Source organism: Phalacrocorax carbo, chromosome 2 (genome assembly GCF_963921805.1).
Source record: "Phalacrocorax carbo chromosome 2, bPhaCar2.1, whole genome shotgun sequence".
In the NCBI taxonomy this organism is placed as follows: Eukaryota; Metazoa; Chordata; class Aves; order Suliformes; family Phalacrocoracidae; genus Phalacrocorax; species Phalacrocorax carbo.
In genome coordinates, this window is record NC_087514.1 from 66,058,585 (window position 1) to 66,201,760 (window position 143,176).

The following is a 143,176-nucleotide window of genomic DNA, read 5'->3' on the forward strand; positions in this document are numbered from 1 at the left end:
TGATCAATTTTTCTACTTGAGTATTCTGCAGTAAAACCACTGATGTTCCTAAGAAAAATCATTTTATGATTAAAACACACTTGTTAAAGAGGGACAAAATAAGCTTACCTGCAAGTGCTGTCTGTCAATGAAGAGAAACACTGACTGGTTAGGGTTGTTGACGACAATTCCAGTCTTGTCCTTTCGGCTCAGAACATGCAGAAACTGTTTTTCATAGTCACCGTGATGAAACTCAAACTTGGCCTGCATTGTGTGAGGGAGGGGAATAAAATATTTATTAAGCTAAAGCTCACATTCAAGCAATTAATTTCTGTCAATATGGGGCTTCACAACCACTTTTTCTTTCCTTTTCCCATCCATGAAAAGGAGAAATTGGGGCCCACACTGACAATGACACACAAGTCTTGGCACAACTAAAGATCCCCTAGTTTCATCCCGCCAACACTGACATCAGTCATTGCGATGACGTATTAACAATTCAAAGGTACAACTTTAACTGCACATATAAAACCAGATTTAGTTTATTGTCACAGAACGTCCCTATGCATCAACCATACAGCACATTTCTTCCAATAACTTACTGTTATTGCAGAATCAGCACAGAAAATACATATAACATCGTTCAAAAATCTGAACAGAAGCAGCTAAAGCTGGGTACTGAAAAAAATAGTCTAAAATGTTGGAAATTAATTTCAGGGTAAAATTATAATGCAAGACTTCCATCCATCTCAGACCCTCTTTCACCTAACAAAATACAGCAACTTGGGATACTCAGAACCTTAATGACACCATCATATTTAGACAAAGAATACAATTGTACTAAGAGCCACATCTAATCCACTTCTACAAATACTAACATGATTTGTGTTTTTATATACACATGTCCTTTGCAAAGGTCCTTCACGCAGTTAAGTTTTGGAGGGCTAATATAACGGTGCGTAAAGACAGGAAACAGAAATTGGCATTCGAAACATTTACTGTAAGACAGCATACCTTCTAACATCCACAGAAGTCATGTACCTTATTGACTTATTGCTTAAGAAAAGAGAGTACTTATCCTCCCCTCCAGATATAAATTACTTATTGAAGTCAAAAAAAACCCAAAACAGATACCTGAACAGGCCTAAAGGGTTCATCAGATCCCTTCCACCGAGAAAACAGGAGACAGACTATCTTCTCAATATCGTTACGAGGCCAAAGGATGAAGTCCATCTCCTGGGTACAGCCGATCACATCCTGTAAGTAGTGAAGTTCTCCCCTTACATTCCCTCCATTAGTCAAAAATACAGATGAGCAACTTACCTATACCGGCACAAAATTTAAGAGGTGGTACTACCACACCTGTGTAATTTTCCATTTGTATTACTCATAGCACAGCTAAAGTCTTCCTTGCCTTCCATTCAGTTTTAATATCAGTATCCAGTTAATATAAATTCCAACTTTAAGGAAACATTAGCAAAGACTGTCTATCTTCCAATATTTGTACAGCAAAATCACTTTGTTGTAGAGCAAGAGTTGTTTAGGAATTACACGTGCCTACTAAAGGACAAGGATGGCAAGGAGATGTAATTCCCAAGGTATACTCGAATGAGACAGATGAAAGGTTAAGCTTGAGCACTACATATTTAAACAGAATTTCATAATACATATGCTTCAAACTAGATCCCATGAATACATGCCCACAGAACTCTCATGCAGCAGAATTGTTCAGAAAAATGAAAAAAAAGCAGGATTGGCCTTAAGAGTCACAAAGAAAGCACATGCATTGAAAAACTACAATTCAGCAAGTGTGAAGAGGAACTTTACCCTGCGCATAGACTGGTAGCGGGGTGCATGAAGCTGTACTACGTCCTTCTGCAGAAGCTCTAAGGAACTTTCCAAAGAATAGCTGGAATCCCGCACACCTTTCAGGATATTTTCTTCATAATTATTTGTCATGACTGGGATCACTTCAGACACTTCAAAAAGCGCTGACTTTTTCTTCTAAAAAAAGAGCATATGTTACATTAAGATTACAATCATTTCTAGGCAATTACAGACAGCAGTTTATTTCAGAATTTGTGATTTCCCATTAGCATTCACGTATAAAGTGCACATCACAGTAGTTAGGACTTGGACACAAGCCACACTAAAACATACATGCAAAATTTTATAAACTAAACAGAATCAATCCAACAACTTTTTATTTAAAAAGTTGAACAAGTTTTCATAGTCTTCAAAGAGGCAGATTTACATGCCAATCTGCAAACATTAAAGCTGTATCTAAACATTAACAGAACTTCCCTTTCATCATGCAGATACATGACTTTGGGCTGACCAAGAGCTAGCTCTCTGCAGGCTTCTGTTTGCCAATCAAGCAACACTTCCCCCCTCCCACCCCTTGCAATACTTGAAAGTCAGCCTTTTACAAAAAGTTAAGTCTTTCAATGCCACATTTGGTAACAGTGGGCCACCAAGATCCAATCTGAAGTTAGCTACAAGTCATAGCCTTCTCAAAGGTGGCCTATTTTAATTTACTAAATAACTTACTAAAAATATTTCAGTATCTCTCAAGCAAGGCCAAAACATCATGGGGAACTTGGAAGAACAGGTTTTGCTGTATGTAAAATTGCTTAAAGTTGTGTATCTGCTTCTGACAACTTTCTTATAGCTCCTGAGAAGTCTCAACCTACTTAAGAACTACATGACAGACAAAGCATATTTTATAAAATAACCTTCCGCACCCCCCAGCCAGAACATGCTTAACAGGCAACTATTTGCTGACCAAGCTAGGCTGAGCTAAGCTCCTACTTTCAGGAAATTGGCGCTGGATGAACAACTTCAGTTCACTGTGGTATAAGCAAATTTTAGAGGATTTAAAACAGGCATTTACAACGAATTTCTTCAAAGCAACCAGAAAGTATAAGAATGCTACAACTAAAACCACTGAAGTTATATCATCTAAGAAAAATCTAATTGTTACCACTGCTTAAACATTCATATTTCTCTTTATTACTATGAGACAGTACCAAGAAATTACATCCCACTACGTCCATCTGTTTGCACTAGATCTGATGAACAAAAGCAAGTTGAACTTAGGAATTCTAACGGAACTTTCCAACTAAAAAAGTTCAGAGAAAGAGTCTTCATTAAAAAGAGACCTAACTATTACAGCAAGTGCAAAAACTATACATTCGAAGGGATTAAACAATGTCAGTGCTCATCCACATCCATTTCCTGCATTATGTACTCAGTTGCCACGTGCTCCCATCCTCACTTCCTCACCAGCCGTTCAGCGCACCCACTCACTGCAAGCACCTACTTTTCTCCACCAGCTGCGGACACAAACTCTCCTGCGATTCTGGGCCGATAGTTAGCTTTAGAAATACCACCAGGCTCCTCACCCAGGCCCAGACGCGCACACCCAGCAGCAGCAGAGGCGGCAGCCAGGCAAACGAAGTCTTCCTCTTTTCCCTCCCTGCTCCCTTTCAAAATGGTAGCAGCAGTTTCACATATGCCTGCGTGCTTGGGCCATTTCAGTACTGCATTTTGCAACTCCTCCCTTCAACTGCCAGGTTCTCCCTTCTACTTTAACTAGATAAACACAGTAACTTCAGCAATCGCTCCAGCCAGGTCTCCCTTTTCAACTCAACCACTCACAGCCAACAGTTACGCAATTCAGACCCCAATTAGGCTTAAGGAATTGGTGTATCAACTTCAAAAAAAAAAAAATCTACCCAATACAGAGGTTGCCAAGTAATGATTTAATGAGGCACTGCACCCTCTGCCTTACAGAGCTACAAACAGACGAAATGCCAAAATGACAAACGTGAAGTAAATATTATAGCAATTTTAAAAAGTTTAAATCAATGGAATCTATTAAAGACAAACTATAAGATGCAATCGGGCAGCAAGACTTTGCACAGCATAGTTAACATGCATTGCAACAGACAACACAGTAAGCGAGAAACATTAAAACCAAGTTACCTTGTCTTTGAACACAAAGGCAATGTACATCTTGAAATCAAACTGGTCAGCTAAAGATTCTTTTTTCTTTCTAAGCTGAGCACGAAGTCTGTTCAGAGCTTGTTTCTTCCGGGAGTTTGGGTCCCCCATTTTATAATACAGGTGGTACTAAAGCCTTTGGAAACTGTCGCTAAACTATGGGCACCTTTTCGTAAGACTCAAGTACAACAGAAACAAGTCGTTTTATTCCTGCTAATACGACTGAACAGATAAAACGCGAAATGTAACCCAAAACCGCACCTCAGGCAATATTTTACGAGAATGTCGTATCAGAGGGGTCAAAAAACAAAGTAAGTAGTTGTCCAGCCATGGCTGGACAAGAGGTTTCACAACAAACCAACAAAAAACCCCTACGAATTTTGAAGACAAAAATTTGAACAGTTTAGCCGCAGGAATAAGTGGGTAAGAAAGAAAAAAAAATCCAAACGAAACAAATCTTATCACAATTTATGTGTACAATAAAAAGCAACTGGCACCAGCCCAATCCATGGGGGAGGGGGGTACTCTTGCTCTGCTTACAAAAAAAAAAAAACGAAGCTGAAATCACAAATTGCGTTTTACCCCAGCCAGATTCATGACTCTACTGATTATTATTCTCAGCTTTCCACTATTGCTATGTTGCCCGTCTCTCTTTTTCCTTTAGAATTATTAGACTTGGTGGAGAGCAGAGAAAAGGGTGCAAAAGAGGAGTGCACATCCTGGGAGATATGACATTTCTCTGCCAACAACAACGAAATCAGCTACAGACAACACAGTGCTGGTTTGCAGGGGAGCAAAGAGAAAAAACAGCGGAGTCATTTCTAACTTCATCCTGCTCATCATCAGGCATATCATTGCCCTGAGGCTACTGCTGCCAAAGAGAAGCGGGATCATGATGGCCACAGACAACGGGCGGGCAGCGGTTCAAGGGACAGTATTATCTCGCCTAGAGACTAAAACCCCACTCAGTGCCCCAAACCCGGGCTCCTTACCGGTGGGAGAGCCCTACATTCCCCAGTAAACCCTCACACGATCCCTGGGCTGCTGATCCCCCGGGAATCCTTCTCTCTCTGCTGCTGCTGCGCTCCGCAGCGAGCACGGTTAGCCCAGGCTGTGCATGGCCAATGCTCTTCGCTTCTCCTTCGGCCTCTCTCTGCACAGGACGGCAGAGGCTGCAGCGGGCAGCCAGACACCCACAGCAGCAGCGCGGCGTCTCCCCTCTCACTTCATGGTCTCGACTTGAAAAACATGCAGAGCTTTGCTCCTGCTTTTCTCGCAAAACAGGCTTCCGGTGTTAAAATTTTTGCGAGGGTTTCTTTTATAATTGCAAACCGAGGTGGCAATTTTAAACCTCTAAAACACCCTCCCTCCAAAAAGAAACCCCCCCAATTATCAGGTTATTTTCTTCCTCTCTCCAGACATTTTCCCCCCCAGGTGTTTGATTAGTCGGGGTTAAAGTTTTTAGGTTAGCAAATCTCTCGGACCGGGTTAAGAAGAGGGGAAAAAAGGATTCCCCCCCTCCCCTCTCGACAAAAGGAAAAAAAAAAAAAAGGAAAACAACCCCCCCCCAAAAAAAAGGGAATCCCTCCCAAAACTTCCCCCCTACTTAAGCAAGAGACTGAGAGGCTCAGACGAGAGGCCGGGACGGCGGCCCGCTCGCTACCCGCAGCCGGCGGGCGCAGGAGGAGCAGTGGAGGCGGCGGCGCTGCTAGCAGCACGGAGAGGAGCCATGTCAAGATAAAGCCAGGAAGCCGCGGAGCCCCCCCATCCCTGCCGCAGTGGACACGGTGACCGGGCCGCCCGCTCTGCCGCTGCTCGGCCCCGACCTGGTCCCCATAGTCTAGCTCAGCGCCCCGCTGCCGGGGAGTGGGGAAATGGTGGCGGAGAGAGGAAGAGGAGAAGGAGGAAGAGGCGGCGGCAGGAGGAGGAGACGGCGGCGGGTCCCTGCGCTAGTGGCTCCTACGGAGGGCGGCGGGCATAGAGATCCCGGAGCGACGGCGGCGGACGGGACGGACGGGCGGGAGAAGGATGAGGGGCTGAGGAGAGCCTCTCCTCGTCCAGGCGATCCCGGGACGCCCTCGGCGGCAGAAGGGAGCGGCAGCGGGCTGGGGCTGCGCCTCGGCAGGGGAGCGAGGGCGGAGAAGAACCGCACCACCAGCACCCTCCGCGCAAAATGGCAGCGCCTGAGTCACACGGGCACCGCCCGGCCCGCACTGCGCATGCGCCCTCCGCCGGCGCGTACCAAACCATCCCGGGGGCGGGGGGGAAGAGAGTTATTTTCTCCGGACAGGACGGGTCGACCGTCACTTCGCGAGGCACGGGCGCTGCCTTTTGGGGAGAAACAGAAGGGAGCGCCACGGCTGCAGGGCGCCTCCGAGCCGCACCACGCCAAGAGCCCGCCTCGCACTCCCCTGCTCCCCCCCCCCCCAGCACTGGCACGCCTCGTGTCACCGCCCTCATGCCCCACGTGATGCCGAGCCGGCCACAGCCCGCCGGACAGGGACCCGGATGGAGTGGCTCAACGCAGTTCTTGGGGGGGGGGGGGGCAAGAAGGCAATGGGGCAGAAGGGGGGGGAGCGCTTCCCCCCCCCGCCGCCTGAGGTGGTATCTGTGCGGGGCAGCACCCCGCCCGCCACAAGCGGGTCTCCCCCAAATCCGTCCCGTCCGTCCCCACCGCCGTCCCGTCGGGTGAGGAGGGGATACTTAAAACTTCTTTCAACCTTAAGCGTCGCGATCTTGGGAACTACAGGCTTTTTTAAGTCTTGTAGCGGCGCGTTTTGTTTAATTTCGTTCTTTGGGGTTTGTATTTAGCCCAGTGTGCGTACGTGAAGTAAACTGCAAATAAAAAACCCACCCAAATCATCCAGCATTTGACTAAAACATTACAGGGCGATGATGTGCCGCCGGTACTGGTCGTGCAACGGGAGCCAGGGCGCAGCCCGCCTGTAACAATGCGTGTTCCTCCGTGGCGCTCCTCACGCTTCCTGAGGAAACTGGCTGATTTTTACACATTTTGCTATTTCACAGACGCAAACCTAATCCTTAGAGAAAAGTCAGCGGTTTTATTTCCATGCGGAGGCTGCCGCCGTGGGGAGAGGCATCTCCCCACCGTCCCTCTGGGAGCTGGCGCCTGCGACACGCCGGAACAGCAACGGGGTTACTGATGATGAGTGGAAGGCAAGCACAGGCACCATCTATCTCATGGCACTGTGTTTCAAAGCCCACGCAGCATGTCGACGGCACTCTCCAATAAACTCCAGGAGATTTCTGTCTTTTTTTTCCTCTGGTCTCTGCCCATACTTGTCTCTGCTGGATTCCCTTGTTCTCTCCTGACTTTCGTATTAGTTATTCCCCTTTAGCGTGCCTTTCCTTTACACGCTTTGCCTTGGACACCTTGTCGACTTTCCTCCTGCCTGCCCACTGTAGGGAGCTGCCGTGTTGCAGCCCTCAGACCTCATCGTCTTTACCTGGCATTAGTCATAGACTCATAGAACAGTTTGCGTTGGAAGGGACCTTTAAAGGTCATCTAGTCCAACCCCCATCTATTCAGGCCCTCCGAGGCAAAAACTCCATCTTGCCTTCCCTGACACAGGCATTACCCAGAACGCACCCATTGTCTGAACAGGAATGGAGCTGAAACGTAATTTTTACCCACTTACAGACGTGTATTCACTCCTAATGGCAACACCTATTGAAAATAACCCTGTATTTGTAGGTAAAAAGCAAGGCATCTAAAAAGGAGCATTACATTAGCTCTGCACTGCTGGGACTATTTCAGAATGCCAACATTTTTTAACTGTAATATCAGTCTGGCCTTATGGAGAGTTGTGTTTAGATACCCGCTTTTTCAGTCAAAGCCGTTTTGTTTGCCACGCTGCCCTGTACAGCATTTTGTGCTGCAGTCTGAAATTCCCTCTTGTGCCTGCTGCTATTTTAAGCTGTGACTCACACTTGGCCTGTGACCCTCTTTGTGCCGGCAAGGCCGATGCGAAGGAGGCCCAGCGCAGCAGCCCTGCTTGACACGGGGATTGCCCCGGCACAGAAGGCGCTCCGAGGGAACTGGTGCCTCGCCTGCCTGCGGAGGAGAAAGGAAGTTTTCTTCCAGCCCAGTAACTCCAGCTGCCCTCTTGAGTGCAGCGACGCGGCCACAGCTACTGCCTTTTGTCAGAAGGGATCGGGCAGCTGCTCGGCCCCAGGTTGAGGAATGCATCCAAAACATTTTGTCAGATGTAGTGCTGGCGCACAAGAACAGTTTTCTGGAGGACTTTCTATCAGAGCTATGAGGAGAGGAATATATATATATACTTAGAGGAAATACATAGTTAGAGGAAACAGGAGATTGAGTAGAGTATTACGTGTCAAGCAGCCACCAGCTGTCTGCTGCAAACTCACCCTGCTCAAATCCTTTCACAACATTTCAGAAGGGGACGGGGAACTGCAGCCGCTCTGTGTTCCTTATGTATAGATTGCTGCTCCTCCTTATACAGGCAACTACCTCCCTTCCCAAACTCAGAGAATATTTTTTTCCTTTTTGCTCATTGGCTAGTAAAGATATCCTGACAACGTTTACACAAATGAGTACATCAACCAACCAAAGGGTGCTTATTGTACATATATGTACAGAAATATCTGCACTATTAAAAGCTGTGAGTAATAGCTGAGTGTTGTCCTACTTTTATACAGTCGTGCTTCTTGTCCTCCATCGTGCACAATGACGAAGCTCATATAGTAGAAAAATATCAGCATCTTAGTTAAAATATTATTAAGTGACATCTCTTACTGACTGCAGGGAGAGTTAAGACTTAGCAAAATAAATATATATATGCGATTGATCGATAATTCTCTTAACCAGATAATTGTATATTATTGTTATGCTGCTTACTGGTTATGTAGTGTTGTATCATTTATGAGAGAGGCTCGTGTGCCTGAAAGCTGGTGTGCGTTTTACAGTTGTAACACTTGGTCTGATGGCAGACTGCCTCTCTTCAAATCTAGTTTAAAGCAATATAAACTTTATCGTTAAGGAGAAAGAAATGTGGGTGGTATGTAAACAAACCTGACAAATTGGTTGCGGCAGTATATGCAAAATACGTAATAATTCTCTTTTTTTAGGCTTCAATCCCATTAGCACAGCGAAAGAGGGGTTTCTTGCACATGTTAAATCCAGACTGAGCAAACAGTAGTGAGTGGGTCAGCTTCTGCTTGGTTAGCATAGCACAGCCAAATAAGCTGGTGTCCTTTAGGCTTTCTCCCACTCAAAGTGAGGAGGGCTTTGTGCGTTGCCGAGTAGCTGCAGTCCTGTAGTCTTTGGGGAATCAAATGAATGCACATCCCTAGGGACTTTGGGCTCTGCAGCAGCGGGGGGATGTGACACTGCGCAGCTCTCACCCTACAGAATTACAGAGTCAGGCGACATGGGCAGTAGCCCACGTGAAGGTAGGAAAGACCTTGTCACAAAAGTACATTCCGTGGGAGAGAAAGTGTTTGAGTAATGTAGTTTTGAGAAGCACCGCAAGTTTGGAATATCTGGTTGCTTGTATATTTTTTTCCTTTTCTGTTCTTAAAAGATTGTGTTTCCTATATGCCATTTTATTGTTCCCTGCTGTTTTCAGTGAAGTTACGCACTGAAGGCATTTTTTCACATTTAGGTTGCAAAATAACTTGTGGGGTTTTCTGTGAATTAAAAAGGATTCATGACTTTATAGAAACACCTTGAGGGTTTTTTCCCCAAAATTTATGTGATTTCAGATTCTAACTTCTATTTTCAGAATTTAATGCTTACTAATAAGCATGTGGGCAAGACTGTACTCTAATGCCTCTGCTTTTAATTTCCAGCTTAATAATTAGTTACTTAATAATTTCTAGTTAATAATTTTTAAAAGATTGTAGTGAATAGGTACATGTTACAGACATAGTTAGGAAGAGATGAAGTCTGTTATCTTTATGTTTATGCTTTCCATGCACACTGTACTGGCTGTATGTGTTAGAAGTAGTGTCAGCCCTGAAGCTAATTGATTCAAAACCAGAACTACGATTAATTCAGTGGCAAATGTTTATGCATCAGACAAAAAAAAAATTAGTATTTCTTTCTAAATTCAAAGACAAATTTGGTGGCAATTAAAGCTCATACACTTCAGAGCGTACTGTGATTCAATCTTTCTGCCTTTAGAGCAAACATCAGTTTCCAAGGGATAAGAGGAATGCTTTTGGGTAGTGAAGTGGCAATGTTTAAAAACATTCCTTAAAACATGGTGTGGACAGTGACACATCCAGTACACAGCTACTGCTACAACATTAAGCTTAATTAATCACTTCCTGCCTTCTAGTTGTAGGGTTGTGGCCATAAAATGGACCATACATTCTTTGACACATGAGGTATTGATCCTGCACTTTGGCTGAACTACACCAACTACCTCGCTGGGTTTGTTCTATCTTAATAATTTGTGTGTTTGTGTATATATCTTTATTTAAGTACACCTGATTATGTGTGTTCTCATTTTTTGCTTCTCCAGTTTGTGCTTTCCCGACGCGTTTAGGGGTGCTGAGTATGTGCAGTTACGGTGTAAAAAATAACTAAAAGTTCTCAGTGCCTTTGCTGAGAAGATAGCTTCCCCAAACACTGACACCCAATCAGTTGCCTCTTTGAGTATGGTAGTCATGATTTGTTAAACAGCTTGGCCCTTTGTATAACAACTCTACGTCCTGTCTCTAAAACTTTGCATTTATTCTGTCAGTGTCTGAAATGCACATTGCCTGCGATTTGTACATAAACCTGCAATTCAAATTCCATTGGACAAAGTGTTTTGGTATCTGAAAGAGTGTTGATTCTTTCTCACTGTGCTGCTGCTTCATCTTTAGCTTATGTTCTCAGTTAATGCTGTGCAAATGCATTTGTCTTGTTTAGACTTGTCTGGTCTATCAAAACCAGAGGCAGTTGTCTTCCAATGTAGGTTTTGTGTTTGCTCAGCGGGTGCTTGCAAGAATAAGAGTAAAAATTGGAACAACTTGTTTTATTTATTCAGTCTGCAAACAATGTTCTTCTATTCAATGATTCACTAGTAATATACCTGTACTCAACAGAACTGGAGGTAGCTTTAGATTGGCAATTCCTAGCCCTTGTAGAGAATGTTTCATTTTTAAATCTAAAAGCACCACACAAATTATGGTTTTTTTTCAAGGCAAATCCATAGCTGAGAAGGTTCGGCCCTAACTGGTTTAAGGGATATCTTAGTGACTCACACAGTGCTTAACTAGGGAAAAATTCAGAAGGTGAGATGTTGATTTTTCTTTTAACCTTTTACCTCTGTAGCACTAAGGATCAATGTTCACACGACAATCTTTTATTCTAATGCACCAAAACTACAGACTCTCTGGAGAGATTTAATTTATAGCAGTGGCCGTCATTGAAAACCAGCTTCCATTATGAATTCTACCTGGATCATGCTGTGTATATAATCCTTTCTTTGGACAGAGTGGCATTACCATGCAGCCTTCCCTGCTGATTAACCTACGGAAAATAAGACGAATCACGAACTTCTTGTCGGTAGCACACGAAACATTCTGTATAAGGTAATACCCCAGAAACAAGGCGCCGAGGGAGGGGAAGCGTCGGGCAACGTGATGCCACGCTGCCACCTAGTGTCACCCGGCGGATTGCGGGGGGCCGTTTCATTCCTTAAATAAATTGACTTTTTATTGGACAGAAGGGCCAAGAGAAGAGCAGCAAGGGACCCTGAGAGCTGCAGTTCCTGTTCATTGATGCGGAGATCCCAAACCCAGCCTCGGGGCTTCCTTCTCGGGACCCTTCTGCAAGGCTCGCACCCAGAGCAGGATGGAGGTAAGACATTCACGTCCTTCGGTGGCACAACACCGCACCGAGTCCCTTGACTCTCTCTTCACAGTAGTTCTCTGCATCTAAAACAGTTGTAGTAGTTCCTTACATTAAATACTAATAAATAGGAAAACATTTATGATATATACATAATCATGTCATTTACAAAATACAGTGTAATTTACCAGCACTTAAGGTAGCAGGTAGAAATAGAGAGTCCTTAAGCACCCCAGAGCTAGGTAATTATCTATGGGTTACAATAAAGGCCTCAACAAAAGGCACAATGTGGTTGTCAAGGAGAAATACCATTTTGCCAGTACTTGATTCAGATAGCCAAGTCCAAACTCTCTCTGTATAATGCTTAGGAAGTTTCCACACACAGGAGTCTACGCAAGACTGGACCCCAGAGTCACTGGAGACCGGGAATAGGTGCCTTCCCACCTATTCCCACGTTCCCAGGCATGTGAATTCCTCCAAGAAGCTTTTTTCGTGTTGTCATTTGCTGTAAAAACAGATAACGTTTATCAATAGCAATGGAGTATAAAAGGTCTAAAAAGTACACATTCTCTACTGCCAATGATAATCTAACAGATTGGCTGAGCTCTATGGGAAACCTCAGTGTGTTTGCTTAGGCTCACTTGAAGTGCAAATAGTCATAAGTATTTGTGAAAGAAAGTTTTATTTTTTATGAAACAAGCTGAAACACATTACATTGCACTCAATCTGAAGACAGATTCAGCTAGTAGTGGGTTGAAAAATTTTTACATGTAAAAAGGCCATAACCCCTATTTAAATTTAACCTTCAGCCACAAAAATGAGAATTATTACAGTAAAGTAGCCTGAAACTTTTTTTGTGAGATTTTTTATAATTATACTGGTTTCCCACAGTTAGGACTGTGAATAAACTTCTAATAATAAGCTCTCAGTGTTCTTTCTGACACAGTGAAAGTTTTCTTTACAAACCATTCAAACTGAAGAAACTGAACTGAAGGAAAACTGAGACACGGTGGTTCATTATAGGACATGTTCTGCTGCTGGATAAATTGAAGGAGTGGCACCTTTGTAATAAAACTCCAGATCATATGCCTCCAGCAAGGAACAAATTAAAAGGAAAACCGAACAGAACTGTCACATCAGAACCGTCTCCCATTACCTCAGGCCGTTTCCAATTATAAACACTTCCAAAAGCAGTTGTTCAACTTCTGAACTGTAAATCTACCTGAAAACTTTTTAGAAATTAAAACTGAATTTTGAAAAGGTAATTTTTGAGAAAGTTTCACTTGAAAACATTAATATTACAAAAAATTGTACCACAGCCATAAAATACATACATTGCCTTCTATGTATATAAATCAATGCCTGCAATTGAAATGTTTTCTAGAATGTATTTTTACATAGCATTTTTATATTGATAGATAATCCAATACATAAAAATAGGAATGTTTTACTATTGTGTTTATGTACACATTATCTGTATCCAGATCTTTCTGAAAGGAGATTTAATGCTGGTAAGATTTATGTGTATGTTTGATCAGAGTTTAGCATATCCGCTAGTGTATTGCAATATGGAAATTCCAACTTTTCTTCTAGAATCAACAAGAATTAAATTAACTTAAAAGCATGAACATTTTTTTTTACTACCGTAACAGGACAGTAGTAAATTAGGCAAACATTTCTGCCCATGTTATTTTTATTTTCTTGATAGAAGATCAAGCCTACTGATGTGACGGCTGGCTGATGACACTATATTATTCAAGATGATTGAAACAGAGCTGACTGAAAAACTGCAGAAGTACATTATGGAATTGAGTAACTGGCGAATACAGCAGTCAATGAAATTCAGTGTAGGTAAACATAAAAGATTGTACATGGGAAAAAAAATCTTAATTCTACAGAGCAAATAACAGACTTTGACCATCATTCAAGAGTAAGATCTCAGAGTTACGAGAGAGATTTCCACAAAAATGTCAGTCTGATGTTCAGCAGATCAGGCAAATCAAATGGCATACAATTCACAAAAGAGTAGAACAATTGAACAGCTTTCATGTAAGCGATGGCTAGGTAGACCTGGGAAAGAGAAGTCCAGGGGGACAGTGGCCTAAAGGAGGACTAATTGTTTGTTGTCTCTTCCAGTACAAGAGCTGGGGACATCAAATGAAGATATAGGGATCAGGTTCAAAAGAAAAAAAGAAAAAGGAAGGGGTTCTTCAGACAATAGCTATTTGAGCTCCAGAAGTACTTGCCAAAGGATGTTGTGGGCAATGAAAGTTTAAATGGGTCAATGGGAGACTGAACAAGTTTATGCAAGAGAGATCAGCTTTATTTCCTCATCCTTGTTTAAAGATTTCCTAATTCATCATTTTTTATGTTCTGCCTTTCTTTCTTTCGTTGGACCGTGACATTCCCCTTAAGACATTCTCATAAGTGCCATACAGTTTACTTCCAAAAGAGGACCAATGCAGTGGCACGCTAAAGAAATACTTCTCTCTGTAATTATCCTAATTTCTAATAGCTCCATCATGTTGCCTGGGAAAAATGTTGATAGCTGCTCTAACCTAGCTATGAGACCTTGATTGCAAGGAATGTGTCCTTAACTGTACAAACGTTTACTTACAAGCCAGCAGAAGATACTATTAGCATAAATAAAGATAAATGTAATTATTTGCAAGAACGTTATTGTAGTGTGGCCTCTAACAAACTTAACAGCATACCTTATGCGTAATTAATGGAGAGTTGTAGTCTGTATCATTGCCCTGGTTTCTGCTGGGATAGAGTTAATTTTCTTCATAGTAGCTACTATGGGGCTGTGTTTTGGATTTGTGCTAAAAACATTGTTGATAATGTGGAGATGTTTTAGCTGTTGCTAAGTAGTGCTTACACCAGTCAAGAACTTTTCCAGTTTCCCATGCTCTGCCGGGTGCACAAGAAGCTGGGAGGGGACACAGCCGGGACAGCTGACCCCAACTGACCAAAGGGATATCCCATACCATGTGACGTCATGTACAACGTATAAAGCTGGGGGAAGAAGGAGGAAGGGGGGGACGTTCAGAGTGATGGCGTTTGTCTTCCCGAGTAACCATTAGGCGTGATGGAGCCCTGCTTTCCTGGAGATGGCTGAACACCTGCCTGCCCATGGGAAGGAGTGAATAAATTCCTTGTTTTGTTTTGCTTGTGTGCACGGCTTGTCCTTTACCTATTAAACTGTCTTTATCTCAACCCATGAGTTTTCTCACTTTTACTCTTCTGATTCTCTCCCCCATCCCACCACAGGGGAGCGAGCAAGTGGCTGTGTGGTGCTTGGTTGCTGGCTGGGGCTAAACCACGACAATCATATGTAAAATTATTGTTGTATATCAGTTGTTGTGGCTTAACCATGTTAATTTTCTTCCCTGGCTTTCCAGATCGTCCTGTATTTAGATAGGAGCTATGACAATAGAATGGATATGTGATTTATATGTGTTTTGGTACAGCGTCATTATAAAATACAACAAATAACGGGACTGAGAAAGCAGCCAGAGAGACCTTGTATCTAGGTTCAAGCTACAGGGAGATTTTGAATATGGAACCAGTAAACTTCCAACGCAAGGTCGTAACAGCCGAGGTGAGCACCAGGCAATGCTTGTGTGCTTCCTTTCCCACAGCCTCAGTCCGGCTGACTCCAGCTGAGGGGCGGACTGCACCGGGCAGGACCCTGCACCACCACCCCCACCACCCCCCAGGCACTGGTAGGGCCAGGGTGCGCAGTTCACAGCCGAGGTGCCCCGCATCCCACTGCTGTACTCTTCAGTTTTCCTGTCACCTTCCTCAAGACGAAAACCCCTCCCCGGACCACCCGCAGAGGCACTTGCTCTGCTCTACCCGCCGCTGCTCCCGGCCCCCTCAGCCCCCCTCAGCCTCCCCAGGCAGCCCGGCCCGCGGGGCGGAGCGCTCCGTCGGCGGGACGGGGGGGGCGCGGCCTGCGATTGGCTCGGGGAGCAGCCGGCGGGTCACGTGACGGTGCCCCCGCCCTCCGCGCTCCTTATACCCGCAGTCAGGGCCGGAGCGGGCGGCCGCCGGGGCGCTTCGGAAGGGTTCTGTGGGGTGCGTGAGTGGGGCCGGGGGCAGGCAGTAGGCAGTGGCGTCCGCCGTGGGTTTTGGGGAGGGAAGAGGGAGAGGCGCTCCGCCTCGCTTGAGCCGTTGGGGGCGAGGGGGGCCGCAGGCTTTCATGGCCGCGTGTGGGTCTTGGCGGGTTCCCGCCTCGCTCCCTCATTGGCCGTGGCGGCGAGGGGGGCGGGGCGCGGCGCTGCGGGTTGGGCTGGCGGGAGCAGGAGGGGGAGGGAGCCACCCACCCCTCCCCGCCATCTTGGGTGGGCGCCTGAGAGACCCCCACCCCCACGGCACCCGCCTTGCGGAAAGGCTTAACAGGGCTGTGGTCAGTGGTGGCCTCCGTGGGAGACTGGTGTGGCAGCGGCGGCACGGGGTGTCCCTTCAGGGCTTCGGGGTTCGTGTCTCGGGGATGAGCCCCAAGGGGGGCTCCGGGAGGAGAGCCTGCTGGCCACGCGGTTCATGAGTGAAGTTTTAATGCTGTCGTGAAAGCTGATAAACTGAAATTGTAATATTCTGTAACTAGTGTCCCTGAGCTTCGGTTGCAGCTGGATGTTAAAAATTTTTTTACCTTTCCTTTTTTTTTTTTTTTTTTTTGCAGTGAACCTATGAATTCCAAAATGAAACAGAAACTGAATGGGGAAAAATCGTCAGGATCTATGCAGGTATAGGCTTTAAAGTCTTGAAGTTAGAATATGGGAGCAGATATGGGATAGAAAATAGAAGATAGAATTTATTGAGAGTATCTCAAACATAGAGTTTGCTTTGTTCTGAGGTTTGCGCTCGATTTTCTGGGAAATGGTCACTCTGTCTGACACAAGTTTTATATCCACTGAAGGAATACAAAGGGATCTGTTGCAATGTCCTTCCACCTGGCTTATGTCCTGTTGGCTTGAGTAGCCTCCTGGCAGGCTCAAGCCTGGTGTGGCTTGAGAACACTCTGTCCTGCTTGGGAATACGTGCTTATGACTACTTTTTTTCTTATTGCTCAGCAAGTCTTTTTTACTTTTGACACTGAGCTTGCTGTCTTTCCGTATGACTTACATTTTACGTGCTAGCTATCTGCCTAAGTTCAATTACTGAATCAGTCTGGCTGTTAAGGCATTGTAGAGTAGGTTCTGTTGCCTGGCCTCTGTCGGGATGAACTTACTAAGAGTTAAATCTGTCTTCACTTGAGTATGCTTTAACTCATGCTTTAATTCATGCAGGTAGTTCTGTTTCTAAAGTCACACTCATGAACCATAGTTACCTTGGAATTGGTGGAAATACTTAGAGGATTTAGGTTTTTAAGAGGTGACTCATAAGAAGTTACTAAAGTTTATACCTGTTCAGTCTTGTTACAAGACCCTTTTGTTAAACCTTTTAATGGAGGCCTTAATCGGAATTGTACAAATACCATGTAAAATAGAGGCTAGCAGCCCTCTGTCATGAGGGATAGAGTGATTGTAATGAAAATTTCTGGTATTAACGAAAATTACTAATTGATAAGCCTGACACATACTCATGGTAATCTTGTCCTCTAGGGTATGAATTCCTCAGTGTGGCTTTTTATGTTTTCAATGGATCAGCTCAAATACTAGTCAGTAATTTCTTGGCAGAGTATACTTAACTCTAACCTTCAATAGCAGCAATGACACACGGTGTGATTCTTGTTCCCACAGCAGTTAGTGTTTGTCCTTTAGTTCAACAGTAGGATAATTGGTGGCAGAAACTACCGTGGGAAAGGTGAACTCTTGTCATATGAAGTACAGTGTGAATCGGTAACTTTCTCACGCTGGTGTGGCATTGTATTCTGGCTATTCTTGCTTGGTTGTCTGCCATTGTTTGCTATCTCATGGTGGCAGTGTAACCAACCCAATCAGAAAGCCTTAATGCAGGAAATGGGCATTTATGCATGACAAGAAAGGTGATAAACATACTGTTTATACAAAACAATAGCTTGTCTGGGTCGAAGTAAGGAAGCTTTAGATCCGTTTTAATGGATAATTGAAGCAACACATCTATTTAAGTGAACACCACTTGAGGGTGTGTTCACGGGTAACAAAACCAGGTACTGCCTGAAGCGATGTGTGTGACTTTACCGCATAAACTTGCAACTGCAGTTACTTTTGTCTCTGTCCCCCGAAGTCTAATACTGCTGTTGTCAAATACAACTTAGAGAGCTTCAGCTAAAGTTTACATGTGTCACTGATAACTAAATCCTGTTCTTTACCCTTTAGTCTGTGTTAAGGTTTATGTAAACTTTTCATCTTGAAGAGACGAACCATGGGTTACTTTAATGGAAGCATGACAAATTCCTAAGTTTCATTTTATGTAGAGAAGAGTAGCAACTGTCTGAAGCCATATTTGTCTTTTCAGAAGTACCTCACAGACACCACAAGCAGTGCTGTCCCAAGACAGACTCTTAAAATGATTCAGCCTTCAGCAACAGGTTGCCTGGTTGGCAGAAGAAATGAGGTATGAATTAAAAGATAAACCGTAGATGTGTAGTTATTTCTACTCATAGTGAAATGCTTTTGAGCTTTTAACTGAAAAACTAATATATTTGAAAACACATATAATCCATTAACTAGTGTGATACAACTTAAGTTTACTATTATTTTAGTAATAAACAATATGAAAAACTAGCAATTTCTGAGTACTTCAGGAAAGTGTTTGAGATTTTTCTTTTGTTTAACCTATGACTATCAAGAAAGATGTCTGTAAACTAGAACTATAACGTGAAGAAATTGTGGCTTATAAAGACTTATTTGTATTATTGAGTGAGCAGACTTACAAGTTTGTAGTTTTCTAAAAAAAGCTGAAATGTTGCTCTGAAGTTAAACCTGCCTGTGTGTTATGCAGAAGAAATCTTCATTCAAAAGGAAACTCTGGAATAACAAGTTTACCTCAAAGCCTTGTAAAGCTGAGGTGTCTGTGGACAAGGAGAAAGAAAATGAGAATATGAATGATGTCATTCCAGCTGTAGATCTCATGACAAAAGGTATGTTGGAACTCCTGAAGTGGTTTTTTAGCACTTAAAATGATATGCTCCCATTGGAATATAACTTGAAACATGGTTTCTTTGTCAAATAAGGGCTTTGTGGTTTTTTAAATACCTAGCATGAATTAATGATACCTGTCCTTTATAGTACAGTAAATACAGTAGAGATATTTAATGTTTAAGGATGAGTTTATGGTAACCAGTAGCAGAGAACCATTGTGTGCAGCAGTGTTAAGAAGTTCTGTAGCTTGTTACTTTGGATTGGCTACAAGCTTTCAAATTACTAATAATGAAGGTGAAATGAAAGCCTTTTTTGGCAGTGTGTGCTGCATGTGCAGTTTCTCAGAACGATTAAGCCTTGTATGGACAGTGACTTGTGGAAGACAGAAATCTTACTCCCAAAGCATGCATTCAGACTGACATTTGCAAATACAACCATTTTGCAAAGCCTGCAGCTATGCGTGAGGCAGCTTCTTGAAGACTTTGCCTGTATAGCCATTAATATGGTATATGATCTTGGTTTTTGGTAAGCTTATGTCTCTAGCTGTAAATTTACAACTAGTCTCTGGGAAAACACTATATGGAGTGAGTTCTTATCACGGTTTACAGAACACGTCTAAGTTGGGTATCCTAAGGTGATGTCAAGAATTCAGTCTTAGTACAGACTTACTCTAGCTTCTTACTTCAGGAAGTCCTTCACATCAATATTGGAAAGAAGTGGCTGAAGAAAGGAGGAAGGCTCTGTATGAAGTGCTTCAAGAAAATGAAAAGGTAGCTAGTGAAAGATAATTAACTTCTTTACTACTGGCTGTTGTCTTCCTGTTTCAACATTTTGTTCTTTGAACACAGTTGCACAAAGAAATCGAACAGAAAGATGGTGAAATTGCCCGCCTAAAAGCAGAAAATGAAGAGCTGATGTCCCTTGCTGAACATGTACATTATATGACCAGCGTGATTGAGGTACTTAAATGAATTTTCAGTTATTGTTGTAGAATGAAAAAGTGAGAAACCAGCCAAGGTGTTTTTAATGAATCATGACTTCTGTTTTGTGTGCCCACACAACTCTTCAATTTAAATTACTGTCTGACCTGTTTCCTGTGGGATTGTTCTAATCCAGAGGCATAAAGCCCTTTCTAGGGGATGAGGCTTTCTACCTTAGAACCCACAGGAGTAATGACAAAGTACCTAAGACCAATGTTTTCTGAAGGGGAGATTCAACCTATTATCTTAGCAGAACAGGCTTTGCATGTTAGAGATGGTGACAAGTGAAGGAAGGGTTCACTTTCACTTTTCCGAGATGACTTGAATTCAAACGCTTAATAGGTTGTGGGAGGTTGCTGGCTAAATGAAGTGTTTAGTTCCTGAAAGGACACAGCCACTACAAATTTGAAATGGGCACACAAAGTGGAGTAGTGAGGGAGAAGGGAGTACCTATGCCCTTTACAGTCAAGGTTTCACTGAGGAATTTCCAGTGTTGTGGCCCAGAAATGGCTAATGTACAAAGTCTGTAGGGTTCATAAACTTGTAAATTTCCAAACAGTTTCTTTTGAGGATTCCCTGGGGACAGGTAGTTGTGACCTTTCTACCAGGAGTAGGTTGTCTGTAACAGCCTGTGAAGCTGTGGTAAACATATAGCCATGAAACCCTGATTCTAAATTAGGTGTTTTGTAGGGATTGAGGTCTTAACTGGGATAGAAAGCTGGGTGCCTAGCAAATATTTTGATTCTCTGATTAGACTGGGGAGGTGGAAACAAAATGGAAGACTAATCAAATTGCTTGCAGTAATCAAGAAGCAAACTCGATCAAGTTAACTTCCAGTTAGTGCAATTATTTAGATCAGTCTTTCAGGACTCCACTAATTTGCTACACTTGAATTTTTTTTGGTGTTCAGGGAGTGCTGCTTGTCAGTGATAAATCCACAGGCAGAAATTAAATCACTTAAGGACTTAAAGAACTAAAGTAGTTGCAAACTTCTAAGTTCCCCAACAGCTAAGTTCACTTACTGGTTGTAAGCTGCTGACTTCTGAGGCTTTAATGAACCTTAAGTGATACATCGAACAACCAGAAGCCTCAAAAGCTGCTTCTTACAGTCCTGTTTTTAATTCCTTAGATCAGGTTAGGTAAGGAACTTGTAGTTTGATCAAGTGCTAGAAACTGCTGGGTCTTCTAGTTCATCTAGACTTAATGTAGCTTCATTATGTCTGATTTTAAAATTATGAACTTAATCTGTTGTATAGTAATTTTTCTAAAATTAAACCTATATAGTACTAAATTAATATTAAGCTTGGGAAGCTGGTTCTCATATCTTAGGTTGCCTAAGGTAACCTGTCCTATTGAAGAACCTAAGGAAGACTTAACAGTCAACAAAGCAGATGTGGTCTATGAGTTAGAGGTAGCAATTTGAGTTGAACTCAAGTGTCTAAGAATTTTTGTGACTGAGGAATGTTTTAATTACAGCAACAATCTCCAAATGAAGATAATTAGTTTGCTTAATTCAATATGCACAGTGTTATTTCACTGTTTATTAAGTAGAAAAAGTATTAAGTTCACTGTCTTCTGTTTGTTTCTAGAGGCTAACTGGGCAAGCACCTGACAATCCTGAGACACTGAAGAGTTTGGCTGTAGAGGAATCCAAGCAAGAAGAGCTTAACTGCGGAGACATGCAGACAGCACTTCAGAAGGGCCATAACAAGTATCATGTGGCTTGATGGAGAGTATATCAGATCTTGCTTCAAAGGAAGCAAATAATTTGCAACTGTAACGACAGCCTTTAAATAGGCTTGTGTATGTGGCTTTTAATTGTGAACTCCCTCTTGAAAGGATATAGTAAAACTTCTCAGGTATAGAAACTCTTGTGGAAGCATTACAGCTGTTGGTTTTTAACTGGAATTATGTGGTAGTGGGAGTATCAGGATACTGCGTAGAAGACTTACTACCAGCTACACTTAGTTGCTTGTATAAACTGCAAATACTGTGTATTTCAAACTGCTGTGTAAATATCAGTTGGTCTGACATTATACATGAAAATTGATAAATAAATCTTTGCCTTACTAGAACAGCCTCTTAATTGAGTGGGAATGGCTAGTTCTAGGTTTAAGTCAACTGTTGCTGCTATAGATGGAAGCTTTCAAGTTTTTAGGGAGTGCCTGGGAAGACTTTAACTCCTTAGATGTGCAGAATTCTTGTTTTGGTGGATAGGGAAAGCAAAATAAAACTTGTGTGCTGTTGGTGAGGCTTCAGAATGTCAAGAAAAAGTAATAAAAGTCAAGGTCTAAAGTTTAATTATACTTTTCAGGGTTTTTAAAATTGCCTTCATCCTTTGAGAGCCTTTCCAAGATGTACAGATGAGAGCTTAAATAAGTAGAAAGTGTTAGTCTAGTTTATGGGCTTATAAAGAGAAGGGGTGTTCTTGCTCCTAATAGCAGCTGTACTGAAAATTAGATGGAGACAAAGCAGCCTACACTTTGGAGTTATTCTGAAAGGAAACTCAGTGTCTGTTTTCAAAGTACTGCTCTGGCATTTACCAAGAGATGAGGCACCTTTTCACAAAGATAGGGTTTACAGGAATAAAAAGAGCTCTTTAAAACTTTGAGCACTGTATCTGGCATCCATATGGGGGGGTGGGGTGGGGGGGGGGTGGGGTGTGTGTGGAAATGCTTGCAGTTGAAAGCAGAGATAGAAGGGGAGAGTAAGTTGAATGCATGTTTTCCAGTTGAGTGAACTCTGCAGTTCTGTAAGTAACAAGGTCTTACAGGGAGAGGCTCTAGAAGGTGGTGGCCATTGCAATGTCTTGTGAAGAGCTTAAAGTTCAGTGGCTTTCAGGAGGCAGAGATAATTGGAGGGATTCTGGCTTTGCCAAAATGGGCACTTCAGGGTATATGTGAACATGTCTGTGGAGCTATCAGATTGGCACCTTTAGATTCCTTCCATATCTTATTCTCTCCCTGTGGGCATCAGTAAGTTAATGGATCTTTTGCAACTGAAATCAGTTGTGGCATTCAGGGAATGTTAGAACCATTGTAAGAAGTAATATTCTTTCTGGCTTCCATTTCACCTGGAATCTGGTAACAAGTGAGGCATCATATATCCTGGGAACTTCTGTAAACAAAAAGATAACACATGCCAACTGGTGCTCTAGAGGGTGCTTAGACATAATCCTTTCCACCGCGGAGCAGAAATGGTGACAAAGGTGTGTCCTTTGACTTCCACTGATGCTGTGTTAAGAAAAAAACAGACAGCTGGATGCTGGGTAACTGCTTTGCACAGTAACTTTGCTTTGTTGTTTTTTTTTCAAAAGAAGTAGATAATACTGTCAAGTGGCTTAAAACTTTCCTATCTCAGATTCTAAGCAATTTTAATGTCAAAGTAGTTCTTCAACGATAATAAGGAAACACATAAACTAAATTGCACTGCATAAAGATTATTATAAAAAGATAAATCTTGAGTTATTCATAGTTAACAGTCCTTCTTCGAAGGTGGCTTTATTTTTAAACATTGGGAATATTTTGCGTTTGCAGAGACTGTAGAAGGGAAGAAAGCACTGTGGTATAATTAGCTGGCCAGGCAAACCAATCCAACTGAGACAGCAAGCGCAACTTCTTTCCACCATTTCACCTCCTGATCTGTGAACTGCTGTAATACAGGTGCTGTTGCTAGAACAAAGAACTGCCAGGAATTAACAAACCCAGAATTTGCATGCATTATCTGCCTCTGGCTCTTCCTTATTTTCATCAAGATGGTCAAGAAGAATGTTTGTTAGATTAAATCTTGTGCTTTTTCTTGATCTTTTTTTTGTTAAATAACAGACAGGATAGTCTCTTGAATAGCTGAATCCTTATTTCTGTTGAAATGGATTGTGTACAAAATCATGTAAGTTCTTCAGGTAAGCTGATGGATGTATTGCAGCGTTTGGCCTGCCTGCAATAGAAGAACTTGCATCAAAAAGACATGGGCCACTTAGTAATAAATATACTTGCACCAGAAGCCGTCAAACCAAGGCTACTATGGTTTTATTAGCTTTTAATTTGTTAGCAGATAGTTTGCTGTATAAACTCTTGAAAAAAAACATGCTGCAGGGAAAGACTGGGTATGGGAGCTGACTTGTGGTATAGGAATAAAACCCATATACATGCTCATCTGTCACAGATGTATTGGATCTTGATCAACCTCCCAAGGCTTATCAGAAATATTACTATATGAGTGTTGTCAGAGGTTTTATGATGCTGCATTATCTGCTGTTCAAAAAAGGTTCTAAAAGGGTCAAGTTTCATTTATTGTCCTGAAAATTCCTGAGTATTTTTAAAAACATGGATGTGGTAGAGCTATCGTATAGTAAGTATTGGAGCTTTGTATGCATGTGTGAAAGGCTTGTCAAATGTGTAGAAATTATACACAGATTGTGTAATTTGTTCCCTTACAACCATCTGACCTTTTACTTTTGCTGAAGTGCATAGGGAAGCTCTCATTTACCACTGAAATACAGCTATGTAACAGCTGAAAACCAGCATTGCTAAAAACAAAATTTTCATATCCAGCTATGTTACAGAGATCATTCTGTCTAGCAGAGTAAAATTATCAGTTTGGAACCTATCTGCAGAATGTGATTCCAAGAAGTCATAAATGCTTTTGTGCACCAACTTGTCCAGCATGCTGACTCCCTTTCATTGCAGGGGCTGTGGCCACGATCTTGTCTTTCACTGAAGTATCCTAAGGCTGCTCAGAAGTGCAATTGCATCTGCTGTGTCCTAGCACTTCTCCCATAAGATGTGCATGTCCTAACAGGACAATTTCAGATATATAAGACTGAAGTGTGGGGAGACAGGCTGTTTGCAGGTGTCAGATGTTTCAAGAAGGAACAGCTGTGCAGGGATGAGCAGAGGCAAGTGAAGTGTGGAGAGGGTGGATGGCTTGTGTGAAGAAAAACTTGTAATCGGTTTAGCAAAAATACCAATTTTTGTGTAAACACCCATTGTATTTAAGACAATGTATGGAGAAGTGAATTAGACCGTAATAGCTGGGCAACTGAAATAATTTGGTATCTGGCATTGTATTGTCTTACGTGAGGGCCTACAGCATTGTCATGTGTTGCAGCTTGTGCATAAGTAATGAAGTTAGTCCTTGATTTTTGAAAGGCAGCACACTGCATATTCATTTCCTTTTCCATAAGGGCCATCTGAGGTTGTTTTCAGAAGTGGATTTGAGATTTTGAGCAGAAGGTTTGCAAATCTGCCAAGGCCGTGTGTTTCCAGTACTGTTGTTCTTGAGACTGAATTGCATTATCATCAACATTCCCTTCAGTAGAAAATGTTTACTGTGTATTGTTATCTCTGTTTCCGTTGTGGTAATAACACAGAGTAGTTCAGTGAGTGCTAATGGTGTTCTGAGAAACTTCTAATTTGCTGCTGCTTTGTTGATCTTCCAATGACTGCTTGTAATGAAATGTGATCAGCTGTGTCCAAGGTCAAACCCTTGGGTATGAGGATGTCTCTGTTGTACCCTTGGGGGCACCACAGCCTCTTGAAGGGGGCTGCTGTGGATCACATCATCAGGATAATTCTGTTGTAAATCAGCAAAGCAGGGGTCTGTACTTAAGATAGGAGTCAATACAACCGATAGACTAACTTTGAATGTTTAAAGTCAGCAATAATCAGTATGTAGAAGACTGCAGCATAGGGTAAAGCTATAATTGATAGCTTTGAAGTTATGCTAGGTACAGGAGGAGCCTTACCAATAGCAGTGCGAAACTCTGGGCAGCCTAACTTAAGGTGCTGCTGTAGCTGGAGCAGTATAGAAGCTCTAGGGGGTTATATCTACCAGGCAGAATGCAGAGAGATGGTAACAGTGTGGCAGGGGTAGTGAGAACCACCATAGCTCATGAAAAGCATGAGGTAAGAATAAGCCACCAACAAAACCACCACGCAAACCCCCTTTCCCGAGCGCAGTTTTCCTGGTGAACTCCCTCTCTTCTGTCTCTACCACTGCAGAGTTATTTTGGTACAGGAACATTTTCCTACCTTTTCTGGGGTGGCCCAGACGTTTAAATTTGTTCGAGTCAACCTGCTGCAGCCCTAAGAAACAGGTTTTATAATTACTGCCTGCTTGGTTCCTTCTTTGCTAGTTGGTAAGTGTCTGTCTTGTTACATTCCCCTCTCTGCGTCTGGTTTTTCCTACTCCACAAAGGAGAGCTCTTGCATTAATGTGGTAGGAAAGCAGAGCATTGTCAGCTCTGTGAGCATAAAAATGTAGAAGTTATGAGACAAATGGTTTGTTCCTTTCTTGTTTGCCTTCTGGTTTTGGAAGCTTTAAGGTTTGTTTGCCTTTTCAAGGGTTTGTTACTCTGGGGGATTTTGTTTGGTTTTGTTCTTAAGAGTGAGTTTTTCATATGTTGTCATGAATAATGTTAGGATGTGATTCTTTGTTTTATTTAAAACAGTATTAATGCTTAAAGTGAAATTTAGCTTCTCTATATCCCAGGTTCAAGTTTCAGTCTTGGCTACCACAACAGACCTAAATTTGGTCTAACTGTTCCCACTAAAATTCCTGTGACCTTCCTCATTCACTTTAGTGAGAGCAGGGTTTGCTCCTGTCTGGTTCATGTGAGCTCTATATGTGGATTTTAATGGTTATAAGGGTGAGCAGATCAGCTTTAGGTCCATAAACTTCTCAAAGGGTGGATTTAAACTACAATGCGATGAAAGTAGCTAGAAGTAGACAGAAGCTTCATGTAACATGGTACCTGTGTATGTGAACAGCCCTGCACTCTGCAGCTTTGGCTCTCTGCTCGATAGGCAGTTCTGCGTTCCCCAGGTCTGTGCCATAACCCTGAATATTTGTACGAGGAAAAGGAGTATCTGCTGTCCGAGATCAGTCTGTCTGCCTTCACAGAAGGGAAGAAATAATCAACTGAAATTTGGTAAGTCATGGAGCCTCTTCAGTGCATCTTCTGCTAGTCCTTGTGGAGCCTTTCTTGATAAGTATCTTGAATGATACACAAGGCTGGTTTGCTCTGAACTTAAACTAGGAGTAGCTAGAAACGTAAGGTACTAGTACATGCTTGAAAGTAAACTCATTGCTGTCATTCCTAAGTGACAGTTCAGAAAGTAGCACCTACAACCTGATGACATCATAGCTTTTGCTTTAACAAAGTTGTGTTCTGTGCTGTGATATGCAAACTACAAGCAATATTGTGACATAGTATGTATTACAGGTAGGAGCTTTTGACAGGTACAGGAATATGAGAATATTAAACAGCATATGCCTCTTGCTGATGCTCTGGGACAGGAGTAAGGGCCTGCACAAACACGTTGAAGCAACCAGGGAAAGAACGCTGAGAGTGGGCACAGTCCTCCCTTTGCTTCCAAAATAGCATTTTAGTTTAAAACTGGCTTTTTTTAAAATGTGCTTTGGCTCACCTCACAGAGGTACAACTAAGAGCAGTGGTTTTCACTGTAGCTTCATCCCTTCTCTATTTCCTACTTTTGTGGTTTGTGTTTATTTCAACTACTAAAATAGTTTGCCACTTAACCCCTGCCTTGACCAGCAGAAAGATGAAAATGCAGGAGTTCTGCATATTAAAACACAAGCTAGTATTGCACCATTTCTCCCCCTTCACGAGAAGCTGCGATTCTCTGTCACCCCTCAGGCAATAGTCCTTGCAATGTGTGTTGTTCACTTGCTCTAATCTAGATGTTTTTGTAAGATCATAAAGTAATGTCCTAAGTCTTAACACAGTTGATACAGTATGAAACAGAAATTATTTCTACGCTGTAAATCTAGCAGATGACTTCATATAATTTAGCTAAACTTTTTGAGACTGTTGTGAAGTCTTGTCCTGGTGATGAGGTTTGAAGAGACAAGTGTTCCCTACAAGCCTTTTCCCTTAATATGACTAAACACCTCCCTAATGGTTTGTCCCAAATCCAGCTGGAAGCAGGTGGCTCTTACTGAGTCACTTACGGTACTGGGAGCTGACTTGCGTGATGTTTGAAGGTTGTATGAGCCTCACAGTGGAGAGGCTGCTGATAGAAAGAGTGGCTATCTGTATGGACTTGTGTGCTTAGTAATTAAAGAATAGTCTTTCTTATAACTTAAATGTGATAGGAAATATGGTGAGTAGAAATGCCACAAAACTAAAAGCAAAAAAAAAAAAGGCAGAAGCTGGTACAAAAGGACACCTTGGACCTTAGAAGAATTCAGGTGATGGTATAGATGGCATGGTATAGAAACCATGGCATGGTTATTTCACATTCTGCAAAAAGAGTCTATATCTCTCAGTAAACAAGTAGGCATTTTGAAATGTACAAAATGTACTTTTTTCTACTTGAAGGAAGAAATATACATTTATAAATATACAGATATACATTGCAGTAACAATCACATTAAAAAACCCAAAATGACATGACCCCTGTCTGCCACTGTGTTTGGTGCATGAGGCTTTCTTTTGACATGAACTGTTTGCAATCTTTTCTATGTAGCCTATGCAAATTTGGATACTTTAATTGACATGTAAATAGCATTTCATGCATAATGAGCACAGTACAATAACACTCTTCTGTTAAATTCTATTCACCTCCTCTGTTAACTTAAGGCTTGTAATCAACAGCTTGAAGCACTTGCTGTCTTTCATCCTTGCAGGGAGGGGGGGAAAGCATTCACTTCACCCTCTGTTTATTACTGCCTCCGAGGTCTGCTTTAGTTTGTTCTAGTTCTTTATATTGAAATCTCTCTATAGAAGCTATGATCCACTAATGAGAGTGTATGAAATCCTGCCTGCAATTTACAGGACCAAATGGCTTTGGGGACTTGCGCAATTAGCTGTATTCACTCCTTCTCGGAATAAATAAATGCGCTTTACCTTTTCATTTAGTTTTCGGAAACCTACATGATTGTTTCATCCCCCTCACAAATCTCTGGATTAATGATGGTTGTTGCTGGAGGGCAAGAGAAAGGAAATAAAAGACCAGCGGAGGCATTTAGAATGAGTCACCAAAGTGACACCTCCCAGGGTTTACATCATGCTGTTTCTGGAGGCAAAACTTGAAGAAACTTGCTCTATATTTCACTGCTGATACAAAACTGAGAAAGCCAAGTGGTGTTCCCTGCTGCTGGGGTGTTGCTGGGGACGCTGCGTGGCAGCAGACGTGTAGCTTGGGGTTGAAGAGAAAGCTGCTTTGCAGTCCTGCTCAGGTGGCCTCCTACTTGTCCTTGTTAGATACAATATCGCAAGTCTCAAGCTTTCACGACAACTTCAAGGAAGTAAATGTAATGCTCGGTAAACAACATGAAGATGCCAAATTCTAAAAACTCACAGAAGTTTGAGGCTGAATAACTGCAGTCACATTATCTGTTACGAATCAAAGTACTGTTCCTCAGCGTCCAACTGACCCATCATGAGCTGCAAAGAGGATCCAACAGGATATCTTAAGCTGGATCTTAGATTTTGCTTTTCCTTAAAGTTTGTAAATTGCTACATTTTGGGACATTCTCATAGAATTCTTCAAAGTCTTCCTTCTGCTCCCCACACTGAAATGCAGCTCCATCATACTTTAATGCCTGTTAAATGTAGACAAGTTCTTTTCCACCTAAAAAGCTGTGGCAGCTTCAGTTCCACGGCGGCTTCCAACTTTAACAAATTCCCGGGGAAATTTGTCCAGCTGTTCGTATGCCAGTCTCCCATCTTCACCTGAATGCAAAATGTTTAAGTATGATAATGTATTATATAATTGCCCTACAATGTTTAAAACACTGATTTTCTGCTGTTAGAAAGTACTGATCTGCAGATAACTTCTTCCCCTTTTTAAAATTTCTTATGTTCTTGAAGGCAAATTCACAAATGACTTGGAAAAATTAAGTGCCCTGTGAATGCTCACGTTATTTTTAAAAATTTCTCTTGTAGTTTGCTTGTTTTATTAGAGCAAAACAGAAGTGGATGTGGCTCGTATGATAAGATGTCAGTATCTGTACACTTGTCTTACTAAATGAACTGTGATGCTTGTCAAGGTCTCGGTTGCAGCTGTGATAACACTGAGGCAAGTGATGTTTATCCACTTCTACTTTGGACAATATAAAGTTTACCCACTTCTCACATCCTGGCACTTATATACCACTGAAAAAGAAGTGGTACGTTTGCTAAATTTAGCTATTTTTATATCTCTCAAACCCTTTCCTCTTAGGTTCTGTCACCTATATGCACCTGAAGATAGCATTGAGCCTAATGTGTTGAATTGACCATTAGGAATCAAAATGTTCTCCATGTGTCATCTGGAAGAGTGGCAGTATCATCTCCCAGTGTTTTCAAAAGTGTCCCTGGGCTAGTAGTTTTATAACCTTAGCAATAAGATGTCCAGCAGCAGGGTGAATTCCTGCTGAATTGGTGAATGAAAGAGTATGTTTGAAAAGTTTGCCTAACTATGGTTACAGATGGACATGCACCCATGGAGTGGAAAGTTGTGTTTCACCTAAAGGCCAGATAAATACAATTTTTCTGTGCCACTCAAGTATTGGGGCCCTGAAACTGCAGCTGCACTTGCAGTCACACACTGCTCTGCAGCCAGATTACAGGTTAATGAACAGGGTATCTGTTGTCTCGGGGACAAAAAAAGGTCAGTGCAAGGTGCCTGGGGTGCTGTGTGAAGGAGGGCTTGCAGGCTAAGGGCTGTCCAAATAAGCACATAAAGATAAATTAGATTCGGTGAACACTTGGCAGCGCTAATGGCACTTGAGCGTGTGATAATGGCAGTACAGGGGTGATAGGAGGGGATCCCCAAGAGGAGGGTGTATGATATGCAGCAGGCAGTGTGTTAGTCCTGTCTCCTCAAGGCTGCCTGGTGTTCAACTTCATTATGAATTATTTCTGTGTGTCAACTTCTCCCTTGCTGTTTTTCCTTTTCTGCTTCCCCCTCCAGACTCACACAATACAGTTTCTCTTTGGTCCATTTTCATAATTTTCAAAACAAATTATTTCTAATATACATTTTTAAATGTGTTTGCATCTTGAAGTTTTGTTTCAGCTGAGTCTCATATTTGTATAACTCAAGTGTCCTACATGCTGCTCTGTTTAAAAAAGAAAATTAAATACTGCTTTAAAACAGGCAACTCACCAAGTGAGAGCAAGGTTTCGGACGCCACTTTTCTGATCTCTTCGTTGTCAGACTGGCAGAGCGTGACCAGCATTTTAATGCTCTCAGCAGCCTGGGAAGTGCAAAAAACCACATTAGCACCACACAGTACACCATGGTTTTATTTCACAGCCTTGTGTGGAAGCAGTGACTGTCCTCTGCATTGCCTTCCTACTCCAGGGGCAGGGCCTTGGTGAGGACATGAGGAATTGTGTTTCCCTGGGGGGAAGCATCTGTGAGAAGGCATATTTCCTACTCTCAGTGTGGACCCATTCTAATTTTCCTACCCTATATGCTACATGCATAAATCTGGCTGACCAGCTACATCTGCCACTTCTGACCACAGGCTGGGTGATGGGCAATGGGAGAAAGCCACAAACGCGGCAAGGCACAGGTATGGCAGGGAGAAGAACAGGAGATGGGCCGTGAGGGAGTTAGTTTCACACTGAGCATGTCCAACCTGGTAGGTCTAGGAAGGCTGTTCTCGCCAGCCTGTGTCTATAGGGGTATGCTGTCTGGTCAGGCCACTCACTTCACTCCCAGCTCTTCCCTGACACCTACACTCACCTATGTGTCCGCATTTTTGCCTTGCCTCTCCTATTTTGGGAAGAAAGAAAGGAAATCCTGTTCTCTGCTACAAAAATGTCAGACCTTAGGGGAGAGCAGCTGTCATAGTGTCTCTGGCAGGCTATTTAATATGACAAGAGAAATGAGAGCAAGGAAGGACATGTAATTCCTTGGTGTGACACATGAAGGAAGATGATCTGAGCCACAGAGCCAGGATTTGTATGAGCCTTGTCGATCTGAGGGGCACAGGTCTGGTCTACAATGCCCTGGTTCAGGGCTTAGCTACTGTAGCCATTATATTTCACTACCCCACCTTGAACGTGGTCGCTTGTGCTTGACTGAGGGCAAGCCTGCAGTGGGCGCTTACTGGTGAGTACAGCTTGAACGCTGACGTGAGCCATGGGGCCACAGCACCACAGATGCAGAGTGGGACCTGGCACGGCCGACATGGTTTGATGTGGATGAGGCTGCTGCTGGGTTAGCTCATCCACAGTCACCTCTCAGCTGGAGCATTCCCATCCTTGAAATAATATCTGCCAGAAAGGCTTCAGCTTTTTATTTGATCACAAATGATAGAGGTCCTTTTCCTCAGCAGGTGTTTTGTTTGGTTGGTTTTTTTTCCCCCAGCAATTGCTGTTCTTACTGTTTGAGGTGCATTGGAACTACACTGCTCAAGTTAAATGTGTCTAGTGCCAGTTCCCACCACTGGTTCCTGGTCTGCCTTTTCCTGAGAGATCAAAAACCCCACTGTGTCCTGCATGTAGGAGAGTAATGCCCCTCACCATTGCCTCTCGGAGATTCCTGCCAGCATCTTGTGCAGGGGAAAAAGCTTTTTCTTTATTTAAACATATTGGATTATGTATTGGATGGTATTAGTGTGTCAGTTCTGGCTGGGATGAATTTAGATTATTTCAGAGCTGTCTTCTCCAGGGGAAAGTCTTGAGGGAGAAATAATCAGTCTGTGGTGGGTCTGTCTCATGGAACCTGTTTTTTTTGGCTCGGTGTCCCGTACCAGTCAGGCTTAGGCAGCTGCTGTTTCCCATGGCTCTGTACAGCCAAAACAAAAGCAGCATTTTTCCTTCCTGTCATGGGAGTGCAGAAATGGTACCAGACACTAGCTGAAGCTGTAGCACCCAGATGTACCAGCTATTTGTCCGTATGGTTTGTATTTGCTGCTTACAGCCGCTCTGTGTGGTGTCACAAAATGAGCTGTCTCTCCCTTTCTCTTCTCCCACTGCAACTCATGTGCATTGCTGCTAATTTTATCCTGGGAGAGGGTGATTTTTTCCCCTCTCAGTCAGTACTCTGCAGATTAATAACTTTTTTTCTCTGTGATGTGGAAGTAAGTCTCCTAAAATCAACATGAGAGGGAGGAAAAGATAAACTTCTTCACCATCACAGAACCTGGCTGGTTCTGCTGAAATGAAGCTTCTAAACTGTTCCCAAACAGCACGGTATCTGTAAAACAATGCAGTGAAGCAATGCAAAACAAAAGCTCTGCTGCTGCTATTGCAATTTTGGTTTTGTCATTTGTCCCTCTCAGATGTCCATTTTTTAAAGTAAAGCCACAACTGAATTCCTTATATCTTACCTTGAGGTATCTTAGAGCCAAGCAAGCTGCTTTCTGCAGCTGGAGGTTGGGCTGGGTTAGTGCTTCACAGTAATAAATCAAGGCCTGAAAACAGATAAAGAATAGTAACTAAAATGCCTGTACCTGTGTGGCGCAGAAGGGTGGAGCGTGGAGTCATTGCTACCCTACTAAAGGGAGAGGGACTGCAGCCCACCTCCCTGACAGCAAGCACATGGGAGGGAGAGGCACAGACTGTGCTACAGGTAACGTGGTTGGATGATTCCCTACAGCAGATTCAGGCCAGGCCACTAGTTACAGCTTAGCAGTCTTTTAGCTTTTAGTGAGGAAAAGGTGACATTAAAGTGAGAAGCACAAGCTGGCATCCTTGAGGGCCTTTCTGCATAAATCACCAAAGAGCTTTAAATGGGCCTTGGGGACTAAATAGCTGAAGAGTTGACCCTTGAGATGGTCCCTCTAACGTAGGGATAATAATGAACAGGCTGGGATGGTCCCCAGGGGACTGCAAATAACTATTACAAGGTTAGCGTGAGCTGCTGGACCATCTTGGTCCTAGAAATTATTAGCTATTGCTGAGCAAACAAAACTAGTGTGTGCAGCAAACCTTGGTGGCAGTTGGCTGCACAATGACCTCGTCTGCAGCATAAGGCTCCATAATGCCCTCATACAGGGCACCTAGTGGTTGTCCTGCAGGCAGTGAGCCAGGTATCAGCTGCACATGCCTGTTCTAGAAGGCGATATTTTCCCTGAGCTGCTGCCTCCATGAAGCTGGGGAGGGGGAAGGATGGTATGAGATATCAAGAGGCTGCAAAAATGGAAGATGAAGCAGGGGCAAGCAAAGAGGAGACTGGATCCACAGAGGAGAACAGCAAAGAATGAGCTTCTCTTTCTCCTCCCTCTGCCTGCCTTCTACCACTCTTCCTCTTCCAGATGCCTTTTCTTTCACACTATCCTGACAGGGAACAAGAAGGTAGTAGGGAAAGGTCTGCCGTGAAAGGGTAGAGGCCAACCCCTAATTTCTTCTTATTCCTCTTCTCCCTTCTCTTTAATTTCTGTGTTTAATCTGGCCCTGCTTGTTGCCTTTGGTATCTGTGATTGACTCAAATCTTAGATCCACAGCTGAGCTGTATTTGCCCAAGTCAGTCCCTCCGCTCCAGAAATGTCAGGAGGTCCCACAGATGCCAGCCTCCACTGGGAGAAAAATAAAAATTTCAGAGCTACATCTTTGCACGTTGATGATGCTGGGGACTGTTGCCTTGAAGCCTTGGATGAAACCAAGCCTGAGACAGGCCAGCAGAAATGCTGAAATGTGGAAGATAGCTGGAGAGCACAGCACTTGGTAAGTATTTGCTGAGTTTTGGTTAGTACCTGTTTAGTGAAATGACAGGTAGAAGCAGGCTGGTGTAACGACAGAAACAGACCTGCATATTTGCAGAAGAATTAGACAGGAAATCCCTCTGGATCAGTTTAAATCAAGTTTGGAGCAATTATTTTATAGGTGTAGACATACAGGCAGAAAAAATCTCATGATGATACAGGTCTCAAGTGATAGGTGATTTTCTGCCACTTACCTTCTCCCTGAAGTGCCTGTTTTCTGCAGTAGCTGTCAGAAGTGATGCCACAGTCTCACTGACTTCATTTTTATTTTCATTGAGAAGTAAAGCCAAAGCTCTTAAAACTTCTTGCTGTGGTGGAAGGTTATTGGAGTTTATTTTGGCCACGTTTTGCTGCAGTTTTCCATCTTTCACTGACTGTAGCACCTGAACCACAGATGCTAAAAGTACAAGAGGAAGGTCCTTGTTACTCATTTTATCCTCTCGGTATTTCAGATTGCTCCTTTCCCTGCTAGCAATCCTCAGTTTTCACTATACACACAAAGGACATGAAAAATCCCCATCTGAGCAATTGTTGTGGATCCTTATTATGGTGTGTCTTCATGGGAAATTGTCCGGGCTTTAAGCTGGGCCAGTTTCTCAGATGTTCTACCAAAGGAGGAGAGGAGTAGATGTGGTAGGTGGGACACTGCCGCACATACACCTACCCAGACTTACGGGCCTACCTGTCAAAACTTTACTTTCTGCTGGAAGATGTAAGTCCTCACAAACAAAACCCAATATTGTCACTGTATTGCCTTCCAGGGAACCTTTGTGAGAGTGTTTCCTAGGCAGATTGAGGTCTGCCACCAAAAGCCCAGGCTACTGTGTTTCAGAGGTGGGCTGAAATGCCTTTTTCCTTCCAGGTTTTTGAGCAAAACTCCCCAGTTAAGCCCGAATAAAAATGAAAACTAGGCAAGGTTCCTCAAACGCCCTCTCAACTAGAGAAGAAAACTTGGCTTGCCAGGGATTGCAGTCTAGCACACTCTGTGGAGCATCTGCTTCTCTCTTCAGCTCTCAGTGGCAGAGCCTGCCAAACACTGAGGTGCTGTGATCCCTTGGCTCGTTAGAAGATCTCAGCACCTCAGAAGGCGTCTCCATAAAGGATGGTGAAAGACCAGAATGCCATCCAAGCTGCAGGCACAGAAAACTTTGCAGACCTTGGGCCCAGCCCGCCACCATCAGCCATTTCCTAAAAACTAACTTTCAACATTTTTTCCCCCCCATTTGAATATGGAAATAGAAATGACTGAGGGCGTATCTGCATCGGCTGCTTTCCCTTGATATGTGCAACTGTTTAGGTGCATTCACACTTAGTATCCAAGGCACTTCCTTGTCTCCTTTCCCCACTTTTTTTGTAAAATCAGCCTCAGGGCTGAACTGTTCTGTGCTGAGCTCAGAAGGGCACTGATGTACTCCCCCGTTAGCCACCAGGATTTATATACCCTACCTTCTTTTGCGAGCTGCAGCAAATAGCTTCCAAGGTCATTAACACTGTGGCTTGCAAAATAGCTGTAATACTGAAAAACGGTGATGATCTCGGAGGACATGCTGGAGTAGAGGACGGGCTCTGTCCGGTCCAGGATCTGAGACACCAGGATCCTGAAGACTGCAGGCAGCCACAGACAAAGGGACGTGTTAGTGAGAGCAAAAGCTGCTGGCAAAATGCCACAGTCCACTTCAAAGCCAGAAAGAAAAAAAATGTATTTGCAAAGCCAGATACTTCCCAACGTTTCTAACATCAACTGTGGTTAGGGTAGACACTAGACAGACCTTCTCCCTGTCTAGCTCTCATCACCGAAGGATATCTTTGTAACGATGAACGTCTGCCAGTTTACAGATGGCTATTGCAGCATCCTTTCTACCCAAATGATATCCAGAATCGCTAAACACATATCCACATGCACTGCAGTTACATCTCTGTGATGCTGCTGAAGTAGGGGAGACATGCACAGAAGCAGGATTTGGCTTCGCTTGGTTTTATGTTCCTGCATGAGCATGTGGCATGCTGAGAGCTCATTTGAGGCACAGTCTGTGAGAGCTGTAGCATGGAGCAGGAAGAAGAACACTGCCCTGGGTAGGCATCTGCAGTGCAGATGCCCACATCTGAGCAAGTCACCCTGCATCTCCATTCTAGCCCAGGAAGAACTAGTCAATGTGGTACATCTCACGCCAAATAGGAACCTATATTCGCATAGACTCACTTGGATGCATATTAATTCCATCCAAGTGAACTCTAACGGGGCATGGACGTTATACAGACACATAAAATTGAGAGGATTCCTACTTCACTGAATCACTTACAAACCTGTATTTGGGAATAGATTTACTTTCCAATTAGCTCATAAACCTTAAAACAATATTTTATTTTCTGCTGACCTTTTTCTCCTCCTCTGACCTGATTAATTTGGACCAAAACTGTTTCAAGAGTTATTGCATTAGTTTTCAAATGAGATCTTGGAGCTATGGCCAAACAGACCTCCAGAAGGTTGGACAACCAAGCAATGAATGTTGAGTAAAGCCCAATAAACAACTGTTCTCCATTTTGGTGACCGACACAATTTTTTTGCAGCAGTTGGTACCTGTTTCTGCAAGTCCGGGACACTCCTCATTCACAGTGGTGGCAAAATTGATATCCAACTGCTTCATCATCTTGTCTGCAGACGTGTGATACACTCCTGAAGGGCCGGTACACTTCATCCAGAAAGCCAGTAGCGACAGCTTCTTGTGGAACTCTGGAATAGCTGGAGGAGAAAACAAAACAAACAATTAAATAAAGCCGTGTTGAAAGCATTGACTTCCAGAAGAGAAAAGATGGTAAGAGAGGAGGAATTCTCACCCCAGCCCACTGATGGACAGTGACTGCTTGATGGGTTGCCCTGTGCCATTACCTTCAGAGACCATGATCGTGTGCACACCCCAGCTTGTAACATGTTTTTTCCATTTCCCGTAATAGGTTGTGAGAAAATTTGCTCCTGATTGAGTTCTGGACACTGATGTCTCATCCTTTTAAATACCACAAAATACTATGGGAATACTGCAAATGGTCTGCACAAGACGGGTCCCTGTCCTAGCACTGCTCTGTGGCCTTGGGTAAGTCAATCAATTTTGCCTCAATTCTCTGATAAACGAAGTAAATACACCATGGTATATTTACTTATTCTGCCAGAGTGTTCACAAGGGTAAATAACCAAGTGTTTGTCAGACTCTTCCAAGGTACTAAAATAGACACACCACCACCACAAATATCTAAATAGTTCTCCACAGAGATTACATAAAAATAGTCTTTTGGATAAACTGTTTGAGGAGATGAAAGTATAAGGCAGATCCCGTCTTTCCTCAGGAAAGAGAGGTGGAAGATTTTGGCTCTTCAGAGGTGGAAGCAACCCCACCCCACCGCAGCAATGACCTCTGTCCATCTTCTGCACATGAAAGCATGATAAGGATAAGTCCTTTCTCGTCTTCCCTGCTTATTTCTGGATACCAGCGCTGAAGATAGAATAAGGCCCCTGACCAATTTGGGTGACTGCTACATCTGCTGGTAACCGTGAGTTGACCTTACTATGGTGGCATCTCCTGCTGCGCTCTGCACAGCAGTGATTTCAGCAGGCACGCATGTTCAAACAAATACTTTTCAGAAGGAAACCCTCTAACTTGTCTCTTACCATCAGTAAGCGAGGTGATGTTTCCCAAGTTCTCAGTGCTGATCTCCGCGATATTCTCCATCACAAGGATCTGCCTGGACAGTTTATCCAGGAGGTCTCTTGCCACAAACGGTGTTTTACTGGAGAACACAATTTGCTGGTGAAGACAAATGGGAAGAGAGGAAAAAGAGTCATTGACCCTCCCCCCAAAAAAAATTCTCAGAAGAAACCAAAAGCCTCTAAAACGGCTGGCACCTGAAGAAATGCAGTGGCAAATTCATTGCCTGGAACTATGGGATCTCCTTAACTTAAAAAGTTTTTTGTCTCTTGGGTATTTTATGGTACTTTTTGATATGCATTGTTGCTTATATCTTTGACATCTACATCCAAATCCAGGCACCTGAGTATACAAGCAGTCATTTGCATAAGTAATTTGAAAGCTAAAGGAATCCATCATCATAAGCCTTAAAGGCAGAAAAGAATATTAGTCTGATTTTCACATAACATAGGCCATGGACTTTAAGGACATACCTGCCTGGAGGCAGACCACAGGCCACTCTTTTTCCACTCCATTTCAGCCCTGATCAACTACTCAGGTGTCCTTATTAATTTGGTGTCTTGTCCTTGATAATACTCCCTGATGCTGACAGCCACATTTTCTTCATCAGTCCACGTAAATATTGTACATATCAAATCTACTCAGACATAGTTTGAGCTTGCCTCCTCCAGCTGCGTATTTACTGTGTACCCCCAGCTGTGTATTACTGTACAGTACTGTTTACTGTACTCCCTTTTTCTCATACTTGTGAGTCAGCAAAGTGTCAGCACTAAGGGTACTGGACTCAGACTCACTCTGTATTGCTTCAGTGGGCCTTTGGGAAAAATAAAGAAAATTATATCTAAGATGGAAGAATCAAATAATTGCAAAGTGGAAGCTGGAGTATGTTTTGATTTGTCAGGAAAACCCTGATGCCCTCATTTGCTAGAGTGGCTTGCTGGGGGTTTAAAATTGCGTTTGCTGTGCTTGGGCTCTGAAGAAAAAAAAAAAAAAGAACCCTCTAAAAGATTGTGCTAGTTGCGAGCACAAACAGACAATTTTGATGTCCCGGGGGGCTGTCGTGCTGCCTTCACTGTGTGTGTTTCAGGCAATCTCTCCACATGCAGAAATTCATTTCTGCTCTTGAACATCAGCCTTGGCTGGGTCTTGGTTAAAAAGCGGGGCCATGGGCTTCTGTTTTACCTCTGAAGACATGGACTGCCTTAACTACAGACTGATCTCGTTGAGGACCTCCTGGTGAAGCCAGTGGACATTTGTAAACCAGAGCAGGGGCTGCCCCATCATCTGCTGTCAGTCCTGCTGGGTGGCATCTGCGAAGTGCCCTGTAGTTTGCTCATTACACCTGCTCTGAGACGGGCCAGGACAGAAACGATGGAGGCTTTTCTGGTGTCACCTTCACCCCAGCATGGTGGCTGTCCCAGCCCTGTGCTCCCACTGCCTCCTATGAGCAGTGTTGACCTTGCCAGGCTGCTCATACCCCATGTTGCAGTCATGCTGATGGCTGCAGGGAAGATTTTAAAATATATGCCTTAAATGAGCTGAGCGTGGTACCTGAATGAGCTGCGTGCAATACTGCAAGTGCTTAACTATGGTTATATCGAGGCTGTCGTTCCCTGTGGTCAGGGGCAGAGGGCTGCCAGCCACGCTGGTGCCTACACCCGTGTCTTCGGTGAGAGCTTCGCTCAGGTGGCCTCTGGCTTCTGGGTGCTCCGTCCTGTAACTGGGGAGGGATGAGGGAGGGAGGTCAGTGCAGGGCTGATTGCCACCACTGCAGACACACACGCTCACACGCTCACGCAGGGCAACGAGCAATGAGCACGGCAGAAGAGCTGAAAGCAGCCAGAAATCTCGCGATGAATACATCATATCGCAAAGGAGCAGTGCTGCCCTGGCCAGGCTCAGAAGGGCTGTACCCACCGAGGGGACAGCTCTCTGTCCCCTGACTGGCTTGCCTTGAGCAATGCGACGCCCTCACCAGCAAGCCTTTTTAACCCCCAGTTACTGTCACTTGGTGGTGACAGTGTTTTCTCCCGTCTCTTGGTAAATCATTTCCCCAGTGGCTCTGGACTAAGCACCATTACAATTTGTGCCATACCAAGAGCTGAGCTGCTAAAGAACAGCTCTGTGCTTTTGGTGTCCTCCTGCTGCCAAATGTAATGCTCGTTGCAGAAGGAAAGGAAAACCACTGCTGGAGAGACATGATGTGTTCATATGCTGTTTTAGGCTCAATGTGTACAGCTTACTTTGCCAATCGTTTCTGTAAGAGCGTAAAGCTAGTCACACTGTGTTTTAAATCATTATTTCCAATATTGTCTTGTTGCCCAAATGGTCCTCCCTGTGTTCAAAGGCAAAGCCCGAGGTCAGTTCCCAGATGCAAGTGTATTTGGCTGCAAGTTCAGAAGCTTCAACACTTGCAATCTTTACACTGAGTCACACGCTTACAAATCTAAAAATAGAAGTGGGAACTTACACTGTCTGGGGATGAGCCGGGGCGGGGGGGGGGGGAAGAAATTTTAACTTCTATTTTAACTTAAAAGATTTTAGTTGCTTTCTAAGTTAGCTTATAACTAACATAAATTTTTGCTGCTTAAGGTAAATTTCTGCAAAAGTGCCTGGTTAAAGCCAGATCCTTAAATCAGTGCAGTCTGAACTGAGCTCAGAGTACCAATTCATCAAGCAACACAATTTTCCAAGTTTTTCTTCCCATCAAATCTTATTCTCTGAAGAGGATGTGCAGTGAGATGATGGGAACTGCATGGTAGTTGCTTGTTTGCTCTCAAAATTTTTTTAAACAGGCCTCAATAAGCTGTGAGAAGTATAGCTCCCTGGTTGGAAAGCATGGGGTACAAGGGAACCATGTTCTTTCCTTTCTTCCCAGCTTTAGTGCCGCTTACATGCCTGCTGGGCATCATGTCAGCTCCAAGGATGCAAACATGCTTTTAGGATCTAATGATTGAAACACAGCATCTTAAGGTCACACGACAATGGCAGAGCACAGCACAAACACCACAGCTTTTTTTTTTTTTTTTTTTTTGTTTGTTTGTTTGTCTCTCAGAAAGACCAGAAGTGATGAAAGAAGGGCAGGTAACACGCAGGGCCATGAACAGAGTACCAGTCATCACTCTTACATTCCAAAGGAAACCTACATCATGCTGCTTAAATCTGGCCCTGTGTTATTGTTACTGACAAGCTTAATCCACTGCAAAGACTCATTCGGCTAGAGAGAAAAGACAAAGGGAGGGGGGAAAAAACCACAGAGGAATTAGTAATTACACCCAAGGAAAGCCAGGTCCAAACCTATGTCAAGGAAGAGGCTCTGCCAGTATTGATCTCAGCTTAATTTAATTTACCCTTCTCCTTTGGAGGACAGACTGCACATATTTGAACAGGAAAAAAATTATCCTGGAAGCTAAAGATTTTATATGCAGCAGCCACGGGGAACCCTCTGACCCTATAAACTCATCAAGGATTAGTCAGTCTTCCTTGAATAATGTATGCACCAGGATCCCATTAGCAACAAACAGCTAGGGTATCAGTTTGGCGTAAGCACAGCCGGCAGTTACTACAAACTTACCTATTCTTCTCAATCTCAGTATCTGAAAATACTGAGTCTGCACCTCCTCCACCATTACAAACCTCCACACCACCACCATCCTCATCATCAAAGTCAGAGGTGTTCAGGAAATCAAAGCTTTCTAAAGCACTTTCAACTGTTAGACTTAAACTGGAGGACCTGCTTCGGCTTACTGCTGGCTTGCACTGCAAAGGCAGAATGAACCAATGAAAACCCCAGATATTAACTACTACTGAAAGAAAAGGAAAAAAAAGGATAAAGCTTAAAACTTTCAAATTCTTAATTTTATTTTTAAAACTTCATTTTATTGGCTGGTTCATTTCAAACCTTCATATTCATAGCAGATACAATCAAAGCCTGAGAACTGGAAAAACCCTTCCCTTCCTTTTCCCCTCCCCATCCTACCCCCTCCCATCCCCAAATGAAAACCCTCAAAGGCAAAATTCAATATGTTTTATGGAAACGAGAAGTACATCTTGAATCCAAGTGATGCAGATTTTAGTGTCCTCCAAAAGGAGAGATGGCAATTAACCCACTGGAAGTTGAAAGGAGAAGGCACGTTCCATGATTGCTGTTCTAGATACAGAAGCCAATTTATACATATCCAATGGCACTGTTGGATTTATTCCAGATGTAACTCCAATGGACCTTAGCCAGGATTGAATTTGGTCCCATAGCTGCAGATTTATTCATAGGACGAGAGGACTTTTATTGCCGTTGAAGCCACATGGCTTATCAAGGAAAAGCCAATCAGACATCAGATTCCTAGGTGACTGAGAAAGGCAGTATTGTAACTTGGAAATTAATAGTGCTAGAGGCAGGGGAAGCCATCCTGTCTCACTGCTGGGAAGAAATGAGACTGAACCCTGTTGTTGCTGTAGGAAGTATCAAAGGCCCTGGTCCCATGTGGCGATTTATCCAGACACGCCCACAGAGTTGCTTCCCGGGTCAGCTTGCAGGATCAGATGTAACCTGAGGGATCACCTCCATTGGTTTGTGCAATGACTTCAACACCTTTAACACTATGTCATTCTTTGACCAGAACAGTCAGGAGCCACCGGTGCTGTTCCATGAGCTGCATCTTCTAGTCCCCAGTAGGACCCAGGACTTTGTCTCAGTTTGTAGAAAAAAAATGCATTGGCCTCTGAGTTCAGACTCAGCACCAGCCCCACTAGAGCTGAGGAGGCTTGGAGTTTTGTTTCCAGTTCATTTGCACACAATGTTAACGCTATAATGGTCATATGTTGGCACTTACGATGCTTGACACCTTAAACTGACCATACAGTCATTAGGAAATCAGACACACTTCCCAACACCTCTGTGACAGAGGTGGGTGCTGTATCTCGCTTCCTCTGCGGCACCGATGGTTTTAGCTACCATTTCTTTCAGGGCTGGTAGTGCAGCTTCTTCAGGCAAAACCAGACAGCAGCTTGTGGGTTTCTCCTTTTCTCTGCCCACCTGATATTGCCAAAAGAGATTTCTTCAGCCTCAGCTGGATTCCAGCTCAACCTCTTTGCAGGGGGAGCCCAGCACAGCTGCAGGCAATGCTGAGTGTTGGTCTAGGTCTAGCTCTGGGTCTAGGCGGCACACAGACATAAAGCAGATCTGGAAAAGGCGTCCTTCTCCCGTGTGCAGGAATCCTGTCTGCATGTGTCCATCCTCTCTCTTCCCCCCCATCCCAAGTCTGTCCCTTTGGAACGTCTGATAAAAGGAGTGTAAATAAACAGTCTCCATCGTCCCTCTGCTGACTGGATAGTTGACCTCTTTGTACAAGCTGCAGAGCAGCCAAGAAGTTAAAAAATAATAGTAATGGTAGCTTTGCCTGCTTGAATCACGTTGGGAAATAGCGCAAGCAACGGGCTGCGAGTTGTCAAAAAGTACTTAATTTGGGAAAGTACCAGGCAACTGCAAACACCAATGGAAACAAAGATGTTAACAAAGTTTCTTTGTAAAAGATAATGCTGAAGGATAACTGCTCCCCTCCTCCCTCCTCAGCTGTGTTCTGAAATGATGAGGCTTAAATGACTAGCAGACCAACTTGCATATGAATATGAAGCATTTGAAATGATTATTTCCCATATAATACTCTTGGCATAGTAATGCGTCATGAGTTATTATTCATGGAGGAGATATGAGTCACAGTGATTGGCAGTAAACGTATTAACAACACACATGCAAACTCCTTTTCTTCTAACTTTCAACATGTTATGTGCAACCCGGTGTAATGACAGGATGTCTCTCATCTTAAAAATGGGCAGGGGAAAAGGAAAAGGCTTGGAAAAAGCCTAGGCGATGTGAGGATGGCAATCTTCAGTGAGACTTGTGCTTCTAAATATCTTTGGCAATTTAGAAAATTCAGCCTCTATGGCTACAAAGCCTGATCCTCAGCTGGTGTAGTTTTGCACAGCTCCATGGAGTTCAGGGGTAGTATGCTAAAGTACACCCACTGAGGATGTAACACACGGATTTTAAAGAGAGAATGTTGGATATAATCTGATCTCCAGTATGTCACAAGCAATGGCTTCACAAGTGGTTTCCTCACAGAAGGGTAAAATTTAATTACCCCTCTGCCACTGCACCTTTTTTCTCTTTCTCCCAGATTTCAAGTAGATTAAAAGATCCATTCCTTGAGGATACAAGGCTACGGTAAGCATATTGCATACAAGGTTAAAAATGCAACACTCTGAAAGGATGCTCCAAGCAGGAGCAAATCTACTGATACTAAGGAATTTTACTGATCTCCGAAAACCCTACTTTGATGTTTATGAGGCAGGGGAGGAGAGTCTACCCACTAGATTTTCTTTAGGGTAGTATTTTTCGAAAACATACTCACTTTTAGGATGTCATCCAGATGCATCACTTCTTGGTCCAGGTCCTGAAACTCTTTATACTGCTCTTTATGTGGCTCAAGAGCTAAAAGAAGCCCTTGCAAGGCTTCTTCAATGCTTCCATCAAGATAAGACTTATATCCTTCTGATTCCCCACTAATTGATCCCTCACATGGCAGCCTTTCTGGGGTCATGGGTGCCTCTGCTGACGTAAGCCTTTTTACCAGCTGCTTTGTGATGTTGCCCTCATAGGTATCCAGCTCCACGGGCTTGAGCTCTGAACCTTCATCTGGGTCCTGCAGGAGAGACACCGGGACGCTTGTCTCTATAAAGACATGATCGCTCCCAGCATCGGAGTTTTTTTGGCAAACTTCAGGAGCTGCCTTTGGGGTGGCCTTGCTCTCAGTCACTGCTCCCTCTCCCTGGGATGGCAGGTCCTTCGGCTCAGCGACAGAGTCTCTGCGGGAGTCACTGCTGCTACAGTCCTGGCTTGAGCTCTTGGAGGACTGGAGAGCTCGGTGCTGGGTAGGGGTCGCAGTGATGTCAGGGCTGGAGCTGACGTGAGCAGAAGAGGACTCTGCTGTGTTGGCAGGGGGCACGTGGTCTTTGTAAGGCAGGTCACCAAAAGTGAAAGAAAGAGGTCGCTTCTCGGTGGTTGCCATTCCATTCTCAAAGATGTCATCTGGCAAATTCGACTGAAAAGATAACAGAGAAAGAGAGCAAATGTTTTTCGTGTAGCACTGGAAGGAGAAAAAAAATTGTATGTGCCCAGGAAAGAAAAATGCAAGGAAAAGGATTCAAGACTTGAGAGGTGGGGAAGTATTTCAAATCCAACTTCTGCTTTCATCTGGCATGGCTCCTGACTCCAGCAGAAAACTGCTGGAAAACTTGGGCTTGGCATCTCTCTGGTAAGCAGAGAGCTCCACGAAGTGAGTCCCAGAACAGAGACCCAAATTCTGCTCATCAGATTCTCTCTGGCAGCATTTCTGCTGCACTGCTCTAGTTCCTGCAGCATGTCTCTCTTTAATGGGGTTGTATTTAAGCTACCTTGGCTGCATTTTTGTACCCATTACAGATTTCCATTGTATTTATCTTCTGATGTCTACAATAGCGATCCCTAAAATTTTACACAGTTTGCTCCAGAAGTTTCTCCGGTATCATAGCATTTTAATGGAGGTATTACTATGCTATTTCTTTTCTGCTGAAATTATGTTGTGTGTGTGGCATGGGTCTCTGTAATTATTGCTGAATGGAAGTTACATAGCAGTCGTGTTCAACATGAGTTTCTGCTGAAACGAAACAGAAGAATTTGTGTGGTGGTGAACTGACAAAGACATTGATCTTTTAGGAAGCAAAAGCAGTGTATACAGACCCAAAAATGATCACAGCATATACATATGTTCATCTCTCCAACTGACCTATGGGGAAAAATTGCTATAGGAGTCACAGCCTGCCCATCTGGCCTACAAATTTTGCTTTGTTATGTGGCCAGCTGATGGAAATGCACAGCACAGATGAAAGGCAACTACTATTTTGCTGACAATTTGCTGAAAAGAACTGTAGGAATTTACATGCTGGTAAGGTGCATAAGGTTCAAGTGTCCAAAACTTTCATCTTTTTTTCCCAGCACTATTAGCAGCTTTTTCCCCTATATATAATTATACTGAAAGGTTCATTTCTTCTTTCCGCTGACATGGGTGTGCTTTTAGCATCTGAAAGTCATGTTACTAGGCAAATGTATAACATCAATCAGTATATCAGGCCATTTTTAAGAATACCACGTTGGCTTGTATCCCTGCCCTGCTCTCCACCCACAGATAGTTGGCTTCTGATCATTATCCCTGTAGAAACCAGGAGGAACTTTGATTTAATGCGAGCAGCATGGGATCTCAGAGTCATGTTCTCCCCTCTAATCAGTCAGCAAAATGAGTGAGTTGCAACAGACAACAACGCGTGAAGCATGCGTGGGAATGGAGATGCCACACAGGGACTGAAAAAATCCTTCACCAGACAAAAACCAGGACTCACATATAGCTCTAGCCCTGCTTTCGGGCTTAGCCTGAGCGTTGGTAGGTCACTAAAAGAGCGACTGCGGCGAAGCTTGTCAAAGAAAGTATCTTGCAGAGCATCTAAGATTGTCAACTTTGGCCTGTCTTGCAGGGGATGCAGCCATTTCTTCAACAGTTAAAGCAAACAGGGTGTGAGGAAGGGCAAGTTAAAGGAATGGTTTGTAGCAGAGTGCTAAATTACACGCATGGGATGCAGCACTTGTGAAATCCATATCTGTACAGACAGCCTATTCAGCTTAATACACAGTCCTGATTAAGCATTCAGGATTTCATTCAAGCAAAATGTAAGAGCACCCTGTGAATATCTTTGGTGCAGGGGCAAATTTGACCATGGGACGCGTTAAAAATACTAGTGCTGTAACAGTTGTTACTGTTACAAAGCGAACACACATTTCATGAAGATTATTTAAGCATTATAGCAGTCAGGCAAGAAGAATAGGTAAGCAATAATTGGCCACGTTGTTTCAAAGGCGCCAGGATCATAGTCGCCTTTTATGATTAGCAGCTAGGAATGTACTTGCTTTGTGAGTGTTTGTAAGGGTAACCTGCTGGAACCACGGGGGGAAAAGCTTAGACGTATAAAGCAATGAAGTGTTTGCAGTGTTTGAACTGCTCTAGGTCTTCTTATTTCATAAACATGAAGCCAAACAGAGCTTACAAAGAATGAGTGGTCCTTGAAGGTTGGTGTTTCTGGAGTGCCTTGGCTGTACATGGACATTCTCCTCTGGAGAGCAGATGCCTTGCTCACATTTCCAGTGGATGGGGTCAAGTCTTCAACATCAAACGGACTATGGACACACAAGCAGGAAAAAAGAATGGTGGTTAGGCTGAGCAAGAAGGAATTTCAGGTCCATGGAAAGGATTTCTGAGAAAGTGGTTTATTAGCACATCAAAACCCAGAGGCAGCAAGTTTTTTAACAGAAGCGTTCAGAAGAAAACGTTGTTAATTAGGCAGCAGGCTCAGAAGTGTGGTTTTGGTTCTGATGAAAGTGTTCTACTCTCAGAAATCATTTATGTAGCGTAGTCTGAAGTTATTCTTCTCACATAAAAAGTATTCTTGGATTTGAGCTGACAAGTGTCACACATGCTAATGAGAAAGGTGCTCTACTATTAATAGAGCTGTTGCATTATAAAGGAAACCAATAGCTGTTACTGCTGGCTTCATGTTTATTGCATTGCAAGAAACAGCATACATGGCTGTAAAAGCTAAAAGCACCAATGCTTCTTCAGAAATGACAGTTACCAATTTTATTAAAGTGCCGTGAGAATTGGGCTTGAATCCTAACACCATCAGCTTACCCATGCTTACCAATGCAGATGGATGGTACAGATGCTAAGAGACTTCCCACTACCCTCAGGCCATGTATGAAGCCCCTAAAAGACTGCTTTTAAAGATGGGCCAACTTCTGAGCTTGGCTAGGCTAGCATAAATCCAGGGCAACTCCACTGAACTTTACACTAATATTAAAACAAACAAACAAATAAACATATAAGGACTCAGTTATGTCCCTTTCTTGAGCTTGGGGAAGAAGTATACACTTTAGTCAATTCTATGATCTCTTATCACTATCCGTTCCTTCTGTCTCATAATGTCAGCACTCACCACACCTACTGTAACAGCTGAAATGGGCACAACTAAGGCACTAGCTACAACCCCATTTGCCACAGGTAACACAAGAATACTGTGACTGACCATGAACTATTTCTCACCTCCCAAACTTGGGCCACAATTCCTTCCCTATCTGCCTCAGCAGGGAGCAAAAACGAGAGGAGAGACCACATAGACCTTTCATTTTTGGTTGAATTCTTACAACCGCTTGAGTGAGCGAGCAAGCGGGCAATTCTACTTACTACCAGGTGATTTCAAGGTTCAGCTTTATTGTGCCAAGGTCGTTAATGTCTACTGCAACCACCTGAGGCCGAGCCGCAAACAGGTCTTTTGTCTCACAAGTAACACTTCCCACAAGGATGTGAGTAGCAAGTCCTTTAACTTCTGTGACCTGCAAGAGACAAGAACAGGATACCTAGGACCGCGCAAGGCATTGCAATCCTTAATTATAAGGCAATGGTTTTGATTTTCTAGCCTGGACCCCTTCCTAAAAGGCTTCTAAAGTATGACTGTTTGTTACATCTTCATAACTTTGGGGAAAAATTCAGATTTATTTTTTTTTAATAAATGCATAGTTGCATATGATCATGCTTGTATGTTTTCTTTATGTTTTTATAGGAATCAGAAGAGAACAACTAGTATATATGTTCTCATACTGGCGCAGACCAAGGGGCTATCTGACCTTGTATTTGGTCTTTTTCAGTCACTGTAAGCAGAGCCCACGGGAAGAGTAGGAACAGGGAGAGCATAATGGATGTTTTCCTGTCAAATATTCTCTCGGCAATTGACAATTTTCATGTCAGGCAATCTTCTGATGTAGCTGGCCTACTTAGTAATTCCCAAGGGAGCCCTCTTCTGTGTATTCATCTCCCGTAACTCTGGGGCAATGAGAGGATGGAGCAGTGATGGAGAGACTCCAGTTTAGGAGGAAAAAGTCATGGCTGATAGCTAGGAGTTGCAAAAGTTTTTCTTTCCCTGGGAGACAGGGCGTGGAGTCAGAGGGACTTTCATTAAGAAATTTTGGGAACTGCTGTGCTCTAGGAAGCTGCCAAAACATTGGAGTAGTTTTTCTACAAACCTCACAGCACTGCTACCTCACAGTCCGCACAGGGTGGCGAGACTGGACCTCAGGACTGTTCCAGCTCATGCCCACCTAGCCCCTGTGTGTGTTCAAATGAAAGCCCTCTGTATTTCTCCAGATCAGCAGATGCTGCTCTCTTATCTGAGCAGTATTATAAACGTCAGCAGCAGTGGGATTTTTTTGGTTTGGGGTTTTTCATTGCTGCTGTTTTCCTGAATACTGTTAGCAAACAGGTTTCTAGTGTTCCCCTGCTTTGGTGAAAATAATCTGAGTTGCTGGAGAGTGATGTGTGAACCAGGGGTCATGTTAGTATGGCTATGACAGCAGTCTGGGGGGAGTTAGGACAACCTCTCCCACAGGACTCCCCAAATGATTACCGTCTTGTAGCATCTAGACTGGACAATACTGTAGCACTTCATTCTAGTAGGTGTGTTGGAAATACTAATGATGGCTCATTTCCAAAGAGTTTAATGATCTGCTGCTGCATTTTTACTGATGGTGCATGAGAAGGCAGCTTCTTGACTCCTGCCTTGCTTGCAGGCAAAGGAGTTAGTATGCATACCTTAATGGAGATCAGTCCAACAATGTGAGGGAGGAAAACCATTTCTTCTCCGTCCCAGCTTTGCTTGCCATTCACTTCTATTTTGCCTTTCAGTTTCCATCGCTGGCGACCATAACGCATGAAAATCTGAAAAAAAAAAAAATCTCCTCATTTTCTTCAGAAATCTGCTCTCCTGATGCACAAATATCAGCAACAGAATTGGGGAAAGGGTCTGAAGTAGGTTGGAAGAATTAGCGCTGTAGGTGCTGCCCTTCTGCTTCCCATCAAGCCAGAAGGAGAAGGTCTATCCTTCAGGATCTCTGCCTCTCAGCTCTTCTAATCAATCCTTTTGGTAAGGCACCCCTCCCTCCAGCTTTCACCTTCATATAACTAGATGACTTATAACAAAGAAGCTGCAGGAGTTTTAACTCTAATTACAGGGAAAGTGGCGGTGGGAAGGTTTGGAAGTGCAGGATGAAAGCCCCCATGGCTTTTCCTAACACCTAGGCTTGCTGGATCTACTGCCCTCCCAAGCAGGAGGCAGGGTAGGTGATCTTTTGGCTGTCCCCATCAGAGGCCTCCCCAGGCTGGTGATGGAAATGAGTGAGGCCCACAGTGCAGTAACACAATTTGAAGTGCTAAGAGCAGCGAGCCCACTCTGGGCTGCGGGGCCAGCTGGGAGAGACCTGCACCAGCTAACTGGCCCAGCGGAGGAAGCACACACTGCTTGCAGGCGTGAAAGCAGCAGAAGAGATTTGTCACAGGGAACGAGAGTGGGAACAAATGAATCAATGATCAAGACAGCTGGGAAGTACAGGTTGGGGGAATGCATTATCAAGCTGCTGTGAATTTCTTGCAGGGTTAGCTCTGCTCTGGGTAGAGCTGGAGGCTTTTATTTTAATCCATCTCCAGTTAACCTGCTTTTCGTCTTCTCTACTGGAATGCTGCAGTGACCAGAGATCCTGACATGGCCTCACAGCAGGTAACGTCTGGGTCTCAAGAAATATTTATTCGGTGTCTTTCTGCTCCTCTGCTTTATGATGAAGTAAAGCCTAAACATTCAGTAAAGGATGTTTGCAAGGACTTGTTCCATTTTCTCTGTGTGCATGGGATGGGGCATATGTTTTTTTCCAGGGGAATTAGAAATGTTTGTCATGAATAAGGCAGCAAGAAGCATGCCATCATTCTGGGAAACAAAAATTAAGGGGGTTTTGCTTGTGCGTTTGGTTATTTTATAACTTAAATTTTTCAAATTAAAAAAAAAAGAAGGCTTGTAGTTCTTCAAATAGCCATCATCCAGTGCTGTCAATGTAATTTTCAGGTCTTCTGACAGATGCCCTGACATAGGCAGACATAAAGATAACTGCAAGGTTTTTCAGAGCATATACAGGAAAAAATAATAGCTGTTTCTTGGGATGCCAACATGAAAAGGCTTTATTTACTATGATGTAAAAAGCAGCAGAAATCCACCTTCCTTTTGATTCTTTTGCTATGAAACAAACATAAGCCAACGGAGACGTACCTCGTATTGATCTCCTGGGCAGAGCCGAGCGAAGCCAGCCAGACCTGAGAAGGAAAGACACGGCAGGGCTGTGGGAGGGTGGGGTGGCCGGGGGCAGCGGGGTGCCTGGGGCTGCTGCCACGGCCGGGCTTGGGCAGCAGTCCCCAGGCAGCCGCTCTGCCAGCAGGTGCCTTTAACCCCCCTTATCCTGCTGCCTTAGCGCCCTCCAAACCAGAAGTAACCCCCACTTCCCCATTAATTTTATCTTTTTTTTCTTTTTTTATACAATTCAGCGGGTTGTGGTTTCTTGCATATCAAAGATTTGCCCTTTCCAGCTTTTTTTCCTACAACAGCTCAGCTCGAATTATTCTACAATAATTATAGAAAAAGAAGAAACAGCTTCCTTACGTCATCTGGCTTCAGAAACCGAGCTTAGCACCCTTACTATCATGATGCGTAGGCGAGCTGCTGATTACCATGTCGTGCTTGCTGCTTAACACTAATCAGACCGAGCTATACTTTTTCACACAGATTCCTTTTTAGTACATCTTAATAGAAACACAAGAGGGGCTCCTTCTGTTTGGTGTTTCCATAACATTATCAGTCCCATACAATCCGAGTATCTTTCAGTAGTAAGTACATCAAGAAACACGAATGACATCTGTAATACAAGATTTATCCCATTTTTTTCCCCAGAGAGGGAGAAGTAGTGCAGCAAAGCACTTGTGGTATGTATTTGCTTGATTATTTTTTTTTTTAAAGGTAGGACGTGATGATGCTATTTCTATATTGGCACTGTGCATGTGAAATGGAAGGTTTCCTGAGGCTTGTGGCCATCCTGAAATCCCAAGGATACTACTCTCCGGCTCCTGGCCTTGTGATCTGTCCTTCTACCAGATCCAACTGGATGGTTTTCGTTAATCTAATCCTCTTCCTCCACAGAGGGAACCTCTTCTTCCTCACAGGTCTCCTCAGTAGTTAGCTATTGCACTTGTTTTGGTATAAAAATTTACCCAGCTTTGCCTGAGTAAGCCTAAAACTATGCCTGTAGTGTTGCAACACCCAAAGAAACCAGTTTGAGGACACGTACAAAGCCTGTGGCAGAGAAAGGAATGTAAACAAACTTTCTGGGGTCTTTGGGCTGTATTTGTTCTAAAATGCCATGGTTGAACATATATAGGTGTGTTAATATCAAGGCAAGTAAGATGAACCCTAATGCTGGCTTTATTTACCAGGCTGAATTAGTCCTGCTAGCTGAACTGTAGGAGCAACTAGACCCCTGCATGCAGTCATGGCCTGTCCCTATGATCTGCTGATCCTCCTCTTCGATTTCTTTGACCAGAAATGAGTTTTCTTTGCTCATCTTGCTGTTTAGCAGAACAGAGGCCCTTGCTCAGAGCTCATGTTACCAGTTCTCTCATAATTTATTAACTACTTATAAATAATTTAAGCTTACTAGCACCCCACTGCTGCTTCTCTCTCCCCAGGCATGCTTTTACAAGTGAATTTGATCTCTGCTGGGACATCCCTGAAAGTATCTGAGGAAAATAAAATGCCCTTTCTTTGCTCAGTGGATGGGGTGGGAGGGGGAACACAGATTAAAATCCACACAGGCCTTGTCCAGAGTCGAGTTCTGTGAGCGGTGACTGGCCCAACCTGGCACCACTTTGGGCTGGGGCACACGGAAGGAAGCGTCAGGAGAGGTGAACCTGGAACGGAGCTCCTGCAGCAGTAGGCGCTGGTCAAGTCTTTTCAGCCTGATGAAGAGGGTGCTAAGCGCTGACTTGATTATAGGGGACAGGTACTTTAGAGGAGACGACTTCTTAGTAACTGAATGGCTCTTGGGGACTAAACGTATGGCAGGAGCCAATGGCTCCATCAATACCATTTCAAAAGTCACACCTTTGTAAAAGCACTCTCCTGGGCTTGTGATGCAGGTTGCTCCTGGGGTTTCTGCATAAGTAGTTAGGGGATGGGGTCATTACGTGGCTGTGGTAAGGTGGCAGGACACTGGTGCCCTTCATTGGCAGGGCCACCTGAAGTTCAGGTGGCAGCAGGTACAGGATGCTGGACATGTGGACTGTGGTTGCTGGTGCTAGGCTCCATGTTGCAGACCCCCTGGTGCATCAGGCCAGGGTATTGCTCACCCTGAGTGAAACAGCTGAGCGTTTTACCTCCTGCTGTCCTGGCAGTTCTAACAGGTATAGGGGCACTTCCCTGTATATCATAAAAGGACATGCAGATTCTATACAGGGTCTTCTAAATTTCCACACTGGGTTTCCCTGTTTAATTTCAACAGCCAATTAATCCTGAGCAGTAATAAAAGCCTGCTGGCAATTTTATTATCTTTATTTTGAAAAATGATTAGGCTTTTTTTTTTTTTTAATATCAGTCATAAAAACACAGTGTGAGTCCCCTGCTTCCTGACAGCACTGTGTAGGTTGGCTTGCTTTCAGTGTAAGTGACAGAGGGCACAAAAATAAAAATAACTTTTGCTGGAATGGCTAGGAACAGATAAGCTTTGGGGAGAGGAATGCTTTGATTTTAAATTAGATCCTAAAGTTAGCTGGATATGCTGCAGTATAACATAAGGGGGAAGCTTGCTGCGTGATCTGTAGGCTTTTGTGCTAGAGCTGTTGTGAGTTTTAGCAATAGCAGTGGCTGGATTGTCCTATTGGATTCCTATTCCTAGGGAAAACTATCTAGATCGAAAGCTGCCCTAATTAGAGCATACTTCATGATACACCATTTCTCTTTGCAATTTTATAATCTGGGCTTCTTTATGTTATGACAGCTGTGTTCTGAAGTAGCCGTTGCCTGTGGTTTGTGCTCTGCTGCTGCATGTGGGTGCAGCACCTGGCTCCTCGAGGGCCCTTACAAAAGACAAGGGGCCAGACCTTTTCAGCCCAGTCGGCTGTGGTGCCGTGACACCTTCTGCAATGTCTCCTGCTGTCAGGAACTGAACATTGCACTGCGTTTACGGCAAGTAAGGAAACGCTTCAAGGGACCTGGCCTGATGGAATTCCCTTTCTACACTGCGTGACCTCATGTTTCCTTCAGCTTGACCACACTGTGGTCCTGCTGTGGGTTGTTTTTTTTTAATAGAAATATCTAGCTCAGGCTCTGTGTGTTCATCTTGTAACTTTACATCTATGCATCTTTGACTGCCTTTCCAGTACTGAAGAGTGGAGGCTTTAAGACCTGAGGTTTGGTGCTGTGGGATGGATCTAGGAAAACTCTGACAGCTGCTGCATTTGTTTTCTCTAATATGGGAACACAAAGTAACTATTTTAACTTAATCTAAGCTAGATCATGTCTTATGCAGTGCAACCACGGGACACAACTAACACAAAACTGTGATAAGGCAGGCAGGCTTAAAACCCTGTATGAGATTTGTGAGCTCTAAAAACTCCACCAGCAATACTGTGGATTTTTTTAAATGGCAAATTTCAAGTGGGGAACAAAGAGTGCATGGATATTTCCATGCTGACTTAGTTTTATAGAACTACTTTCAAGACAGTGACTGAAGATCCAAAAAAGATATCACCACACAATGTCTTCTTTAAGACATTGAGCCTCAAAGAGATAACAGCATTAGCAATACCTGGTGATTCACTGAGGCTTCAGGTAAAACCGATTCCTTTGTATTCAAACCCATAAAGTGCCCTGTCATAAAGACAAGGAATGAAGCAGAAAGGTGAATGCCAGCACTGAGTTATCTAGGTGTTCAAATGGTAAACTAACCCCAGCTCTTTGCTTTTTTACATTTGTTCAAAAATAGTAGTAGTGGGAATCAGCAAAAATAAAAATAAAGGACTTTTAGAAACAGCTGATGTCAAATTAAGAAAGTATTTTGAACTTCAGCTCCATGGGCATTCACATGTTTTCCCAGGCACCTTCTTAAAAGATTATGCAAATAGAGGCAAAAGGTACAGCAGCCTTCAAAACTAATTGCTTTGGCTGCTGGGAGGAGTGTTTGAGGGAGGTAATTAGCCTTGAAAACAAGAAGCAGCCTCTCAGAAAGTCTCTCTGTAAGCTTTGATGTTCCCAGCTCTGTGATCCTTTCCACTGGGCAGGGGTGTAAGTTGGGGGTTTGAAGGCTCAGCAATGGGTGTGATAGGGGAAAACCACACCTATCATAACTGCACGTCACACTAGCATGTCATAATGCCCTCACTAACGTGCACAGCGACTGCTACTGTTTAGGAGCAAGAAGGGAAAGGTGAAAAGGCAATTACCTTTCATCTTGATGCAAAACTCCCCCAATAGGTTTTCCAGCTCTGCTTCTATGGTACACATGTTCTGCGTTGGAAAAGAGAACAGCGGGGTGAGACAAACCCTCTTTCTGCCTTTTTTTTTCAAAGGTCTTTTTGGAAGGACAGATTCTGTTATGCAGATGAAAGGTATTTTGCAATAAAATCAATCTGCCAGAGCTATCCTTGATGTTTAGCTAGGTCTGGCCCTAAAAATGGCAGCTGAGCTGTGCCTGCTTGCGCCGAAGCCGAATGTAACCCCATGCTCTGCGCTCTAATCCTCCCGTTGGCAGAGGGCAGCTGTGGCCCTTGAAGTTGTGAAGTAACCTGGTCACTGTCCCGGCCCTCTCCAGCCAGGACACATGCCAGCAGCAGCTCCATGCCAAAGTGGCTCCCAGCATGTTTTTGATCTCCCGAAAAACATGGACTACATTAAGAAAAAAAAAGACTGTGGGAGGCGGGTACCGGACCCTCTCCAGTTCTTTCAGATTTCAGAAGGCTGTCACAGCTTGTGTGCTGGGATGTTTGCAACGCTATTAGACCTTTCTCCACCTACTGCCTGTTTAATAACATAGATGCCGATCACAGCAAGTAAAACCGAATAGGGTGCAGCAGGTGTCTGTATACACATGGGTTCCAGCCAAGCTGCCATCCCAAAATCTGTGAGGTGGGAAAGCCATAGTTAGAATATATGTAGGTTTGGGGCAGATTTATGTTTTTTTCATGTGCAGCAGTTCCTGGATATAACCCTGCTTTTGTTGAACATAAACATTACTATTTCAAGGGACTCTTTGGGCCCATGTAACCTGTCTTTGTAACTCATCAGATATTCACCTGATGACAAATAAATGAATAATAATTCGTCTTCGTTGGGTTTGCTTTTAATTCTTCTACCTGGATGAAATTCTCCCTGAAATCAATGGCAAAGTTGCCATGGCCTTCAAACAGTGTGAGAGCGAAAGATTAAACTGATGAGAATGTACCTCTGTGTACTCCTTGTGGCTCCTGTTGATTTCAGCTAAACTCTCTCGAGCTGCTTTGCTGGTAGGAGACATTGCAAAGGCTTGCTTCATTTTGCTGGCACCATCACAGAGACGTCTTTGGATACAATAGGCTTCGTAAAGCTCATCCACCTAGTGGAAACAATAAGGGTGCATTGAAAAAAAGACCTGAGAAAACCCAACAAAATAAAACCAGCAAACAATGAAGTCATTTGCATTACAAGGAAACTAAGCCAAACTCTTAGATCCATTGGAAGGTGTGAGCAAACGAAGCTGTGATACTGCCACAGCCTATGAAAAGGAAACACAAGATAAAAATAACTTCCACTGTAAAAATCTCATTACAGCAACACCAGATGCTGCCAGCAATTCACCTGCAAGCCTATATATACCAGCTATATATATAGCGGTTTATAGAGAGGTTTATATTTATATAAACTTAATCTACCAGATAAAGGACATGTAGGTCTTCTAATCTGACTTTATCAGGGTGAGGAGAAGGAAAGGAACAGAGAAAGCTGTCTCTTCTTTCTGCTTCTAATGCTCCTGCTAAGATAGGACGCTATCTGGTTTTTACCTAAAATAACTAAAATCCTTTGTTATATCTGATATCAAGCAATCGCCCTGTACCCCATGGTGCTTGTTGCTAAGTAGTGGATTTTCACAGCAGAGTATCTCTCTATGAAAGCTTCCAGCGCCTTGGCTTCCTCAGTCTATGGCTCTGTAGTGCTGCATTAGAGATGAGCCTGATGCGACAATCCAGGCGTGTTCCAAATCCCAATTTCCAAGCCTGCTTAACCTCTAACAAAATGCTTGTTGTTGCTTGTTTGTTTGGAGGAGGACTGTTCTTCCTTACAGCTTCAAAGCATGAGGTTGACTTTTATGAGGCTAGCTTGGATAGCCGGTGGCCGAAGCGTCTGACTTGAGGGATCCCTAACCAAAACAGGGACTGCTTTCCAAAGTGAGAGAGTTCAGCAAGGGTAATGGAGGCACAGGTAGCATTTTGCCATTTCAAAGTTACAAAAAAAGCTTCTTGGAGTCATATCCACTCCTATTTCTCTTGCAAGTAAGCAAGATAAAGACAGCTACTATAAATAGGCGTCACTTGGTATTTACTTCTGCCACCTGGCTGGAGCATTAGCCCAGGGTTGATGTCCTGCCCCTGCCCACACAAGCGTGGCTAAGGCACGCTCATCTGCCACCCTGAATAGGTGGGGGCTGCTGCTGCACGTCCCGTTTTCCTCGCTCTGCTTCCTCTACAGAGTGGCAGCAGGTAGACGGCAGAAGGCATCGCTGCAGCCCTGATTTCGGTACGGCTGAAAACGACCTTCTCTATCATTAGAAACAAAGATGTTTCTTTACCTGCCCAAGCCTGTATGTTTTAACGCAGCACAGCTCGGTTCCTTTTGTCTCTGTTGCTGTGGGTTATGGAAAGTGAACTAATGTACTCGGCAAGCTCGAGTAATACTGACCAGCGTTACCTCTTGTGTTTGGTACCTTTTGCTCCTATTATAAGCCCTGAAACCATTAGCTCTGAGCAGGCTGGAGTGGGAAGGACTTGAAGGGAAATGTTCTTTAAGCACTAATTTTGCCATTCACGTTGCCAGCAAGAGTGAAAGTCATTTGGGGAACAAAATTTCTGTCTATCGCCTGATGATTTATACTTTTTTTTCGGCTCCAAGAGTAAGAGAAGACTGAAATTAAAAGGTTTGGATGGGTTGTCATAATTGGAGTACTTCAAGCTGTGCAAATGCTTTTCAAATGACTCTCAAAAGACATTTCATCCATCAAAAATAATTCATTCTTTTGTCAGACTCAGAAAAGCAAATAATCACTAGCAGATATGTTTATAAGTAAGAGAATACATACCATGGATTTTGTCCAGCTCTAAAATGTATTAGTATAAATCACAAGTACCTCTACTGACTATTCTCACCAATGCAATCAAGTGGATGTGGGCCCCAAACCACGCAGCGAAAGCGTTAGCAGCGAAATCCAGGAACACATCCAATCTAGCTGCGGCGTACAGTAGAGACAATTGCCGAATAAAATGACTTTCAGATGCAACTCTACCTATAGCTTAACAGTAAGCATGCAATGAGATAGATGTTTCCCAGCAAGCGCCTGACCCTGTGTTCTCTCTGCACCTAAAAGCCAGGCGGGAGTGTCTCAGGGCATGGCTGGACCTCAGGGGCTACAGACCACGTGGAAACCCTTTCTTTGGCTCTGACCACCAGCCCGTTGCAGTAAAAATACTGAATCTGGGAGAGGCTTCGTCAAGGCGGCCTCTCCAGAGCGGAGGGGTAGCAGGAGGCCAAGGGTTTGTTTTCCTAATAACATAGGAGCAGATGCAGAAGAAAGATGATAGGGGCGCTCATTACCTTGCTAATGTGGAACTCCAGCCTCCTCATGTATCTTTCGACCGCTTTGATTTGCTGAAGGGAAGGAAGAGGCAGAGGGTGAGGCACATTTAAATAAATCAGTAAGTCATCACCATGCTAGCTTGCTAGCTCTGCTCCGGTCTTCAGGTCCCCATGAGGCTGAGAAACCCCTCCTTAAAACATGCAGGCTTTTGTTGCCTGGGAAGCTGGAGTTAGCTGTCCCACATTATTACCATTAATATGCTGTTGACAATGCAGCTCACTGACTTCTGTACCTAAAGTATTTTTGAATAAAAAAGTTTTCCTTTGATGGGATTTCCCTAGTTTAATTCTTAAAAAAGAAAAAAAAAACCAGGATCAGGCTTATTTATCTCAAAATATATTGTTTTGAGTACTTTGAAAACCTGTATTAAAATTGGTGGGGGTTTGCATTTCAAAATCCATTCTGTTCTTCAGCAAACTTTTTGACAGCAAAACCAAGCTTGGCATTTTGACTGAAAAAAAGCCTGGCTTGTTCAGGAAATGTATTTGAAAGCTTTCCTTTTGTTTCACCCAAATTTTTCCGTGGGCAAAAATTTTTTCAGTTTTTCAATTTTTTCTTCCCCAGAACTGGCAGGAGCATGGATGAGCCAGGGCTTGACCTGGCTCCCACAGTCACCCGAGTGTGCCCCTGCCAGCCTCCCACCCGCCCAGAGCCAGCGGGTGATGTTGCACAATGCAATGGATTTAATGGCTGGCAACTGACAGAAACAGGAGGTCTTGCTTCTCTGCCTCCCTCCTCCCCTGGCAGGGGTCTGCCTCCTTCCCTATGCCTGTCCCAGAGCCAGTTTAACTCGACAGACCCTGGAGAAGGGCTGATGGGGTAAGTTTGATGGTGGGTTAGTGAGCACAGCTGGCTGGCAGAGGCACCGTGCAATACCAGAGCCCCTGGAAAGAGGAGGGGAGCGGGACTTCTTCCTTTGCAAGTGCAAATTGTCAGGTAACTTCTCCCTCGATGGTGTTGGTCTGGGTAGTAGATCTAAGAGTGGTTTCCCATGCCAGCTATATACACCATATGGATACTAATGCTTTCTTGCAACACCAGTGTCAAAGGGGGTAACATACCTTATCTAAATCGTACAGGACTCCCTGCAACAGAGAAGATAAAACTGTGATTAATTTTGCAACATAGCAGCACCATGAGAAAATAATGTTTGTCAGTCAGTAGAAAACACAAATAAGAGCAGGGCTGGAAAGGAATAAGAGCATCAATGCAGGTTCCCTGCATCCCACTCCCACCCCGTGGCTGCTCCAGCACCTCGAGAAGGTTACTGTGCATCCACACGACGAAAAAGCATGACACGTACCAGGCGTGAGTTTCTTTTCATGTCTTTTAACTGAGTAGTCAACTTATCCAGCTCTGCCTGGTGAACTTCCAGATACTCGCTGCAAACACAAACCAGAGAAGGGATGCATGAGCTCTGCAGCACATACCGAGCTGTCTGCTGACCATCTTAAAAGAAAACCTGTGCAACAAATGGCTTTCCTCATTGGATCTGTTTTCAGACAAAAACTCATTTATATTAATCTGTCCTAAAAGCGGAGCTGCTGCCTTTTGGGGAATAACTAGGAGCCACTTATTTAGCTGTGTATAAGAGCTCAGTGTCCTCCTTAACACTGAACAACCGGTTTCAAGGAAGCTAATCTGCTGCTTAGTTTACAGGCTGGTGCCTTCCAATCACTGCTCCTGTATCTGGGCTAAAAGCCCTGTTATCATCTGGGATGTTATCTTAAGGGCGATACAAGCCTCTGACATGACTCTAGGAAATTTGGAGGAAACAAAAATCTAATGTTGAAATCACAGCCTTTGGGAGCTTTTCTAGCAATGTGAGTGGAAGTGGGATTCTGCCCTCTGTTTCCCGTAGAAATATTTCAGATCCTAAGTGTTACAAACCAGGCTCCAAGAGGTGTATTTTCCTCTCCTATGATTAAGGATCCCTGTTCCTGTGATATGTTTCTCTAGGCTTTAAAATGTCACAGAAAGCTTCAATCAACAAGCAGGAAAAGGACTCTTACTCCAGGCCACTCTTCAGGGCTCGGTAGACCTCTTCCATCCTTTTAGGCTGGGGCTCTTTGGGTGCGGTGCTGTTCTTATGCCCCAAATTATGTGTTTTCTTCACCTTTGCTTGGGGCTTCTTGAGTGCAGAAGAATTTTCAATAAAGGAGTTACACCTGCAAAATAAACATTAAAGAGAAGGAAGCCCCTATAAATCATAATGATCTCAAAGGAGCATAGCTTGAAGAAACCTTCTGATATTATCTCTACTAGCAGAAACAAATCTGCTTCTGTGCCTGCCAGTTAAAGGACTGCATTTGTTTACGGGTTAAGAGGTCTGAGCAACCTGGGACACGCGCTGTCAGCTTTTGATGTGCCAGTTGCCTTGCCGACATATGAATGCTGGTCTGGAAACGCCAGGCCAAGTCTGAGGCTCATCAGATGTTTCTCTGTCTTATACCATGCCTGTCCTGCCTCACATTGCTCAGCCACAGCCATAAAAGGGCTGAGCTACATCAAGGTGCTAAAAACAAATGGGAGCCCAGATAATCTCAGGCATAAAGCTTGGAGGCTCCTAAGGAAGATTGGGGCTTGGTTAAGAGCATGTCTGGAGGACAGCATCACACCGCTGGTCTTGAACATGGACCATAGGTACCTCTGTATGGCAAAGGGAGAATAGTTGTGCTGCATCTAGGTGCCTCTGGCGACTCTGCTGGGGGTGGGTCAGCATCTGACAACCATCACTGACTTGAGCTGACAATGGGAGGTCACCCTTTGCCTGCCATTCCTCCTCAATTGCTGACTGGTGGTCTGGCACTTGGAGACTTTACACAGGTTAAAATTAATTGTAAAGTAGCCTCTGGGGGCATCAGGGACTGGATGATTTGGTAAGTGCCTGACTCAAAGCCCTAGAGTCCTGTCTATCTAAAGGGTGGTGCAAGGCCAGGCTCTGCAGCCAAGCTCTGCCCTGTTTCCAGCAGGACGTGAACGCAACCCTGCAAGAAAAATAGAGTTGTTTTGAATTCATAGCAGTGTGGCAATGAGAAAACTGTCTTTTAGGTAGCAACGGTCTTCAGCTGGGGGTGGTGGGAAGTGTATCATGTTCCTGCACATTTCACATGTTGAAATGATCACTGCATAAGTTAGTAAATTAAAATGATTTTCTGAAATTCTCTCACTGCTCTGAGGCATGTGAGGAAGCCCTGCATTAATGGGGGAGAGGCAAACAGGCACTTGGTAGCTAAGGCAGAGGGTCACAGCTTAGTTATACAAACAATACAGAGAGAAATTTCAGCCTAGAAGGATTTCTTTGGCAACTCAGAGAGAAGGCAGTCCTCTCCCACCTCTTTTCCACCTTCACCCCCTAAACCCCAGGGCTCCCTTAGGGTCTGATTTGGAAATTCCCTGTACACAGCACAGCACTTGCCTGGAGCGTCTCTCCTGAAGCCCGCTGAAGCCAGCGAAGGACTGGCTTCTAATAATCCCATTAGGACCTCCTGGAGAGAATGAATGTGATCCTATTGACATGATGTCAGGGAGCCCGGGAGATATTCCTGAAAAACAACAGAAAGCAGGTCAGCGACGATGGAGGGTAAGAGGCAGGTGGTGAGGCTGGGGCTGCCTGGTGTCCATCAGTCATGGTAGGGAGTAACTGAACCCCACAAGGGGCTGCGAGCCAGGGCATGAATCTGTTTGCATTGCCAAATCATACCACCTCAAAAATAAAATGGTCCTATTTTCGCTTCTGGCTTATAGCCCCGGGTCTACTGAAAATGTGCTGGAGACACAAAGAGGGTCTGGTTGTGGGACTAGAAACCAGATGCTTCAGTGCGCTAATCCCAATGCCATCCTTGATTTCTGCCATGCCCAGCATGCTTCTCCCCCAGCCCTGGCATCCCCGGCTGCTACATCAGGGTGTCCCGGAGATTATTTTGGGAGTGTGCAGAGCTCTTAGGGGGCTCTCACCATTATTGCAAAGTGTTATTACATTTATTTAAAAAAAAAAAAAAAAGAGGGTTTATTCAGCATGAATCAAGTCCTGCAGCTACTCTTTGATCCTCACTTGTTTTCCCCATGGCTGTTCCCGCCTGGCTGCTGAGAAGGAAGATGCAGTGGGTGTACACGCAGCCACGGCATGCCGTGATGAGAGAGGGTTGCTCTCCACCACGATGAGAGGCGAGTAAACAAGCTCCAGGCACCGTATGTGCTGCATTTCATGTGTTAGGGGGAGCTCAGCACCCCGGGAGGAAGCACTTGCTCTGCGTGTGCTCATTTCCAATGCCCAGCTTGGCATCTGCACCAAACACAAGTGATTTCAGTCTGCCCATAAAGAAATATCAAAGTGCCGTGGTTCACAACAGCACCATCAGCTTGCTGCTGCCACAAGGGGAGAGTGGGACGCCTCCCTCTTCCTTTCCTCCTTGCTCCACTGTTTTCTGTGTCCCGACCCCAGCCCTTGATGCCCTTCGCAGACAATGAAGCAGATTTTTATGCTGCCTTGGTTTTGTGCTGCTCTGGTGAGATGAATGACCTCACCGAGCTGTCTGAGGAGCATCGCGGCCAGCTGAGGCCAGGCAGCAGGGCAGGGAGCGGGAGGGGAAGGGGGATGCTGGAAAAGAGGGCACTGGTCAGTGGGTGCTGCCAGGGACCAGCTCCCCCAACCCACAGGACCCATCCTCTCGCTGCCTCCTTCCTTCTCGGGGTGCCAGCATGGCTGCTAATGCCATCGTGCTGTGAAACGGATTGCGAAGCTAGGCCAGCTCAAAAATAACCTGACAAGAAATGGAAAAGAGATTTTTAAATAATATTTTTCCCCTTTTACTTTAAAAACTGGACTGGCATGCCCCCAGTTCATTTCACTCCAACAGCTGGGCCAAGGGGTGAGCCTGGTGCTGAGGCAGAACGGCATGGCAAGGGCTGGAGCTGCCCACAGGCAATGGAGCTGATGCTCTGTGAAACTGTGACCTATGGGGCCGAGGGGATGGCAGCTAGTTTAAATCACCCTTTCATCCCCACAGATGAGGAATGATGATGAGTAGCCCCAAAAAAGCAGCCATTTGTGAAGGCCATGGATTTACAACATAAGCCTTCTCAACCGACCGTATTTGTTAAAGATAAGCACCAGAGCTACGTGGTGCCTGCACAGCAAACACTCACTGGAGAAAGCAAATACGTGGGGTAACATTGTATGCCATCCAGTTATGTTTAATTTGTAGAGCTAAGCTGGGCAAATACTCTTTGAGGCAGCAGTAGATGTCACAGTGAGCTACTGCTTCTCTGTGAAGGGGACTGCATTGCCTGAGGAGCTGCTTTCTCAGGAATATTTCTGCCAGAGCTCCACCAGAAATACTTCTTCCAGTCCCAGCATTGCCAGCACTACTGGTAACGAAGTTTTCTCTATCGCACAACCAAAACAATGTAAACCTTTCTGGTTCAGAAGCGAGAGCTGGCCCCTGTGACTGGCAGCCCTCAGAGACACCACCTGGGCTGCAATTAAGGACAGTTTTCCCCTCCGCTGTGGCCAGCAGATAATGGTGCACCACACAGAGCATCCAGCTTAGGGCCGAGCCAGCTTATCCACGGTGAGGATTAACCCTCTCAGTTAAGTTGCTCTTAACTGAGGATTAACCCCTAGGAGTTGCTCTCAGCCAGACCAGGGCTGGGAGCACCTGTGCTGGGCAGAAACCCATGACCAGGAGAGATGGGGGAAAGGGAGAAGGTGGGAGCAGGAAGGGGAAGCAGGAGCTCAGGAGAAATTGCAGCAAGGATGTGCTTTGGCTTACTCACACAGGGATAAATGTGCTCCAGCCACAGCTGGAGATGCTTGAGTCTTCAGTCAATGAAAGCCCAAATTTTGCCCTCCACTCACCCCTAGCTCCTTAAGGCTCTCAGCACACCTCTGCAGGGCTGAGCTCTGCTCAGGCTTGCTGATACTCAGCTCTTGGCAGGAGCCACTTAGCAGCTCCCAGGGTAAACCTCACATCCCTGTAGACGGTACAGCGTCTACCCACATCAACTGATGTCTAACAGGTCAAACCTCACTGAGAACCAGCTCCTGAGAGACAAAGTGGAAACCACCCGATCACAGTACTCTGGGGGTCTGCGCAGCAAGTTCCCTTTGGTTTTGCAAATAACCTTAAGACAGTTATGCTGCATGCTGTGTGCTCCCATTTGCATACAAGGATTTGCATTAAAAAGTATGGGTCCAGAGTGCCAAGGAGCAGAAAATCTCTTGCAAGTGTTCAGCACTCACCCTGATTAGCAGCCCTGCTGACAGCATCTGGAGACCTACGAGGCTAGAAGCTAAACAACGCTGACAGTCAGAAGAGATTTAACTGCATAAACATCAGCCATTCCTCAAAAAATAAGAAGAATACAATCAAACTTGACATTGGGTCCTAGTCATGACCACATTAGCTATAAAAACGTAATTACTTCAGATTCAACTCTTGTCAAAATGCTAATGAATATCTTCTGTATTAATATGAAAGAAAAATGAATGGGTTTTGCTCCAAACAAAATCTTTATGTCCATGTGTGACCATGTGCACACATACTGGAAGTGTTTAAATTTTTGTTTGCTTTGGGGAAATTTAAAAAAACAGTATTTTTGGAAAAGGAATTTCCTTATTTTGCTCAAGCATTTGATGGCTTTGCAATGCTTTAGTAACTAAGACTTTCCTCAAGATACCAGAAGGAAATGTAGAAGAAGTGCAATTGAAATGCAAATTGAAGACCTGGCTGGAGCTACTTGTGCTTTGCTTTTGCATAAAAGGGTCAGAACTCAGAGCCAGGATATGCTTGTGCTCTCTCTGTATATATTATGTATAATCTTGGTGATTAATGTATGTTTTATTTCTGTACAGAAGGAAACTGTGATAAAAGGAGGTAAGAGTCAGAACAGATGAAATCTCCCAGTTCTGTTCAGTTACTTTTCAGTTTGCCAGGTTAGAGGTTGACTCCGTTGTACAAACACAATCTGTTCTTAAGATTTCAACTTACATTGCTGACATCTCAGATACTTCCAACCGACCTCACAAAATTGCACTGACTCTGCCTATCGTCAGCAACAGCCCCTTAGACCAGATTCACAAAGACGGTGATTGCATATGGGCACATATCAATGGGTTATTTATGATGTCTATGTCTAGGAAATACACTTTGAGTGATGAGTGTTTGCCACATTTTTGTAATATAGTTTGTAGAAGGTGATTTATTTTCCTGTCTCCTAAACCATTCACAGGCCTCTGTGCTATCGACTAAATAAACCTACGTCTGAATTTAATAATACAGTTGTATTCTGATTTTATGGATAGATGTAGTCACTAGTATAATTTCAGTAAGACTCAGCCCACAAGGACTTACCCAAATCTTTTGTTGACCTGACCAGTATCCCTACAGATGAACACTACTAAAGGGATTTTGGTGCTACTTCAATGCAGTGACCAAGTTTCTAAGTCTGCATTTAGTAGTTACCTGATATAATTCTACTGTCTTCTAGATACAGAACACATTTTGCTCTCAATATAAAGCATATTGCACATCTAAAATGGTATTAAATGCTTTTGAGATTGGAGAGATCCACCTCACCAGTGGACGCAATGAGTACACTTACGTTTTTAAATCTATATAGCTAATGAACCACTGATGTTTCATTTTAAAAAGTCACCAGTCTGCTTAATGCTAATAAAACATGTGCTGTGTAGAAGCATAATTAACATCATTAGCATTGCCTGTGCTAAGTGCACAGGAGTTGAATGATGAGCCCATCAGCAGAGTCGAGGGATAAGGTGAAATCCTATCACTACTCCTTCTCTGCCTTATTCCCTGACAGCTTGCAGCAGGGAATGGCAGATAATTGATGATGTCTCTGTCCCCGGGGAAATAAAAGTCCCCTCTCACAGCTCTCCTTTCACTCTGGAAACAGGAAAACAGCTGAGCCTGAGCTAATGAGAGGGGAAGGGACCATCGAGCTCATCACTTTCCACAGGGCTGCCCTCTCTTCATCACCCTCAGCATGGACCTCCACCTCCCATAATGCGAAAACATTTGATAAACAGTATGGACCTCAATCCAAGCTAGGAGAGAGGAAATTCAGCCAGAAACACATTTGTTAAATGTAGACTGACTTTCACACGGTCCCCTTTTGTTTGCTTTTTCCCCATGACTGATCTGGAGACAATATTTTTTGTTCACCACATGATGAGGGGAAGTTGTTTTTGCTACACATGCTAGCAACTGTGTAAAGTTGCAATAAATATACCAGTGGTGATGGTGCCCTTGATTCCTCCTGTTCTCTCCTTGTAGCAGCTACGGTTATGGCTCTGGGTCTAGGGTTTGCTGTAGGGTATTAAGGAGCCGTCTGCAGCCGAGGGTCTGTGGAATAGAGGGTTCAAGGACAATTTGGGATTATGTATTATCCTTGATTAAATGGGAATGGGGGTAGGACTCAGTGACTGAAGGGACTCTTGATAATCCTTTGTTCCTACGTTATTTTTTTGAGTGACACATGTTTCAAGGTCCATTCTGGACCTAAGGAGGTGCAGTCCCTACAGAGAGATGGCTTGTATGTTGTTCCTTCTGCCGATCCATGGTCTGCAGGCTGTCTGTTAAAAATTGATTAAAATTGTTATGGTTATGGTAAGATGAGGGGGTCCACTAAACTGATGTGAGTGGACGGCTGCAGAAGTCAACTGACCCAGAGGTACTTTCCAGCCTGGTCCCCACCATTCTGTGGTTCTGTTTTGCATGGTAGGAACATTTCTTACCTGCAAACCCGAGGTATGTCTAACAAATGAACTGGTATCTTCTTGAATAATGAAAGGAAAGAATACGTTTATCTCTCATCTACATCAAGGTCTATGTTCTGCTTATCAGACTAGCTGGCCAGCTTACAAAAGTAAAAACTTTTTATTGCAGTAAGATTAAATCCAATAAGGAAAGAAACTGATTATACGCTAGAAGTCATGTCGTCCTCCCAGGCAGCCAACTCTTTCTGCTTTGCACTTGTACACCCAAAGAGTACAATTCACTTCTAAGCTTATTCAGGCTCAGTTCAATTCTAAGCTCATTCAATATGCCTTCAGCTGGTGTCACTTGCTTTTGTAGCCTAAAGTCTAGCCATTTTTAATATTAATTTTCCAACTTCCTTCTGACTTAATTGAATCACCCTGGCAATATGAGGCCAGCATGGCCAGTAGCCCAAATAACCACCTGGAATTTATGGTTTCCATGCTCCCTAGACTCCTAGAAGGCAGAGAGGTATGCATCTTGGATGATAATGTAGACATTCTTGTGGGTGTTTTTTTAATATAAAAGTTTGACAGTAATATATGGGTAAGAAAGCTCAGGAGCCTTATAAAAAGTTTCACAAGAAATTTAATTCTTTCACAAGAGGTTTTATACTTTTAGAAGAAAAAAATCTTAGGCATTAGTGCACAGGCTTATAATTCCTGAATGTGCCAGGAACGTTTCTGTGGGATGGGATCTCCTGGAAGCACCTGTAGAAAGTTGTCTGCTATTGGTCATTGGATTACATGAACTACAACTTTCATGGTGCATTTTATGCTCCCAGTGATTGGGCTGCTCCTTCGTTGTGCAGGGTAGCATTTGCCAGAGTTGTACAGAAATGTGAGCTCCATCTGAAGAACTATTCTTGGTTGCTAGAACAAAATCATGTGCATTTGTTCCCTCAAAGTCCAAGGCTATGAGATATTCCTAAATAGCAGCATATGGCTACACTGACAAGCACACTTCCCAAGCCTACATTAGCCGGTGAAAGGCCAGCAGATCTGTGAGCATCAAACTTTAATTTTAGCGTACAGAAAAAGAGCCACGTGGGCTTACCACCATGGCTGCAGGGAGCAGTAGTGCAGTGAGAAAGAGCTATAGTCAAGATGGCTCCCTCTCTTTCAAATAGGAGATGTGGTGGCACCTGGTTCACGCTTGGGTGGATGTCAAAGCCGCTGGTACCCACGTATTCCTGCCCCAGCACAAGGAGGCAAACTTCTGCCCCATCTCTTGCAGCAACAACAATCTTAGTTTAACCCACGGCAGCTCGTACTGCCTGAGGTGGGTCTCTTCCCCCACCATGAATGGATATTATGGATATTATATCACCTCTTGTGCCACTGACTATCCAGCGGGATCTCTCTGAAGGCTCGTGCTCCCTTCTCACTGACGGCTTTATCTGCATTAGTGATGCCTGCAGTGATTCTTTCTTTTATTAGTTGTATTTCAATACCTTCATTTCGGGTGGATTCAGTTTTTACAATGCGCAGAAGTGTTTATGTAACTCCTGCATCTTTTATAGCTCTACTTAAGCTCATAACTGGGACCTTTACTTTGTCATGCAGAAATCCCTGCCAGTGAGTACAAGATGCCATTACCTGTTTCTAATAAACAAAAACGTTAGCTTTGAGTACTTTGGTATTAAATTTTACCTTTTGTTTCAAACAATATTTTTCCCAAGACTTGATACTAATAGCAAGACTTGTACTTTATGGTCTCATTTCTGTAAGAACACTTTTAATATTGTATATAGGGATATTTTCAACTCAAATGCTACAGTATTTGCTAGCTCATCACTAGGCATCCTGAGCAGAAACTCAAGTAGTCTACCATCTGGAATAGCTCCTGCTGTTTGTTCTGCTCTTCCTACCCAAATTGGATGAAGTACATAAACAAAAAAGCAATAATAATAGTAATATGAAGAAAGCTAACAGGCCAGGTCAATAGCAAAATGGTAAAGGAATTTGTGGCTCTAAATGTATAGGACCCAATACTTGATGATCCCACTGCAATATAGCTCCATAAAAAAATAAAAAGCATCGGTCGTCTTTCACACCAGTGAAGGTGCCAGAGTCAAGGTGGGGACTTTTAACTTATTTTATTTTTACTGTAAAATGTGTCTTTGGCTCTAACTCTCTCACCTTACTAGCACAGAAATATGGACTGACGGTGGCTAAGGCAAAAGCAGTACCCTTCTGTCTTGTACCACAATTAGCTTCTTCCTGTCCCCTTTGTAGCTATTTTTTCACCAGAATTCTTGGTACATGCCCTGTTTCCCCAGCTGGGGAGTCACAAACTGCCCTTTCCGCTGCTCAGCCTCCCCTCAGAAAAACCCTTACAGCACCGCTCCTTACCCTTGGTATAGCACGTGCTGAAAACATGAGAGGGAAATGCAAATGAGTTATTTTGCTGTAATAAATCCAAGGAAAATAAATTTGATCCTAAACAGCTCCCATGCACAACAGATGGGTTTGTGGTAGCTGACCTAATTTTTTTCAGTTCCACCATTTTTTTTTGCACTGGTAGCTGGAGTGAGCGTGCGCAAGAACCCCACGGGGTGCCCTCCCTAATGCCGTTCCCCAGCAGCGCTAGGAACACAGAGCAACCATATTCAGCTGGTATTAGTGTAGATAAGCAAAATTTGGTCTGTAACAGTATGTATGAGTGTGGCTGAGGGATCAGAATCTGGCCATCTAATTAGATTTGACATTCATTCATTTCAAACCCACCCATTATGCAGAATTATTTTTGATTAGAAGTCAACTCCAATTCTACTCATCATTGATTATTCTTTATGTCAATTAAAGAATTAATTAAAAACAAAACACCCCTGCTGTTCAACTGCTGGGAAATAACCTAAAGAAAAAGCATTTCTGAAAATCAACTACGAATGATCTTCTCATGCTTTAAACCCACCGTGCACCGAATCTTTAACAGCAGTTCACCGCGAGTGACCGGCACACGTAATGAATCACACTGTCATTTTGGCAGTGCTACGCAGGAGTAAATGTAGAAGACTGTGCAGCTCTGTAATCTATCCTTATATAGGAGATAAACTATGAGGAGCAATCTTGTGAGAAGTACTAAGACTAGCAGATGCAGAACAGGCTGTGGGAATTACTCTGGCTAGCAGCAGCATGACTACTTCTTGACCACTTTCAGCATATACCGCTGAACACTGCCCGGCTGACCACATGTGTTGGGTGGAATTTCAGTTTCTCAGCTCAAATCACAAAAAGCGATCAACCTATTCTGTACTTTCGCAAGCATTAGCAGTAGAGGAGACCGGAAACCGTGAGTGGTGCTGGTGGTGTCCCTTCTCCCTTACTGACCAGCAGTAACATTTGGATGAGCCCGTGAGTAAGATCTGAGAGGTAGTGGGGTAAGTCAACCCTCATGTCAACAGATGCAACTCTGGTGGGAGTCTTTCAGCAAAATCCATGACGACTCTGAGCAGTGACCTAAATTTGTGTGCCATGTGTAAGCTTCACTTTCTCAGACTGTGTAAGCAATGAACAGAAAAACCTTCTCACAGGAGGGAAAAGCAATGACCCAAAAGTGTTTAATATAAAATCATCCTTAAGAGCGCTGCTTTCTTTTATTAATTTGCACCAGTATTTCTGCTGTTACAACCCTCATTTAGTGCAGACAGCAGCAGCACAGGCAAGGTCGTCAACCCAAGGCTACTACCTCTTTGCATCTGCAGGAAAGTAAATGCATCAAGTAAACACATGTAGGATGGTTTAGGTAACCAGTGGGCTGCTCTAGAGATTAGTTGTTTTGCTTTGGCTAAGACAGACAAACTGTAGCTGTAGTTGGTATCCACTCCAGGTATGCTCTAACATAAGCATGAGTGAGCTAAATTAAACAAATAAGACAGGCATTTCATCCCTGAAAGGAAAGTAAAACATTTTTGTTGTCAAATCCTTTCAGTCACAAATGAGATACAAACTCTTTGCTGCTCCTCTTTAAATACATGGGATTAGGGTGACTTAAAATGCCCTGCGTGTTTATACGTCCTATTTCAAGGGGTGCCTTAATAGCACATCGCTCACTAAAATGTTGTTGAAGCCACATCACTACATGTTTTAGGATGGAACATCTTTAAAGCTGCACGTTCTTGTCCCAGATATAAGTAAAGCAGCAATGGCTTTATTTAATCTTTTTGACACTTCACAAGTGTGGCCATTTCAAGAGCATTGCCATAAAAGTCCTGTGTTACTTCATTTATATTTGGCTATAGCATGTGTCTGAAGCTTTCTTCTAGTACATCAAGTAGTTGAACACTGTCCGTGTGCAACCAAGAGAGGCTGTGTGCTCTGATGTAACTCCTGTCTCTTGGCTTCAGTTCATTTAAATTCAAGACTCGAATCTTGTGTTAGAGAAGATCATACATATATGACCTTTAAAACTTTTATGTAAAGTGATGGCAGAGGTTATTCTTCTGGCTAATATATTTTCAGTTTTAAAAAGTCTCACAGGCATAGGAGACAACAGCGCACATCTAATACCCCCGATAGCCTGAACTTCCCCCAAACTACCACCATCTTCTCTAGCCAGGATCATTAAAGGGGCCGTAAAAAGCAGCTGAAAGAGATTTGATGCAGGATAAAGGGTTAAGGTGAGTCTGTGCTAGGTAAAGAGTCCCCATTGGAAAAGCTTGTGTTAAAGAAGATAGCGGTACTGGAGAAGAGATCTGATGACCAACAGGGCAGCGGAGCAAAACCAGGAAGGTTATTGCTATGTGCAGGTGGCTGGGAGGCACAGGTATCCCAGCACCCTGTCCCCACGCTGCTGTTCTACACAGAGCAGTCGCAGCCCACCAGCACAAAAAGCAGGACAGTTTTATAAACAAACCACTTGAAAAAATGTCTAGAATTTTGTGAAGAACTCCTCTCCTTTCCTCCGCTTTCTGCAACTGTGTTTAATTTCAGTAGATGTCAAATTTCTCAGAAGGCTGTGAAGCCTCTGTAGAAAAGCTCTTCCCTCTTCGAATCTGCAAGGGCTTTCTGTTCCTTGGGGCAAAGGAGGTTACACCATTTGAGCCACCTCTGGCATGGTTTTGGCTTGGGCCAATTAGCTGGGCATGGTCTGGGAAGGGGCATGGGCCAAGGACCATTCCCAGAGCAGTCTCCATGTGCTTCCCTCTTTTGAAAGACGGAAGTGTAATGCCACGGATACAGGCTGGTCTCTGCCTGTTGCCATTAGAGCCTGACAACAATCTTAAATGCCTGCAGTTTACTGCCACAGACACAGCCAATGCAAACCTGATTAAAACCTTAAATATATGGTAAGTAGATCTAGTCAGGTTAAATTGGTAAATTTAATCTGTAGTGAACATTAAAAAAAGAAGTCTTGAGTTTAAAATGTCATGCGCTCCAGACATGCTATAGGATTAGTTACCATTTGAGTCTTTTAGACACAGAGACATTACGGATAAAGCGAGCGTGGATTAAACAGATCTGACAGCGTTTATTGTTGCTGAACTACAAGGTAATTATCTTGCGTAACTTTTCATTGCACAAATTAAGGCTGCACACATCTCAGCACAGCCCTGCTTTTCCACAGTCTGCCATTTAAAGGAAAAACCCACTAAGGCCATCGCAGGCTAATAAACAGCTTTTAGGAATGACCCTGCAGCTTGTCCTCCACTGCCGTCCCACTCTTTTCTCCTTTCCTTCGCTGTTGAGATTTCTGTATTTTCCAATTCACGTAATAGCAATGGACCATCGTTCTGGGTATAGGAAAAGGAGGATATAATTGTTTTATATGATGATGGAAAACTATTTTGTCCTTTTGCCAAAGAAACCAATTGTGTTCCTCACCTGGTGGCAGCACAAAATGCCCACAAGAAATACAGTGGCTGCAGAAAGCATGCATACAGTGTTCGGTTTATGCTCACATAGGAGCTGCTATGCTGGATCAGCCGGTGCGTAGTTCTCTACCCGTGAGAAGGAGGATTATTTTCTTTTTAAGGGTAGAGCCAGGAGGGAATGGGGAAAACCCAACCCCTTGTTGGATAACTACAGACGAAAAGCCATCTAACCTTCAGGGAGCTTCTGCTTTCAGCGTAGGGCATGAAAATCAAATATATTGCAAGCATTTCCAGTCCAGCACCTGCGTGCATGGAAAACAAGGCTTTGTGGTCCAGCTGCCATCTGGGGAGATGATGGCAACATCTCCCTCTGATTTCAAAGAAAGAAAAACCTTGGTATACGCAGGCAGCATTTTAAGCTGATTATCCTCCAGCCTCAGCTGAAGTCTCAGCATTTTTAATATAGCTTTGGTTTGGTTTTGTGTAGCACAGATGACTTAGTGAGCATTTCTAGCACTTCTTGTTATTAACCTGAACATCTAATAAACGAAACAGTCATCTCTGTTTACTGTAGTGGACATCTATTCTTATTAACAAGATTTTGTGTATATCTAAGTAGATGTGGCCTGCGAGCCTAACACTGTATTCAGGAAAATGCCTCATGGTTCAAAGAGCACCTCACAGCCAATTGCTTCCCATCCCACAATCATCCCTGTGCAAAAAAATGAGTCCTCCTCTGAACTAACAAAATGATATTTTGCAGATGGACCGAATGAGACAAGGAAAGGACAGTCAGTCGTGCAGGGCTTGACACATTATACACTTAATTAAGCAGTGGCATTTTCTTCAACAGCATCATCACCCATAGACATGCCTGTATGGTTGGAAAAGTGCACAGGGATAGCTGTTGCTACCACAATCCATTGACACTTGCTGGGACGAGCAGAGAAGAAGGTGTCTCCACACCAGGGGAGACTCCCTGGCCAAAGACTGCTTGCAGGCATATTATTGCACAAAGCTGTAACATACATCCCTACTTCTGTGCCACAATTAAAGTTTTACACCCATACATTTTAAAATTAAATACCAACAGAGGATGTCAAGTTGCTTAATTACGTAAAAGACCCTTTCCCTCATGTTATACAATTAGAAAATGCCCATTGGACTTTGAACACAGGGCTACACCGACCGACCCACCTGCATGCCTGCGGCAGTACCACGGACCGGCGCCACCATCTCAGCCCCAAGCACAAGCTCCACTCCCCAAGACTTCTGAGGCATCTTCAAGGGGTGCATTCACTAAAAACCATATTTTTTCCCTCTGTTTTGCCTCACTCTTCTAGCCGATGCAAGATAAATTCGACAAAGAAGAAAGATGCCTCACTGAGGGACAAATTAGCCTGTTCAGCTGCTCAAGACGGTGAGATGATAATTCGGGGAAAGAGAAAGGAAGCTGTGGAGCTCAACCTTGCCCCATCTGTTGAAACACGAACCTCAGGCAGCTATTTGCAGGTGCTTATTTGCCTGTCTATCTCCAACAGATTTCACTGTAAATTAGTTCCTTCCTTTGGTCAGCCCAAATAGAAAGGTTTAAATAGTAATAAATAACATCGGTCTAGCCTGGTCTTTTGTGGATGTGAAGGCACAAGCTAAAAGCAGAACCTTAATGACAACTAGATAGATTTTTTTTCTGATGCAATTTCTTGAGATTTTCAGAGCTGATGGGTGGTTTGAAGTTTTCCTGTCGGTGATGTTTGCAGGACAAAAATCAAGTCTGACAAATCTCTGGGTATCGCAGCTAAATGGTTTTTTTTAAATAATAATAATTTTAAAAAGTAGTTTCTTGCAGAAGAGATTATTTGAAAGCGATCTGGTGTCACTGAAGGGTTAGCAGCAGGTTGCCTGACCTGGGAAGCTCTACCTGCTGCAGCTAATCGGACTGTTTGAGGGCTGGGAGAGAAGGCAGGCAGGCTGTGAGCAGTAGGACACTAGTAATGAGGTGGCTGGCTCTGCCAGCCAAGGTCAGCTTACTGGAGGCATCAGAGACCAGAGAGCTTCTGATGCTTTAAAAGGGCTGGAAGATAAAATGTATTATTGTGACTACTTCATGTATTGTGCTGTTTCCAGTGAACTGTCAGCTTCGATTTGTTCCTCCTGTTGAAAAGAAGAAAGATGCTCGTGTACTTCTGTGCTGATCCCTCATTTCTTTTGTGCTGGTTGGGGGGTAAAAATTACAGGATACCCTTGTAACATAAAAACACAGCAGAAAAAGACAACTTCAGGGAAAAAACCCAGCTAGTTCTCGCATCACACTTACAGGACTCGCTTCTTATTGAGGCTTCCGGGTACAGAGCCTGGATGCAAAGACCAAGGCAAGATCTGTGCTTGTAGGTGCCAAAAAGCAACTCAAGAGCACCAAGGAACCTGCTCTTCTCAGTGCCTTCCAGTGAGTGGGCCAGCACATACCAGGACTTGCTTTTTGGTCACAGCTGGGATACAGCTGGTTCCTGGAGCCTTGCTGCTGCTTCCTAATTATCTTGGACCTGGCTGGAGAGAGAGATCCTCTTTCTTCCCAATAGCACCAAACCTAGCAGCAAAGGTACTTCAAAGTTGGAGAGCCAAAACTTGGGGGATTGACTCCAAACCCCCTGGATGCAGCCCGAGGCTGTATGGGCACAAAGTTGAGATAAAACTGCTGCCCGCTTGCAATAAAAGAAGAGCACAAGTTTCTCTGGGGAGCAAACAAGCGGTGCTCACCCGCAAGAGGTTGCTTGACCAGGTTTTGGCATGGCAGCTGTCTCTAGGTTGCCAAATGGGGGTAAAACCAGCTCTAGGAGAGGATTACCCAGTACCCACTGCTTTCTTTCCCCTTGAAGTATCTGCCTGGAGCACGAGCCAGAGCACCGGCTTTGCAGGGCGGACAGGACAGGAGTGAGCCAGCCCTAGCCCAGCCACGCAGCCCACCTGGGCACAGGTAAGTGAGGGCAGGAGCAGCGTTTGCACCAAGGAGCAAAAATGAAGCTGCTGAGCAGCTGCGGCAGGAGAGCACTACAGTCGCTGCTCTTATCCAGGTTATGCGGGGAAGGACGGTTGTGGGGCTCAAAGGGAGCTGGCTGCCCAGCCTTAGCTAAGCCATGCCTGACATTAGGCAGAGAGATATAATATGATCTGGTTTACTGCATCCAGGGTTGGCTCCCGCTGCTGCTCTCCTCCCAGCCCTCTCACGGGGAGCTTCTGTTCCTCCTCCAGCCACCCAGCTCTTCTGCTCACAGACTGCCCTCCTGCCTTGCTCTGGCAAAACTAAATTGTCTGAAGGACAATGAGGGAAATGAAGATGTTGGCAAATTTGCTACAGGGAGAAAATTAAATTCTCATTTACACTGTGGAGCCACCATGGTGTGTGAAGTCCCCCTAGACAAAATTGCTTCTGCTGTCAAAAGACTTTAAATTTGATTTTAAATTCACAGTGGGCCCAATTCTTTCTCTCTGCCGTCTAAAAGGCCAAGCGCATCTTGGAGACAGTGACACAATCTGTGCAAAGCTGGTGGGGAAAATACAGTCAGTGCATGCACTTGCTGATTAATTTTGAAAATCTCTTACTGAGAAGCTTCTTTAACAATCCTGCCACCAGAAGAGCAGCGAGCGGTTGAAGCTGAGTGAAAAAGACTGGTGACCTCCAAGCTCCTGCTAAGTGGGAAAGTAACCAGGTTTCTTCCCATTTTGTTAATAGAGTCACCCCAGAAGCACATAGCTGGGAAGTGATGGGACAGTCCCCTATCCGATACTAATTCATGTCCTGGCCTTAACGAGCCTGTGCCAGGAGCGTGCGTTCAGGCATCACCCTCCTCACTTCCTTCCCTGTCTGCTTTCAGCTGATGCTCCGTGCTGCTTGAATGGCCTCAGACACGAGCTGCCTATCTCCCCCCTGCCTGTAGCTGAGCTTGGCTGATGAAAACTACCCCAGCAAGTGGGTTGTCCATGAGCAGCTTGTCACTGCCACATGTATAGTATGAGAATGAAAAAGAAAGCCAGACCAGCCATCCCTTTTTTGGAAAAAGCCAGTGCTGCCTTTAGTTCTTACTCCCACTTCTTCCCAGTGGGGAAGCAAAGCAGCTTACCCCGGAACAGGACCTTTCCCAGCAGCGTGCTTTGTCTGGAAGTTACCTTTCTGCTTGCTCAGGTTTAAAAATATCAAAGAGCAAAAGGTAACCCTGCATGGGCATGAGAACATGCTGCAGTGAATTTTGAGGCCGTGCTTTGTACCGTGCTTATCCTGAGTGTTTGCTCTGTGAAACAGGTGAATAAAATGGTCACGTGCCTTGAGACCGCAAGGAGGTAAAGCAACCTTCTCACTTTGGGATGCTGCTTCACAAGGCGCACACTTCTCCCCTTACACATTCCCAAGTGTTTAAGAAATACTAATTCTGCTACAGAAATACCTCTAAGGGGTAACTGTACTGTCATTCAAGAGAGGAGTAGAGAGACGTGGAAAAGCTAATTGCCCTGTTCTTTAGGGAGGATCCTGGAAAGAAATTCAACCTGTTGTGTCTTTAAAAGAAAAACAAACAAACAAGCGACCCCCAAAGCCCACATCTTGTCAAGAAGTGCCGCTTGGATGGCAAAAGTTAAACCAGCATCAGGTTATGGATGCTGGGATTTTCAAAGTCCCATTGCACACGTGCTTATCTGCACTTACAAGTAACGCAGGCACCATCTTAAATGACTGTCCTAATGATTTGGTAACTGGCTGAGAAAAAGCTGAATTTAAGAAAAAAGATAGATTTTGTTGCCTTTAGATTCCCACTACTACATACTCACCCTTAAATGTGGAGCAATTTGTCGCATTTGCTGTACGGTTATAAATCGGGGCTCCTAACCTTCCCCAATGGATACCTTCCTTGAACCTGGCCACAATAAACCAGATCCCATCAAATCTCTTCCCAGTGTGTGAAGGTTTCAGAAGCAGCTGGGCAGCAAGCACAGAAATCTTCCAGGAAAGACACTTTCCTCTCGCCTCCTCCTTCCTCAAGCTCCGTTTGGGTACGCTCCCACTTTTTGTTTGTTCAGAAGGAGAGGGATGCTTATGAAACCTAATTAGCCACCGGCGAAGATGAAGATAATGGTTCTGTTTGGGAGCGCGCGTTCCCTGCCCCGGGCTCCAGCTGTGTGACAGCAGCTCAAACACGGTCATTAAGATGAGCGTGGCAGAATGCACGGCCGGCTTAATGAATGCAGAAATTACACTGAAAAATACATTCAGCTCTTCCCAGCGAGATGTATGAAAGGGTGCAAAGGCAGAACGGCCACACGCACCCAAACGCACGCGCACACACAGTTTCCAGAAAGCTTTTTGAAACTTTAAATGAGGGACAGCAAAATGCTCAGTGAACACAGCAATAGAAAGATCAGTCATAGGATTAGGATGACCTTTTGTAACCAGGGCATTCAAAGGTACGCTGAAGTGCGGTGCCAGTGTGTAATATGTTTGCATCGGTTCTTGGGAATGAGCCAGAGACTGAAAGGAGAACCTAAGAGGGTCGAAGCTTTCCTCTGACCAGTAATACCATAAAAGCTCGCTGGAAATAGAAAGACAAGACCTAAGGAAATGCTGAGATTTATGCTTGGTGGGGTTTTTTGGGGTTTTTTTTTTTGGTGGAAACCAGGCTAAGCGCTTCCATGCACTATGAGAAAACATTAAATCAGTTCCCCCACACAGCTTTTCATATCCATTGGCGAACACCCACAACCAAGACTTTCTTCACATCCCCTGCCTCACAGCACACACAAGGATCCCCGCAGAAGCCCCATTTTCCCTCCTCAAAACCCCGTCGCCGCCTAGCCCCGGCGAGCGGCGGGGCGCTGGCAGAGGAGGGGGGACGGGAGCGGCCCCCCGGCGCCCTCAGGCTCAGCCCCGCCACGTCCCGCCCCGGGAGCTGGGACCCCCGCTTCCTTCCCGCGCGGGTTTCGCACCCACCCCCGCGGAGCCCCCCGAGCCCGGCCGGGTACCTGTTGCTGCTCCCCGCGGCTCACAGCCCGCCCCGGGACGCCGCTCGCCCCCCGCCGCCGCCGCCGCCGCCGCCGCCGCCCAGCGCTCGTCGGGCACCGCGGCGCCCCATCCCCGGCGGCCGCGCCCGCAGCCGGCCGGCAGGGAATAAAAAAAGGAATAATTTAAATTTGTAAAAAAAAAAGATAAAAATAAAAGGAGGAGGGAGGAGGAGAGGGGGCAGCCCGCCTCCGATGGCAGCGCACCGCCGCTCTGGCAGCGAGCGCGGCTGCTGCCGGCTTTTCCTTCAGGAGCTGCGGGAGGGAGGAGGAGGAGGAGGAGGAGGAGAAGGATAAGAAGGAGGAGGAGGCGGAGGAGGAGGCGCTGGCGCGCGGCGCTGCGCGGCCGCGGCCCGCCCCCGCAGGCAGTGCGGGACCCCCGAGGGGGGTGCGGGACGAAGCAGGACCCCCGCGGGCGATGCGGGACCCCGCGGCACCGCCCCCCCCCCCCCCCCCCCCCCCCCCCCATCTCGCCCCGGTGGGAAGCGCTGCCGGTGGCTCAGCACCTTTTTTGGGAGCGGCGGCGAGGAGGTGGGGGGTTCTTCCCTTTTCCATTCGATGCTTGTTGCCTCTCGGGGGGGTTTGGCCGAAGGATGGGACACCCGCAAAACGGCCCCTGATGCGTCCCCCGGGGAAGGGTGCGGGGAAGGGACCGCCGCCGCTCGCCTTCCCCGCGGCCAGCGGGCTGCGCGCTGCAGCCTCCGTTGCCTTCAGCAGCCTGTGCGAAAGCAGGCTCTAAATTTGGATGTCGGGAGGGCTGAAGACAGCAGTTAAAGACGACTATAAATGAAAGAACATTGCAATGAATGGAGCTTACATTGCTTCCTTTGGGCATCTCTCCTGGACTACCCTGGGCAATATAAAAAGGCAGGAAAGCTGTATTTTCCCAGGGGTTGTGGGGTATTTTATTCAAAGTCAGTCTTCCTTCCAAAATATATAGTCCTAGTTATTATAAATACATCTCTATAGAGGTAAGGACTCTGCATATATTTATTGCTGGCCTTAGGACATCTCCATTTCCCTTCTGCAGCTTTTTTTCATGCTGGACTTTACTTCAGCCATCACCCATGTCGTATTTTCTATGTGATTTGCTGTCCCTCTTCCAACATATAAAGCTTCTTCAACAAGCTCTCCCTCGTGCCTCTTAAACAACTGAAATTGCTTCTTTTTGGGTAGCAGAGGGAGCCCCTAGCAAGTCCATGGGTTTGGTAAATGGGCACAGTCTGGAAGGCGACTAGAGGAGACAATACTGATACTGTCCCTATGTGCCTGTGTCTTTCCCCGTTTGGGTCAGGATAGGAAGACTCGCCCTTTCAAATGCAAATGTTTTTCACTGAGCAGACAGACCTGTCACACATAGGATGGTACCGTATGGAGGAGTTTAGGAAATGACAACAAAGAATAAGAGTTGGGGTTTCACAGAACATTGTGCATGGGGGAAAAAAAAAAAAAAAAAACCACACCACCAAAAAACCCCAACCAAACACTCACTGAATAAAAAAATCCAAGCTGCCAATTCCAGCTGACCTATCATCTTAAGCAATTTTCAGCAGTAATAATGAACATGTGTTATTTATATTGTATGCTGAAAATAAACAGCACCCTGTAGCCTTAAGAAGCAGAAATGAGAGAAAGCGACTCCAGATTCAGTAAAAGCAGAAAAGGATGCTTTTCACACTGGCATGCAGACCTCTGGGGCCTAAGGGCTGTTTCCAAGGTTTCTGAGTTCAGATGGGCTCTACAGCAATCACAGCGGTGGCTTTTCCAAGGGCACCCACTTCTCCACTGGAAAAAGTGCAGGGGCCGCTGCTGACACAGTGCTAGTGCTGTAGCTGCAGGGCGAAATTTTTAGGGTGACCTTTCTGTGTTTCTGACTGAATCACCTATGCCCCCATTTCATGTGTTTAACATAGGATGTGAACTCTGAGGCCAAGGCGGAGAAGTTCCTTTCTGGAAAAAGCAGCTGCGCGCTTCAGGCTGTGGAATGCCAGGGGAAGAGGAGAGGGAATATTTGTGGCAATGCTGAAAGCTATAAATGTCTCATCATGCATACTTAATATGCTTTTGAGTCCATTTCAGCCTTTTAGGGGGTGGCAGCTCTTGCTGTGGAAGCCTGGTTAATTTGTTAAAGGTTTTCAGTGCCATATACTAATTGCAGCATCTTGCTTCAACCTTGAGCCTCCTACAGTAGTTCTTGGCAATTACTCTATGTGTAACCCATGTGACAAATTCCCTCTGGCCCTTTTGGTCTTATCTCGCAGAAGATTTTTTTGAACTTAAGGTTGCAGATGCAAATAGCTCATTCATTTGCAGCCTCCTCTTTCAAGGAAATACTCTCTATCCTATGCAAATGCATGTTCTAGGGATGTATGAGCTGCTTCTCTTGGTTTCTCAATATAGTTTTGCATAGCAAACGCAGAAAGCTAATTTCCTCCTCTCCATCACCCCCAACCCTACACGCATTCCCACTTCCCTGCTCCCAGTGCTGTAGGTTGCCCAAACGAGACCGAGTAGGTTTACAGATGCTCTAGATAAAATCTTTGTCCCACTTAGTCCTTCCGGACATATATTCATCCTGACACACATGCTTTTGAAAGGCTCGGGTCGGTCATTCCACTTGTGTCTTGTTTTGCTAATTCAGAGGAAAATGCCAGAGAGCTCTGCCTCCCTCTATAATTGGGCAGGAACCCAAGCTGCCATTGTCTTGTGGCTGTGATCATGCTACCGCTCCTATAAATTATTCACTGTATTGCAGTGTAATCTGCTATTATGTTAAAAATAGGTCAGCATGAATATCCCCAGTGAAATTTCTAAGTGACAACAGCTGATTCTAGCTTTGTCTCCAGAAAACAGTGACCTTTCCAAACCAGTAATTGTCAATTATGTTTCACTTCCACCTCCACACCAGCTCCAGTGCACCTTCACAAACACTAATTCCCAGCAATGCCATCCCCACATGATATTTGAGACTTAAGCCAGAGTTCCTAAATTACCTGCTGGGCTTTTCTGGAGCACTTTGCTTTCTATTAGCCTTTGCTCCCAGGCCAAAGAGTAAACCAGGATTATCAGAGAGGAGAGATTATAGTCTGAGAATACCTAAATGCCCTGCTCCTCCCAGGCACCCGGAAGGCTTCTCGCAAGGGCTGAGCAGGATTTTCTGGCTGATATGCATCAGTTACACATCGCTCTGGGGGGTGGATATAGTGAGAAGTACTTCACTTTTCCCATCACCCCACAGGCTCCAGCTCACTGAATCCCCTGAATCAGCATAGCAGGAGGATCCCCCTGGCTTTCTGGTCCATTGCAGGTGTGTCTAGAGAAACCTGGAAAGGGGGAGCAGGACCCAGTAGTCTGGACAGAGGTCTGGGGGGAACCATCTTTCCCCCATAAGACAGTTTGCAGGAGGACTCTGTGAGGACCCAGGTGAAAATGTGGGATACTGCTGCGATTTCCCTGATTACTGTGGAGATGTATATCTGTTATGCAGATACAAAGGCGTAGCCCAGTCCTGGGTGATTTCATTCACCTGAAAGTGAGGACTGGTGGTAGGTGGCAATGCTCAACAGACCATACAGATAGCAATTTGCATGGAGGTCCCTCATTAGCATGTTTGGATCAGTGAGAGGCCAAAGGAGGAGGGGGATGGGCGGGCAGACCAACAGCTTTGGATATCTGAGGTAGATCAGGCATGCCCTAGCCTTTAAGGAAGACAATTTGTATATAGGCTTCTTCTGTTCTAACTCCTCTTTGCTGTGTTTCTGTGGATCTCCCTTGCTCAGAAGGGGGTGCCTGGAAGCACACAGCATCTTCATATCACTCACGGATGCCCCACAAGATGTCTCCTGCAGGTATCACACCCAGGCAAGCCTTGTGTGGGAACAGAGGTAGCAAACCTGAGTGCTCTTACCTGTGGACCTTAGTCCAAAAAAAGAAGTGAATGATTTGGTTTGAGAATGGGGAGCATGGCAGCTACCAGAACAATCACTTGGAAAGGCTTTCAGGGAAGAGATAAAGGACAAAAGCCTGACCCCTGCCATGAGCAATCTGGGAAAGACATGAGCTTTAATTTGGTGACCGTATGCAAGTTCACCATTACTCTTCCCAGATAAACATATTAAAGTGTTGCCACAACTTTCTTACTCTCTACACTACACCCTGCCCATGCTGCTCTTTGGGCTGACTCCATTCCAATATTTACTCCTTCTCTGTCAGCTGAGCCTGCCCAGTACATCTGGCTTGCGTTCATCATCATCCTGTAACACTTCTTGCTCTCCTTTTAAAAGAGTTTCATACCGACTTGTTTTTCACTGCTGACATCCTCTAACCACTGTGCAACCATTTCCCCGCTTTTACTTCCCATCACTGGGTTGCTGCTCCACCCTCCAGTTCCTCATTTCTCTTGATGTTGCTTTTGCAAAGCTTTCCACCTGCAGTTCTTGGGGCACTTTGTGGGAAAAAGTTGCTCGAGCTGATCTTCTGCAGTGATTCAAGAACAGATTCCGTCTTCTGGGATCTCTGGCCAGATGCTCAGCACAGCTGGATCTTTGGGAATGACCGAAGTATAATGCAATGGTTGTGCCCTGTGGCACAGTGGTCAGAATACACTTGGGATACCAAGGAACAGCTGTGGGTGTGCAGGGAGAGGGGTAGGGATAGAAAGGGGAGCTGCCTTTAGCTTTTAATATACCACAAGAAGTAACGCTTTCCATAGGTAATCCTTCTTTTAGCCATTTTTTATCCCACCTTGCTGCATTTGTGGTGATGTGAGATAGCTGCCTTCAGGGCAAGAACACTTCCCACCACCAGCCTGTGCACCTGGCAGCATTTAGAGATAGAAACTGAACTTCAGGAGGTGCAGGCACAAGCATACACCCTGCCTGCCTTCACATATATAACTTGGGGAGCAGGACAAAGGAGCCAGCAATTACTTTTTTTCCCCCAGAACTGTCCCCATTTCAAAATCAGCCCTGGTGCCTCTTCTGGGCAGGTTTTGGGTGGCAATGTTCATGGAGGGTTGGATGGAGCAGCGCATTCCAGTTTCTCAGACTGCTTAGCAACCAGGGCCGGCTGAGACGCTCTTAAGTGCACACCAAGTGTGTGGATGGTATGTCTAGTACTGCAGCTCTAGCCTTATTTTTTCCCCTCTCTTGTTTTTGAAAAGCATTCCTTGCTTTCTGATTAAGGTGCATGAAAAACTACTGGAAAATTATTTTTGCTTTCCTGGACAGCTGGAAGTCTGCTACGCAATGGGATGATCAAAGCTATGGTAGTGATCAGAGATCTGAAGTGACAGGTATGGTGCTGTCAGCCTGCTTTTTGGGAGCGTGGCTGTCAGACAACCTCTTCCATGCTGTTAGTGATGGGCTGGCTTGAAGTTCTTTGGCTGGACAGCCTCAAAAACCTCTCTCCCACCTTGGCCGGAAAGTGCGGACAGCGGGATCCAGTGCTTCCCACGGTTCTGCAGGACATGAGATACCTGCTTGGGGCGGCATTTCCCAGTACAAATGATATGTATAAGATCAAGGCAGCTCTGTTAGACCATATCCAGGAAAGGATTTGGCTTTGTAGACAGAAAGTTGATCTGATACCAGCTTTCTCACTGGGATCCTCTTGAATCTTTAAGTAATCTTCTGACTCTGTCCTGTTTCTTGGCTCTCAGGTGCCCAGATCTGGCTCCCTGCTGCAAACTTCATCTTCCACCATGACGGCGGGCAGAGCTCTCCACTGTGTCTGTGGGTCTCTTAGAGATTGATGCCGTCTCTACCCATGTAACCAGGCAGTAATACCTGCTGCTGAAACTTGCTGGCTACATCAGGACTGCTGGTAGATTGTGGACCCAGCCCATGTTCACCTCTAGACTCAACCCATGTTCACCTCTAGACTCACCCATGTTCACCTCTAGACTCCCCTTGCAGCCTTACCTGCACTTGGAGCCAAATCTGGGGCAAGCTCTGAAGCACAGAGGATGAGAAAGCTTTCTTTGTACATGCCCAAGCATACTTTGGTTAGCAGTCCCAGCATGGCTGGGCCAGGCCCATTCTTGTCCACCCCATGCTATGAAGGAGGCAATTGGCCCGGGAGGACCAAGGAACACGAAGGGTAGTTATTACATGGGGTGAGACATGTTAGCAGCCACCAAAGCTATCCTAGGTCCATGATTGAAAAAGCAGGTCGGGAGCACCCAGGGCTTTGGCCTGCCTTGCTGTGCCCTCCAGCAGCAGTGTAGAGACAGCCTCTGCCTTCCTTCTGCTCAACATGTCCCACAGGTCACAACAAGAAGGGGAGGAGCTGCAGGGATGAAGAGCATGGTCTGGGAAAAATGATGGTCAGGTAGGAGAAGGATGCAAAGGCTGGGGTGGAGGGAAAGGAGCAAATAATGCTGGACAAATTTCAAAATCAAGTGCTGTGTACAAACCCTGCAGTGCTGCACACCTGTATTCCTGCGTGTTCCTAGTGTGGTGGTTTCATAGCAGAAACCCAGGACAAATCCTCTGGGACAAAGGCTCCAAGCACTTTCCATCCTCAGTTATGCTAGTATAAAACCAGAGTTCCCTGACATCATTTCCAGAGGGACAGCAGCATGGGTGACCCAGCCGGGTCCTCGGTGCGGCCAGCGACCCGAGCTGACCGCGCTCCTCTTTCTTTCTCCTGGACCACGGTTCTGCACAGAGGATTGCAGCTTTGAGAGATGATTTTCATTCCCTTCCTGCCTCCAAGATACCGCCACAGCCCTCTTTTCCTCATCAGCACATATTTCTGTGGCTTAAATGTAGCAAATATAAAACAAGTGCAGCGCACACAAAATGCCATTCGGGGGAGCGCAGTGAACACGCTGCCTCTGTATCGTAATGAGCCCCAAGTGCATCTGCCAAATATCTGGACTGAGATTTCAAAGGAGAGGAGGGGTCCATAGCACAGAGAAACTCGCAACCAAACCCTCAGGCCAGTACCCCTATGCATCTTTTGGGCGGATACAAGTTGCTTGCTGGTCAGCCTGCCTTTCACCTGGAGGTGTTTAACAACTCACAACAGTCATTTCCTCTAGGAAAGATGAAGTGCAGCTTTTCATGCCACATCACTGGGGCTGTGAGTGGATTTGAATTAAAAAATCACAAATGATATGTAATGTAAAGCAAAGAAATACTGTTTCTTTAGAGGCGTGGCTTGGCTTTGTGGCTGGGGTTACATGACACCAGTTAAACCACGCCAGTTTCTGAACATCTGACCCTGGGTACTATTTTCAGCGCAGTGATTTTTGAAGTGATTAATGACAACAGCTTGGCACTAATCAGTGGCTGGTGTTGCTGATTAAGCTAACTCTTCCTTGGCTCACAACCGGCATCAGGAATAGAAAGGGCAGGAAGCTCCCCAGAGTGACGGGGAGAGGCAGAGCAGATCAGGACCTCCTGAGCTGCCTGCTTTTCCATGGGAAAATTAAAAAAAAACACTATCGTCATCCAACTCTAGAGCTGAACTCAGCAGTGCTGGAGGGCTCATCTCCTCGGGTGGCTTCGTTTCACTTTCAGGATGTTTTTACATGGACACTTTTCAACATTCCCACCCTTCTCAATAAAAACAGGGCTTAACTTGTTAAATGAATGCTAGTATTGCTAGTGTGACACTCCTTGCATGTGTTTGTAGGAGGATCTCGGAGACGCTATCTAGTTTCAAATCTATCTACATCTAGAAAATCGCTCCTTTCTCCAAAAGGAAATCTGTTAGTTCAGTGTGAAGGCTGCATATTATGACCCAATCTATCAGTCCTGATGTAACCTAAACTCCCCAAATCATTCGATTTACAAATCAGATGGATTATCCAGATGCCACCCCATAACTCAAGGAATCCCTGGAGGAAGCGGGCTATGCTCTCTCTGCTCCTCACGTCACCACCATTAAGAAACCTCAGTGACCTCTGGTCAGCGGGTAATATTTGAGGCAGAAAAAGATCTCACTTGCTCAGTGCTACCTGTGTTAGCTCCATGACATTACCTGGGCCCTGTCCTGTCTTTTTCTTTTTCCTTCTTGAGTGAGCGAACCCAGCAAGCGAGACTCCAAAACTTACAGGGAGCTCTCTGTTGGCAAACTGCACTTCTACAGAGTCACAACCACTCTGCTAAAATGGACACGATGCCTTAGAGGTCGCATCCACATTCACAGCAGAGCTTTTCCACTGCCCCAAGCTACCACCAAGTGAGAAGGGTACCAACGAAGTTCCATTTCTGCTGTGGACCCTGAATGCTGGCCAGCATCTTTAGCCACCGGCATCTTAATCACAAGCTTCAGAAAGCCGTAGGGCAAAGATGTAAGATTTTATAAGCTCATCTCCAAAAGGCTCCTGCAGGAGTCCTTGAAAACGTCTATGGTAATGACTATATATTCACAGAACTTATTGCCATCCTGTCGAGTCCCTCAGAGAGGCTGTCCCTCTCTTTTCTGCCATAGGTAGCTCTGACACCCCTCTAGGGAAGTTCTTGGGTTGCCGCTTGGCCACCACCATTCCCAAACGATAGGCGTGCTCATTAGGGGAGCCTGGGGAGCTTCTCACTCCGGTATTGCATGGCATGAAGAGAAGATCACTTGCACAAAAGCTCGCACTGTGGGCAACTTCCCCTTGGGCAGGGCATGGGGCTGGCAGGAAGCCAGGGCTGGCCCTGAGAGGAGCCTGGCATGATGAAAGTGGAGGTGTTGCAAGCCTTTTTGTGCGATGCTACACATGCCTCAGACAGTTTTGTCTGAGTTTTTGGGGCGGTTTTGGGTTGTGCTGCCCTGTGCCAGGGCAGCCATTTCACCTGGGTCAGGGAGAGGATTGTGGGGTTGAGTATTTGTGGGGCTGGGGTATTTTCAGTGTCTTTTCTTCTGTATGGGATGGATTGTTATTAATTATAGGCAGGCTTATGGGATATCGTGATATGGGCAGTAAAGGCCAGGCATTGTCCTGGCACCGTCTGGCGACTGATGCTGCAGGAGCAACCTGGGCGCTGAGCTCCTCCCACTGTGGTGCTGCAGGGCAGCACCAAGTGTAGGCAGTTTTCCTGGCAGTTAATGGGCAAAAGTAAAAGTACCATTGGGCACTGGGGGAACCTAATCCTGGACTTGTGTAGACAGTACCCTAGCTGCTGAGTCCCGTTTAGAGGCAAAGTACAAGCAGAACATCACTTTAATGGTAAGAGGTTGATGCAGGGCTTCCTATGTGGGACCCGTTATCACAAAAATGAGGCTACCTGGCTCCTGCAGTGGACCTGCCTCCTGCCGCCCTGCCTGGGGACCAGCCACCCCTATGGACGTGCATGCTGCCATACGGGCACCAACCACACTTGTGCCCACTGCTGCCAGGCTAGCAGAAGGGGACTTCCGTGGTCAGGGAAAGAGCCAGGCTCTTACAGCAGGTAATTAAAGAAATTAATTAAAGGAATTAAAGAAAGGATCCCCATTTCCATGCTCTGAACTGGCACCTGGAAGGGCTCCTTGTTGCCATCCCCTGCCCTCCCTCCTTCTCACCCACACATACTCACTATAAGGGGAACTTAAGGAAGCCAGCTTGAGGATCTAGGACGCTAACCATCTGAGAAGGTTGGAATAGAGGTGATTTGAACTGCTCCGATTTGGGTGCAGCCAGATGTGTTTATCTCCGGCCATTTTTTCAGGCAGGGGCTGGGTTGACTTTCCCCCAAATCCCACTTTATTTTCTCCCTCCCTCTCTCTCTTTCTGTGGCTTCCTTTCTTTCCACCTCATTTTTGTCTTTCCACCTCAATTTTGTCTTTCCACCTCAATTTTGTCTTTCCATCTTTTACCAACTCTTTAAACTCCAGGCATCATTTACAAGGTCTGGGTCTCTGAACTTTCCAATTCCTAGACTACTTGCAATTAAACCAGAGTAAGCCAACACCAGCCCCTGTAAGTCATGCAGTGTTAAGCCTATTATGCTCAGGATTTACATAGCAGTTTTGCTTCACCTGTTATCCAGTTGCCAAAGACACAAGAATACCAGTGGCTCTTCACAGCATAAATGTTTTCCTGCACCCTCCCCACCCGATCTTTTTTGGGTGTGCAAATGCACACACACCCCCTCTCAGGAGAATGTCTGTTGGTTGAGCTGTGAATTTCAGCAGCAAGGAAGGGTTGCTTAGGTGGCAGACACAGTGGGACCCCTCTTCAAACCGTTTCCCCGCTTTTGAGTGCCAGATCAAGACTTAAAAGTTCTGTGGGGCCTGACATTAACCCTTACCCCTCAAGCGATGGTGCGATGTAGGAGAAATCCTACCATGGAGAAATCATCCTACCATTGACTTCTTAGTGCCTCTGTGACATTGACAAGTGCTTGACTACTCTCCTCTCTCTCTTTAATTCATGTTCTCAGGCTGTTTTCACTCCTCCCCTTTTAACTTTGCACTTCCTGACCCGGTCATTTTGTGACTGTCACACCCTTGATACACCAACCACAAGGCTTTGGTTTTAGCATCCAGGCAGGCGGAAGCACATTTCAGAGGCATCTGAGCCGTGCCTCGAATTGTTAAAGGGGTGAAGTTGTTTATTCCACCAGCTTATGCTAGCCAAGCCACATTTATTTTGTGACTTTAATGATAGAACTGGATGACAAAAAGCTCGTGTTTCATGGAGCTTTGTAAAGACACTGTCTAAAAACAGGAGGGGGAAAAAGGGTGCAAAGGAAGGCAGTCTTGTTTCAACCTTTGGTGAGATACTTGTTTTGAAAGCCTAGAAGGTGGCCCGAGCACACCTAATCAGTGGTTTCTTTCTGGCTTGTACGTACCTTCCTCTTTTCTCTGACGGCTGGTTAAATACCACTTGTTTATCTGACCTGTTTTTTCCCCTTGCTGTTGTTATTATTAGTGATCTAGAAATATTGTCGACAAATACGAACCAAATATGTTGCCTTCAAGACACGGAAAAGGAAAAACCAAAAAGATCAAAGATCTTTAATGAAAATAGGGAGACAACAAAGCAGAAAGTGTCTCTCATTTCAAACTTCTTTTCTGAATTTCAGACCTCATAGACTCAAGCATTTCTGCTTCAACTGTGGAGTGCAATGCCCTGTTAAAAATAGCCCTCCAGCTGCCCAGGACAGCTGGAAGTACTGGGGGGGCTGGAGCACTGTGGGTGGGTCGATGTGGGGGCGCCTGGGTTGGGGTTCGGTGCCTCACACTGCCTCCTCTGACCACAAAAAGCTCTCTCACCCGTCTGCATAACTCTGTATCTGCCCATGGACCACAACCAAAAAGAAGCAGCTGCGAGAAGCAGGTGAGCGAAGCATTTAGCGTAAACAGGAATAAGCAAAAATGTTCTATAAGAGCACACCCTCTTTTCCACACTGTTCTTGTCCAGCATGCTAAGTGGGTCTGCCCACGTTCTTGGAGAAAGGTGCTTCAATCTGAGTTTATAGGTCAAACATCTCTTACTACAATCTATCTATCTGGTTGAAGCAGACACTGTTGCCTTGGTGATGAAGTGATGAGACTTCACTTACTCTGGGCTGCAGTGAGTGTGGCACATGCATTCTCTGTCGCTGGGAACACAAGATAAGCTGAAAGGACAGGTAGGGCTAGTGGAACCTGTAAATGTTTTCAGAACAATGATCCATAGTCTCCCAGCAGTCAAGGAGAAGGAGCCCCCATGCTTAATACATTGCAAGGCTACTCATCTGTACTACAGCCTTTGCAGATATTAGGCACTTGTACGCTGGAAAAAGTAGACATGTCAAACTCTGTGATTAAAACACAGGTAAACGGTATCTCTGTATATCTCTGAGGTACACATCCGCTGGAATACCATACTGACGCCCTTAGAAGACATAATTTGCTTAAAGTTGCATCAGCTCGATGCACTCTGTGGGGAGGGAGCATACATGAACTGGCTCTCACCAAAGCAGGGCTGGCGGTGGTGGGTGAACGGCTGGCTAGCTACAGCATGGAAAGAAGCCTGGTTCTGGAAGTGGGTCATGGACAAGTTGTGACATTGGTCTCTCCATGTAACTTCTAGACAAGTCATTGCAGCTGTATGTCCAAGGAAAGCATAGTGTCTTGTACTGCTTTAGGGGAAGAGGAAGGTTGCTTAACCTGAGCTGTTGCTGAATAAAGAGCATGTCTCAACTTTAAATTAACATCCAAGACATTATCCTCATTTTTCCCTAACATTAGCAGCAATGTTACAATACACCAGGCGGTACCCATAACCATGAGCAGCAGCTACCTTTCATTTCAGCTAAGCCTCAAAGCTGATCCCAAACCCCAGAGCTAAAACTCTTCTCTCTCTTAAAAAGGGCAGGCAGGCTTTACAAGGATGTAAAGGCATCTGGTACGTTTTTGACACGCACGTTAAAAGTTCGATGCGGTTACTGTTCTGCTGGGAGCCTTGATGGGTGGCAGTGCTGGAGCATGTCTGTGTGCCCTAGCAGCATGTCAGTCCTGGGCAAGGAGAGGGCCCTGGGACTCTGACAACATGCAGTGCACCATCTAAAGTGGGGCTCTGGTCTACTGAACTGGAGCACGCACTTACCTACTGAATACTATGAAAATGACTGCTTTGCTCTTTTTCCCCATACTTTGGAAACACGGATGGGATTTTGTGTTGGACCTGAGGCAGGTCATGGTTACCACGGGCACAACCAGAGGGCACATACTGGAGATGGGAGGCGGAGATGGGAGGAGAGGTTGGCGTGGAGCGACTTTATGAAAATATCTGCAATATATAACAGCCTAATTTCTATTTCTCCTGTGCGATCTCAGTTTGGATATGTTGATCACTGCTAACAAAATGCCTGGACCCATATGCTTGACGTGTTTGCTGGGTGTTCGCAAACTATGTGCATAGATGTGCCTGCATTGATCTAGGAGCTCCTGCTGTGCCAATCCCACGGCTCCCATCCGAGGCTGTGCTGTGGCAGTGGCATCATGCCTCTGTGTGAGTGCTCAGCTCTCCTCCCAGGGGAAACCAGGGTCTGCCAAGAGAGCTGACTCGTGCCCAGATCTCCCTCCCTCCCTGGGCCTGGGAGCTATAGGAGCCTTCTTGGCTCCTCAGCTTAGACAGACCCAAAGAAACATGCCTGTTTGGCTGCAGTGCTGAGGGGAAGCCTTGTGCTAGTGGAAGTGATTTCTTTTTAATGAAATACAACTTCAGAATCTCAGGCACTTAGAGTCGCTAAAAATTAAAAAGCGTTTTCCCCAAAGTAGGTGTTTTGACCGTATGTAGGACTAACTGAAGTCACTTGCCTTGAATTAACACAGTCAGTAAGGCCATAAAAGAAACGAAACATATCACTGCCTGTACTTTCAAGAGGCTAAAATAGTTCCTTCTCTAAACTTTTGCATACTACAGCTGTGCACTGGTAAACGATGGCGGTGTTGCAGAGGAGGGGGAGTTGTGCTTCACTGAACCTAAGCACAGTAATTCGCCAAGTCTCTGCAGATCCTTTGAAGGAGATAGCACAAGACTGTTATTAGAAAACAAGAAAATTAGCTAACTGATTTTCTATGAGGATGATAATTTTCAAGCTTTGAATACCTATTGCAAGGGTCAGCCTGATTTTTTATGAAGATGTATATAGTATACTTTGTCACACCCAGCTCTGTGACTTGGAATGTCAGTGTATGGTAAGGAAAAACATTGCTATCGGAGCACAAGTACACGAAAATGGTGGAATCATCAATGATGCTACAGAAAATACAGAAGTTTTCAATGAATGGTTTTTTTGGCATGTGGGAAATTATCAGTGCCAGATTATGGTCTATATCAGTGGGAAAATATTTTTCCCCTTTATATTTCCCAAAGGAAATTTTTACACTGTAGCTTTGAAAAGAGCAGTCCAAGGAGCTCTTTGCTGAGTTTTTAAAAAACACTTGAAACACCAGAGGATTTCCAGAGAGCTATGAGTTAACGTGTCACTAACAGTGCAATAGCCTGTCAGTGGTCCTGGCCTCTTTATGGAATAGCTAATTTAGGAGTCATATAAGCAAAATTAAAGGAGATGGAATACAATCAGTGGCACTCATTAGGGTTTTATAGAAAATAATTGTGTTGCTAGTGTAATTGAACTTTTGTAAGAAATAAGACTTGGGACTGCATGAGATCTTGACTAAGAAACTTGAAATGGAGTAGGTCCATTCGGGACATGCTGAATGAGTCCAAACCAAGTCCAAATGAGAGACGTAACCCAGCTGAGGAATCATCAGGGATGCCAGTTTCTAGCAAGGACCTGCACAGATGGGTTCCACCCCTACAGAATTTAACTCTTTTTATGTCAGTGACCTGAAAGGGAACTTTAAATAGTGATGGACTGAATATGCAGATGGCACAAAGTCTGGGGGACTGGTAAATCACTCTGAGAACAGGCTACTTGAGAAAGCAAGCTGATATATCTGGTTTTAGTATGGGCATAGCTGGGAGCAAAGGAGATGATAGGCCATAATTATGGGATAGAGTTGACCCTGCTCTGAGAAATTTTGTTGCTGAAAGACTTGAGCATTATAAAGGAAAATATGATGAAGAGGAGACCCTTGTGTAATGCTGGGACCCAAAAAGAGTTGAGAAGTCCTTGTATATATTAGCTCATCCTTGAACTGATCCATATATATACACGTATGTATGTATGTTTGTATGTATGTATTTATAAAGTATGAGTGAACAGATCATATAACTTCTGGATTTGTTCCTGATGTAACAGTTTCGGAGCGGTGGGCTCCATGCTGGTGTCCCCATCTCCAAGGGGATGGACCCAAGAAGAACCATGAAAATTCTTAGAAGGATAAAACTTGCATTTTATAAAGAAACAGTGATATAAAGATAACAGCCTGCTTGGCAAAGGGCAAGAGTGGTCTGAATACAGTCTGTGGACAGTTATATGAGACATATATTTTTATATATATATAAAAGCAATAGTGAGTTCTTTGCTCTCCTGGACAAGAGGGCAACAACCTCCAGAAAAGCTAGACAAATCAACACTAGAAGAAGTAAAATCTAGCCATCTTTAATTGTGATAGTAGCTAACCATCGGGACAAGATAAAAAGGTGGAGGGGAGGTCTGCCACCACCGCTTTCCAAATCAAACCGGATGTGGAAAACAAACCAAAAAAAGCCCACACCCTAAGAGCTGTGGTCTGTGCTGCACTGGGAGTCAGAGCTCTGCACCTGACAAATGCCTCCATCTGGCCTGAAAAGCTGCAACTATGTTTTGGGTGGCACCTAGGTCTCTGCAGTGTGAGCTGGGTGGGGGCTGCCCTGTGACCGAAACAGGCACTGCTCCTCCCCGATCGGATCCCACCCAGCCCTGGCGAGTGCGCTGGGTTGTCCAGGGTCAACAGTGCTCCAGAAATAGCAGCCAAAAAGTTAATGTTTGCCGGCTAACCTGCTCAAGAGAGAGGAGAGGGAGCTCAAGGGGAAGGCTAGTACTGTGCCTATGTTGTCTGGGCTTTCCAGCTGGCAGGTCTGGGAGCCAACAGACCCTCTGGCCAAGAGAGCAGCTGGGGTAGATTTGTTCCTGGTTACACACAGATGAATTGAAGAGGCTGTCACTGGCTCATAGGCTCATAGGATAACTCAGGTGGGAAGGGACCTCAGGAAGTCATCTAGTCCAACCTCCTGCTCCAAGCAGGGTCATGGAGAGGATTTTAAAATTGTCCTGCCTTTGAAAAGCCAGCCTTCTGTAGCTGTTGCTGGATCAGCCCTGCCAGAAACAACTTAGCTGAGAGGCTGGAAAGGATTTCTTAAGCACTGTATCTTTCCCTTCAGATAATGCAATATAAACGTCAAATAACCTGCACACATTCCTCTCCTTCCCTCCTACGTTTCTGATTAAGAACATAGACTAGAGGTTTCAGAAACAGCAAGGAAGCCTAAATCCCACTGGCTCTGCAAAGCACTCAGAAATGTCCATATCCAGTGAGTTATCCTGAGAAGCAGCATCCACTTGTGTGAGGGCAGGATGCAAGGAGTGCAAGAGGGTACTTTCAGTGCCAGGTGGTTTGACCAGTGGCATCAGGTCTTCCCTGGACTATCAGGATTTTTTCCTGAATGCAAATGCTCTGACCTCTCCTTTCTGCAAATCTACTGCCCTTCTGAGCCCGGACTGGGACATAGGATGAGGAGGGGAGGCATATATATGTGAGAAATGTATCTGAATACAGACAGTACATTACTGAAGCTGCTTTCTCTGCTGTGTTGTTGCCTTTCACTAAGGCTCAGATAACTTGATCTGGCGCTATTCGCTGCTAAGTTTTCCATACCAACCGCAGCTGAGCTTTGTTTAAATGAGGTTTGCTGAAGCTGTACTGAAAGTGAGTTTAAAGGTTCACAGTCTTTGGAGCAGATCCAGGCAGCTCTTTGTGCCTTCAACTCCCTTGGAAACCGAGGAGGGTTGGGGGCCGGGAGAAGATTTGCATGAGCAAGTTGTCCCCCTGGTCCCTGCTCGAGTGCAAAGGGGAGCAGTGAGCAACGGCAGAAATTAGACACCGTGGGCCAGATTCTTCCTCCTCCTCTGGGTCGTCTCATCTGCCTCTGCTATTTTGACCGGGTAACGCTCAGTACACGCATAAACAGAGGCACAGGATGCAAGCAGTGAGGAATCAAGCTCTGGCAGAAAGTTTTAGGGATAAGAAGCTATGGCACTGGCTCTGTGCCCTGGATTGTTGCAGAGAGGAGGAGGCTAATTTTGTTCAGATAATTTAAGTAGCAAGTCGCCTGTAGCCCCTGTAAAGAGCCCCTACTACTTTAGCAACAACTGCACCTGCGGTGTTGAATGCCCAATGCGCTACTTTGCATAGCTCAGCCGCTGTAGAAAGCACACTTGGTGTACCCCCAGCTTTCTTCTTCTGCAGTAACCTCCTTGCTGAGGAAGCAAGCTGCTGAACTAGTGTGGAAGTTATTTTTATTGTATCTGGGGTGCTTTTGTTCTCTATTCTCTTACAAGAAAAAGAAAGTCTGATCACCCTGTGACCTTGCAGCCCATACGCAACTTCAGATTACCCGAGAAATACCACCCAAGCTAGAAACCGGTCTCTAGTCTGAGTAGGAGAAGGATTAGCTTAATAAAAGATGACTTTACCGTCCCCAAAGGCATCATCTTCTTCTCCGAGTGCAGTCGGATCTTCTTGGGTGTGCTGCATTGTGGCGAGGACGCAGCTCGGGGACCAGCCAGAGCTGAGTGCTTGAACTGGCTCCTACACTAGAGCTTGACTATTTCCTTTCACCAGTTTCCTAAACATTTTGGTAGTAACAGCTTCCGCATCTGCACTTACGAAAATAGTCTCATTCATGTGAACACCGCTTCTTGTTTTTACGGACAGCCTTTAAGATGAGTTTTGAGGCGGGCTGTCCTTACCGCTGAGAGAGAAGTTGATTTTGAGAGCAGAGGCACGCTGGGTGGTCTCAAAATGCCCTGTCAGCCTGGGGTGTAGGGGTTTTGCATATGAATATGGATCCTTTCTGGTGGCAGAGGTAGAGTGAGGGAACAACTCGCCCTGCTTGGTCTGCAGAGCAGCTCGCTTTCGCTTCTGGGACAGTTTGACCAGAGTAAACCCCCTGGGCTCTCTCAGTGCCATGTTTGCACAAGATGTTATTTTTTATTTAGCATGGCAGCAGTGACCGCACATTCTCACCCATGCTGGGGTGACCCATGACAATGGACATGTGGACAAGCTGAAAAGCCACAGGTGACACCAGGGCAGATGCACTAGCAGGGACATGATTCTTGCACTTAGGCTTTCCTGAATCACCATCTTTGGTACATTACCAAACCAAAGTACCTTCCTGATGATCAGGCAGACAATATAAGAACATCAAAGTAAAACTTGTTTTCTGTCAATAATAGGCATATTATTTTAATATCCCTCTCAATACTAATTCTGCATCACACCGGTCGCTTCAGTGAGTGCATTTTCTAAATCTGATAAAGCAAGTTGAGTCCCTCCTGACTGGTCTCTTAGTTTATGAGAGGACCATGCCTACAGACTAACTTACTCTAGACTTGCACAAAATACATTCGGGCTTCAGGTAATGTCTGAGCCTTGCATAGTCCTGCTGACTTCATTGGACCACTCAGGTGACAGTCATGTGCACATACAGGTGTGGGGCCTAACAGCAGTGGTCCCTCACATCTCTGTTATCAGAAGGTAGTGTGTAATGACAGTAAATCTGTACCGAGTTTTGATTATTCAGCCTAGTAATTGCATGTGTTGCCACACCCTTGAAAGCGAGACTCCCAGCACAGCAGTGGTGTTTGCTACAGTTTCCAGTAGATGAGTCACAAGCAGATGTAATCTCTAATCATCTCTAATTATTATGGCTTTTTTTTATAAAGATCTACCAGTGGGTTTCTGCAGGGCTGAAAATGGAGACAGCTGGTCTCCTAGGCAGCGCACAACTTGAACTAGTCCAGATAGACAAGGCAAGACAGAAGATGGGACAGGTTCATTTGGAGCACCTGAGCTAACCCCAGCCCAGGCCTTAGAGCCATGTTCATTAGCTCCTGTGGCAAACCCTGCGGCAGCACTTTGGTCATTGTAGTAAGATGAAAATCCCCTTCCCAGCTCAAGCACAGCCTTCCTCTGGGGGCAAAGGAGGTAAGGTGCCTCCCGGTCCCTGGAAAGTGCCATTGCATCCCACAGAGCTCATGCATCTCCCTTGCTGTCACGTTGGGCGTCTCGGCTGCCGCAACCTGGGGGCTGCTGCCTTGCTGGGGCTGGGAAGCTGTGTTTTCCTAGGTGGATGTGGCCAACGCCAAGAGCCTCCTAGGACTTGCTTTTGGTAGGGCGGTGTGGCTTGACTGCCTGGTTGCTTCTCTGCTGCAGCAGCAAGACTCCCTGAGGAACTCTGTTCCTAGGAGGTGACTCTCTTGCTTTGCTTTGTTTTAGAATTACACTTGCTTAAGTCCCCACAGAGTAAAGGTGACAGTTTGGCCCAACAGGTAAGAGAGAGGACTTGTTTCTGGCCCCGCTGGGCAGGCTTGGTGAAGTCACTTCACCTTTCTAGACTTGCCCCCTCACCCTTTTTCCTGCCCTGCTTATTTGAAGTGATTTCTTCAGGCAAGGACCACCTCTGACTAGGTGGTAGCTGCACCCTATTGCGCTCAACAGAAGGGTTCGTCTGCCTCAGTAAGGCCCTCCTGCCATGGTAGTGAATGGACAAAGAGAGCGCTAAAAAGAAAGTAACACCATTACAGGGTGATGAGGGGAAACAGAGCAGAAGAAAGGATCAATAAGAAAAAGGAGAGAGGTGTAAGAAGAGGAATAACAAGACGGAGACGTAAAAGCTGCAGAGGAAAAGCATCGATCTGGAGGGAGGGGATGCTGACACAGAGGGACAGCACCTCTCTGGGAACTGCCTCCTAAATCACACCCAGGGTCAGAGATGGAAACCGCTGAGCTTGCAGAGCCTTTTGGGGCCAACATGTGAGAAGACTGCCGGGGGTGAGGGAAAGGAGAAATGCTGAAAGAAAGGCAGTCACAGGGAGTCTCTTGCGTGAAAACTTCCTGGCAAGAATGGCTCCTGGCAATGGGCAGCTGTATCGTTTCCTTGAAACAGCAGGAGGTGGATGGGAGAAATTTTGAGCCCCTTGTAGAGTCAATGGATGCTGCAGAGCATGTCAGTCTCTGAGGACCGATGTGGGTCAGAAGAGGCTTTGCTGTTCCTGCTGAGGAGTTTTTTTGGGCTTGATTCGAATAAGTAGTAAGATTAGCAATACTACACATACGGAGGCAAAAGACTCAAAATACATAGCCAGTCTAGCAGGAAGAAACCTGGAGAAAGTACCCTGCAACAGCAATGCTAACTTTCCTGTGTTGCCCTGCAATAGAAGCTCATTTGCAAATCCAGCATGGGCAGTTTTAGCCATTTATCGCTTCCTTCAGAAACACGAAGAGGTAAGCCATGCTGCCCTGGATATTGCGGCAGCTCCCTTTTGTGCTGCATTTCCCTGGGACTTAAAGTTATTTCCTTACCCACTGTTTTCAGTCAGCCTCTCCGGATGCATGTTACCTTCACAGCCCTTTTTTCTTTTATTTTTGGGAATTAAAAGGCATCAAAAGCTGTCCTCTCTCCCGAAAACAACTGTCACCAGAATGAACACACCAGCCGGGGTGGTGATGAATGGTAATGACTCAGCCTCCATTGCAGATGCACAAAGAGGAGTCGCTTTGATTCGTTCCCGTTTGCCACATCGTCCCTTGACGGCAGCCTCACCTACATTGCCCGCAGCATGAGACGTTCCTCCAGAAACCTGTCCCTCAGGGGAGCACCCTGCTCTTTCCCTCGAGACGGGGTAAGTTAACACGGACAAAAACATCCCACCTCACATGGATGCCTAGGCCCCCCTTCTGCCTGCCCCATCTTTGCATTTGGGGCAGCATAATTTTGCCCTGCCAGTTTGCGTGCCTGTGTCTTTGCTGTTTACTGATCTCAACCACCTAGCCTAGTGAAGTGGTTTCCCCCCTGCTTTATTTTGTAGCATTTCAGCCTTCTTTTTGCCCCCTGTACCCACAAGAAGTATTTTTACCTCATCCTTGTTGAGCTGTTCCAAAACACAGTAACTTTTCTTTCCACCTGTTGGCTCATAAAACCCCACTCCACACCAAAAAAAAAATAAATCAATTTTGTAGTCACTGCAAAGCTCTCACATGCATGTTTTTCATGTAACCACATTTGATGCTGCTCTCAGAAAAAGCCACCACCCATCCTCTAAGAACCTGTCAACAAAAAGTGGGGGAGACTGAGAAAATGTCAAAAACAAGGGCGGGTCAAGCAAGATGAGGAACAGCTCCTTTAAATCACCCCAATCTTTCTTCTTCCCCTGCAACTTACTTCATTAGAATTTTTGGCCAAGGAGAAAAATCAAGTGTTCTGATGTTTTCTTTTCAGTCACAGGACTAAAAGCCAAGACATGCTTTATGAAAAAGAAGGGTAAAAAATTGTGCCATTTAGCAGGGCTGGATGGAGTTGTTTTAGTTCACCCCTACCTTAAATTACCAACACCTCCACAAGGAGCAGGAGAGATGAGCTGACCGTTTTCTGCCCTGCTATGCTGGTGCAGAAGGGAGGTGTCTTAAACAGCTTCTGTCCTATTCACCTCCTGCACCAGCACAAGGAGGATTCCCAAGAGACAGCAAGTTGTGCATGAGAGGGTTAGTTAGTGCCCTACTTTGTTCTGGGGCTATTTAGGGACTGAAGATTGTGTTTAGGGGGATAACCTACATGGAAACAAGGAGGAAAAGATATAAAAGAAGGGCAGATGACCCTAAGGTGGAGACACATGAAGGAGGATGTAGGAAAAGATGGTTGACACCGGTTACTAGTCAGTTTGGGAAAGAGAGCGTTCACATGGATTTGGAGTACTTTTAAAAGTTTTGCTCTGGATATTGCTGTAGTTTCAGTTCTCCTAGTAAACATCCTCCTCAGAAACCTGAAGAATGGAATTACAATAACTTGTCTGGCTGTTAACTCATTCGCAAGTTTCAGGGACTCCAGGGACTTAGATTATGTTTATACAGTCTGTGTCAGTGACTGACTGAGCTTAATGTAATTCTTTGTTTGCCAAACTCTTAAACTTTTTACACTTTTTTACCCAAAAAATAGGCTTGTAGGGATATTCAGTTCCAGAGAAAACTTGGGAGAAATTCTCCCTCTGACTGTCTGGGAGGAGAGTCAGCAGGCCAGACAAGTAGAAGACATGACTCACTCCACACAGCTTCACAGACATTAGGAGCCCTGTGCACAATTCTTTGTGAGGCTATACAACACACACTGCATATTTTGGAGACCTGAAAAAAGGGCAGGCTCCAGGAACCGTTCACCCAGAGAGGACAGTGGTTCCTGAGGAACCCCGGATTGTGTTAGACGGTGGAGATGAGCTGGGTGTATGAGCTGCCCTCTGGGAAAATTGAACTCTGTGCCAGGGAGGTTATGGTGCCAGTTTGGGATGTAGCCCAATGTACTTGAGCTGTGCAAAAGCCATGGTGGCTGGAGCACTGCAAACTGGCTCCCCCAGCCCAGCTGGTGCCTGAGTCCATCTTAAACACCTTGGTTTGGGGGCATGGGAAGAGGTTTGCGTGTGGCCTTGCAGTCGATGCCCCAGCAGACACACACATTGCAGGTGAGCAGGAACCACAGCACATCTCTTGTTGGTGCCGTACCCTCTCCCTCCACATTCCCTGCCATGTTATGTGCTCTGAACCCATCACATGCCCTGGAGGTGAGTTACATGTGTGTCCATTCAGGTGTGTCACTGCAATCCGCAACACCTAGCATATCCACCAGGCCCATCAGAGGTGACTTTGGCTTTTTTCTTCTGCTCTCTTATGCCATTCTTCATTCTGGTATCACTTGGCCAATGAAAGTAAATCATTACCTTCTCATAGCAAAATACTATTCCAGTTCAAAGAGAGGAAGCAAATCAGCCTAGATTCAATCCCTACAGAATGCATATAATCTGGAAAATTGTGCTCAGTAAGTAGTTCCCAACGGTTCATTATCAAAAGAGTTGGACTCGATGATCCTTATGTGTCCCTTCCAACTTGAGATACACTGTGATTCTATGATATGTGATTTTTGCAGGGATTAACCTTGAATCTGGTATTATTCAATATGTCCTTTAATTTCCTAGATAGATATGATCACACTCATTACTTTGCAGATATCAGGCTGCCCAGGAGTGTACTTACACTGGAGGACAGAATCAAAATTCAAGCTAATATTGACAATCTGGAGAAGTGGTCTGGAAAAAATTAAATGCAGAGAGAGAGCTGTGAAGTACTATGCTTAAGCAAGAATAATCAACCTCATAAATGCAGGCTGTGGCATGGCTGCTTAAGTAGCACTTTTTTCAGAAAAGAGGCTTGAGGCAGCCAAATGTGAGTCAGCCATAACACCTGAAAACAGCAGGCAACATGCCATCAGGTGTGACCAAAAGCAAAGACACAAGGTAATTCTCTCACTGTGGTGGAGGTTAGCAAGGCCTCTGTCAAGGCAGGATGCAGCTTTCAGTCATCTCAGTTCAATGAAGATAGTCACTGTTTGGTGACAGTCCTGAGAGAGTGACAAGACTGCTCAGAGGGCTAGAAAACAGGAAATCAAGGAAAAGATAGGAGGAACAGGAACCACTTTGTTTGAGGAAGATAAGATCAAGGCAGGAGATAAATGCAGTCCTCAAGCCCTCTTCTCCACCTCTGTGGTGCACAGGGAGTCATGGACTTAGGCTGCGGGATGAAGGAAGTAAATTAAGAAGCAAATTAAATAGCAAACTAGCAGAAACTAGGAAGAAGCAAGTTAGGAAAAAAACTTTCTAACAGTCAAGACAGGGAAGCAGCAAAAGTGAATCCTTGGGTGAGTCAGTGCTGAGTGAATCAGAGTGCTGCTTTAACTTACAAAGCATGCATAGAGCTTTTGAAGAACAAAGTAGACAAGTAGCTATCAGGAGTAGTATAAGAGTAGATGATTCTGCCTCAGGGAAGGGCAGTGGGAGTAGGGGATCTCCTGAGGTTAGACTCATTGCTATTTTGCTGGAGCAGCTATTGAGTAATGCTGGAATTCTACTTGTTGGATTTATTTCTTGGTGACACTTAGCTGAGTGCTAAGTTGTCCCACTGCTTGAGGGGTTCAGCACATTCCAGCAGCTCTTGGCTGGGATGGGAATATCTTTGCTCTTTCAACCAATTTAAGTATCCCTACCATCTCTGTAAATCTTCACATCTGGTTGCTTTTGCCTTCATTCTTTCTTCGTAGTTATTTTCACACCTATTCCTCTGTGATCCAGTGAGGTCACTGTCATCAGTGAAGAATAGACGGTGGAATTTTCATCCTTTGATGATTAAATCCCATGGGTTTCTCTCAAAAGTATTTCAGACTGTTTGCATAAATTGTTAAAGAGAAGCAGTCTGCGTACCATAATAACACACAAACTAGCTGATGCTATCCCAGCATAATCAACAAATAGACTCAATCCTGCTAAGCATCGAAACCTTATGTCTTACTAAGGGTCACGCTTCAATTACATAATCTTTTTACCAACTTGAACAAATCCTAAAATTGACAAAAGAGGTCTATACCATCTTCTAATACCTATGCCAAAGCCACAAGACTTTCCCAATTTTCTCTACCATAGAATTTGTTAATCAAACATTTTTTTTCCCCAGTAGTAATTTTTGTGGGTATTGGAGGAAATACAGGGAATAAACTCATCTCATTGTTCAGCTGTATGTCTTCCATCCCAGGCAAAGTATATTGCAAGTTTATTCACAGCAATTTTTCAGTGATATTTCCTTAAAGATACAAGTTCTTTTTCTTTCCCTCTAGGTAGACTATTAAAAATGGAGTCATTTATTAGAAATGGAGCCTGGGTCATTTATTTTAGACTCCCAGGTCACACTGTCAAACAAATGTTCCCTGTAGATGAATGCCTCTGCTTCACATTAAATTAATTGTGTTTGTAGACTATTCAGTTTTGGGGGCTTTACTGGTCTTCATTGTGTACACCGTTTCCAGTTTCTCCAGCTGCTGGAAGTAGTTCAGGAACTGGTCTTCTCCCCTAGTCTTCTCTGCTTCTTCCAGCTCCAACCAGTACACCGTTTGGTCTGCCACTGTGAGATGGTTCTTGACAGTACCCGCCCCAGGCATTTTGCAAGACAATGTGGGTTTTTTTCTCTGCCAAGGGAATTTTTGAAGACATTCTCCCATATTCCTGCAAACTGTGGGTAAGACAGACAGCTTCAGTTGTGAGATGGCTCAGACCCTGCCTGGGGCAGCTGCAAAAGAAGCATACGTGCATTTCTCTAAGACAGCCTGACTTAGCCATTTCCATCACCAGGACACTGTCAAGCCTCAGCATTTTTCCCTCACCCACAATGCATTCTTTTAATCATTCCCTAAAATGCTATAAATTACTGTTTAACGTGATTTTGCAGTTCTCTTGCGGAACACTACTTAGCAGGGCCTGGTAGACATAAGGAATTGCTGCTGCAAATAATGTTCCAGGCAGAAGTATGAAATTCAGACCATGCCTCTGCTTCCAAACCACGTTACAGAGAGGGTTCTAATGCCACAGGTCCTCTCTGGCAGCGTTTCCTCTGCCAGGCTCTATATTTGCAAGAGCTGGAACAGCCCTAAACCTTGAACGTCCTCTACATTGTAGGAAGGCATAATTTCAGTCTAGCTCACTCAGGTAACTGCAAACCACAGGCTGGGGATGCCAGGGAGGTAGTCTTGTTTCTATCCCAAACTGGTTTCTGTAAAACCTTTGCTGATACTGGTCCTGACTTAGGTGCTCTCTCCCAGGCCATGTGTCCTCACACCTGGTACTAAGGTCCCAGGGGGTCTGAGCATTTAAGCCCAAGCTTATTGGCAATAGCAACACTCAAGCTTTTGAACCTTCGCCAGCTGCTTTTTCTGACCCATGCACTACAGGTGACCATGGTACAGTTAGTTGTGGGGTTGTATTAAAACCAGAGCATCTTGGTTATAGAAAAATAAACAAACGGTTCTGAAGGAGGGAAAGACTCTCTTATATTGCCTGTTTTGCATGTCATAGCAGAAGAGAACTTTTTTTGTTAAGGATGTGGTGCTGAGTTGGGCCTATTCTCTTCTGGCTTTCAGGCAGTGTTTCGAGAACTTTTTCTGAAACATGTCCCCGCTTTGTATTTGCAACCTCTTGGTACATCGATGCCACTCTGGGATCGAGTTCTCCAAATAATTGCGACAGCAGGATTTACTTCTGCTTTTGCTGAAGCCCTAGAATAAAAGCATAGCTGAGAACGGAACTTGCGGTAAAGGAAATCTCACTGCAAGGGATCCCCACCCTGCTTGCCTTCCTCCTTGAGCAAGCGATACAGGGCATGCGCGGGGGCTGGATGTGCACAGGGCTGGTAATAGCCCTCCTGGAGGGATTGCTTCATTTTTATTCCTATCAAGTAGAAAAGATAACTTATAGATTTTCTCTTTTTAGCACAGTGTCTCACCTTTTGCAATCTGTTGAAATGATTAGCAGCTCAGAAGCAGTGTAATGACCACAGCAGAATGATTTGGCATTTGTATTTTTGGTTGCTTTTAACTGAAGAGTAACACTTCTCCCTTCCCTGCAAAGCACAGAAGGTCAAAAGAAAGGACGTGGATTTGGGGCCCATCAAAAGAGAGAAGTGAAGAGCTACAATAATATCTTCCACGAAGAAATTCTGGCAGCTGGGTGGACAAGCAATGATAATATTTGTAGACCATCTTAGAAGGAGGAAATCCCTGCAAACATTTACATGCATCTGCAATTCTTTACCCCACAAAGGTATAGTAGTTTAAGACAGGAAGTGAAGAAACCCCTCACCTTCAAATGATGGATCAGCGTGTATGTAAACTGGCTGCTGTTGACCATGGTATCCTGAAAAAATTTCACTCATGAAGTACCTAAAGCCTTCCACTGACTGCACATGGCAAGGATTTTGGTTCCCTCCTGCTGCATTGCTGTACTAATACTTAGCTGGCTCAGGAAAAGATCACCACCCACTGCATCAGTGTTTCTTCAGCAGCCTTGATTTTGTTAATCAGCCTGTCTTTCATCCTAGCCTTGTTTGCTGAGAGAGCTACTTCAGAGAGAGCCTAACGATACAGAAAAATAAAAATAGCAACAAGAGTTTCAGCAAAATGTGACACTCTACGCTATTACTTTTTTCCTGTTTGCATCTCCTGAATTTTCTTTCTCTAGCAAGCTTAACTCTTGTGTAGAGACCACCCCACACACACACACAATTTGAGGCTAGTGAGAGGCTTTCCTAAACAGCAGTGGAACATGGAGTTAGCTTCTCAAAGCAAATAAAAAATGGCTCAGTCTGAAGTACAAGTGTTAAAGAGTTTTAGTATTTTTCTGAACAGGCAGTTCAGAAATAATATTCATGGCTGATAGAAAATAACATGGGCTGGTGAAAAGGAAAACCAGAAACAAACCAGCGTATCCCACGGGCAGACTCTGCTCTAGTATGGAATGGTGCTGTGGTTGTTCGAACAGCCTCGGTACAGGCTTTGCTATTGCAGAAGAGACAAGAAATTGGTGATAGCAAAGCAGCAGCCTACAGTGAGTGGCAAAGCAGCTATTGTGGTAGACACACCGGCATGCCCTACTTCATGCTTTCTGCACAGACAGTGCTACAGTCTGTGAAAAAGCTTGGGGGGGTGGGGGAGAGGCTATATTTTATCTCAAACTGACTTCATGCTGCCCACCCAGTTTTGGAGACAGGCAGAATGATGCTACCTCCCAGGGAGGGTGGCTGGGTCTGAGGAGCCCAGGCACGGGCTGGCTCAGTGGGCAGCAGCGGGCACTGCCCAGCACACAGCAGCTCACCTTTGCCACCACTGCAGTGTGAGGCAGAGCCTCTCCATGCCTCCCACTGGATGCCTGTCCCCTGCCACGGCACCCTGCCCTCTCGCTGGACCCCGAGCTCGTGGGGGATGGGGGCGGTACCCCTCCTCCCTGCTCCTCTGCAGGGGCTGGCCAGGATGGGGATAAAATACAAAGTCAAAAGAAAAAAGGTTTTATGGGTTTTTTTTTCATCATGCATCTTAGCAACAGCACCTACACAAAGATCTAAGTATAAGATCTTTTACCCCCCACCTTTCCAAGCAATTAGCATGCTGAAATACAGGCAAGAAACAGGACGGCGATGTCAAAACTGACACGCAGGAAGCCTGTTTCCTTTTCACAAGGGCTTCACCGTGTGGACCAAGCTGGCTGAGAACAATTTCTGAACCTTTCTCCTCCCCATGGAGAATTGCCTCCGCAGCAGCTTTCGTAACAGTCCAAAACTGCCTGCTTTTGGTGACTGATGCTCTCCTGGTAGCTGATGCCCAGAAGGTCTCACATTTTCAAAGTAAGAAACCTCCAACCCCCATGGACTGCTCTCCAGTGAAAACAGGTTGCTCAAAAACATCTGAGAAAGGTGGAAAATGAAGGCTGCCTGTTTGAAGTAGATAGACTGTCTTTTGGAGCAGAGCAGAGAAGAAAGGCAGCTGGTGACATATTCAGTGCAGCGCTGGCTCTGCCTGAGCCTTCTTTCGTCAGCCAAATTTTAAATTAATCTCAATCTGGTCTTCAAATCTTGCTGGCAAGTCTTTTCAGTAAATTTAAGACTTAGAAGGAGCTAAAAAAGATGCTAGGCAGACAAATTTATGTTAGGGTTTCCAGGTGTGGCCAGTGGTGCCTGGGAAGCTGTTTGTGAAACCAGAGGCTGCTGCGGGAAACGTGGGGTGATCTCCTCCAGCGCCACAAGCCTCCTGTGCAGGGCCTACACCCAGGGTGAGCAGGCAAAGCCCCCCAGCTGAAACACAGCCAGGCGTACATAGCTGGCCATGAACCAAACCTAGTTACACTCATTAACTGATATTCAGGGCTTGTGTCTTGAATAAAGAACTGAGTTGAGTCCAAGCCCTCTGCTTTTGCTGTGTTTTCCTTCCTAAGAGCAAATGATGATTTTTTTTTCTCTTAGCAGCCAAGCAATGTTATTTCCACCCAAAACATTTGCTGTTCCAACTCACAGCCAATGAATGGAGCAGACAAGGTGTGGCATCACTGTGAGGGAGGATGTTGTTGGGGTGGCAGCATAGTGGAGGCGGGAAGGAAATACCTGTGAGCCTCCTCACACAAGGGTTTAGGAAGCAGAAATCTCCAAAGATTTTTTTTCTCTTCTTTACATTTATTGGGATTTGCCCTCCAAGTGCCTTGTCCAACTGACAGCCTGACTTCTCTTCTTGCTCCACAAGGCTGGGACGCTGCCAACCCATGCAAACACCTCTTCCCAGAGTGCCCACTTGTCCCTGCCGCCCAGTCTGGGGACTTGTGATCGATTAAAGCAAGGCAAATGGTCTTGTCTTGAAGGTTGTAATGAAATCCCCCTAGTCCCCGCTTACTTTAGCAGTTAGGTCAGCAATCCATCACTTCTGTGCTTGCAGGCCTAGCTCTGTAAGGATGCCCCAGTAAGGCTATTTCTATTTTCAAGGCCAAAACTAAACTTTTCAGGCAGGCAATAAGCCTGCAATTAAGCCTTTAGAGTAGATTGCATTTTAGAAGATGCAATAACTTGTGGAATGAATCACCAAATTTGAAGTTGCCAGATTATTTTTTTTCCTTAGTGGTCAAGGTTAAGTATGAGAAGGAAGTAACTCAGTGTAGGAGGATCACAAAATATGTTAATGGCATAACAGCAACAGAAGGACTGACCCAGCCCTGTGAATTTATGGGTTTTACTTTATTAATTGCTTTTCTCTCTCTCAGGAGCTACCAGAACAGCAATACACTGAGCTTTTAGCCCATGCTCTCTGGTTCCTTTGCCTCAGCCTTACCCTCAGTCACAGCCAGCCGACTCTGCCTGGCCCTAATGAGCTTGAGCAAGCAAGGGTAAGCAACCCTTGCTTGCTCAAGGTCTGTTTTCTGAGAACAGGGAAGGCAGAGCAAAGCTGTGCTGCCCAGGACAGCCTCCACCTTTCAGATCTGACTGTGGGTGAACTCTCACCCCTCCGTTGCTTGATCCTCAGCCCGATGAGCAGAGCAAAACTTGTCTGAGACAGGGACGCAGGTTCTTCAGCAGCTGTCCCATGCTGGTGGAGAGGACTACTGCAAACCTGGCGAGCTTCCTCTTCATTAGCTGGCCTTTCCTAACACACACACCCCAGCATAATTGCATTCATTTAAAGAAAAACCCACAAGCCAGAAGCAAAGAGGTCACAAAAAAAAAAACCCACTCCACTGCACACACTTGTCCCTTTGGGGACAGGAAGAGAGAATAAGAAAGCTATGGTAGATAGCCATATGCTGGCAGATAGACCTGGGAAGGGCACTCTTGCTGTGGGCATGAGCCCAGCCATGAACCTCAGCAGAAAATGGAATATAGCTCCTTGCATAGCATTCACTTAACCTGAATTTGAGGAAAGCCCTTTGACCAACATGCTTTATGTAAGAGTAGCAGCCCATCCTGAACATCAGGGTTTTCTTCTGTTTTATAGCCAACGGTCAGAAGCTCTGGTACCAGGCATAATAGCACTGTCTATGGGTAGCATTGATTCCTGAACTACCTGGAGGAAAGGCATGGCAAGGCAGAGCTGGGAACTCCTCTTGCCTGAGCTGTGCTTGAGATGATGCTTTCTGTACTCTAAAATGGGGGAAGTTCCCAACAGCACATAAATATATTATAAAGCAGCAGAACACTCAATAAATAATTTTCAGCAAGGAGAAGATTTTATTTCAACCAGAAAAACATAAAAAATTCTTTTGGATTCTCACAGTATGTAAGTGAAAATCTGAGACGAATCAATACAAAGCCTGTTTTGAGCGAGGCTCAGCCAACATGAGCTGATCCCATGCAGTGACATCCTGACTCCATTCAGAGGCAAATACAATTTTCAGTGCTATTTCTCAGTAATGGAAGTACAGACTCCACCAAGCAGCAGATCCCTTTTCAGTCCTTTCCTCTCATTTTGTGACTAGAAATGGTCTGCCAAAGTGTCAGAATTGCAGCAGCCCGGAGGATCGTCCCACTCGTTCCCACACGCAGTGAGCTCTTTGCTCCTTTGTGGTGTCACTCCCTTCTCATATACGGCCAACCGGTAGTTAGGAAATAGTATTTAAAATGTGTTAAGGCAGGAAGAGTTGATACATTGCAGCTACTTTGCATGTGTTGTGAACAGCTAAATAATTCCTTTGATGAATTATCGAAATACAAATAGAAGCTCATGAAGGACTCGATCTTTGGACAAATAACTCAAATAACTCTAGCTGGGGACCAATACCTCTTTTCATGAGCACTTTGGGTGTCAGACAGCAGTGAGGCAGTTATGCTTGTGTCAGGACGATAAGATGCCTATATGGCATAGCCAGTTTAAGACATGAACCAACAAAAGAGGAGAGATTTTCTAAAGACACAAAAACCTTCATGAACAAGGAAAGCACTACAGAGCTCGTTACAACGATTACTTTTCTGCATATAAAGGAGTATAGGATTCTGACTGAATGACATGTAAACCACCTATACTAAATCTTTTTTTTAAATTGTATTTATTCGTTTCACTGCTCAAAACCCAACAGCATATCAATTAATAACCTTACACAGCACATTAATGTAGTTTTCTTTTGCAACTGGGTTTTTAGTGTCATTCCTAGCAAACCCTGATAAGGCAGTAGCTCAGCAGCAGGTTGACAGCTGCAACCCACATGGAAGCCTTTGCTTGTGCACGCAGCATCTCCTTGCAGTACCCTTCTTTGGTTCTGCCCCACCAGACCAGCCATCAGCAATACTTGCAGAGGGGCAGACCCGCTCATCATCTAAGGGGCTGCAAAGAGGCAAAAGAAAGCCAGCTGTGTAACCCCCAGGCCAAACCTAAAAATACCAATAAAAGCCAGGTGCACCAGCTCCTGGTGCCTCTGTTGAGGTTAAAGCCAGGAAGATTTCACATGAGGTTGGCATCTCCTTACTGGTTTATCCAGAGGGTGTGGAAATTAGAGATGGGGAGGTTCCCCTTTGCTGAGAATACTGTAATTAAAATGCAGTAATAAAGGGCCTAACTACTCGGTGACTGATGGGCAGCAGCCGGGTGGCTGCCTCGCAGCAAGAACTGAAGTGGCTGCAGGAACAGGGTGAACTCACACCCATCGCCCAGTTAATCTACTGGCAGTGCTGGGAGTGAAGCGGCAGCCGAGGTGCTCTCACAGTACTGGCTGGCTCTTACTCCTGCTGTTTCTGTAATAGTTATAGTAGTTTTTTTCCATGTTGCTAATAGCCCAGCCATGTTTCTAGTGGGAAAAAGCCATCTCTATTTCATACCAGCCTTCTGTGAATTTTTATGGCAGCTATTTTAGAACTCATCTCAGTGAGTTTCCTCAGATTTCCTCAGTCTGAAATGCTATGTGTTCCTTTAATAAGGATGTCACTCATAACTAGGAGGCATTTTTCATACATTATTGATTCATTATTCTATGTGATGGATGTGGGAGGTGTTATGAATCCATGGTAGGAGATCTGGAGGTAGACTCATTTGCTTTTAGTACTACGTGATTAAAAAGAAACTCTCTGCTTGCGTAGGCAATGAAGGTATCACATTTCTCTTATCACTGAGATGGTAGAAAACTTGATTTCTTTCATTTCCTCCATCCAGAAAGCAATGATTGCCAGAACAAGCATACAGTGTGATCTGTTCAGAAGATATACAGTTGCTAGACTAGATCTGTTCTCATCACTTGCAAAACAAAGAGACAGGAAGTATGCATTTAAGGGATAAAATCAAATATTTAGGAGATAAAATCTGCACCGTGTAAATGAAGGATTTAATCTAAGCCTTACCTTAAAGACCTGGGTTTGTTTTCCTGTCTACTATCTAGTACTCAAATCCAAATGAAATGTTAGAAGACATTATGTTTGGGTGCAGGCAATGTAGAGATCAAAATCACCTGGTTTGGGAACATTCTCACTCAGGGTTTTGTTTCTGCCTGTGACAAATCCAATATGCTGGAGAGTGAATGCAAATCCTGTGAAATCACCATGCCCTGCTCTCACAGTTGGGAGTTTGGTAGAGCTTTGCTAATGCCCTGGCTATGCAGCCCTGTGAGTGACGGCACCTTGGGTGGAGGCTACGAGCACTGCCGACAGCTCTGCAGACTCATGGGCAAGGGGAGCATCCCAGCAGAGGAAAACTGTGAGCACAGCTTCTTATGGTAGTGCACTCTAGTTAGCCAAACACCAGCTTGTACTGGCTATGCAGTCACTTAATCTGATGATGGGCTGGAAACATGGCTGTCAAGAAGACAATTTATAGGTAAGTGACAGGGTTACAGAATGACACAGAAGAGCCACGGGTACCCCAGCTAAGCTGTGGGTACATCTGTGCCAGATTTTTCCCCTGAGGGAAAGAAAGAAGAGAAAAGGGACAAGAAAGGAAAGATTTTGGAGAACTAGTCATGTGGCATCATCTAAAAATAAGGCCTCTGGCCCAGCTGAGAGCTGGCAGCTGGGTGGGAGACATCGGAGAGCCACTTCCTGCCAGAGAGAGATGCTGAAATCCTAAATGAAAATTAGAGTTAACCTAAGTTGAAAATGTCTTTCTTGGGGAAGATCCCCAGTGACTTTCTGACAGGAAATTTTGTATCTTGCAAAACCAGCTCAGTGAAGTTAAGCAACTTCTGGTAGAGTCAGAAATTACCATCAGGTGTAATTTCCACTCAATCTGAAAACTGTGGTCATGTGTGGAGCTGGTAAGGCCCATTTCACCAGCAAACACTCAGCAGCCACATAACTCTCTCATGAACATTTGAGAGTTGAGAAAACTCAGGCACAGACCAGGAAAATGTTTACCCACAGTCATCAGACAAATCTGCAGCAGCAAATGGAAGAGAATGATTTCTTGCTGAAGCTACCGGCACCTGACCGTGGTTGAGTGTCATCTCTGGTAGCGCAATTGCCAGGAGTTCTCTGTCTGACAACAAGTCCTCTGCCACATGGAAAAAACTTTACTCCTCCTGACAGTAAGTCAGTCTTTGAAGAACAGGAAAAATGTTGAAAGATGACACAATAAAATCATTACAAATTATTCCATTATGTGTTCGGTCACCTTATGCAAATCACAGGGTGTGTTCTACATCATGAAGTGTAGAAATTAAAAGAAAATTAAAATAGGGCTGGAAGAGATCCGCAGAAGTTCATTCTCCTGCCCCAAGACAAGACCACTCTAGACAGATATTGGCTAAATTGTTTTCTAAGTCCTCAGGTGATGGGCAGCTGAGCCTTCACTGGCAGCCTGTCCCACTGCTCCATGGTCTCCAGCCTAGAAAAGGCTGCCTAAAGCCTAACCCAACTCTGTCCTGCTGCTGTTTAAGACCAAACATCAACGTGATATTTACCTTTTAGCAAATATGTTGAATTAAGGTACATTTTAAAGGAAATATATCGACTAGGGATTTTTTCCTTACTTTTCTTGAGCAAGGCATTTAGGAAACCTTTATGTGCAATAACCTCAAGCCTTTCCCCCAAATTCCTTGTTGACAGCCACTTGTCAAAGGGATAACGGAAGAACAAAGATTGATTCAGGAAACAAATATATCCACATGTCAAAAACAGTTACCGTTTTGAGTCAAACATCCTCTTTCTGAAGTGAAATGAATGCTGCGATTTCATATCGTACCCTCAACTTTACGAGATTAATGGGCTGCAGAGCAGAAACTGCTGGGCTTGTGCCGATGGGTAAATGCGGTGGCTTGGCCAGACGCGCTTGCTGCAGGGTGGCTGGCTCTGGGACCCCAGCTGGGTGGGCAGCAGGATGATTCCTGTGGGTGAATGGATTCCTTGCTGAAACCAAGGCACAGCTGCTCCTGGTCCCCCAGCCTGGCGCTGCCTGGCACCCCACAAGCGCCTCTCCCTGTCCCCAGCGCCTGTCCATGCCCTGCCAGGGGCTCCTCCCACACTGTCCTGCCCTGACCTCACAGCTGGGTTTGCACAAGAAGATTGAACCACACCTGATACTTCTTGCTCCCAGGAGGGGAGGTTTCAGATGTTTAAATGTTGCCACAGCCCTTTCACTTGGCACCAGTTCAGCTCTGCTTGTTGCTGGCCACTTGTGCTAGCGAGCATCTGATAGCACACTGTACACGAGGTATAACAGGGATACAAGCTGCTGGGAAGTACAGGGCAAGGCAGAAAGCAGTTGTGTCTGGGTGAAGCAGTTCTGAGTTGGTCTTGTTGGGAAAACTCTTTATGCAGAGGACGAAGAGGTGCAAAACATGTTACTTGTGGTGGGGGATGAATGGGTTGAATCAGCTGAATGGCATCATGCATCATCTGTCACTGGTAGTTTTCACCAGCAAAGGAAATACTTTATGTAAATAAAGGCTTATTAAAACCAGTAATAAAGAAAATGAAAAGCAGAGAGGTTCATATCTAAGGCAGCACACATTCAGAAATGGGCAGTGCCCAGCTGCAAGTGCTAGAGCAGTCCAACTAACAGTGCAAATAGATGATGCTATGTGGTATTGCTTTCATTAGTTGCTGTGAAAATCAAGGAAAGTAATAAAATAGCATCGAGTTGTTTATTTGCATGACTGTCCCAGCAGGACAACGCTGTTTTGCACAAGGTTTGAAATCCCAGGGAGGATGGTGTAAACAAGGGAACACTCACCCAAGATTGCGAAGTATGGTCTAGCAACCCCAGCAGCCCCCAGGGGAGAAAAACTCTCCTAAATGAACATTTTGCTTTCCTCCTCAGCATCGCAGGAGGTTTTGACACAAACAGAGTCTTTCTGTACATTAACAAGACTGTGGCTGATGTAAAATTTTTGTTAAAACCTTTTAAAAGCCATTCCTGGATGGCAATAAGAGGCAGGACTCAGTATTACTATATGGATGTTTCTGCTGCTGCTTGCTTCACGAGGGTGTGATGCCCAGGTTTGTGGGGAAAGTAAATAGTTTTTCCTCACTAGCATGTGTTACAGTAGAGCTACAGATATCCTACTGTGTATGAGTATTTTCTTCAGCCTCTCTTTCAGTGTCCAGCTGAGCACGTGGTGCTCACCTTGCCATGGCCAAGTGTCATCAGTGCTCTGGAGCAGCAAGCTCAAATGTTTCCAAAGTAGATAAATGAAGCCCTCTGCTTTTTCTGTGTGCTTTTGTCCGAGACCTTGGCACGCCATATTCCTGCCTACTCCATGGGATGGTCAGAGCTGTCAAAGCTTTTCTCCTAAAGCCAGTTTTCCGTAGGTTTCTCAGTTATAGTCTCTGCCTGCACCTAACTCAACACACCTATGCAAGTGCACTTTGTGCCTCATACATCATTTTGGTGTGTGAAGTGTTTCACTGACTCAAGATATACTATGAATGTTTCTAAACAGTCATACTAGAAGGTATGCTCCCTATCAAGTATGCCAATCGCTGAATTTAACACAAGCTGTGAAGATAAGTCTCCAAGTGTGTGAGTGCAAATGAATCCCTGGATTACACTGCCTGAGTCTCACCAGAGTGAATGTGCTTCCCAGTGCCATGCAATGCTCTGTACTGCTGCAGGAGCACCAGGCTGTGAGAGCCTGGATGTCCAAGAAAGAGGTCAGAACAGCAGGCAGCTCAGGAAAGATATTTTTTTTTTAAATCATCAAATATGAAATCATCTGAAAGTACACAAAGTTCTTTCCCATTAAGGAAGAACAACCCCAGGATCAGCATAAAGGTTTGAGGTGTTACATGCTGTTCTCTGGGTCTGAATTAATCTGTGTGCGAGAAGCAAAGGCAGCACAGCCGTGCCAGAGCTGCTTCTGGTGTTTCTGAGCCATGTGGCTGGGAGGCACCAACGGGAGCTGCCTTTAACAGTGCAGCTGCTGACTGACAGGCAAGTTTGTGTGAAGGGATCTCGAACCATCAACGCCCTTGCTACGCATGGCAGGCATTTCAACAACTGCTAAAAAGCAGCTGCCGGGGGAATTCCCTCAGAACACCCTACCTCTACAGAAAGCTTTTAGGAATAAGGAAGGGACATTTCTTACCTATTTGTGTTCTTCATGGAATCATAGAATAGCTTGGGTCAGAAGGGACCTTTAAAGGTCATCTAGCTCAACCTCTCTGCCATGGGCAGGGACATCTTTAACTAGATCAGGTTGCTCAGAGCCCCGTCCAACCTGGCTGTGAACATTTCCAGGAATGGGGTATCTACCACCTCTTTGGGCAACCTGTTCCAAGGACACTAGTCACAACTCAAAACTTCTTCATTTTTATACCTGTGCCAGCATGGCTCTATTGGCAGAACTTTGCAACTTTTGGACTAGAGAAGTCTAGGAATCTTCAGTAAGATTTATACTCCAAACTAGCTGAAGTTAGAGGGGCAATCTAGATGTGCAATATGTGGTCTGTTAAAGTTAGGTAAGCCAAATTCTAGCAGTTCAAATGGAAGCTAGAATTATGCAACTCTCCTCAAACTGAGTTACTGAAACATCCCAGGTAACTTTCTGCTCTGTCTTCATCAAGTGTGGGACCTCCAGACTGCATGACCTGTGTTCAGAGAGCCTAAGTGTAACTGTATGTAATTTTTAATGATCTTTAGCAATAAGATACACTAAGGAAACACAACGGAGATAAGATCAAAATAACTTGAAATTGGAACATTTGAGAACTTGGCAGAGAATTTGCTTATAAAGTTTACATGGCAGGGAGGAGTGTGATCCCCCAAATGCTGGGGATTAAATTTCCAAAATTACTGCAGGGATATGCAATAACAACTCCATAATATTTTGATTAGGAAGGAAGCAAAGAACATACTGCTGGATGCTGCTGCCATAGCACACCCCTTGGCAACACCCTCTTTACAGAAAAGGAAAAAAAGGGGGGGGGGGAAGGGGGGGGGGGAAGGAAACCTTCCTATTGCTTAAAGATACATAAGGGTAGAATTCAAGACTCAGAGACACGCACTCCTTCCCTTACCACCATTTTCCTCCCTGAGCCCATCAAAGAGCAATCTGTGCTTACAGAAACCCAGCCAAATAGAAGAACTTCTCTTCAGGACTGTCAGAGCCAGTGATGGTTCCTTTGGGGTCTAACTAGTCTAACAGGCTCTCCTTCATTGCTTTTATGTAAATTCTCAATATTCTTCATTCCTGGTCAACCCTGTTAATTTAATTTAATTTAATTAATGATCCACTTCTGACAGTTTTGGGGTTGAGGACATTTGAGGCTGAGGTTTAAGATGCAGCCGCAGCAGGAACTATTCCTGGTCTGTGGGCTGGCTTGTTCTTGAAAACAGGTTGCCGGGTGTTAGCTAGCACTATCAGTTCCTCTCTCGTGAGTGCCCACCACATCACCTAAAATAGAGAAGTGTACCAAAGGCCTTGTGTCCACCCAGGGCACAGAAGGAAGGTGGTGTGCTATTCTTTCTGACAGTGCAATATCATCACTCTCTGCATTTGAGTTCTGCTTTCAGCCTGCAGGCATTTTCTTGGTGCATCTGGTGACATACCCTAAATCTAAAAAACTAAGGTAGGCCCACAGAATATTTCTAAAGACTGGACTTGGAACTAAAATTCATAGCTCTACTAATATTAAAAAATAATAAATGCAACAGAGAAATTGATTTCATGGCACATACTAGTTCTCCCATGTCTTATCCCAGCTAATGCCTCAATGGGATAGCTACCTCTCTCTTGTCTGTATGATGGGGACTAATGACTTCATCACCCTTTTTCTGTCTAGCATTCCCCATTACTCCACAGTTATAAGCCACCCTCTTCTCTTGATATATTTAAATAATTAGCATTGTTAGGATAAACTCTGCAGTTTTCTGAAGCTATTACTTAACTCCCAATATGCGTGACTTGTTAAAGACTGCTGCTTCCAACCTGAACAAGAGCTTCTGCGCCCAGAAGCATGTCTTCGCCTTTTCAGTTATATTTGTAGGTTGAACAAGAGAAGGTCCCCTTTGGTCTCATCTCCCTGCAGCTATTAATTTGTTATCTCTCACTAACCTCAGAGGTTTTTGAGCCTGTTGACTAGCATCACTGCTAGCTCTGAACAGTTCTAATGTGGAAACCAGTGAGTGAGTGTGTGCCCATATCTCCTGTGAAAAGTCTTATTTCAGACGAAGCAACTACCTCGTAGTAAGAGAACAGACTTAGATGATGCTGAAATTCAGAAGAACTGGGTTATGTTCCTGACCCCTCCATCATACAGTTTATATAACTAACCATAATGACAAAGTCAGTACTTTGTATCTGGCATCTAGCCCCCCAACAGACCCCAGTAACATACTGCAGCTTCATAACTCTTCCAGGTTCTCCTCCCTAAGTATTCCTGTTGCTGAATATTAAATGTCAGCAGTTAGCAAGTAAAACCATACACATAAGTGATATTCCAGCAGAATGCCTTCCAACCCAAAACAAACCTTTGGTCTTATTCTTGACACCTTAAAACTGTCTTTTACCAATAACTAATCTACTTGCAGTAGGTCACTAGAAATTACACAGTACCAGTTTTACTATCTTTATATCAACCTCCAAAGAAAAAGAGGCTTCAAAGCTAATTCTACCAATCCTGAATCCCTCATGACTGTTGTTGCAATGTTAATAAAGCTGCAGAGGGAATGAAGAGAAAGGATGATATTTTCCAGAATTACAAGAGATGTTACAAACATAAGTTTAGACACATAAGAAGACAGTGAGAGAAGTGCAGTGGAAACCTATCACAAAGATCTCAGAAATTGTTGTGAAACCAGAATTTCACCTGCTTTCTTGTGTGATCCTGTATGCTTGTGCATAACAGACAGGCTAAAAAACCCCAACTTTAAACACAAACAAAAAAGAACAAAGCATGTTTGCACCCATGGTGCAACTTTGGTGGAACCTGGCCACCTCAGTCCACCAGCAGCATTGACAACCAAACTAGCCAAAGCTCCTCAAAGGTCATAAGGATAAAAATTTTCACCAGTAAGCACACCTACACCACACCCCCGCCAAGTTTCTTTACTGACTTTCCAAGACAGTACCAACTACCTCAGCACCTCTCAGACATGAGGCCATTTTCACTGCAGCAGTCCAGTACCCCCATGCAGCAGGAGGAAGGTCCTTCACAGGATAAAGCCATTTATGTAGGCCTTGTGGTGGTCCCATCCACCCTGCCGTTGACACCAGCACTCGTCTACTCCCACCACGAGCCCTTTAATGGAGCTCAGTCAGGAAAACCTAACCTACAGAAAAATTGCCACGAGCAGCTGGGTCATCTGGGTGTGCTGGTGGTACTCCTAACACACACACCAGTGTGTGGTTTGGCACAGCACAAAGCAGCTGTATCACTTTATTATTCAACATTTATGATTGTCAGGGATGCTGGCCACACCTAAATCCCCTTGTAGCCCTGGGCTTTAATTAGCAACATGCTCAAAATACTTTCAATGCTTCTAGAGGATAACTATAGGTGTCTGCCGATAATGCTGGATGGTGCCTGCAGCCCTCTGTGTAAAAGGAAATGTAGCTGGGTGTTAATGAGTGTCACGGGTACTTAGCATCACTCAAACAAGCTAAAGAATTAATGTCTATCAACACCTCTCGTTATAGCAGCTCTGAATATTTAAAAAAGGAACAACAGTGGTTAAGTTAATAACACAAAAAGACAGGAAAAGGACCATTTAACACTTGCCCAAAACTATTGTGGCTAATTAGCATGAAATCGGGAACTGAAGGTAATGAGACCAAAGTCAGCTTCCTCCAGATCATGCCAAAGCCTGACCACAGTAATAAGGAGGCACACATTGAGCAAACGTGGAGGAGCACTAGTACAAATAACCCTCCAGCTGCATACCTCAGTGCACTTACTTTCCACCTTTGCAGAAAGCTCTTCCCCATGCAGGGTCAGGCCAGTGCTAACGGCACAGAAGAGACTCTTCCCCAGTACCCAGTGCTGTTCACCGCTCCAAGCAATCTGCTCTGCTTCCCTCATGCTTTTTCTCCTTTTCTGCCTTCTGAAAATGGGTATTGCCTGGACATGGGCAGTCTCTGGCTGGTGGTAGCTGCCTGCCAGCCTTCACGGGTGCGGGGCCAGCACAGAGCATTCGTGCTGCAGCTACTAGCATTAGCCGTGCTTCTGCTCCAGCAGGGAGCTGTTATCTTGTAAAAATCACAGCTCTCGGAAAAACATCTCACACAAGATGAGAAATGCCTTCCTTACAGGCTGCCGCATTATCTGAATAAAAATGTATTCATTTATCTTATCTTACATTTTAATTTTATGAGCTGCAGCATCTCAGCATGGCTTTATCAGCTTCGGTTGATAATTGTGCTAATTTTTCCATCTAAATTAAGCCACATAATGCTCAGGAGCTAAAAACAGTTGCATTATGATGTGTATAACAGAAACATTGAATAAATATTATGAGGAAATCCTTCTGTGATGATGGTCAGCTGCCTTTCTTGTAGCAAGCAAATATGAAGGCATTGGGAATATGGCAGGACTTTTTTCTATGCAGAATCAGGAAACTTGGGTGGAAGGAGCTGGAGTTGGTCCACCCAGGCAGAGCAGCTCAGAAGCTGCTGAAGGTTTGTCCTTTTGTTGTCCCCAAACCTGTTTCTCTAGACCTGACATAGGAAGAGTGTCACAGAGACAAAGTCATGTCTTTGAATTAGCAGGTGGGAAGACACAACCCCTGTGAGGAGGTGGGCATGTGCTTTGACCCCAACAAGAGGTGAGCCTGTAATGAAATCAAAGTGCTCTCTGTAGGAGCCAAACTTTGGTGATCTCTCTTAGAGACCTGCGGCTGGAAAGGAGAGTCTATGTAAGCTTCGAGAGAGAGGTTGTTTCCTTTTAATTTGTTATTTCATGTGGCTGCACAGGAGATACACCCAGCAGCGTGCAGAGACCTTGGCAACAACAGACTGCAGACAGGACTTCATCTGAGTGAAGATCTGGTTCTCCTGTCGGTGGGCTCGATGCACAGACCCCCTCAAAGGGGACGACTCTGTTACTAAGGAGGTCACAGCAAACTTAACCTTGGGCAGACAGAGAAGAATGTTTTAGTCCTTTTATGGTCTCATCTAAACCAAGGACAGAAGAATTAAACTGCTCTTCCTCAGCTGTACAAGTTTGTTTCTTTGTTTTGGGTTATTTCACTTTAAAGGATGTAAATGCCTGACAAATTGTACCTAATTCTGCATAATTTGGGGGCAGCTGAGCATCACTCCTTTGCTGAAAGCCCCAGCCTCCAGCGTACCTTTTTCTCTTCAGGAGATCTAGAGGGAAACTTTCCCTTGGGAGATTTGTAGGACTTTGTGCTCCTTCTTTGATGAGCTAATTGCAAGTCAATCAGTGGTGCCCACTCCCAGCACCTGGGAGAGGAGGCTTCAGCCCTATATAGGGGGTTGCAGGGATGCAGTCACAGTCTCTGATTGGACCCATGGGGTCTGGAAAGAAAAGGAGGCAGGTTTATCATAGGGCTGGGGATATGGACAACTCAATCCCCATTAAGTGTTTGCTGTATCAAAAATGTGCCACCAAATAGGTGTGACCACTGGACTTGCTCTATATTGTGTTAGTAATGCAAGTGCATTTAGCAGAGGTATATAATGAATGCAATTTATTTGTGTTTGTTGAGCTGCACCCTGCCTCCAATTGGATATTTGCAAAACCAACATGAATATTTCTGTTCAGACATGCTTTGTTCCTATATGACTGAACAAACCTCATGAAGTAATGGAGAAAAAAAATTTGCCCCATATTTTTGGCACTTTCTTTCTATGAAGAGCTTGATTAGAGGAGGCTGGTATAATCAACTCAGCATCTCTGCTCCGCCACGCTGTAAGGTTACCAGACAAATTAAATTGTAAGTTGCACACACATTTTTGCCTTCAGGGAACAAATGCCCCCCAAAGGCCATCTGCCACCACAGCAAGAGGGTTTTAAGCTTCTGCTTTTCAACAAGAGAAAGACCCACAAAAGAAGGGAAATGAGATCAAAAGCCTTCCACAAGTGCATGTGCTGCAAGATGGGATATTTTACAGAGCAGAGAGCAATTTCAGGAGAGGGGCTCTTTGGGGCTGTGGAGAAGGGCAGCTTTCTGGTTCCTCTCCTGTGGGGGGTACAGCACACCCCAAAGCACCCCCTCCCTCGGATGCACCTGCTGGAGAACCCTGCCAGCCCCCCAGCGCACTCAGCACCTGCTGCCAGAACATCCACCTCGCTCACCTTACTGTCATACATACGTACCAAGCCCATGCTGGAAGAAAACTTACGCTTAGAAGACATGAAATCTGTTGTTGCCACTGTTTGGTTGGTTTTTTTTTTTAAAGTAAATTACATTTAATGGAAATACCTGAGATACAAAGTACCTTGTTTTCATTTTAATTAGCAATTATGGTTGCTAATGAAAGCAATACCAGAATAATTGTGTCATAGTACAAAAGTAATGCACATATTTCTCTATGCCAGAAAAATAAGATTATGACCTCCAGTCATAGTTCCAGAAGAGCTAATGCTTTACTAATACAGGGCTTAATTCAAGTGTATATGAGAGAGAACTGTGTAGCTTTTGATGTATGGTGCAGGACACCATGTCACATCAAGATTGCAGCAGTCCCTTTTCTTAGAGTTGCAACACAATTAGCCAGAGAATCAGCCTTAGGTGATCTCACATTCCTCACTTTCTTTTGTTTTTCAAATTTTCTTTGTATGTTAAAATATAATCTGTAATTCTGTTGGTATGGATTTTCTTTGCCTAGTGCCTTCATATAGACTTTGACCATTTACTCAGGGAAGCACTCATCAGACAAGACTGATTTCCTGCAACCAACTAAATAGGGGTATTTTTTAAGAATAAAAGAAAGGCACATTCTCCACAAAAGCTAATTCATGCAGCATGACTCTTTGAATATATAGTCTAGCAACAAGCAAGAGTTGCAAGTGGCACAGGAGATCCTTGAAAACACTTCTAATTGATTAATTCAGGAGGGTAGCACTGTGGAAATGATTGATTTTAGTCTACCAGACCTCCCTTAGACCTTTTCAGAGACTCTGTTGATCAGTACTTGAATGGACAAATTTGAATACAAATGGCAATATGACAATAGCACCCAAATTCTTTAAAGTGAAGTTTTCCCATCATTTTCATGTATCAAATTGACTGCAACAGGTTAAAGATGCCCCAAAGACCAAAGCATTTTTTAAAAAATGTATCTTTTAAATAGTGGCAACATTGATGTCAGTAGTAATGACTGATATCAAACGACTGATCTGATTAACAAATAATAGGTGACTGTGTTCTCCTTAGACAATGATGAGATGTAACAAGGGCTACTAGAAAGGGTAGATAAAATCACAATAATATATTTTTTTTAAGTCATCCAGTTATTTTCCTATTTTGTCTGGATTTGCACACCAAACTAAGGGCATGTACGTTACCAATGCTTACTTAAACTTAATCTGCCCGTACTTTGCCAATCAACGTAAAAAATATTAGTGATGTCAGCTGGTATTTCTGCGGCTCAGCTGGAGTTTGGGAGGCAGGTGATAGCTGCACTGCAGACATACAATTATGAAATACTGAAATGAGAAACGAGGACTATTTGTAGGTGCTTGATCCTCCAGGCTTGGCTTGGGCAAGCTCACATTGCAGCTCCGGCCCACCTTCAGAAGCCATGCAGACCTGCTGCAAAGAGAGGTGGTTTTACTGCCCTTCCTTCAGCAGGATAACACTTGAACATAGCTCATGCTTTTAGAAATAACCATTTCATTGTTCTTCCAGAGTATTAATTGAAATATTGTCATGCTGATGGCAGAGGAGGCAGGCAGTGACTGTGAAGGAGCCTCTCGCTCCATGGGAGGAGAATCACTGCTGTCTCCTGCCTGAAGGCAACCTCTTCTTGGTGAACTTACAGCTTTTTGGAAGCTCTTTGGCTTCCCTGGGCCCCTGTCCAGAGCCAGGCTTGTGGGGGTGACATGGATTTCACACATGGAGGTCTGAGGGGGCAGTTGAGCAGTTGAGGGCTCAGCAGGGTAAGCAGGACACAACCTGGCCCCCTGTTTGAAAGGGAAGGCAGCCTTTCTCCTTCTGGACACCCCCAATATGACATTAAATACATGGTTTATTTGTGCTTGGTGGGACCTGCCTAGGTTACCAAGTACTGCAAGAAGGGGAAGTGTGCAAACTCATGCTATTCAAAGGTATTTAGGTACCTTCTGCTGGTATTTGCAAAGGGCCTTTGACATCTTTTGAGGGTCTAAACCTGCTGTAGTTTCTCTTCACAGCTTCCCGCGGTGCCTGGCTTTGATCAGCTCAGCTGTGTTATCAGAACCAACCTGTGCCATCAGGCCCTGTAACTGCAGAAAATTTCACTTAAACAAGTTACAAGTGTTTCTTCACATATTGTGGTCAGGACTTATTCAGGCTGGCTGGGACTGACTCAGTTTTATATGCATTTGTTTGTCTCAGAATTTACCAACTTGTGCTCTGCAATCTCAGCTCTTATTTATAGATGTATTCAAAATCTCTTACCCTTGTGACTGTAACGTAAACTGTGAAAATTAGTCACAGAGTGTAACCAAGCAACATCTGTCCAAGCTATGAGGCTGCTTGAGGAGGTCTCAGTACAGATGTTGCCAGCGAGCACCAAGCAGTCCTCTGTCCCCTGCCCCACAGCCTGCAGACATGCATAGTGAAGAAGGGGAGAAGATCACCTCCTATGTACCTAAAAACATTTCCTAGCAGATGACCTAAGCAGACGGCATGTCACTTTGGAGTGAGGAATGGCACCTCCTGGAGAAGTCCACCCTTCCCCTCCACCAACTGGCCCATCAGCCAGGTGGCAAGGGCAGCATGGCAGGCTCGTGTAGGACTTCCCCAGACTGGGAGCCGAGCACCTCCTGCAGGGACTCCTCCCTGCACATCTGCTGCCTTTCCCTGTGGCTGTCAGTCACTGTGCAGGGGAGCCCACGTACCTGGCAAAATGCCGTGATGCTTTTCTCCTTATCCTCTAACCTCTGACAGCTTACAGCTTTTTGGCTGCCTGTCAGAGGGAGCCCAGGCTTGCTGGGCTGGAGTGATTAGCTCTGCATCCCACCTGCATATTGCGCAGAAACGGCTTTTTTGTGCAATCACCCTTTAGGTCCCTCCTGCTAGGGCCATGGCAGCACACCTCTCATTATTCAGCATCTCTACCTTTTTGGGGTTGCAATAATTATTTTTCTTTTCCTATTACAGGTGCATAGGAAGCACCACGGAAGTATGGGCCTGAGTAAAGCTCCCAAGTTAGTCCAAGTTAGCAGTCAGACACGTTCATGAAATTGTACACAGGGCAATCGGAAATGGCTTAACCAAGCTTATTACCACAAGCAGAGTGTTAATGAGCAATAATTAGTTCACTCAAGAGCTGTGGGCTTACCTCATGTGGTTAAAAAGGAGTGGGCTTCTAATATAATGCCAATTTTCATTGCAGAGATATCATCACGTAACGCTCATCTCAGCATCAAGAAGATATTGGAGTTTCTCAGTTCCTGCTGAAAAACTTGCTGAAATACTTTGGTGTTTCTAAGAGCATCTGTGTATATTAAAAAGAACCCATATGCCTGTGTAGGTAAAATATTAATTGCTTAAGTTTTAAACCATACTGGATTTATCCAGCACTCTTAATCTAGGAGAGGAAAGGAAATACAAGCAATTACAGGCAAACTGAATTGTTCTGTCTATGTTCTTCTTAGAAGTCTTTTTTCTGCTTCAAGGTGATTTGACATTTTTGGGTTAGACTTTAGGAATTCAGTGTGCGAGCCTGGCTTTGTACTGCCGCTCCAAGCACGAAGCGATTCAATTATGCAACAGCCCACCCCTTCCCCAAAACTAAACCCTCTCAGATCCTGAACTCCTTTCAGCACAGGTTTTAAATAGAAAGGCTAAGTAGGGTAAAGCTGGTTGTGGGAGCTACTTTATCTTCCATATTTTCCATCAGACGATTCCTCTGACCTGGCTGGGCTCTCAGGTCCCTGGCTGTGTTTCCTCCTGCTGGGAGTTTCCAATCTCCTCGTGCTCTGTGGGTGATCAGGAGCGGGAAGTGGAGACGACTCTGCATTGCAGAGCTCTCTGCCATAACTGTGGGGCTATCCACTCCTGTGCCAAGATTTGGTGAATGCAACATATGTTGTTTTAATATAAGGGTTCAAGTTTTATCTTAGATTTTATATCAGATAAAAGGGCATAGTTTCACTGAGGTGAGGTTCTGTGAAAGCATTATAAGGCTGTTCATCTTATGCAAAAGTATATAATGGATACTCCTGCTAAGCAGTTTTGCAAACTTGGTGACAAGCTTACTGTTATTATTTTACTGCACACTGTTTCCTTAGTACTTTGAATAGGTTCATCTTTTCTCAGTTTTGTCTTAGTGATCTAAAATCTGCACATTAAAAACAAAAGTGGAAATCTCAGCTTAATTTCTTTGTTTGCATCCAGAGAATTTACCCCAGAAATTTGTCTTCTGCATCAGAGCAAGTGGCGTAACATTTTTGAAAGTGGAGAGTTTTGCTTGACACAAACATGAAAGCACCTTTTGGTGGGTATGTTGGTGAGCAACTGATGTGAAAGTTCAAAGCAAAGTTCTCACTTCAAAAAATTTGGCAACTCTAAGTAAAACAACAAGTCTTTTTCAGTTTTAATAGCACAACGGTAATATTTCTCTGGAGGTCTGTATTCCTCCCAGAATTTGTATGATGCATACTGATATTCTCTGTAGCTGTCCATCACTCAGAAAGTAGCTGCTTTCCATTATTTCATACAGATGCTTTACAAATACTTCTTTAATTGGGTTTCTCCTCAAGAGAAACACCTAGCTCTTGCAGAGTTACTATTGCTCAGCCGTGGGCGACTACAGCCCACACTGGCTTTTGAAGGTGACTTGCAAAGAGGACTTCAGGATGTGGTGGCTTTGATGGAAAGCTGCCACCAGCACTCGGAAGCTTTGACAAATGCAATGCTGCCTATGGCACAGGATCATAATCCACAAGGGATTAAAAAACATTTAATCATAAACACCGATGACATATTTACCCTGCTTGGGTTTAAGTCTTCATCTGACAAGTCCTATGCCTGGTTATTTCACATCTTTTAAAACATAAGTTAAATGCTTTTATCTGGACTTCCCAAACCAGATGCTCAGGGTAGTGACCACTCCATGCCTGGTGACTGTACTAATGCTTTTAAGGCTCTTGCATGTCTTTTGCATTTCTTTAGCCCTGGCATTCTCCACTGCACAGGCATCATCTGTTGTTCCTTTTCATCACTTTCTCTTTGCTTTCCAGCTTAGTTTTCCAACATGTCACTCCTTACTCAGATGGAAAGGATTAACAGAGCTAAAAAGCTTAAGTAAAGCAGTCATTATATTTGGCACATGTTCGCTAGTGCCTATGCTGTGGACACTGTAACCACTCTGTTTAAATGACCAGCTTTGGACCAGCTCATTATTTTTTTCAGCTGACTGCTAAATCCTTACCTATTTTGAAAAAATGTTAGGGTTGCAATCCTCTTTAGAAGATCGCTATGAGTGGAATTTATCTTGACTAGTTTTATCCATCTAAAAGTTTTGAGACTAGCTTAAGCCCATACTGTTCTCAGGGAGGAGAGGGCAGGAACAGAGAGCAGCAGCGTAATTCAGCAGGAAGCAATGATATAGTGATTCAAAATGCCTACACTGCTCCTTTGCCTTTGTCTTCAGAGCAGGAGCTGAGGGTGTTACGCTCAGACTCGGAGGCTGTGCTGTGCCCTCTGCTTGGGAGAAGGTGCTGTGGGCCAGTTCCTGTCTCCCCCACATAGTGCAAGGCTCGTGCACCTCCTCAAAGCGCAGTCTAAGTGGCATTTAAGTGAGATTGGCCCTAGGCCCACTCAGGGATTTAATTCCTTTGGATTTTGTCTAAGCAGTTACTAAAGCTATTTAGCACAAGGCATTAGGTAATGTAGCCTGCACTGAAGATGTAGGGCTTGTGGGTTTTCCAAATATTCAGCAGAATGGTGAAGTCCTCACTTTATGAACGTAACAGTTTTAATGCCAGAAAAGGGAAACATTTGGCTGTTGGACAGTTGTTTCCTTACACTGCCCCTAATGTTTGGCAAGTACTGTTTTAAGCCCAGATGAAACTCATTGTAAGTCCCACAAGTGTTGGGAAAAGTTTAGTGGCTGAACCTTCCTTTCATTCAGCGCTTGTCTTCTCCTAAGGTCAAGGCATCTTTGACAAGGATTTGCAGGACATCTGTAAGCTTGTGTTGTAAGAAAATGAGGAGCAGTAGTGCCTTCCTGACAAGGGCTATTTCATCAGCACAGTACTTTTTAACTGATGCTGAGCATGAGACCACTATCACTCTGCATGAGAGTTATCAGATTTGCTGATAATTCAGCTGAGGATTGCTAAAGTTTTGTTGTATCCAAAAGGATGAAATGGAGAAGGGTTTATATGCTAAGTCTCTAATGAAAAAGCGGAGTATAGCCCTCCAAAGAAAGGGGGAAACCACAATAAATAAAATAACTACTGCTACCGGTTTAAGTTACAAAAGTTTTTGTCTGTCTTGCTCAAGCAATTGCAGTTATCGCCCATTTCCTCGGAATTCTTAATGTTGGCACCTGTGAATTATTGCATGGTATACAAATGTATCTACTCCATTTGCATCACCAGCTGCCCTGCCAGGGGGCTGCTGCAGCCTCACCATTAAGCTGTCAGGTTCCCTGGTTGTAATGAGTAATGACAAAGCAGTTCCAGCTTCTCTGAAACACACCAAAAAAAGAATGGTTGGGGGGGTGATATTAAGAAAAACAAAACAAACCACACAAGTGTTCTTGAGGTTGTTTTTAAAGACTTATTGATGTGAAATTCTCAGTATCTTAATTGGTGTTCAAAACATACCTAGAAACCCATTATTATTTTCCAGTCACTGAAGGATTGAGTTTCAGCACCGCATGGGTACAGAACTAACAAAGGCTCGGTGGGAAGAGGTTTTGCACAGCAATGGGTGAACATTAGTCATATTTGTATATTCTTCTTTCCACACCTCAAAGGTCTGAGAAGACAAAGAGCCGTGCCTTGGATGGTTTTGAAATCCATCAATCTCCATCAGTCCTGAATGGACCCCTCCGAGTGGAAAGGCTTTTTGCCCACGCAAGTATCACAGCGCTGCACAGGGCGTCATGCCTCCGGGTACGTTACAGTACATTTTCCAAAGAACATTTCCTTGAGGTAAGAGGCAAAATATAGTTCTTGTATCCAATATTGCATAGAGTCAACTCCTCTGCAGGAAAGCAATCTCCTCCTCCCTTCCCAAAACAAAAACACCATTTAAAACCACATTATTACCAAGAATGAGTAGGACAAACAGTGCAGTCTTTTTTATACTGCCATTTAAGGGTAGTTTAAAGCCAGGTTCATCTATTAGCTTATAGAAGATAATTTCCATTTACAAATATGAACAATATTTCTGTACTGCTTTCCCTAACACCAGTGACTTGTGTAATTTTTTTCCTATGAACCAATTACACATACCATGAAATGAGGTGGGTTTTGATATTGTGTGAGGCTATGCAGTTCATGTAAAATTGTGCTTTTGCCATTTTTCTTTTCCAGAAGACATATTTGCTCCTGGTTTCTTGCTTTTCTCTGATTTTTGGTGGCAACTGATTTTTTTTTCACTTGCAAACAAATCAAAATACAGAGCAGACATTTTCCTGTCTAAATTGCACAGCCAGTTTGGAGCAGAAATAGTAAAAGGCTGTTCACAACATTACTCTACATTACTCCACATTACTCCAGTAGGCCTTGCTGGTGAGGAGAAAAAGTGCCTAAAGATGAATACTTAATGAGATTTGATCAAAGCTCACCATTGGTTCCTTGCCCTAAAGGTTAGAGGTTGTAAAAGCCACATTAGCACCAGAGGATATATCTCTTTAGGCTCACCCTTGCTAGGCAAATGCTACAGCCAGACCCAGGATGGGTTTGTGGTGATGACAGGCAGTGCTGCCAAGGACTGGACCCAGACCTGGACCTGAACCCAGACCTGGACCCAGACCCAGCACAGAGCCACGGGTGGCCGGTCCTCGTGGGATGAGTGTGTGGATGGGCACCCCATGTCTTGACTCCCAGCCCCAGCTGGGATTATGGCTCTAAACAAGTCACTTAATATTCCTACTGCAGCTTCCCCACTCCTTCCCTTTCACCAAATGCTTATAATGATATGTGAACTGGTATGGACGGGTCAAACCCAGCAGAATAGCTCCAGAGACTTCCCAAGACCAGGGACCTCGCAGACTCTGAGCACCAGGCTGGCATGGCAAGCCAGCAAAAGCCACCTGAAATGCTCCTCAGCCACTCAGCCTGCAGAACTTCCCAGTTTACTGTCCTGCATCAGGGACATACAATGCTTTTTCTCCACATGAAGTCTTACATTTTTTGTGCAAACCCCATCTGTTAAACTTCAGGAAAACCCAGAGAAAACTCCTCCCCACAGATCCCCAGGGCTTTAACATGTGTTGGTGGCCAGAAGCCAAGTACATTTTAGGGAGTAACAGCAAGCAGCTGCTCTTCAGACTCTTCGCAATGCAGCTTTAAGACTGCAGTTATTACTAGCATGATTCAAACTCAGCTTCCAACTCTAGAATAAGCAGGACCTTTTAGCCTGCTATCCTAAGGAAACATTGTACATATGATGATGCTCTGATTGGTCTTTCCGTTAGCATTTTTGAACCCACTGACCAGCTTCATTCAAACATAGCAGTCAGGCAGCATTCTGGGAGACCCCATGTTCCTACATGGTTCATGAACCATGTGTGCCTGGGCGAAGGTAAACAAGAGAAAAATCAGGTCAGCCTGTATGAGACTCCAGAGAGCTCAGGGAGAGGGAGATGCTGTGGATGCCCTGCTCCAGGAAAGCTTTACAATGTTTTTCATCTGCATGGACATGGAAGCATCCAGCAGGAAAGTGGATTTCGTTCATTCCAATATCAGTTTTTATAGTGGTGTCATGAACTTACACTCCCTGTCCAATGTCGCCCACAGTATTGGAACCAGCCCTCATTGTGAGGTGAAAACAGTCAATTTTGTGAATGTCAAAAGAGTCTCAGAGGGCTTCTCTGGTGTGAGCTGCAGTTGCTTTCCCTCAGCCAGAGGGACAGACACAGCCATCCAGGAGAGCACCGCATTTGAAAACCTGCCTTTGTTCAAAGCAGCAGTTTTGCCATGAGCACACGTGCCTGCAGGGAGCTTCCTTCAGTAACTCAGCTGTAAAATGGGGCCACAAGAGCAGGCACAGAAGGACTGCAAAGTCCCCTGACAGTTCCTTTGAATGACTGCTTTAACAAGAAGGTACAGTGACAGCCTATGCTCACAGGGACTTCAGAATCCAGCCAAAAGTATTTTCCTTGATTTTCTTTCTTTAATTCTCAACTGTATATTTCTAAACAGAAGAGAAGCATGTCTCCTGTAATAACAGCACTTTTGCTGCAGCGCCTCAGCAGGAGGCAGCTAGGGAGGACAAGCTGAGTCTGGGCACAAGGAACTTGCAAGGAACAGACCCCCCACAACCCTTGCCTCAGCACCAGCCACACCAGGTCACAGAAAGCTGTGCTCCTTCACCAATGCAGGCTAAAGCAATTAGATTAAGGATGCCAGAAGTTATTTCTAGTAACAAAGCCAACAAACACTCTTCAAACTGATTAGTATTTTTCAGACTCATTAAAAAAAAATCTTTATCCTTCTTTTTCTTTTTGTTCAGTGCTGCAATGTTTTCCAAAGCCAGAGGCAAGACAAAAAGACCGGCTAGGGGAGATGTGCAAAGATAGCACTATTGTCAACCAAAGAAACCTCCTTGAATTATTCAGAGTATCTGCCATTCTCGAATTTCCCATTCTTAAAGCTTGAGCTAAGTGCTGCTGTATGCATTTGGCAGTAGTTCTTATTAACTCAGAGGACAGCCCAAGTAAGGAACATATGTATTCATAGGATAATTAATGTCTAAAGTGAATGTTGTGGTGAGAAGTTTCCATATACATTCCCAAACTATCTGCCAAATGCATATTTGTAAAGAGTAGGAAGCTTCAAATGGAAAAGGTAAATGTAGTCCTAAGTAGACATGAAACAGAACTGCTTCTTTTTTTCTACTTCATTAACAGCAAGAAAATTGATCATAAATCTGTGACACACCAAAATACTCACAAAGCTGCAAGCATCAAAAACCAGTGAGCAACTGAGCACAGTCAACCAACAACTAGGAAAAACAGCCTTTCTGACATCTACCAGTAATTTTTTAATCTGAAAGGCAAGCTGGAGTTTGACAAAACAATATTTAAGAAGGTAAATGTGAGAGCTGGGTGTCTGCACTATAATGCTGTGGGTTAGAAAAATTCACACAGACCTTGGTATCTCCATGGATAAACTAGGATAGTGAAATGACGTGAGCTCTGGGCAGAGGTGTTGACAGACAGCATGTTCATTTTATCATATTTATCCTTTAGCAGTGTAGTCTGAACGACATTCTCATTCCAAGATCCCTTTTCCAATATATCACCCCCTTGATAGGGGAGAGAATGCTTCAGTTTGCCAGCCAACCAACCCATCCTCCTAAGCCATGTGTTGCATCTCCTCATGAGTGATTAGACACTACAGTTGCTTGAACCAAAGAACTCTCCACTGTTTCCCCAGTTTGTCACAGATGCATTACCCTTGCTTAGTCTCTGCAGAACCACTTGCAGCATTTCTCTCCAAGGTGCCAGCTGAAAAGGAGCCAAAATAAATCAGCTAGAGGTGGCTGGATCTCTGTACAGTGGCACTCACTGCAGTATATAAGGTCTGTCATAGACAGCAAGTGAACTACCTCCAGTTAAACCATGGTGAAATGGTAAATAACATACCCCAGCAACTTCCAGCAAGGCTGTATATATATATATATTAGCTCAGTGATGTGCATGGTTCCTACCAGCCAAAGAAGCAGGAAGGCTCAGGACATGGTCTGCACTGTGACATTTCACAAGCTACCCATCTGGTTATGTTTCGTTCAGTCAAAATTTTTTCATACATGCAGCTGGTCAAAAAAAAAGGGTCAGCTATTATTCTGCATTTTCCCATATTCCCCTTCCAACACACAAACCATCCCCCTTTAAAACTCTATTAGAAATGTGAAAAAGTGCCTAGGCATGGTAGGAAGGGACCCTTTCAAACCAGCCTCTCCCAAAGGTGGTACACCAGCCACAGGGCTTTGCTCAGCAGGGGCTCCCCCATCTTGGGGCTGTAGGGGACAGATGGACAGCCATGATAGTGCCCCTGCCTTCCTGCTGTGCCCTCCACAGACAAGCAAAGAGCCCTGGACCCAGGGTGGGCACTGGGGGTAGTGGGACCCTGCTCTGTGCTGGCCCCGTCCATGTGGTGGGATGGATGCGAGCCGAGGAGGGCAAGGGCACAAGGGTGGGAAAGGGAGAAGGGGTGCTGGGGGGTATCGGACGCGACACTTACTGCAGAACCGCCGCCGCCTGGCACCACGTTGCCAGAGCCGCGTCCGCACCCAGTGCAGGCATGGGGACAAGTCCATGGCTCGAGGGGCTGCCCGTCCCCGGGGCCACCCAGGATGCCCCGGTCCCCTCCGGGCAAACATGCTGCAGCCCCGGGCCACCGGGAGGATTCGGCGGGCAGCTGCTGAGGCCCTGCCGTCCCTTGGTCGCCGTGCCATGTTTTATGCATGAAGGTGACGGCGCGTAATTTCATCCTTATTCTCTGTGCCCAGTGTGTACGTGAGCTCCTGCGACATGGAGGAGCCACAGCATCGGCTCCTGGGGAGAGCAAGCTCAGAGGGTGGCAAGGAGCATGCAGCGCTCCTGGGGTGGGGGAAGGCGCCCGTCGGTGAGAAGGGCCCTTTTTCAGCCTCTGTGGTAGGGGCTGAAGTTCATCCACCCGCAGGTCTACAGGCACTGTGCTCTGTGGACCCCAGAGTGGGAAAGACGTTCAAAGATATTAGGATGCACTACAGAAACCCATGTGCACTCCAGTCACAAACCCACGGCCTGCGTTTGAAACCCAACCCTGCTGCTGCAATGTGAGGAAACAGGGGTGCTGAGAGTGTTGGAGCACAATAAAGTTTTAGCATGTCCATGTCAGTACTGCTCTGGTAGGGGTGGTCAGCATTTCTTACTTGTACTCTAAGTTAACTTTTGGTGTTACAGTAATCCCCAGAGTGCCACTCATAAGCCTATCACTGCTGTGCGAGGCACTAGTTCTGTAACATAACAAAATGGCCTCTCCACCAATGAGTTGACAATTTAGGCACCTGATCTCATACCTGATCTCATCAAAAGCTTTGCCTCGACAAATACTTCTGTATTTCTTACCTTAAATGTTCCCTACATCTCAAGAAAGAGGTTACTGTGCGGCCCTGCCCCAGCACACCCTTTACCAGGCAAGAGCAAACCTAAGAGGTGGGTCTGGAGCTCACGAGCTGTGTTGCATACCCACAGGCAGTGTCCTGCCTGGCAGGACCCCTGGAGCCTTTCCCTCTGGCAGGTCCTGCTGTGAGACCACTGAAGGTTGGACAGGAGGGTGGCAAGCCCTGCCACATGCACCGGTGAAACTGGAGAGCAGTGGCTGTCAGGGTTTCATGTTTCATTGCCATTTGAATCTCAGAGTAGGGTCGTCCAAGGGGCCATCGTTGGTTTTTTAGGTCTGATGTAGGCAGGTAAATCTTGTGCTCTCATTGTAATGATAGATAAACCCCAGCAGATGCATTTGAGCTTCATTTTAAAGTTTGTTGAATTCATCCTGGTCTGGGCTAAAAGTAGTATTTTGAACCCCTATATGGGAAATAAAATACTCATTGATATTTGTCCCTGAAGTTTGTGTAATAGCCCATGTGCAGCTCATCCATGCTGGGAATTCACACAATATTTAGTATGTCAACCCCAAGCACTCTGGAAATTTAAAATCAAACCCACAAATTACTGTCAAGGGAAGATACAAAATTCCACAGACCCCATTATGTTTTGCCAGACATCAGTCATGTCAGATTATTCATTTGGAGCTGATCAGAAATGCAATTAATGGGTGGTGCAGAAACACTTTGAAAAACATGAAGAATTTGCTTTGGGTCTTGAGTCATTGTGCAACAACTTGATTTTGAGACCAGAGTGAATTAGCTGCATACTGTGGTTGACAACACTGCGGGCATAACAGGGAGCAGCTAACCCAGGGTATTTTCTCCACTGACATGTTTCTGGTATGTGAATGGGCACCATCACCTATTTCTGTTTCTATCAAGGATTCATCAAATGACGGGTCTGCTGAAACCATTGCTGTACCAGACTGGAAGGGATTCCTGGGTCACCATGTCCAGTCTCCAGCTGCCTTAGGCAATCCCAGCATATTTCCAGTCTTTAATAAATTGTACCTCAGAATTAGGGTTCCTGCCTTCTTTCACTTGAGGAGTAAGGAAATATGGTTGAGGGAACTTTAAGTAGTGAAGAGTCACTTTTTGATCAGAATTCAGCATAGCTGTTACCTCAGTGTCACCAGTCACTTGCAGTGACTCTGATGCACGTAATTTACAGCAATAAATGAGATATAACAGCAGGTACATGTGGGCTGGAAATAGAAATTAGATCTGAAATAAGAAAGGTATGACAGCTTTGTTGTATTTTATGCTTAAATCGTGCTAATAATTGTCTTTTTAGAACCATACAGACAAATAAATAGGAATAATGTAAGAGACTAGCTGTGTAACATTCAATTTTGCTTGAAAATATGTTAAGATGACAAGTGTATTTGTGCTGATGATAGCTTGTTTCCTTCAGTATTTGATGTTTGTCCTCCTCCTTTTTTGTCCTTTGTTTTGAACACAAACACTCCTAAGCTTAGAATAAGGTATTTGTAGATATATTTTGACCTTAGAGTAGGCAGAAGTCATCATTTTGATATGTGATTTCTGCCAATTCATTATTTTCTTCATAACACTCTGGGTGATTTGCATGCGGTCATCTTACACCAAGGCGCAAAGGAGACATTCAGAAAAGCTTAGTTAGGCATGTAATTTTCAACCCCCCACCATCCATTTTCCTCCAATTAGTTTTCTGAAAATGAATGATGACATGTCAGAGTCACAAGGCAGGGCACCCAGTACATTGTACAGTGTATTTCTGCATTTTACTTTAAAATCTTGGTGGAGAGGAAGAGACATGCAGTTGCGCAACAGAAATAGGAACCACTGAGCCAGTTCGCATCCAGTTGTGTTGCTCCTGTAACTCCAATCAGCAAGAAAAACCTTGGCAACAGCCAATAAGGGCAACAGCCTTCAGTCACGATAGAGTTTCCAAGGTTAAATATAATTGCTCAATCCGATCCTAGACACTGACATCCCAGCGCAATGTGGTTTTCTAGCAGCTGCTGCTATTTCTTTAGAAAGACTGAGACCTCCTGCAGATAGTGATGGCCACAAGTTGATGCCTGAAGCCCTGACATGTGGCTTTACTAGCGTTTTCCCTAACATGCTGCTGATAAACAAATACAGTTAATGAACCTTTTCCATCATCAGAGGCAGTCTGTTGTGGGGCTAGGTTCCTCCACTTCTCTTAAAGGCTTTGAGATGTTCCGATTGCAATATAAGCAATAATTTTTCAAGTTAGCAAACCACAAGCCTGCTATATGTCAGAGCACTATACTTCGGCATGTCAGGTGTCTATTTTGATGTACAGTGGAATTCAATCTTATTTAATGCTTGAAAACAGTTGATAAGGTGCCATGATGTTAGCGGATGTTGAGAGTACACGGTGCACTCAGGGATGGAGTAACTAGGATTTCAAGAACTTCCACTTAAGCCACTCACTCGTGTGTTTCAGTATAATGATTCAGTTAGTTAAATTACTGGGTAGCAGGGTTTATAAATGCTGCAGGGGAGTAAAAGTCAGCATTGATGCCTCAGGATACAGTACTGGCCGGTCAGCGCTCATACTGCAGCGCAGTCCTGTGCTACTCTTGTGCCACCTACAGACCAGTTCATTAATTCATCGTTTCCCTAAAAGGAACATTTTTACTTTATTTTTAAATGCAAATATTTGATGTTGGATTTTGCCCAAGGAATTAATATCTAGTGAATACTGTCAGTCTTCAGGTCTAATTTAGAGCTGAACCACCCTATCCTGCACTGGTTGGCTCAGTAGAAGAAATGGGTGGGGTGGGGTGGGATGGGATGGGATGATTTGTGTTATCCAGCATGTCAGATCCGACAGTGCTTTCTGGCCTTAAATATATAATCCCCTGCTGAAATCATTATCATTGCACAGATGTTCAAAAGTAGAAGCTACCTGGAGAGTCTGCTGTCTCTCCATAGGTGCTTTTCCTTACATGGCTGAGCTACAGTGAGGGGTTGAACTACGTTCCTATACCAGGGAGAGGTATTGAAATGCATGCTGCAGGTCCTCACCCACCAGGTGTGCTAATGGGGAAGTGCTTTTCTTTTGGCTTTCCAAGCCCCTGACATCAGGAACTACTTTGCAGAATTAAGAAAATACTTTTGACTTTGTTATCAAAAGTCAAGGCAATGGCTCAATGGATGTGTGGAATGTCCCCCCCACCTGGGACATTCCTGAAGTGCTTACAAGGTAGAAAATACATACACTATTTGAGCTGTAAAGTTATCTGCACCTATCTTGGGCAGATAAACCCCAGATTGGCAGGCCGGCCTAACACTGTGAGTTGCTCTGCCAGCTGGATTTAACAATTCTTAGGAGGCTGGATATCGCTATTGCTCTGCAAACATCGTCTTCCTCGCTCCACCTGAGGCAGTTAACCTTCTGAAGGGTTCAGATTAAAAAGAGTTATTCCAGCACCCATCTGAGAAGTGACTGAAACCTGTAGTGGCACATTGATGTGACAAGCCCGGGATTGGGTGTCTTAAATGCCTGTGGCATTGATCCCTGATACTGGCTTCAAAAGAACATACAGCCTCCTCTAATTGGAGCAACATAGTTAAATTTTGAAATACTTGGAATACTTGACAAATAATATAGCCTTAGAACATGTTATATGCGATTAGATGGAAGGGAGTCTCGAGACACTGTATCCTTGAGTAGAATAAATAAGGGAAATGTACTAGAATAACCTAGTTTAGTATCAGTAAGAATTGTGTAGCCAAGCCAAAAACAAACTGAACATGCTCAAAGACTGAGTTCAACCGGTGGACATGGTGAGGAAGACTATCCACGACCACCAGAGGAGCCTGGAAGACCACCAATGAACATGAATGTGCATGCGTTAAGGACATTTGCATATATTAATGAGTTCCAAGAACAGTATGATTATGTTAATAATTTCCTAGAAATCTAATAAATATGTATATTTCAATTGCATATAATCCCTGTAGTAGAGCAACTCGGTGCACACACCAGGTGGAGCGATCCCCTGTGCGCCCGGTGCCGCAATAAAGAATGCCTGCTTTCTAAAACTACAGACTGAGTTTTAGAGAGTTCTTATTTTTGTCAACTTACTGTATCAGCATCTATCAAGAATTTCTCCAGAATAACAGTATCAGTGGGCTGTGCAGGCTGCTGTCAGAGCAGGTAGTCCTTCCAGAGCTTCTTGTAACAAAAAGGGTGATCAGAATGGCACCCTTTTCCACATGTGATCTTAAATAATCACTTTGCTCTGGGGCCAATAGAGCCTTGGCCAGGCCAGGGCGTGACACTGGAGAAGTTGCTTCCAGCTGCAGCTTCTACCTCCCACTCGTGTTCCCCTCCAGCTGCACATTTCAGTGGGGCCATGACCTCACTGTGTATTTTTAAAAATATGTGGAAAATAAACTTTCAGCTTTCTTTGTTGCTAAATGGGCCGTCTCTTGCAACTCTTTATTCAGTATAAAGGTAAAAATGGGAAGACGGGATGATAGGCTTTTTCACTCTAATTTAAAGGATGGTGGAAATTTCAGGTACCCTTTAAATTCTTATTCTCTTCATATTCCCTTCATATACACTTTATAGTTGCTGGGTAAAAAACTGGCTGGATGGCCGAGCCAAGAGAGTTGTGGTCAGTGGACCCCAATCCAGTTGGTGGCCAGTCACAAATAGGGTTTCCCAGGGCTCAGTGTTGGGGCCGGTCTTGTTTAATGTCTTTATCAGTGATCTGGATGAGGGGATCAAGTGCACCCTCAGTAAGTTTGCAGATGACACCAAGTTGATCTGCTTGGGTGTAGGAAGGGTCTGCAGAGGGACCTAGACAGGCTGGATCGATGGGCCAAGGCCAATTGTATGAGGTTTAACAAGGCCAAGTGCCAGGTCCTGCATTTGGTCACAACAACCCCATGCAACGCTCCAGGCTTGGGGAAGAGTGGCTGGAGAGCTGCCTGGCAGAGAAGGACTGGGGCGTGTTGGTTGGCAGCCGGCTGAACATGAGCCAGCAGTGTGCCCAGGTGGGCAAGAAGGCCAAAAGCATCCCAGCTTGTATCAGGAATAGTGTGGCCAGCAGGAGCAGGGAGGTGATCGCGCCCCTGTACTCGGCCCTGGTGAGGCCGCACCTCGAGTACTGTGTTCAGTTTTGGGCCCCTCAGTACAAGGACATTGAGTTGCTGGAGCATGTCCAGAGAAGGGCAACGAAGCTGGTGAAGGGTCTGGAGCACAGGTCTTGTGAGGAGCAGCTGAGGGAACTGGGGTTGTTTAGCCTGGAGAAAAGAAGGCTGAGGGGAGACTTTATCGCTCTCTACAACTACCTGAAAGGAGGTTGTAGTGAGGTGGGTGTTGGTCTCTTCTCCCAGGTCACTAGTGATAGAACAAGAGGAGATGACCTCAAGTTGCATCAGGGGAGATTTAGATTGGATATTAGGAAAAATTTCTTCACTGAAAGAGTGGTCAGGCATTGGAACAGGCTGCCCAGAGAGGCGGTAGTCTCTGTCCCTGGAGGTATTTAAAAGATGTGTAGACACAGCACTTCAGGGCATGTTTTGGGAGGTGTGGTAGTGTTTGGTTGATGGTTGGACTTGATGATCCTAGAGGTCTTTTCCTACCTTAATGATTCTATGATTCTATGATTTAAAAGGGATGACGAAGGGATCATGGATAAATTTTGTGTTTGGAGACACAATATTTTCTTTTTCATTATTTAAAGTTCAGTATGTGATCTTAATTAATTTTTTCCTTGCATTTTACTTGTTGGCCTGTGGGCATTTTCTTCTAAAATTAATTGGATTAATCATTCCAGAAATCTCGACTGGATGAGCACGTATTTAGAAATTTTTAGAAACAGTTTCAGAGATGGGCAAGCATTTGGATTATGCTACCAATCAAGTTGGCACACCATTGTATTGGAAGAAAGTTTCTCAAGTAACTATGATAGCTTTCTTCTTCTAGGCTCAACTATCTCTCAGGTACCCTCTCCAGACAGGACCTGCCACAAAGCATCAAATATTCAGGATTTAGATAGAAACTAACTTTCCCACTTGTATACACAGATTTGAGTCAGAAACACTGCAGGAAGCTCACCTCTGACAAAAAGAGCTTTCAGAATAGATTGCTGGCCCAGAATAACAGCAGGAGACATAACAGTCATACCTCTTGAAATACTTATCATTTTCCCACCAAATATTGAAAATACAGCTGCACCACTCATGGGTCAATAAATAAATATTGTACTCAAGGCATAATTCTGTTGTTTCCTTAATCTTTTCTTAAGCTTCCCTGCCTTCACTTGCAGACACCTACCTGGCACAGTAAAGCCTGCTCATTGAGCCAGGATTTCAGGCTATCCAGGATTTCCACAGGCGTGAGTGCTAAACCAACTGCTAAACCCTTTCAGATGGATAAACTTAGGGTGGATGGGATTGTGTTTCTGTAAAGGAGGATGCCTAAAATGGGAGCTGCTGTGAGAGTGGAGCTCATATGGAAGCTCCCATCATGACTTTACCGTTGCCTTCCTCCTTGAAAAGACGTACCCAAGCAAAACACCAAAAAGTACACAGCAGACTTATATCTGGTAAGAATATTTTGAATACTTTATTACAATAATCTTGTAGCCATGTTTTGTTTAGATAAGGGGTAGTTTTCACTATAAAAAGCTCTTAATCATGAATAACTATGCTTTTAAAGTGATATCCATTCCCAAATTTACTAAGCTGCTTTATGTCTTTTCCTTTGAAGCCTGCTCCCTTACTTACTCATTTAAAGTATCATTTCTGATAGTCCTTTTAATCACCTCTTCTATTAGTTGCATATCATATTTCCTGAGTTTAGCTCTACTCAGTATTCTCCTAAAGATTTTATCTCTTCGTGTTGTTTTTAAACAGGTGTTGATTGTTAACACATCATTGTTTTCCATAGCCCTGGCTATATTTTTAGTATTCTGCATCTTTCTCTTTGAAGTTACTTTTCAGCAGTTGTGACTCCAGCACCAAACACAGCGCTCCAGGGGCTTCACAAGGACTATATGGGCCAGAACTTTATGTCCTTCTTTTGTATAAGTATGCTTTTGCAAGCACCATGGTATATAGCCCTATATCACAAAGGAAGCTCACACCCTGTTTGTTTTTCAGTCTTCACAATTGACTTACTCTAAGTAAATTTACTTCTTAGGATTTTGATTTCATATTTATATAAAAGTGATTATTACTAAGTTTGAATAATTTTTAATGTTATCCCATCGAATAGGGAATAGTTAGATATTTCATATAACTGTAACATATCTGATTACCTTCAAGCAGAAGAAGAGGGAGCACTTAGACTACTAATAAGATTTTAAAAGATGAGTTATTATTTATCTTCCACTACCCCTTAAGATAAATTCTCTCTTTTAATAATCCTGTCAGGAGGTGCGACTCACCTCTTGGAACAGATGTAAACAAAGAATCCACAGCTATTACAGCTAATATTATATGGAGTCCCAGTGCAGTCATTCACCTTCATGATTTCTGACTTTGTAAAATTGAGAGACCCTAATGGCATGATTCAAAGCCAAAGAAAAGTGTCAGCTTAAATTCTCACACTGAGGTTGCACAAGAGATCTGGTAGGAGAGAAATAGGTTCAAATTACTCTATAGTCTGACGCAAAAATTCCCTTCCGCTTGCTCATGACTCAGATGCTTTTACTCACTGGCCGCCTTAGAAAAGCATGCCTGATGAAACATTTCTGGCTGTTGTTTCTTCCCCTGCCTCTCCAAAACAAATGACTGTATAAGAAGAATCTTTTAGGCTTATTCCAGGGACTACTGCAGAGAATCAAAGCCTTTAACTCAGTGCACCACTGTGAAGGCGCATGAGTGGTCGTCCAGAAAATACAAAACATCATTAAGTCTGCAGAGTCATATTTCAAAAATAGTTTGCCTCAATCTCATCAGTACCTTCATTTTCTTGTGAAATTCTGAAACTTCCAAGCTTCAAAAGCTGTGATTGAAAATCACATCCCAATTATTTGTAATAAAACTGCAAAAGGAGGTATCCCTTGTCTCCAGTGGAGCAGTAGCATTTACATCATGATGTAAATAAACTGTGCGTTAGGCCTGAGCTTCTCTTCCAAGTGAACACCTTGATCATGGCTTTATTGAAAGTTTTCTGGTCTGAGGCTTGGTTTGGCACATCATACAGCTTGCTGGGATAACTATAACTTGGAGAATGACAGAAAAACTGTGGGTGGAAGGGGCTTCTGGAGGTCACCTGGTCTAACTCCATGCTCAAATCAGGGTTGCCTTCAGAGTCAAATGAGGTTTCTCAGGGCCATCTCCACTGGAGCTTTGAAAGGTTTCCAAGGATTAAGCTAATAAAGCAGTGCCAAGTACCTAAGGTCCTCTACGTACATTAAATAAAGATAGGCCCTGGATTTTCAGTCCTGATAACTAACAATTCCTGGTTCTTACCCTAGACACATTTTTTTAAATGCTAGGGCTCCTCCCCTTTCAGGTTTGTCCGTAACTGAAATTGTACCCAAACTGCATGTCAGTATGTTTTCCCTGGGCTGGTCATCTAGAGGTGTCTTGTCCTCTGTCCTCCTTTTGGAGCATAACC

General features: G+C 44.6%; 3 protein-coding genes and 1 long non-coding RNA gene across 11 annotated transcripts in view; 2 read left to right on the forward strand and 2 right to left on the reverse strand.

Moving 5' to 3' along the window:
• Positions 1-5,530, reverse strand: part of C2H6orf62 (chromosome 2 C6orf62 homolog) — a 7,234-nt gene extending 1,704 nt beyond the window's left edge. Inside the window, exons 1-4 of one of the 2 annotated variants that reach the window (XM_009506930.2) lie at positions 3,967-5,530; positions 1,807-1,983; positions 1,114-1,236; positions 109-243 (exon numbers count right to left, since the gene is read on the reverse strand). In XM_009506930.2, the coding sequence (XP_009505225.1) occupies positions 109-243; positions 1,114-1,236; positions 1,807-1,983; positions 3,967-4,095 (564 nt within the window). In that variant the 5' untranslated portion in view covers positions 4,096-5,530. Of the gene's footprint in view, positions 1-108; positions 244-1,113; positions 1,237-1,806; positions 1,984-2,529; positions 3,286-3,966 lie in introns of those variants that run through there. The other variant, XM_064443136.1, reaches the window with a different exon arrangement.
• Positions 5,531-15,810: 10,280 nt separating this feature from the next.
• On the forward strand, positions 15,811-22,470 carry GMNN (geminin DNA replication inhibitor). Of its 4 annotated transcripts, none has more exons than XM_064443145.1 (7): positions 15,811-15,895; positions 16,500-16,563; positions 18,257-18,355; positions 18,743-18,881; positions 19,570-19,652; positions 19,731-19,841; positions 21,452-22,470. In XM_064443145.1, exons 2-7 carry the CDS (start codon positions 16,507-16,509, stop codon positions 21,587-21,589), a joined length of 627 nt encoding a protein of 208 aa, XP_064299215.1. In that variant the 5' UTR covers positions 15,811-15,895; positions 16,500-16,506; the 3' UTR covers positions 21,590-22,470. The 4 variants fall into 4 exon arrangements, with proteins under 4 accessions (XP_064299215.1, XP_064299214.1, XP_064299212.1 ...); XM_064443144.1 differs by lacking the exon at positions 15,811-15,895 and adding an exon at positions 16,155-16,226; XM_064443142.1 differs by lacking the exon at positions 15,811-15,895 and adding an exon at positions 16,168-16,295.
• Positions 22,471-26,717: 4,247 nt separating this feature from the next.
• On the reverse strand, positions 26,718-96,928 carry RIPOR2 (RHO family interacting cell polarization regulator 2). Of its 4 annotated transcripts, XM_064443141.1 has the most exons (23): positions 96,797-96,928; positions 62,527-62,653; positions 61,121-61,276; positions 60,412-60,490; positions 60,170-60,193; positions 59,066-59,119; positions 56,667-56,816; positions 55,669-55,732; positions 51,452-51,495; positions 49,951-50,076; positions 48,550-48,698; positions 47,357-47,486; positions 46,658-46,804; positions 44,635-45,324; positions 41,802-41,986; positions 39,779-39,947; positions 38,191-38,326; positions 37,108-37,269; positions 35,976-36,134; positions 34,724-34,926; positions 33,156-33,239; positions 30,980-31,070; positions 26,718-29,562 (listed from the first exon to the last, which is right to left on the reverse strand). In XM_064443141.1, exons 1-23 carry the CDS (start codon positions 96,855-96,857, stop codon positions 29,462-29,464), a joined length of 3,291 nt encoding a protein of 1,096 aa, XP_064299211.1. In that variant the 5' UTR covers positions 96,858-96,928; the 3' UTR covers positions 26,718-29,461. The 4 variants fall into 4 exon arrangements, with proteins under 4 accessions (XP_064299211.1, XP_064299208.1, XP_064299207.1 ...); XM_064443138.1 differs by lacking the exons at positions 41,802-41,986; positions 46,658-46,804 and adding an exon at positions 41,374-41,444; XM_064443137.1 differs by lacking the exon at positions 46,658-46,804.
• LOC135311956 (uncharacterized) lies at positions 37,212-38,084 on the forward strand. Its single transcript, XR_010371525.1, has 3 exons — positions 37,212-37,342; positions 37,482-37,618; positions 37,869-38,084. It is a non-coding gene; the product is annotated as an uncharacterized LOC135311956 (long non-coding RNA).
• Positions 96,929-143,176: the final 46,248 nt, after the last annotated feature.

Coding starts and splice junctions, on each gene's coding strand:
- GMNN (XM_064443145.1), top strand. CDS start 16,507: ATGAATTCCAAAATGAAACAGAAACTGAATGGGGAAAAATCGTCAGGA. Junction 16,564..18,256: donor AATCGTCAGGATCTATGCAG/GTATAGGCTTTA, acceptor TTGTCTTTTCAG/AAGTACCTCACAGACACCAC. Junction 18,882..19,569: donor TGTAGATCTCATGACAAAAG/GTATGTTGGAAC, acceptor TTCTTACTTCAG/GAAGTCCTTCACATCAATAT.
- RIPOR2 (XM_064443141.1), bottom strand. CDS start 96,857: ATGCAGCACACCCAAGAAGATCCGACTGCACTCGGAGAAGAAGATGAT. Junction 48,699..49,950: donor TTGGACTGATCTCCATTAAG/GTATGCATACTA, acceptor TGTCTCTTGCAG/GTCACAGAAGTTAAAGGACT. Junction 46,805..47,356: donor TCAAGGACCACTCATTCTTT/GTAAGCTCTGTT, acceptor TAACTGTTGAAG/AAATGGCTGCATCCCCTGCA.